General features: G+C 37.1%; 8 protein-coding genes across 14 annotated transcripts; 4 read left to right on the plus strand and 4 right to left on the minus strand.

The window, feature by feature from the left end:
• Nucleotides 1-10520: 10520 nt before the first annotated feature.
• On the minus strand, nucleotides 10521-12363 carry LOC127801151 (2-oxoglutarate-dependent dioxygenase 19-like). Its single transcript, XM_052336027.1, has 3 exons — nucleotides 12017-12363; nucleotides 11670-11905; nucleotides 10521-11467 (listed from the first exon to the last, which is right to left on the minus strand). The coding sequence occupies exons 1-3, from the start codon at nucleotides 12302-12304 to the stop codon at nucleotides 10876-10878; spliced, it is 1116 nt and encodes a 371-aa protein (XP_052191987.1). The 5' UTR covers nucleotides 12305-12363; the 3' UTR covers nucleotides 10521-10875.
• A 23076-nt stretch (nucleotides 12364-35439) lies between these two features.
• Nucleotides 35440-38094, plus strand: LOC127801152 (acetyl-CoA-benzylalcohol acetyltransferase-like). The gene is made up of 2 exons (XM_052336028.1): nucleotides 35440-36500; nucleotides 37651-38094. The coding sequence occupies exons 1-2, from the start codon at nucleotides 35502-35504 to the stop codon at nucleotides 37924-37926; spliced, it is 1275 nt and encodes a 424-aa protein (XP_052191988.1). The 5' UTR covers nucleotides 35440-35501; the 3' UTR covers nucleotides 37927-38094.
• Nucleotides 38095-51613: 13519 nt separating this feature from the next.
• On the plus strand, nucleotides 51614-68092 carry LOC127801815 (dicarboxylate transporter 2.1, chloroplastic-like). Of its 6 annotated transcripts, XR_008023192.1 has the most exons (5): nucleotides 51614-51844; nucleotides 51924-52010; nucleotides 52725-52998; nucleotides 65728-66166; nucleotides 67766-68092. XR_008023192.1 is itself a non-coding variant. In XM_052337242.1 (3 exons), the coding sequence occupies exons 1-3, from the start codon at nucleotides 52556-52558 to the stop codon at nucleotides 67788-67790; spliced, it is 303 nt and encodes a 100-aa protein (XP_052193202.1). In that variant the 5' UTR covers nucleotides 52017-52555; the 3' UTR covers nucleotides 67791-68092. The 6 variants fall into 6 exon arrangements, 3 of the variants coding, with proteins under 3 accessions (XP_052193202.1, XP_052193201.1, XP_052193200.1); XR_008023191.1 differs by having other exon boundaries at nucleotides 51614-52010; XR_008023190.1 differs by lacking the exon at nucleotides 51924-52010 and having other exon boundaries at nucleotides 51616-51844.
• A 343-nt stretch (nucleotides 68093-68435) lies between these two features.
• LOC127801814 (probable DNA helicase MCM9) lies at nucleotides 68436-89732 on the minus strand. Of its 2 annotated transcripts, none has more exons than XM_052337237.1 (20): nucleotides 89525-89732; nucleotides 89325-89427; nucleotides 89134-89233; nucleotides 88901-89039; nucleotides 86863-86929; nucleotides 86218-86392; nucleotides 82198-82297; nucleotides 80848-80945; nucleotides 80655-80720; nucleotides 80463-80555; nucleotides 79278-79394; nucleotides 77412-77484; nucleotides 77061-77127; nucleotides 70754-70835; nucleotides 70407-70528; nucleotides 70258-70325; nucleotides 69736-69845; nucleotides 69607-69654; nucleotides 69336-69488; nucleotides 68436-68812 (listed from the first exon to the last, which is right to left on the minus strand). In XM_052337237.1, the coding sequence occupies exons 1-20, from the start codon at nucleotides 89644-89646 to the stop codon at nucleotides 68724-68726; spliced, it is 1992 nt and encodes a 663-aa protein (XP_052193197.1). In that variant the 5' UTR covers nucleotides 89647-89732; the 3' UTR covers nucleotides 68436-68723. The 2 variants fall into 2 exon arrangements, with proteins under 2 accessions (XP_052193197.1, XP_052193198.1); XM_052337238.1 differs by having other exon boundaries at nucleotides 89520-89667.
• Nucleotides 89733-90658: 926 nt separating this feature from the next.
• Nucleotides 90659-94201, minus strand: LOC127802903 (14-3-3-like protein B). Its single transcript, XM_052338982.1, has 4 exons — nucleotides 93629-94201; nucleotides 92585-92707; nucleotides 91395-91511; nucleotides 90659-90914 (listed from the first exon to the last, which is right to left on the minus strand). The coding sequence occupies exons 1-4, from the start codon at nucleotides 94121-94123 to the stop codon at nucleotides 90855-90857; spliced, it is 795 nt and encodes a 264-aa protein (XP_052194942.1). The 5' UTR covers nucleotides 94124-94201; the 3' UTR covers nucleotides 90659-90854.
• A 3007-nt stretch (nucleotides 94202-97208) lies between these two features.
• LOC127801616 (acetylajmalan esterase-like) lies at nucleotides 97209-109870 on the minus strand. Its single transcript, XM_052336887.1, has 5 exons — nucleotides 109715-109870; nucleotides 109354-109607; nucleotides 106749-106855; nucleotides 97678-97815; nucleotides 97209-97522 (listed from the first exon to the last, which is right to left on the minus strand). Exons 2-5 carry the CDS (start codon nucleotides 109377-109379, stop codon nucleotides 97359-97361), a joined length of 435 nt encoding a protein of 144 aa, XP_052192847.1. The 5' UTR covers nucleotides 109380-109607; nucleotides 109715-109870; the 3' UTR covers nucleotides 97209-97358.
• On the plus strand, nucleotides 104462-106530 carry LOC127801615 (acetylajmalan esterase-like). Its single transcript, XM_052336886.1, has 5 exons — nucleotides 104462-104881; nucleotides 105068-105280; nucleotides 105394-105545; nucleotides 105676-105949; nucleotides 106090-106530. Exons 1-5 carry the CDS (start codon nucleotides 104611-104613, stop codon nucleotides 106302-106304), a joined length of 1125 nt encoding a protein of 374 aa, XP_052192846.1. The 5' UTR covers nucleotides 104462-104610; the 3' UTR covers nucleotides 106305-106530.
• An 8075-nt stretch (nucleotides 109871-117945) lies between the features above and the next one.
• LOC127801614 (acetylajmalan esterase-like) lies at nucleotides 117946-120038 on the plus strand. The gene is made up of 5 exons (XM_052336885.1): nucleotides 117946-118367; nucleotides 118555-118767; nucleotides 118884-119035; nucleotides 119162-119435; nucleotides 119588-120038. The coding sequence occupies exons 1-5, from the start codon at nucleotides 118097-118099 to the stop codon at nucleotides 119800-119802; spliced, it is 1125 nt and encodes a 374-aa protein (XP_052192845.1). The 5' UTR covers nucleotides 117946-118096; the 3' UTR covers nucleotides 119803-120038.
• The last annotated feature ends 1423 nt before the right edge of the window (nucleotides 120039-121461 follow it).

A 121461-nucleotide genomic window follows, 5' to 3' on the forward strand; every position in this document is an offset into this window, starting at 1 on the left:
ATTTTACCAAGTGACCATCGTTCGTGAAATGTTTTTCCTCAAAAACTTGCATCAAATTAAAGGTAGTGATTAATTAATTATTAATTTAATATTAATAATTATAGGAAAACCATTTATTATATTATTATACTTTTGAAAATGTGATATCTTAATAAATTCATAAAAAAATTATTTAAGGCAGTCGAATGCATAGGTTTTTCAATGTTAATTAATATTTAAAATATCACATTCTCAAGACCATAGAGGAAATCAAAATCCATATTTTCAATGTTTTGTTATTATTATAGAAATTAAATTTTAATAGTATAAATTAAAAATGCTATCTTATTAATATATTAAAGATTGTCTGCCAAAGTATTTTATCAAGTGACAATCAATGATGATCTGTTTTTCCTCCAAAACTTACATTAAATTAAATATAGTGGTTAATTAATTATTAAAGTAAAACCATTTAGTATATTATATTTTTTTTATAAATGTAATAATATTGAAAAACTCATGTATTAGTCTTAAAAATGTAATATATTTTAATTAGCATTGATAAACTTACCAGAAACCTATGCATTGCATGGTAGTAATCACGTGGGGAAATTTGTATAATTAAATGAATCAGTAATTATGTATTAATTTTCTTCCTTAATCTTGAAAATATTAACTATTTTTTCTTCATTTTTAAGACTAATGTCTGAGTTTTTCAATATTAATTAAGATTTAAAATATCACATTTTCAAGATTAATGCATGGATTTTTTAATACTAATTAAGATTTAAAATATCATATTTTCAAGAGTATGAAAGGAAATTAATGCATAGTGAAAGAAAAATAAATCAAAATCCATATTTTCAAAATTTTGTTATCATTGCATAAATTAAATTTCAAGATAAAAAATTAAAAATTTCAATAAAATTTTTAGTTAGTATTGGAAAACCATACTTCCTCACATTTAAGAATTTTAATTTATATTTATATTTATATGTCAAAATTTATATTTTTAAAGTTTTGTTATCTTTGTAGAAATTAAATTTCAATATCAAAAATAAAAAATTTCAAGAGAATTTTTAATTAGCTTTGGAAAACCCATGTTTCCCCACATTTATAACTTTTAATTTATATTATATTTATAATTTTTAATTAAATATATAATATAATAAATAATTTTACTTTGATAACTAATTAATCACAACATTTAATTTAATGCAATACTAATTGTTGGTCTCTTAGGGTATGGCCACTCAAAAGGGGGTGAATTGAGTGACTAAATTTTTTCTCAATTTTAATAAATATTATTGATTAAAGATTTTATTAGAAAATATATTTGATAAATATAATAAATTATGTTTAAGATTAATAATAAATGTAAACCACATGATATAAGAGAAATAAATAATATGAAGCACAACACAGTTTATAGTGATTTGGTATTTCCACACACACTTAAATCCACTCTCCCAAGGTCTAAGCACCATTGGGGTTCCACTAAATCAAAATCACCACGGTTTCCACACTAGTTCACCTTGAAAACTAGATACACACCTAGATTACAATGGGTTCTAAGCAATCACTACATCAAGGTTTTCTCCCTAACTTACCTTGAAAACTAGATTCACCTAGATTTTAATGGATCTAGAAAATCTATATAATCTTCAATAATAATTTAAAAGTTTAGAAATAATTTATCCACACTTGGACACAAATAAGCAATTAAGAACAAATTATACAAGACAATAATATTTAAATAAATAAATAAATTTGCAACTTCAAATTAAGAAGTTTAGATTTGTCGTAGAAAACTTGAAGAATTTTTCTCCTCTTGTCTTGTGGCTCTTCGGTGGATGTGCAATAATGCTTCGAGAGCCTCGGATTGCTTGGATGTTTTGTTTGAGAGCATTTGAGAGCTTTCAGGTGCTTTGGATATGCAATGGAAGTAGTTGGATACTAAAAAAAAATAATTTTTGAGAGTATTTATAAGCATTTTTGTAGGACGCCAACCCAGGTCCCCCAGACTAGCCATAGAACCCGAGTAGGTGTCCCGAATAACGAATACAAAACCTGTCATGCATGCACCTCACATTCAAATATACCTGATCATGAATCTAAAAAATTCGAAACAAAATCCAAAACACCGCATGCATAACAAAACACCGCAGGCCCAACAAGGTTACATTTACAATCCCTGGTCAAAGACAAATCCAAACCACAAAACAAACCACAACACGCCACAGAAGACGTCGTAATCCCCAAAGTCTCAAAGTACAAAAAGCCATAAGATAAATCTAACTCGACCTGCCCTATACACCATCTACAGAGAAGTTAGACTTCACCGGGACCATCCCCAATCTTGCCCTTGCCCTTACCTGGAATGAAGAGAAGCAAAGGAGTGAGTCTGTAACACTGAGTGTCATTCTACACGCATTTATAAATTTTGCGTAATTTTATTTCTTATGCCATAATAAATGATTCAATTGTAATTATTATTGTCAATTATTGAGCCTTGTTATGCAGTGGAAGGAAATGGACGTCGTCACGCTCAATGTGCTAATTAGAGAAAAAAAAACAAAAATTATGATAAGTTGTTAGTATGCAGTTTAATGTGTTACTATTGATTTAAGAATTTTCAAGTGTATTGTATGTTTATCAAATTCAATTCAAGTGGCTAAATATATTTATTTGGGTGTGAATTTTATAGCACTCAATAGGACCTAAAATACAAATTAAGTTAAGGTTGGGCCTAATTTATATAAGACTCGTTTTTGGCCCAATAAATGAGAAAAAAAAAAAAACTCAAAAGCCCAAAGCCCAAATAAAGCCCACCCAACTCAAAACCTAATAAAAAGAGAAAAAAAGAAACCCTAATATATATCTTTCTCCCCTCCCAAATCTCACGTCTCTCCCTCACCCATCTCACTTCCTCTCTCTCACACACACATCTCACTTCTCTCTTCTCTCAACACACACATCACCTCTCCCCAAGGAGAAGAAGAAGAAGGTAACTTTTGTTTTATTTAATCTTTCCCAAAATCTACCTTTAATAAGATGGGTATTTTACATACAATATACATACATAGATGTGGTAGAATACATATGATTGGTTTGATTTTATATTGATTGGGTATTATAGAGGCATGTAATTTTGATAGATCTAATGGAACAATAATGATGTCCAGATTTAACAGCTTTTCTACTCTTACTTTAAAAATTTGCTAAAAAATGTATATGTCGAATTTTGGGGAGATTCAAATTGGAAAATGACTCTCTATGAGTTTTTTATCATCTAGACTTGGAATGACCTCATTTGGAGGCTCGTATAGGTTTTTATGATATTTTTTGTATACATTGACAGATTCATACGAGAACAGTATTTTGGAGGATAGAAAAATATTTTTGAACCCCAAACGTTACTATAATGAGCTCATTTTTATATGATGAACTTATAAGAGCTTACTACATCCTGTGTAAATTTTATAATTTTATGATATCTTTTCCTATTTTTAAAGGATTTTTGAAATATTTTACTGCATGCTGCCAGAGAAGAAAAAATAAATTCTGTTTGTGAATTTGGAAAAATATTTTGAGGGTCTTGTAATCTGAATCTTGATGTGAATTTAATTGAAAATGTATCTCTATGAGTTATTTAGCCCATCAAATTGGATTCACATAATTTTGTGCTAAGAATTTAAATTTATGCTTGTTTTCGTAAGGCCGACAGTTTGAACTTCGTAAATGAATAGTGTTTCACTAATATGTCTCTATTGTAAATGTGTCATTTATGTTTTTGCTTTGAATGCTATTTATACATGTAGTATTATAATAAATTCACTTGAAAAAAATATAGTAGTGAATTGGAGTCATGTTTAGAAGGTAAAAATTATTGAAAATTTTAAAATGATTGTTAATGAATTAGGGTTTTTGGCACATTGACGTCGTGGGCGACTAAGACTCCTCCACTTGCAAATCCAAGAAGTGAACTTTAAAGACTCCATGTAAGTAAACTCTCTTTAATTTTCACTCATGTGGAATGATTAATGTGGAAAAATTATGCTTTGTGGTTGGCTTGCAAGTATTTAATGCTATATCTTTTCATTACTTGTGTCATTTCCTTACATACAATGAAAATGATTAAGCATGTACATATATATATATATCATGTCATTGCATCAATGAGCACGCATAGGCATTGATTTGAGAAAATTAAATGTTTTCAAAGGAAATATGTGTAAAGGTGCAAATTTTCTTTCAAAGATATGTAACTCAAATTTTAAAGGAAATTGGTGAATATCTATGCCATGAATAATGTGAGTGGGAAATGGGGCGTGGGGGACCAGCGCACCCGATTGATAAAGTAACGTGAATGTGAAAGTTGAAAGTGGAAAGAAATTTTTAACCGCCTTGCGGTACTACCGGTGGAATGAACCTGGTTCCAAATAAGAATTGCCCACTGCATTCTGATTGGCTAGATGACACACCCTATGAGCTCACAATAGAAATGAAATGTTTTGAGAAGTTAAAGTAAATGGGAATGTAGTTTTCAAAATTTATTCAAACCTCGCATGTCACAAGCATGAATCATGTGCATGGAGTTTACTTGTTGCTTTAGCTCACCCTTTTATTTTCCCCACGTTTCAAGTGATGAGAGCTAGATGAGTTGAGGAGATCGCTTGGAGGCAGACTCACCTAGTAATCCATGGCATATGGTTTTAGTTTTGGACTTGTGGTTTATGACACTTGTTCGTTAATCATTTATTTACCCCTTTATTTAATTGTTTAATTTTGAGATTTCGAATGTGATAGTTTTGGTTTGATTGAACTCAAATCTTCTATTTGGACTGAGTTATTTACTTAGTTAATTAATATTTCTATAGTTGTGGATGCGGTGTCCCTCTACAAGTTGGCTAAGTCAAATTTACAGGGAGACTCCGTTGAAACTTCTATAGAATTCTTTTTAAAATAAAATATGAAATAAATAAATATATACATATATATATATGTGTGTGGTAAATAAAGGAAGTAAAAAGAGATAATTTGAAGACAAATTTATTTTATTTCCGCATTTAAAGTGAAGTAAATGTTAACACATCTAGGTTTATGATTTTTAAACTTGGGGTGTTACAGAGTCACAAGACTCAGCAAGCTCATACAAAAGGATCGGACAACAAGAATAAGCACTATAGAGTACCCTGCACCTAACATGCAGTATCCATGCAAAGCATGTCCATGTTAACAAACAAATGCCAGGTATCTCGTGCATAAAAGAAATGTGCACATATAGGGTCTTGGGGCCCACGAAAGAAAACAATGGCCCCTAAACCCATTATATATACTTGAGTGAGCCAGGGCAGACTGAACCTGCAACCTGTAAAGAAAACCTCAAGTGGGAGTGACCTCATCGAGTCATAACACGCTAACCCAAAAGAACTCGCGTGTGTGGAAATATAACCAACGCGGTGTACTCGACACTGTCACAGCTGTGGTCTCAGTCTCATTCAAAAGCCGGCATCAAACAACAAGTAAATGCACACATATAAAATGCAATGGCACATAGGCAGAAACCTGATACAAGGCCCCCCATAAAACCAAGCATCAAGTCACGCCCGCCCATATAGGCAAACACACTCAATGCAATGCTCATGACTAGTTAACTATTGGATAAAATAAACAGCAATGTATGCACGTGGCCAAACATTCAGTCACATGAATCCCCCAATGGATACAGCCCAAATTCTGGCACACAATACCCTAATATGCAAGATGTCAAAAAGGTGGGTGACTGGCAGTATTAGCTGCCCTAGCTCGTCTGTGGCCAGTCATGATAGTCGATAGTTGGGCCCATATCATCAACCATCATCTACCAGGACGCAGCGGTTGACAATCAGTAGCTTAACACTCGTCACCATAATAGATCGCCCTCTTGGAGGGAGAACATGACCACACCTAGAGACTTGGCTAACCCTGAAACCAAACTTGACCCTAGGTAGGATACTACCCCGAGGATAACCTAGCTTCATTCCGCTTAAGAAGTAGAGAGTGAACAAGCTCTCTAGAGACTCAACCAAGATACACGGAATATACTTACAACAACCCCTATTATTTTATGAAATTATACTTTTATATTATAATAACTCATTGAGTTAACACCTATAATACATATCTATAAATTAAAGCATTATTCATAATTAAATATAAAATTAACGAATTAAGATATATAATACCAGTATTATTTACTAGTATTATAACATATAATAATAACTGTAAATTAACAAATATATATATAGTTACTAGTATTAATTACTAAAATTACTTACTTATTTTTACATAATATTATATTATATATATATATATTTATGTAACCCCTTTAAACATCAATGAACTAGGGGGAGTTGCCTGCCACTTCCGTCTTCACACAACCATTACCATGACATGAGTAAATATATATTTATATATATCAAGTCCCTTCTCCAACGAGTAGTAGTTAACTGGAATTCTAAACTTGAGTAAACAATTAATTATATACTATTAAGGAACACCAATAGGCATCATATATATATATATATATATAAGTTGTCCATTTGCAATATACATATAAACATTAGTGTGCAACACATGCCGAGTGTTCATATAACAGGAGTATTGCAATATACATATAAACATTAGTGTGCAACACATGCCGAGTGTTCATATAACAGGAGTATATTTATATATTTATATATATATATATATATATCAATCCAATCTCTCCCCTAGTGATCACACCCAGCAACCTCTCGGCCAAGGGCCTTCTCCTATGACATCAAACCTTGAATACACTCACAATGAACTCCTTGGCTCACGGTCTCACTCCTGCTCGCTGCACACACCCGTATGATTATATATATATATATATATCGGCATCCACAGACACACATATGCACTTACAACCAGCTCCCCTGTTGCACAGCCCACCTGCTACGATACATATATATATATATCCGCTTCACAGAAAATATAACAGCAAGAGTGAGGATGAGAGCTTGCCTGAATAGCTTGCCGGAACCGAATCGGAATAGCAGCTGCGACACACCCTTGATCCCCTCTGTTTCGCTGCTTCTTCTTCGATTTTCTTCCCTGTTTTCTGCTTAGCCGAGATCCTCACTTCTTCTACCCACACACTCTCTCTCTCTCTTTCCACGCAATTATCCACTAAACTCACCGCCTCAATTTGCTTTACGTAGTGGCTTAGGAACTTGGGAGCAGATAGCGTGCAGTCAGTTGGGTAGAGGAGGTGTTCGCACTGCTTATCTCCCTCTAGCAGTGCTGTTATAACATTATTAATAGTAGTGAATATTAGTTAATAACAGTAAATAATGTTAGAATGACAATCCCACATCAGCGATGTAAGGGGGAGATCTGGGATTAGTTGTAAGATCGTATGACGAGAACGTCATGTGTTCAAGAGAGGGAGAATATAATACCCTAAAAGCCCAGAGTAGTATATATCGAGGATAAATAAGGAAGGAAACAACATCAGCTGAATATCTTTTGGGCTGAATGTTGGCAAAGAACTCCCAATTTAAGTGTGTTTGACCTGGGGTAATCCAAGGATGGGTGACCTCCATGAGAAGTTCGCGTAGGTCTATCAGGGTAAGTTGTTCCGATCCTTCTTATCGCTCGATACGGGATGTTACAATTTTAGCCACTAAAAAAATGGTTAATATGAAATTTGAAATTCAAAAAATATTTAGGGTTTTTCAAACAATAAGAAAACATGTCTTATTTTTAATTCAAAATAAATTTACTTTTTGCATGAGAAATCAAGATTTGAAAATTCAAATATAAGTTTTTGAGATTTAAATGATTAAAACAAGAAAACATGTTTAGAAGCAATCTCCTTTAATTCAAAATAAATTTACTTTTTTTATGAGTAAGAGAAAACATGTCTAAAAACAATTCTCCTTTAATTCAAAATTTGAAAATTCAAATATAAACTTTTGAGACATAAATAATTAAAATAAAAAAATATGTCTAAAAGTAATTCTCTTTTAATTCAAAATAAATTTACTTTTTGCATGAGTAAGAGAAAAAAAATATTTTTGTTAATCATCAAAATTTAATTAATATGAGTAAGTTGGCTCAACACTAATGTATAGGTTTTTCAATATTAATTAAGATTTAAGATATCATATTTTTAAAACAATGGAAGAAAAATAATGTATAGTGAAATAAAAATAAGTCAAAATCCATATTTTAAAAATTTTGTTATCATTGCAGAAATTAAATTTTAATATCAGAAATTTAAAATTTTAAGAGAATTTTTAATTAATATTGTAAAAACTCATGCTTCCTCACGTTTAAGAGTTTTAATTTATATTTATATTTATAATTTATAAATAAATATATAATATAATAAATAGTTTTACTTTAATAATTAATTAATCACTACCTTTAATATTTTAATGCAAGACTAATATATGAATTTTTTAATACTAATTAAGATTTAAGATATCACATTTTCAAGATTAATGCATAATTTTTTCAATGCTAATTAGGATTTAATATATCATATTTTCAAGACCATGAAAAAAAAATTAATACATTGTAAAAGAAAAATAAGTCAAAATTTATATTTTTAATGTTTTGTTGTTATTACATAAATTAAATTTCAAGGGAGAAATTAAAAATTTCAAGAGAATTTTTAATTAGCATTGAAAACTCATTCTTTGGAAAAACCCATGCTTCCTTATGTTTAAGAGTTTTAATTTATAAATAAATATATAATATAATAAATAATTTTAGTTTAATAATTAATTAATCACTTTTTTAATTTAATGTAAATATTTAATAATTTATTATTCCAATGTAATAGCTTTTTTGTATAAATAGGAAGTTCATGTCAAGATTTTTCATTTTATATAACGTTGTGCAATTTAATAAATGCATTTTTAAAGTAATTTTTCAAAATATGGATGAAAGAGTTGATTTTGTCAATTGAATCAGATCTAGCAAAATGTAATGGACTTTGAGACTTTGGGAGATTCTATGCTTTGAAGGTTAGTCAAAAACCTATAATATTGCCATTGAGATGATTTTCATGAATAAACATGTTTTTTTTCTCTTATAAATTTATTGTTAATTATTTATATAGATTTTTGCCATCAAATTTATATGGTGGAAGGATTCATGCAACAATCAATCAAGTGTGTGTTAGTTTGGTTTTTTAAAATATTGATTAGTGAAAAATAATTGTATGTTATGCTTGTCGACATTGGGAATTGGTCGACCGTGATTCGTTTACCCAAACTGAGGAAATGAACACGAAAGAGAAGAATAGAAAGCACACCAAGGAATTTGACGTGGTTCAACCAGCATTCCAACGGTCGCCATATGCAAGCACTTCGATACTCAAGTAAGTAAGAGAGTAAGGAGAAGGCCGTGCATCAGTAGGTCAACGAAAAAAATATACGTCTCTCTCCTAAGAGCTGACTCATATAAGAGGAGGAGATGTCCTCTTCTCTGCATGCGTCATGCGTTCGCAGGTGATGAGACTGAGTTTTCGGCGTCGGTGGAAATACCCAAGTGGCGGCATGGCGGCGACGGGACCCTCATTAATGTGGATGTGATTTAAGGCGGGTGTGTGGATACCCAAAAGAGGTTGCAATGATGTTGCTGCAAGCTGGTATGGGGCTAGGATGGGACCGGCATGGGCCAGGAGATGGGCTGAGAGGGTAGGGCCAGATCGGGCCCGAACAACCTAGTCAGAATAATGCCTAGCCCACAACTGTTCTTTGGTTGTCCCGTGGTCTTCTTGCTAAGCGAGCTGAATAGTTAGGCCAGCGAGCTGGGAGCATCGTTGGGAGCTCGCTTGGTTAGGCTAGCAAGCTAGAAGCATCGCTGGGAGTTCGTTTGGTTCCGTAGTCTGAGATCGGGTCTCAGCGACGTATGAGCTTGTTTTGACGAGCTCAACCTTGGCTTATTGGGCTTTAGAAGATTGGGCCAACTCATTGGGTCGAGCCCAGCCATAAGAAGCAGTCCAAGAAATATGCATAACAATGCTCAATTTTATACATAGATACAACAATATAAAATAGAAGACTACAAGTCAGATGCACAAGTTAAATTTAATTTCAAAGACTACTGATATACGTAGATACTATGGATGAAAGTTTTTCAATACAAAATTTTATCTTTAGATCATTTGTTAATATTTTGAGTGCAGTTGAACTTAACGAAAAATAATTGTTTAATAAGTATAAAGTTGATTATGTAATTATTTATACCTTGACATTTTTTTTTAATTTTATTAAATATATAATTGGAGAGATTGTTGGCAAAGACAATACGAAGTGCCAAAAATCTCGAGGAAGGACAAACGAGAAAATGTAACAACCTAATTAATGTGTTGATTTTTCTTTAGCACATTAAATGACGGTACATTAAATTAATTAAGAGTGTTCTCTATTAACATATTGAATAACAGATAATTAATTAAACTTAAATTTTGATAAAAGACTAAATATTAAAAAAAACTATGGTTATCCGTGCTAAAATCATTTAAAATAATAAGTTTAATTTTTTATTTTAAAATTTATAAATTTATTTTGATTACACATCCCCTGCATTGCATTGCAGAGGTTTTAACACTAGTTCCAACTAACAAACACACACATGATACATAGCACGGTACAAATCCAAACTCAAACTACACAGCCCTTAATGTTTAGTTAAGGATTTTACTAATGAGTGCTTCGGGCATTCATTAACTTATATTTAATATACTTACAAAGCATATTAAATGCATTTCAATGAATGCCCAAGAGGTGCTCGTTCGTTAGCAAAACCCTTAATTCAATTATTCCAAATCCGGTAGAAAATGATGAAAACCTAATTAATTAGCATAATTTAATTTCATTGCGAAGCTTGAACCCGAACATGGTCTAGCATCGTCTTCTCCTTAAGCTGAACCCATTGCTGAAGCTCCATGAACTCCTTATACTTCATCGGCGTGAACTGAGCCGGCCGCCTCTCACCGTCCACAAACGCCGGTGCGGGGGCTACCACAGTGTCAAGCGATGGCCCGTTTCCCATGGCAATGGAGATCCTCCTCGTCGTGTTGTTGAGAACCGCCCGATGAGGATGGCTCTTGTACCGGCCATTGGTGAGCACCTCTAGCTGGTCGCAGGTGTGAACCATGATGGAGCCGGGAACCGGATCGACGTTGACCCACTTGTCTTTGTAGGGTGCCGGAACTTGCAGGCCGGCAACGCCGTTCTGGATGAGTAGGGTGACGAGGCCGGGATCGGTGTGCGGGGGAAGCCCGATTGCGAGCTCCGGCTGCGGGCATGGCGGGTAGAAGTTGGCGGCGAAGATTTGGAGGCCGGCGGCGAAGTTCATCTCCTTCTCGATGTAGGTTTCTTCCAACCCTAAGCTTTGTGATATTCCCCTGAGTATTCCCCTCGCCACCTCTCTAGTCTTTGTGCAGTACTCTCTAGCGACGTCCCTGCATGTATAAAACGATTGATTACCTGTTAGATAACTTCTAATTAAATTCTATATAATTAAGGGTTTCTTCGATAAAACCCGATTCATCGGAGATTGAATCTCATTCGAGTTCACCGTATTAATTAATTGAGCTAATTAGTTTGTTAGTCATTTTTATTTGTATCATTGTATCGGGTTATAATATATATATATATATATACCTGAACCCGGGAGGCACCTCAAAGAAATTGAACTCGGGATGGGTATAACACTTCAAGAAGTCCCTCCAGAGGAAGAACTTCTCCACCTTAATGTCGACGCCGCTGCCGAACTTGAGCGGATCCCAGAAGTCCTTCGCCTTGAACTGCCGCTTCTCCTCGTCCGGCAGGTTGAAAAACCGGTCGCAGCCGTCCAGCACCGCCTCCATCAACCTCTCCGTCACGCCGTGATTCACCACCTGAAATCATCAAAACCAACTATTACTATATCGGAAATTCAACATGTGATTGCGACAAATTAAAGAGACATTAGAGAAAAGTAATTAACGAATTATGAATGAATTGACTACCATGAAGAAACCCCAGTCCTCGCAGGCCTTAGCGAGGTCGCGGATGGCTTCGGAGCGTACACGAGGATCATCGGAGGTGAGAGCCGAGAAGTCGATGACGGGAATGGAGTCCTCTGATTCGGAGGCGGCGGAATCGTCGGCCCGAGTGTTGAAGGAGAAGGTGGAGGGGATGGAATCCACCCTGACCGACGATTCCACCAGACCTTTCACGCTCGTCGGCTTCGGCACCGGTGCTGGAGTACTTTCCGGTGAAATTGAAAGTGAAGATTGATGAGTTGCTACTGCCATTGAGAGAGAGAGAGAGAGAGAGCGAGGTTCTTAGGATTCGTTTGTTGTTGGTAATGCATAGAAGAGAGTGAGATAAGGCTATAAATAGACAGAATGACAGAAGGTGGCAACAGCGGCGGGTAAAGGCCGGAAAGAGATGACTCATAGTCAAGCAAAATTTTTGTAAGATTAAAATTAAAATTATATTATTTATACATATTATAAAAGAAAAATATCTAATAGAGAGTTTCCGAAATATCACTGTTACGTTAACGATCATTTCAGTTTTATTTTGGCATGATCATCTATAAAAAAATGATGAGATTAATTCTCTAGTATAACCCCTGACACTCAAGTTAGTAGAGTAAGTTAGTCATGAATACGTAAGGAATAATAAGTATCCCTTGCTTTATCTATGAAGAGTTGCATCATTTGGGACCAAAAAAAAAAAAAAATGAAGAATCTATGGAACCAAATAGAGATAAAAGGAGTTTGAATACTTGAAGTTATCGGTGAAATTCTTATACTTAATTATCTTAGATTAGTGAAAAATCTATCGAATTGAATAGACTTTGTTATTTTGATAATTGGTTGCGAATCTATTGAACCAAATAGAGATGGAGTTGGATTTAAATTTTTTAAAAATGAAGTGAGTCGAGATATTTAAAGTTAAATCTTCAAGGTTTTCAAGCTTAGAATCTTGAGTTGGTGAGGTGGGTTGGGTTCGTAGAGTTAACTTCAAGATCTTTAGGTTATGCTTATAGGAGTTGAGATTTTTCAGACGAGGATTCGAGAAATATTTTTTTTTAATAAAAATAAACTTATCCTTTAAATCTAGACTAGATGAAGGATGCATACGCCTCTACCTCTTGTTCAAACAATCATTGTCAGGATTTTTATTAGTGTATTCTTTTCTTTTTTTAAAAGTATAAAATTATTATTTTAAGACAACCTTTATTAAAATGAGTAAGATAGATTATATCAAATAAAGTTGAAATATTTTTCAAATTAAAATATAGAATGGTCAAAATAAGACTCAAAAGCATTTCAAGATTTTTATCAAACTGTTTGTTAAATTTTTTAAAATGCACTAGATGATATATGGGTCATTTTTTCTTATATTTAAGGATCAAGATAAATTTATCTAGAAAAATTCAGATAAAAAGTCACGTGACTTATTTTCTATGGATTGTCATATGAATTTAAAAAATAAAATAAAAAATATTTTTCATATCACACTTTTTTCGGTCTATATCTTAGTTAACAAACATTAGTTTAAAGGATAATATCTTTAAATCAAAGCGTTCAATGATGATCAAGTATATATATTTTTTACATTAATTATTAGGAATTAACTTACCTAACATCGAAAATGTTATGCTGTCGCAACATAACATTTGACTAACGTAAGTAAAATAAGAAGAAAAATAAGAAGGAAGTGTGGACCCCACTTGCATGCCAGATTTGAACAGATCCGACGGAAGCAAAAGAACAAATTTATTCCCAACTTACAGCAATTACATATATCTAAAGTTTATCCACAGCGTGCTTGAAAAACAATGATTATGAATTTCGTTATAAAATAATGTCTTCTCGAAGGAAGAATATTCATACATTGATGTGTTACATTTTTGACGGGTGATTTAATTCGGTCATGCATGGAATTGATTTTTCAAATTTGGCTGTGCAAACACTGATTGATTTGCTATGTATATATAGTAAGCATCAAGTGAATTATTCATTTAATGTTTGCCATCTTCTTCTTTTGTTTATCCGTATAATTAATAAATGTATTTTATTTTTAAATAATATATAATTATTATAAATTATTTTCAACCTTAACAATGAGCCAATTTAATTATCGAATCGATTGAAACTCTAAAACCGAATAGATCGAGATTGTGTAAAAAATTGAACTAAATTGACTAAACAAATAAAAAATTAAAAAAATTGAATTCACCAAAAAAAACTAAAAAACCAAAAAAATTCCCAAATAAGGAAAAAAAAACAAACAAACTGAAAAAACTTGAAGAAAAATCAAAAACTTATGTCAGTTTGGTTATTTTAATTTTTTTCAATACAAAAATTAAACCGAACTGAAATAACTAAAATTGTCAAATATAATAATTGAACCGATTCTTCTCTTAGTTGAAACCTAATTGAATCAATTCTTTCGATTAAACTAAACTTTTACACACACTTAATCTTAAGTATTCCTATTAGATCATAATAAATATATATTATTTTTTGAATTATTATATAACTAATAAGAATATTCACATAATATGTAGTTACTATAATTTATTTTCAATCTTAAGTATAAGTAGTATTCGGTCGGGTCAATAATGCTAAAATCAAAGAGACTGAAGTTATATAAAAAATTGACTGAACAAACCAAAAATTGAAAAAATCAAACAAATACGAAAAATCAAACCAATCAAAAAATCAAAAGAAACCCAAAAAAACAAACAAACCAAAAGAAACCCAAAAAAACAAACAAACCAAAAGAAACCCAAAAAATAAAAAATTTCAATCAGTTCGATTATTTTAATTTTTTTCAATACAAAAACCGAACTGAACAAAATAACTGAAATTGTCAAATTGATAATTGAACCAAAATAACAATTTTATTCAATTCGGTTCGATTATTTCAATTAAATTAACCTTTTGCACACCCCTAATCTTAAGTATTCATGTTAGATCATAATAAATACATTATTTTTTAAAATATTACACAATGAATAAGAATATTAATAATTTAAAAAATACTTAAATTTAAAAACAAGATACATCTATTAAGTCTGGAATTACGAATAGTGTAAGCACAATCTTTAACATTACCTTTTCTTAAACCGTTATTGGTTTATCTTTTAATCTTTGTAAATGATTGAATAAAAAATAATAATAAAATTAGGAAAAATTAATAATTGTCAATTTAAGTGAGTCATGGCGAAAGACAATTAAAGAACTAAGACTCCTCTACCTGTGAGTCAATATTGGTGTGCTGTTTCCCAGAGTCAGTCAATATTGGTGTGTTCTAATTTTCCACACTCAAATCTTCTGCATCTTGTGTTTGAGTTTGCTGACTTCTAAATATATTTTTTGAAATTTATCCAATGAGTGGGATGTAAAATATATTACCGTAAATGTGACTCAATTAGTGGCATAGTATGGTAGTGGAAGGCGGCTTTTATATTGATAAGACAAATTGTTTGCAACCACTATATAAGGCAATCGTCGGTTCTCTCTCCTCCTATAAATTAACAGAAAGCCACAAACTATCACCAACATTCATTTTGCTACTAAGGTCAGGAAAATGATTCTATTGAACTGAATTCAAGTTATATTGGAAGAAAATTATAGTATTCTTATCATCAGTCAATTTGAGTACGCAAATTTATTTATTTTGCAGTACATGATTTAGTACGAAATCAAGTCAATTTCATGATCCTATTTATGTGTTTAAATGTTCACATACGAATTACGATCACATGAGATCTTCAATGTATTTCTTAAGACTCGTGTAGTTTTTTATTATTATCGATTTGAGGATTTTTTTTTTTTTTTTAAACATAAGATATCATTGCCCCCGCATGAGTCAGGTCAAGGTTCACCATGCAATAGGCAAACCTCCATAATAGTCACAAAAGACATGCAGTGCCTTATCATGCACGAAAACACCTCCAGAAGTATTGTTTTGGTGTTTTTAAAACATTTTCTATACGGAAACATCAAGAAATATCAAAAAAATATTTTTGGGCCATTTTTTTAATTTTAAATTTCTTTTGAAATCATTTCATAATATTAGAAAAATATTGAAAACGCGTTTCTATCCACAAATATGTTAGATACGAAACATGTTAGAGAGAATTTTTTTTCTATCTCTTAACTCAAAATTTTTAATTTTTTTATAATTTATTTTCATAATTTGTTCGAATGCATTATGGAATTTATATTTATTTTAAAATTGAAAAACTATTTTTTTTAATTTTTATATTAACAATTATATTTACAAAAATACCCTTTTATTTTTTTTTTATTTACGCATTTATATTTCTTATTTTTTAAAAATATTATTTCTCTATTTTCGTTTCGTATCGTATTTGTGCTCCATTTCCATTAGCGTATAACCTAAGCAATGCCTACATATTTCCTTCCACAATCTTGATGGGTGGAATACTGCATTAACCACATGCCATTTTTAATCTCTAATTACATATCAATGTTACACAGTCCAATTCCGCTCGGCTTGTTTAATTAGCGTGCAATTTATACAATCAAAATATCACTTTATTACGTTAATATGATATTATAATTTATTTATATTTTATTTTGTATATAAATTTTAAATATATTAGTTAATTTCAACTTAGTATTAGTATGATCTCTATTTTTGTTCTAACACGTGACTGCACCAAATTGAATTGACCCAATTTGAAATTGGGCTGACGTTTATAATCCATCTAATGCACAAGAATAATAGCCCAAGTTGCCTTGGCCCACTATGTCAAGCCCGCTTTTTTTTTTTATTTATTTAAAAAATTAAAGCATTAAGTTCGATACCCAATCTCGATGGCAAAATGACAAATATATCCTTGAGATCCTTTTACCGTTTTGCCCCTATTATTTCATATTCAGGTCTCTAATTTACTTTATTCAGGAAAAAAAAATTACTTTATTCAATTTAATTACACTCGATCTCTAGTTTAAATTTTTTTAGGTGTCACCAACATTCAAGTCTCCACGGAAGAAATGGGAGGAGGAACGAAAGAAAAAAAATATTAAAATAATTAATAAAAAATTAATTTTTTTAATCAATTATCGACCAATCTCCATTACAAATTTTCTTTTTTTAAAGTTGACATTATTTTTTATTAATTTTATCTTTTTTTTAAAAAAACAACATTAAAAATATTTAAAAACATAGAAAATGAAGTATCTAGCAAGAAAATAAATGAAAAAAAATCATAATTTATATTAAATTTGGGTTAGGTCGCAATTCTTATTATTTTTATTTATTTATTAAATCATAACCATTATTGTTGTAGACTTTTAATATGTCTAATTTAATTTTTTTTGTTTTTGTAATATGATTTGATCTAGTTAATTCTAAAAAGGTTATTGGAATCGTCTATTTACACAAGTCAAACAAAACTGATGTATATTTAAAATTTACCACGATGACTTTCAAAAATTCCTTTAATGTATATTTATCCTACCATAATATATAAATTTATAATTTGGTATTATTTAGATGTCTTTAATCATAGTTGCACAATAGCTTAAAATATAAAATAAATAGAAAAAGTTTGAAAATCACTCCTAAAAAAAATTACAGTAACTTTCACTTAATAAAATATATTTTTTAAAATACGTATGTATCTTATAAAATAAATTATTTTATTATTATTCTTTAGATAAAACAATAAAATTTATAATTGAAAAATCACCCTTCAAGTCTTTGGAACCTTGCAAGACAAAAACTAGTCAAAAAATGTAGAGTGTTTTTCTTCCCACATAAATATTTCGATACTTAAATTAGTCTGATTAAAAACAAGGAAGGAACTAAAAAACTGTTGTGATATTTTTGACATACTTGGGAAGGAATGACCACTTCTTATCTATAGAGGTGAAAGTTAATAAACAATAGAGCACTTAATTCTTTCGAGATTAAGGTTAACATCGTCTGTTCTAACATTTAAGGCAAAGACTCCAAATGTGAGTTGACGCGTTTTCAGAGGGATCACTATGAAACTTTTCGAGTCTTCTGTAGGGTCTTATCTTTAGCCTTGGAAGCAAATTTGTCCTTTTTAGATTCTTTCATTTTGAATTTTTATATAGTTTTTTTAGTCTTTGGACTTGATTTTTTTAAGCAATTATATTTGGCATATCTAATACTATGAAGTGTATTTAATATACATTTTTTTCAACACTAAATACTTTTATTAATTAATAAAAATATTTAAATATTAAAACTAAAACATATTAAAGTCACCTAGGACAAATACCCTAAAAGTCATGCAATAATTGAGGTGAGTGTGTGTGTGTGTGTGTGTGTGTGTGTGTGTGGGAAGCCTTCAAAGGGGGTCTTTTCTTCAAGAAGCCAATTTGTACTTGCACAAAAGGCTCTTTTGTACTTCATGTTCACACAAACCCAATGGCCCATTTAGGTCTCATTTCACACATTTCTTTTCTTAAAACATAAAATTAAATTCAAAAGGCAAAACAAAATTATTTAAAAACTCTATCATAAAATAATATTTATAGTCGGCTTAATTTAAAAAAAAAATTAGCAGGGTCATCAAGCTAGGCATGTATAAAAAATTAAAAAAAAATTGAATAAAAAATTATTGATAGATATTTGACAGTTTTGATTTATTTTTTGAATTTTTAGATAAATTTTAAAAGTCTTGGGGTAATAGTAAAATTATTTAAAAAATTAATTATTATTTAGACTCATAAAGGGTATTTTAGAAAAATATTTTATTGACAAGGAATTCATTACATCAAAATATGGTGTTTGCTTATCTAATCATACAGATAATAATATTATTAAAAAAATAATAAAATATTTTATGAAAGTAGTGGCAAAAAAATATAAAACTATCATTTTAGTTTTCTTATTTTTTATTTTTAGTATTTTATTTCATCTTTGTGAAAAAAAAATTCTTTTTTAATTAAGATAAAAGATTTAATAAGTATACATTTTTAGATCTTATTATATTGCATCAAATAATTTACTAGAACATTTAAATTTTAAAATATTATTATTATATTATCATTATAATTATAATATTTACCAAAAATTGATTATTAACGACGAGACTCGCCCTTTTTGGGGTTCTTTTTTATTTTGAAAGATGAGTAAGTGACAATATAATAATTGTTTTATAAATTTGTTGATATCTAAATTCAGAGATAGTCAATGCAATTTACTCGATGATTGTGGAGCTAAAACAACGAGCATAAATTTAAGGTGAGTTCACACATCAATATATGTATTGGGAATTTAGGGGGTTTGAATTGTAAAACTAAAAGGGGCAATGGACCATAAAGAAAATGGCATTTTAGTTGTCCTTAAAAAAATCAAAAATAGTACATTTTATAAGAGGGACCATTTGAGAAGATGGTGACCCTAGTAGTTGATAATATCTCCACATCTAAAGTGTGAAAAAAGGAATTTATATTTCACATGTGATTAAACACATATTTCTCTTGTCCAATTCAATAATATATATATATATATATATTAATGTTCTTAGTTTAAAAATAGGCCAAAAACAAAAGGAAAAGGCTAAAAAATAAAAGTTTAGAGAGTTCAGGAGACCTTTTAGTCTCTAGGAATTTTTAAAGATTGCAAGTGAGATAATTGTTAATAACTGGGTTAAAAGAGAAACTCCTCGAGAGACGTTAAAGTCTCCCAGAAACTTGTAAGTCCCTAGTGTCTTTTCTAACTCTTAACCTTACTTGAATGAATAGATCAACTTACCTTCGAAATTGATACCTTAAAAACTAGAATAAGCAATCTCAAAAGATGTAATTACTCTCCTATGTCAACTTCAATCTCTTTAAGGGGATGACCCTCCATTCTTTACATATGTGAAAAATACTACCAAAATACATCACTTTCTCTTCTAATTTTTGACAAATTTGACTTAGGCATTAGAGGGTTCCCACATGAGAAATCCAGTATTCTCTGACTGTCTTCTATTTTGCAGGTCTCCTACGGTTTAAAAACTATTCTATAACTATAAATTTATTATTATATATCGACAACAATATATAGTCATTTTTTAAGAAATGAGAATGACACTCAGACCTTACATAATAACCTGAGTGTATAGGTCAGCTTAGTAAGCAGCAAAATAGGCATTTGCCCATTTTGCCCTTTCTCAAATCATCCAATCACAATGGTTGCAAATTGCCTATTTCACCATATTAAGTCAAGCTATAAACTCGGGTTGCTTAACACTTTCTTTATAATTATATATCGAACTCTAACTTAAAAATATAATGTAAGTGAAAGAAAGTCTTTATAATATGAAAATTATGATAAGGATAGGCATTAATGTAGTTAGGTGGGATGGCATTTCCATTTTGTATTTCAATAGTCCTTTCTCACTTTTGTTAATTTTTTTATATTTTTAATAGAGAATTGAGATAATCACAGGGTCCAGCGGCGGTGGCCCCTTGCCGTCACTATAATGCCAGTGACCACCGCACAATTGTAAAAGATGCTGATAGTGACCCAACAACAATGCCATGTTTACACATTTATTAAGTTACAACATTTAGGTAGATCCCAATAGAATAATTGGGCTAGTTTGACTTGATTTTTTTTGTTTTATATTTAATTTGAGTTTGGCTCAAAAGATTAGATTTAATTAACGCTAATTTAGGTCTAAGTCTAACTCATCGAGTTTAGTCCTCGCTTTTCATAAAAGAAATTTAATTTTTAAATGAAATGTGTAATTATCACTTATGTGGTAGTTGAAGCAGTTAATGATAAACAATAAGGTTGAGAGATTAAGAGAACAATTAATGCTGTATTTATCATCTTGAGTAGTGGGGGAGACTTTTGACTTTGAGCATAAATCATTAAGTTTAGCGATCGCTTCCTATAAACAAAATTTTCTTCTCTTTTTGAGGTAGAGAATCTTTATTAGTTTGACGATTTGTTAAAATATGAATATACTATGCATATTTGAAATTTTAAATGATATGTGTAATTATCACTATTATGATAGTTGAAGCAATTAATAATAAGCGATAAGTTCAAGATATCAAGAGAAGAGTCAGCATTGCATTTATTATCTCATATGACTTGATGATCTCTTGACCATGAGTTTGAGTGGTGGGGGGCGTGGCTTTTGATTTTGACCATATTATTGTACTTTTGGAGTTTAATAATTTTTTAGCTTTTATTTTAAGTAGTGCTTGATAAAGCATTGTCGTGTTTAAATCAATAATTATTTTTTTAAAAAAAGCAAGTTAGGTTATTTTAAGTAGAAGCATGTCTCCCACGTTTTTTTTTTTTTTAAATGAAAACAAGACAACTTTTGGCATGGCCCATCACTTTTAAAAGTCATATCACTTTTTTTGTCATTATATATATATATATATAATTGTTTGCAATGGAGTTATTTGATGCGGCCATGGAAGATGGTGGAGATGGTGGAGGGAGAGGAGTGTAATTTTGTTCACCCCTTTAGGGTGATGGTCACTCTCACTATTTTTGTGAGGGTGAAAAATAATGGATAAGTAATTAAAAATTATCTCATGCTGTTTCGTTACTTTTTACTCTTAAAAAAACAATGTGGGTGACCATCACCCCCGTTAAAGGGGTGAACAAAATCGCTCTCAAGGGAAAGGGGCATGTCCTCTCTCATCACTTCAAACAAATGATATGTTACTCGTTGATATATACATAATAATAAAAAAATATTAATAAAATATTTATTACGTACTTTCGATATTAATAAGTACAATAGACTCGATTATCAACCATTATTTTCATAAATCATGTTAAATGTATATTATTTTTATATATTTTAAATTACACAAAAGGATATTATAATTAAAATATTTTTCGTTTTCATACGTCTTTTGAGAAATTTTTTTATCATTGATACACTTTTATGTAGTTTAAGATATACACAAAGGTATATCAATAATATTTTTTACACCCTCAGGGGCATAGCCAAGTGGTAAAGGGTAGACTGAAAAACTTGTCAGGAGGTTCCTAGTGTGGGTTCGATTCTTGAGGGAAGCAAAATGCTTCTTTCTAGGAGAGGACCTTAGGAGTGGTATTTAGGCCTATCATCCTGATCACTTGGGCACATCCTTCGATTTGCCTCCTCAGTGTAGTTTTAGGGACTGGGTAGCTGAGCGCGCCAATAACGGGGCATAATTCAAAAAAAAAAAAACATTTTTACTTTTATAACACAACACAATAAGACCGTACACGTACCCTTTATTAAGAAAGTCCGTAAACTTATGAATGATACACAATAGGGTACCTCGCCTCTATCTCACAAGCAAGGGACCCATTGCCCTGTTATAATCTTTTGGCCGACGTGACCTATGTAAACACACCTAACCTGAATGTGGAATGGTTGGTTCGAATTTTAAGAATCTTTAGCAGCTAGACATGTCAACTTCCAAGGATGTGGGGCCCAGATGCTGACTAGTGTTGGCCAATAATGGCTGTATCAGGCCGTCTTGCTGGCTGAGTGAGCAATTAAACAGATCAATATGCCCATGTGCTGGAACCCATCATCGACATGCTTATCTCTATACCCTAAATCATGTTATTAATATTTTATCAATTACACGTTAAATTATATAATATATTATAAATAATAAAAATATCTTTAGCAACTCATCACTTTGTATTCTCTAACTATCTTAATTGAGAGATATTTTAATCATGTACTTCATTGTCTTAAATAAGAGACATTTTAGACATTTTAATTATATTACGTGGTTTAAAATGTAAGTCATGATGTACTAATAGTATTTTTTTATTTAATTATTAATTTTTTATTTTAAAATTTATTTTTTTAATATAAATGAGTTTAAAATTTTAAATCCTAGAATTATTACACAATTTTAAATGAGTTTATTTATTCAATTTTAATATAAATAAAGATAATAATAATGGAATATCTCAATTTCTTGAGAAAATACAAAAATACCCTTTATGCAAAGTTCTCCAAAATGACACCGTGTCAGGATATCAGAAGTCTAAGCCAAGACCAAGTTTGGACTCGATTGATCTGAGTCCAAAATTAAGATCTAACTTGGAGGCCCATCAAACTCAAATGAAATTAAGATTTAACCAAAAGGATCGGATCTAATCCCAAACTTGGACCCATGACTACATATCATTCTTATAGTTCAACTCTAATCCTCTAGATGGTATGTTCATAGTCATCCACCATGCTTGCATCTGATGGTCTGTGTGGCACAACCATTGTCTTCTGTTGGCTCTGCAATGTGCCAAAATATGAGTACAAATCTTAAGAGTCAAGTACTTATTTAATAATATCATTATTAATATTCATGTTTGTTATATTGATTTCGTCAAGCAACAATACATATATAATATTTTTGTCACTATTAAATTATTATTATGTCACTTTGTCTCATATCTTATAATTTATTTGATTGTTAGAAAATTCATCGAGAGACATTAGTTTTGTTATATGTATTTCCCGCATCACCCCGCATGGACCAAACCCAAAAATCTGGAACTCGTAAAGCGAGCATATGGCGAGCTCCTGATAATCCCCCAACGAGCTCCAAGCAATCGACTAACGAGCTCCTGAAATATCCTCCAGATCGCTGGACTATCCAGGTCGCCGGCCTAAAACCTCCAGCTCGCATAAGTGGCAAAGCTGTTGAGAAGTCAGATGTAGGGTCCGATCACTTTATCTATAACAGCCCATGCCCCTCGTAATGAGGATCCCACTCCCGATCTTGTGAAGGCGATAAGAACTGTTTGTCTCCCATTATACAATCACTGTATTTTTATATGTTATCTGAATTGTAAAAGCCCCTCATATAAATGAGAGTCAAAGAGACCATGAGGGGCAGGGACAAGAGGAATAATCAGACACCGCCACTCTAAGAGAATAATCAGACTGCGGTCGTGGACTAGGCATTGTTCTGGCCGAACCACGTAAAGATTCTGGTGTACACGCTTGGAATTTTGGGGGGTTTTTTCCTTTCTTCTCGGTATTTTTGGATTGACTTACCGCGGCCCAAAACGAATCACGGTTGGCCGAAATTGAACGTCGGCATTTTGGCGCTAGAGGAAGGGGGCGTTCTAATCAATAGCCATGGCTAGAGGAAGGAATACTCGAAGTTCCGAGGCGACGGTCGACCCACCTGAAAATCACCACGATCGACCACAAGACTTACCACCAAATGGAGGACCCGTTGCCCCGACAGCCGATACTCCTTTGCCGTCGCCCGCCGGAGACGCTCCCGGCATACCACCACGGGTCCCTGTCCAGCCTACTGTCTAAATCACTGGGACAAGGACGATCCGGGACTGGCAGCAGCGCCAGGAAGCATTGGAGAATACGATAATGCAACTCGCTGACGTGGTCAGAATTCTAGCCCAAGCTCAAGCACGGGCTGTCCACGATCCACCGGCGTCGCCTCGCAGGGTCCGCCAACCGCGGGAGGAGAGACACCCACCCGCGGAAGAGGATATCGGGGATAACTATCCGTCGCCAATTCACCGCTCCCCAGTCCGAGAAAGAAGTAGGCGATCGCAAGCCCAGCAATCAGTAGGACCGGACTCAACTGTGGAAGAGCTGTATCAAAGGGTGCGACAGCTGGAAGAACGACAAGGAGTCCGCAGCCAGAATAATGGCCGTGGGGATAGGACGCTGTTCGCCAGAGAGATTGAGCTCGAACCCCTGCCCCGGAGGTTTAAGGTCCCGAGCATGCCACAATATAATGGGGATAGCGACCCCTATGATTACCTGGATGCGTACAACGTGCAAATGGATCTACAGACAACCAGCTCGCTAGCTAAATGTCGCGCCTTCCCAGCAATCTTAGGAGACATCCCCCGAGCTTGGTTCAGGAGCCTTCCGCCTCATAGCATCAACAGCTGGGAAGAGTGCCAACAGAGGTTCCTTAACCAATATAGGGCTCTAAGGAGGCAGCTCGCGCCATCTTGCCACCTCGCCACCGTATTCCAAAAAGCAAACGAGCCACTGAGGGATTACATCGCCAGGTTCAGGCGCGAGGTGAGCAACGTCGAGGATCCCTCGGATGAAAGTATCCTAACGGCGATCTCCGCCGGCCTCCGAAAAGACGGAAAGCTCTACGAGAGCATCTACCGAACCCCGGTCAAAGACCTGGGGGAATTCTATGAACGAGCTTCCAAGGAAATCCGATGGGAAGACGCATTCGGGACGAAGAAACCCGTTGGGTTGAGAGAAGAAGCTGGGGGCTCCAACCAGAATAAGAGAAGGCACAACGGAGACGCCGGAAGAGAAGCTCGGGGGGAGCGCTAGAGCAATGAAGAGTTCAAACGAGTTCAGAAGGCAGAGGGAGATGAGCGACCTCGTAGATCACAGCGCTTTGACAGCTACTGTGCCCTGTCAGACCCCCAAGAAAGGATCTTTGCCATCGAAAGGAACAAAGAGGAATTCGGGAAGCCCAACCCGTTAAGAACCCCAAACAAATTCCGAAACAAAGAAAAATTTTGCGCATACCACAACGAGGCGGGTCACAACACCTCGAAGTGCTGGGCCTAAGGGACGCCATCGAAGATCTGATAAGAAGAGGTCGCTTGAAAGATTACGTGGTGCGGCCGACTAATCAACCAAGCCAGCCGCCGGTACAACAGTAGCCCCCCACCGATGATGACCAATCACCGGCTGTACGAACCATCTACACGATCCATGGCGAGCCCCACCTCGCAGGATCCTCCCACAAATCCCGCGACAAATACATACGAGAGGCCAACCATGTCTTGCTAACAAGATCGGGCGAACAGTCGGTTCCCGCGAAGCGGCCTAGGGGTAACCCAATCCCAGAGAAGATGTTTTTCTCGGAAGAAGACGCTGGAAACGTCCATTAGCAGCATAACGACGCACTCGTTATACGAGCCCAGGTCGGCAACTCCGAAGTGCGAAGGATAATGGTGAACACGGGCAGCTCGGTAAATGTAATGTACAGAGCATGCTTTAATCAGATGGGTTTGGGACCAGAACAGTTGAGCTCGTCCCCAGAGCCACTCTATGGGTTCACGGGGGACGCAGTGATTCCCGTCGATCGGATTAGCCTTCCCCTTACCATCGGGGATGCGAACCGCCAGGCCACTACTTTGGCAGAATTCCTAATAATTGACTGCCCCTCAGCATACAACGTCGTACTCGGAAGGCCAGCGATGAACGACCTGGATCTAGTCACTTCAACCAGGTCGCTTACGGTGAAATTCCCGACCCCCGACAGTGTAGGGTGTGTACGAGGCGAGCAACACCTCGCAAGACATTGCTATGAGGACGTCCTGAAAATGGGAGCAAAGGGAAAGAAGGTAAATATCATCGCAAAAGTCGGCTCGCGATCAACCGGCCAATGGGAGGCTAAACACGACCTGGATCCCCGCGAGGTCGACTACGAAAAACCCACCGGTCCCATGGAAGAGCTTGAAGATATCTCAGTCGGCGAGGCAGACGAGGAAAGGCACCTCAAGCTAGGCAAGAGTCTAGCCCCCGAGGTAAAATCCCAACTTACAAATTTCCTTAAAGCTAACCTTGATGTATTCGCATGGAACCACGAAGATATGGTGGGAATCGCCCCAGAAGTCATGTCACACAGGCTCAACGTAGATCCAAGCTACAGGCCAGTGCGCCAGAAGATGAGGCCAATGACTCCGGAGCGTTATGCCGCTCTTAAAGAAGAAGTGGACAAACTCTTGGCAAATAATTTCATCAAGGAAGCCCACTATCCTGTCTGCGTGGCCAACCCGGTCCTAGTAAAAAAGAAAAACGGGAAATGGAGGACCTGCATCGACTTCACCGACCTGAACAAGGCCTGTCCTAAAGACAGCTTTCCTCTCCCCAGAATCGATCAGCTCTTGGATGCAACGGCTGGTCACCGCCTTCTCAGTTTCATGGATGCCTATTCAGGCTACAACCAGATCCCTATGAACCCCACGAACCAAAAGCACACCTCGTTCATAACCGACTGGGGGCTCTATTGTTACAAGGTCATGCCCTTTGGATTGAAGAATGCTGGCGTGACCTACCAGAGGCTGGTCAATACGATGTTCGAAACATTGATCGGAAAAACCATGGAAGTATACGTTGACGACATGCTGATAAAATCCGAGCAAGTGACGGACCACATTTTCGATCTAAGAGAAACGTTTGGAGTCCACAGGAGATATCAGATAAAGCTCAACCCGCTCAAGTGCGCTTTCGATGTAGCCTCTGGAAAATTTCTTGGGTTTATGGTAAACAACAGAGGCATTGAAGCCAACCCAGACAAAATTAAGGCTCTGCTCGACATGAGGTCGCCCGTAAGAAAGAAGGAGGTGCAAAGCCTCAATGGTCAGGTCGCAGCTCTGAGCCGTTTCATTTCAAAGGCAACTGACAAGTGTGCCCCGTTCTTCGAGCTTCTAAAAAAGGAAAAAGACTTCAGATGGACAGAAGAATGCGAGTTCGCATTCCAACAACTAAAGGAGTACATGGGACGGGCCCCATTGCTCGCCAAACCTAAGGAGGGAGAGAGGTTGACCTTGTACTTAGGAGTATCCCAACAGGCTCTCAGCGCGGCCCTCGTTCGGGGGGAAGAAGGGGTGCAGCACCCCATTTATTTCGTCTCCAAAAGCCTAATCGATGCAGAAACAAGGTACGCACCAATCAAAAAATTGGTTTACTGTCTAATAGTGGCATCAAGGAAGCTGCGACCCTATTTTCAAGCTCATGAGATCGAAGTCCTGACCAAATACCCATTGAAACAAATCCTCCAAAAACCAGATACCTCAGGCCGCTTACTAAAATGGTCTATTGAGCTCGCTCAGTTTGACATAAAGTACAAACCAAGGACGGCGATAAAGGGTCAAGCGTTGGCAGACTTCATTGCCGAGTTTACTGGGCCAATTGATGAGGAGCCGAAAAACCTGAAAGGACCGTCCTGGGAACTATACGTCGATGGATCATCGAACGAACAAGGAGCGGGAGCCGGGGTTATGCTAATAAGCCCCGAAGGTCACAAAATCCTCTGTGCCCTAAGGTTCAGTTTTTTTGCCACCAATAATGAATCCGAGTATGAAGCCTTATTAGCAGGACTCCGCCTGACAAACGAAATACGAGCTGAATTCTTGGAGATCTTCAGCGACTCTCAGCTAGTTGTCAACCAGGTACGGGGAGAATACCAGGCCAGAGACACGAAGATGGCAGCATACTTACAGAAGGTACGCGAACTTTTAGCCACTTTCAAAAAATATGAAATGCATCAAATCCCCTGTTCCCAGAACTCTCATGCGGACGCTCTGGCTCGCCTAGCAACTGCCCAGGACGCAGGATTCTTGGGGGACATACCTGCTGATTTTTTGGCCACCCCGAGCACGGAACAACGAGATGAAACGCTACTGATCACGGCGCCACAAAACTCATGGATGACCCCCATCTTGGAGTATCTGCAAGACGGGAAACTACCGGAAGACAAGCTGGAAGCACGTCGCTTGCGAGCTCAAGCCGCCCGATATTGCATCTACGATGATAGACTGTACAAGAGGGGGTTCTCAGCCCCGCTCCTGAGGTGCATTGACGGCACCGATTGCCAGGCTGTGCTAGAAGAAATTCATGTAGGCTACTGCGGTAATCATGCAGGGGCACTCTCTCTGGCACAAAAGGCCCTCCGACAAGGGTTTTATTGGCCCACCATGAAGCAAGATGCCATAGAGACGATCAAGAAATGCGAGAAGTGCCAAAGGTTCGCCAAGGTTCCGTGAGCTCCGCCGGCTTACCTACAGCAGATGAGCAGCCCTTGGCCCTTTGCCATTTGGGGCATGGATCTAATCGGGCTGCTCCCCACGGCTCGCGGAGGATGCAAGCATGCCATAGTGGCAGTTGACTACTTCACCAAATGGGCAGAGGCCAAAGAGCTCGCACAGATCACCAGTGCGAAGACACAAGCGTTTACATGGGATAACATAATCTGCAGATTCGGAGTGCCACAGCAAATAGTAACGGACAACGGAACCCAATTCACCAGCGAGCAATTCATCCAATTCTGCGAGTCAATGGAGATTCAAAAGAGTTTCACCGCCATTGATCACCCCCAGGCCAATGGGCAGGTCAAAGCAGTCAACAAAATAATCAAGCAAACCCTGAAGACAAAGCTTGAAGCTAGAAAGGGGGCCTGGGTGGATGAACTGCAAATAGTGCTATGGACCTATCGGACAACAGCCCGAAGCAGCACTGGAGAAATCCCATTCTCAATGGCGTATGGGTCGGAGGCTATGATCCCCGCTGAGAATAAAGTGGCCAGCCACCGAAGGGCCACCTTCAACTTAGATCGCAATAACGAGCTACTGGCGGCTAATCTGGACCTGCTCAAGGAATCAAGAGATGTAGCTCGCGTGAGGATCGCCATTTATCAACAAAGGGTGGCACGATACTATAACAGGAAGGTCCGAATCTGACGTTACAACGTCGGAGATCCGGTACTACGCCTGGTACTCCCAGGAGCACGGGCGGTAAGCGATGGCACCTTAGGTCCTAACTGGGAAGGTCCATTTATCATCAAAGAAAATTTGAATAACGGAGCATATCATCTGGCAAACATGGACGGTCTCCCTCTCCCACGAGCTTGGAACGCAGAACACCTTCGTCCTTACTTTAGATAAATGTAATCGTTCTTGCCTACGCTCCGTCTTTTTCATTACGAATGACTTTCATGATTCTGGTTAGAATTTATGAACTTTCATTGCACTTTATTCTTATTGGTATTCGATTGAATGCCCCCGTAACGAGGGGTCGAGAAGCCATGGTTTGCGAGCTGAGGCCTAAGTAACCTAGCCACGACGCTACGGTCAACGGCTTAACCGAGCATTCACCTTGGTCCCTCCCTCAGGTCGTGGTTTGCGAGCTGAGAACCAATCATCTTGACTTTATGTCATGGTTTGGAACCTACTAAGCAACCACTTCCACAAGTAACCCCGAGCTTGGGTTCGCTAGCCGAGGTCCTTTTATCTTGGCTTAAAGCCATGTTTTGCAACCTACCTGGGTGTTCCCTCTTAGTTCAAATAAAACTTGTAGAAGCCACTGGGTGTTAGCTGAGGCCGTAACGCGACCTACCTGGACACATATCCTGGCCGTACAAGTCAACGAGATAACAAGCCACGGTATGTTAGCTGGGGTCACTCTATGACCCGCCTGAACATATAACTTGGTGGTACAGGTTGCGCTTTCACTAGATGGGGTCCTCCTATCTTGGCTTAAAGCCATGGTCTGCGACCTACCTGAGTGTTCGCTCCCAATTTATTGAAAACTTATTAAAAGCCTCAACATGCCAGCCGAGGCCATGGCATAATCTCATATCCTAGCAAATTTTGCGTATTGGACCCTATCAGCTGAGGTCCGTCTTAACTTGGCTAAATAAGACTATTCGCGACCTACCAGGCACATGCCCTATAACGAGCTTCTCAGCCACTACATGTTAGACGAGATCGCAAGGCCATCCAACTTTACATATATCTCGGCAAGGCTCTCGTTATTTCGTCAAAATATGCTGAACGGGGTTTCCTGGAAATTGCCTAAGTATGAGTGTTCGCGCTGATTATTACAACTATCATCAATGAGCTAGTTAAAGAGCGTTAGTCTACGAGCTGATAAAACTCCGGATCTACCTAGACCTATGTTCGAACAGTTCGTTATCAAGTTACATACTCAAAAGTTTCTTATCAGTGAATCTTTCAAAAATACGGGAGTCTTGTTGAAATGATTTTCAAGTTATACCATGAAGAAGTTACTTTCAAGTCACCTCATCGAAATTGGTTCAAGAATCGTTATGCCAAAACCTCATCAGAATTAACTTGAGTTCGCGAAGAAATCTGAGGCAACGTGCACAAAATGCCAATTTTTTTTTTTAGATGAAGCTCACGTTACAAAATATATATATATATATATATATACATGTGGGAATCCTAGCTAAGAGGGGCGGTTGGTTCTACAGGATCAACCTCGACAGGGCGAGCTTCAGTAGGTCGGCTGGAGATCGACCTCGACAGCCCCGACTGGACAAACCTCAGCAACCTCCACAGGAGGCTCCTTGGCAGTCTCACCAGACTGAGCCGCGGCGACCCCGAATAGCTCGGCCTCGACCTGAGGAGCTTGCGTTGCGACCAAAAACGAGTCAAGGGGACTGGCATCGTCAGCATCTTCCGCGGCCACGGCAGCATACCGAGCCACCTCCTCGACAGCCTACGCACCAAAGAAGGAGAAATCCATCTCAGGATGGTTCACCCAAAGGGTGTACAGAAATGACGAGCAGGTGTCGGATCTGGTCTCCCTACGCGCAGCGTCCATCCGCTCTCCGACCTCCGCCCTTATGTCGTCAATGGTCCTCTTGGCAAGCTCCTCGCATCGGACAGCACGATCATTCGCCCGTGTTCGCTCGTCCTTTGCCGTCCTAAGCTCCGCCTCGGTTGATTTGAGTCGCTCCTCAGCCCTCCGCAACTCCGTCTTCGCTCTATTTAGCTCGCCGGTGAGCCCGGAGTTGGCTTGCTCCCACATGTTCTTCGACCTGCGAAGCTCCTCGTCGAGATCTTTATTCTTCTGGACCTCCATCCTCAGACGCGTCAAGCAACCCTCCACCTCCTTTTGAGTGGCAAGGAGCTCGACCTGGAGATCTTTCTTCTCGTCCGAGAGCTTCGTTATTTCGACCTTTTGGGCGTTCTTCTCGTCCTCAAGCTTCGCTATTTCGGCTTGACGGGACATGCTCACCGACTGAAGCTGCTCCTCAAAATCTTTGTACTGAGCTTGGAGCTTCACGGCAGCAAGAGAAGTCTGCGAAAGAAGAAATGTTAGCTCATTAAAGAGTAGGCTAAGGAACCAAGGTACGAAGAATTCCCACTTACCACCAGGCTGTGACGGGCCACAAAATCACAAAGGGGGATTCCCTTTAACTTCGGGTCGTCGAGGGGCTTCGAGTTCGGACCCAGGAAGTCGGGCACGGAATCCAGGAGGGGACCAACAAAGACCCCTCCTGGCAGGGCCTCTAGGGCCAGCTCCTTCTCATGGACCCTGACCCGTTTAGCCCCGATATCCTCCCCCTATTGCAGCTGGTCCGACCTCCGTTTTGAGCTGGCGGCAGGAGCATCTCGAACCTCCACTGTGACCTCCTTCCCACGGGCTCCACTCGAACCATGGTCTCGGGAGGCAGGGGGCCGATGCCCCAGCTGCAGATGAGCTTGCTTTGGCTGTTGGGACTGACGGGGCAGAGTTCTTTGCCGCTGCTCCTGCTGCCCCCCCCGCGACGGTTGGGTTTACTGCTGCTGAGGGCGTGATTGCGGCTGCGGCTGCGGCTGCGGCTGCTCTGACCTGCCATCCCGCGAGCTATAGCTCGGGGTCATAGAGGACGTAGTGCTCGACCTCGCCCTAGGACGCTTCGGTTGGAGGAGCTCGAGATCAACCATGTTATCGTCTTGGTCGGCTTCCCCTCTTGAACTGTTCGGTTCGACGACCTACAAGCCGGAAGGGAGAATCTCCGTACCCAAGTCCCTGAAATGATCTCCCTCGATAGTCTCGGTGCCAAGAAGAGGGGCGAGCTCGTATTCGCGAAGTATCTCGTCCGAAAGTTCAAGAATTTCCGAACTCGACTCCGCAGCCATAAGTTTGCCAAGGATATCAGTCTCCTCGGCCGATAAAATCGGTTTCTTCCCCCAAAAATCTGCATCAAAGCATGAGCAAGTTAAAACAAGCACTCTCGAAACAAAGGAAAGATTTATGAGAGTTCATATTCTCTTACCAGGGGTCAGTGCGAAGCTACAATTCCTAAGTAGAGAAAGGGAAGGGCAAGACACGAAGAACCAACTGGACTTATAATCACCCACGTTGGACTTCCCCTTCGCTTTACCCTGAGGAAGGGCGGCCTTGTACAGGGAAGGACGAGCCGCCAGGTAATACAGCCCGTCCTTGGCATTTTTGAAAGAAAATAAAAATCTTATCAGTTTTGGCGAAGGGAGAGGAAGCTTATTTGTAAAGAATAAGACGGCCAAAGAAGTGAGTTGGGCATACGAATTCGGTGTTAGTTGAAAGGGGGCGAGCTTTACGTCGTTCAAAAGGGCAATAAGGTACGGGGCTACTGGGAACCTAAAACTGGACTCGAGGTGTTGGGGGCTAATAGCTATGAAATTGGCTGGCGGGTAGGCTGCATGGGAGCTCGAAGTAGGGATGTATATTCGGCAGGTCCTGGGGAGACGAAACTCCTGAGCACAAGTCATCACCTCGTGAAGCTTGGCCTTGGATGAGAATCTCTTGAAGACCGGAAGATCAGCACTCCCACCAGCGATCTGATCTTGAACCTTCAGCTCGGTTTCCGAAGAGGTCGGGACGGCGACCTCCCTGCACTCCGAGCTCGCACCCTCAAGATTTTGGCCCTCCATAATGGGACAATCTTCAAAGTTCGAAGTGTCGTTTTCTCCTACGATATAATTGCAGCGCTTTTGACCTGAATTTCCACGGTGTTGGTCGGACATCTACAAAGGAAAAGAGAGAACAGTCAGGTCGCAAGTCGCGAACCAGACCTCAAGAATCTAGAAAAAACCCTAAAAAAAAAAAAACATCCCCTAGGTCATCCAGGCCGAGCGCTTCGCAAAGGGGTACCGCCTAGAGCGGAGGGGCTGCAACCGCAAGCCCGGTGTTCTATGAAAAGCTAATCCTAAGGTCATTGGGCCCAAAGGCCCAGCAAACGCCAAACTAAATCGTGTTGTTTCTCCAAAAATGAGAACGACATCAATCGACGAAGCCAGAGAAACCACCGACAGCTAACCAACGGTGGACGGCCTCACAAGAAGAAAAAGAAAGTCATGACAAACTTACCTAAAAGCTACGCCTGACGTCTGAATGGAAACTCGTACCAAGCACCGGACGAGAACGGCAGACGTCTGAAAGCACGGCGATAATGGAGGCCTCGAGAGAGGAAAGAGAAAGCAAGGAGGCAAAAGTTTGAGGGAGTTTCAAAATAGCGTGAAAGAAGAAGCGGATGGACACTCCCCACTATTTATACTGATGGCCTGGTCCATCCCAACCGTCGGATCAAATGACGACTTATCATATGCTCCGCATCCAGCGGCCGCACAACAGCTTGTGGGTCTCACGGGCGTTATCATGCGCAGAAATGGGGGGGGTGCGCATTAAATGCGCTGCCGACAAAGCGTGCTGCGTGGAACGACGAGACTTAAAGTAATTGGACAGAAGTCGGAGGGATGGAAGAACAGCTGGCACGCGTCAGTTCCCTGCGCGAAGATCGCGCCGCGAACTGGGGGCTTATGTTATATGTATTTCTCGCATCACCCCGCATGGGCCAGACTCGGTCCGATAGACCGGCCCAATCACCCAAGGCCAAGAAGGCCCGGACTACCTCGTCAAGGAAAGTCCAGCCTCCACCAAAAATCCGGAACTCGTAAAGCGAGCATATGGCGAGCTCCTGATAATCCCCCAACGAGCTCCAAGTAATCGACTAATGAGCTCCTGAAATATCCTCCAGATCGCTGGACCATCCAAGTCACCAGCCTAAAACCTCCAGCTCGCATGAGTGGCAAAGCTGCTGAGAAGTCAGAGGTAGGGTCCGATCACTTTATCTGTAACAGCCCATGCCCCTCGTAATGAGGATCCCACTCCCGGTCTTGTGAAGGCGATAAGAACTGTTTGTCCCCCATTATACAATCACTGTATTTTTATATGTTATCTGAATTGTAAAAGCCCCTCATATAAATGAGAGTCAAAGAGACCATGAGGGGCAGGGACATGAGGAATAATCAGACACCGCCACTCTGAGAGAATAATCAGACTACGGTCGTGGACCAGGCATCGTTCTGGCCGAACCATGTAAAGATTCTGGTGTACACGCTTGAAATTTTGGGGGGTTTTTTCCTTTCTTCTCGGTATTTTTGGATTGACTCACCGCGGCCCAAAACGAATCACGATCGGCCGAAATTGAATGTCGACAAGTTTCATCTTTCTTTTTATAGGCAGAACAAGTTTAAACCCTAAGTTCGAAATTCTAAACAAAATTTTAGACAGTTTTAGAGTTGAAAATGACCAATAAAGACTCTTAAGGGTAAAAAAAAAAAAAAAAACTAATTAAGAGGGGAACTTTCAAATGGTTCTAACATTGATTGACATAAAAAAATCTTGAGATAATAACTAATTAACAAGTATATATGTGACAGCTCCCGGAATGGACCAGGATCTTCTTTCATGAAATAATTAATTTGCATCGATTTCTCCGTGCAAAACGTGATCAAATTCCATGATTGCTAGCTCCAGATTTGACATTCTTACAGTTGCCGACAAGCTGCTGCTGTCATTATCCCAATTATTAGCAAAAATTAATGTTCATAGATCAGTCTGATCGAGCTACTGTGTTCCGTATGTTCTGTGTATATATATATGTGGACGCCATTGTTAACCAGAGAAAAGCTTCTGAAATTAAGGAAATTAACCATTAACCTGCTTCAATGGAGGTTCAGATCCTTTGCAAGAAGATGATAAGGCCATCTTCTCCAACTCCATGCCACCTCCAGACCATGAAGCTTTCGTTAATCGATCAGATCATTCCGCCGACCCACATCAACATGATCTTCTACTACTCCTCCAATGGCGAAAAGGCCACTGAGAGATTCTCCCAATTGGAGCAATCTCTCGCCGAGGCATTGACGAAGTACTACCCTCTTGCCGGAAGGCTCGTCGTCAACGACCTCTCCGTCGATTGCAACGACCAGGGCGTTCAGTTCGTGGAAGCAGAGGTCACCGGAAACCTCGCGGAGTTTCTGCGCAGCGAAAGGGAGATCGAGGTTGTGGACAAGTTCGTTCCGTGGGATCACATCGGCGCCTGTGGTCCAGCCGCCGGTGCTCCGCTGGCGGCGGTTCAGATCAGCACGTTCGATTGCGGCGGCTGGGTCTTGGGGATCAGCGTTTCGCACAAAGTCGCCGACTTGTATTCGATAATCGGGTTCGTTAATGGCTGGGCCGCCGCTAGCCGCAGCGGCATCCAGACCGTTGCCGCCCCGGTTTTCGAGCTGGGATCGCTGTTCCCGACGAGCAATCTCTTGCCGCTGAATCCCCCGCCTAGCATGAAAAAAGGAACTAAGATCGTGACAAGGAGGTTCTTCTTCGGCGAGCTGGCTATTCAGGCTCTGGTGAGGGAAGCCGGCGGCGCCGCCCCCACAAGGGTGGCGGCGGCTACGGCGTTGATCTGGAAGGCGCTCATTGGGGTGGCTCAGGCCAAGCATGGCCACCTGCGAACTTCCCTGCTCGTTCATCCCATGAATTTGAGGGGGAATACCGGGTTGTCGATACCAGAAAACTCCTTTGGAAACATGCCGATGCTGTTCATTACTCGGTTTCTGCCAGAGGAGAGGAAGAAGGAGTTGTCGGAGCTCGTCAGCCTGGTCGGAGAGTCCAGAAGAGACTGGGATCCGGCCAAAATCACCAACCTCGACGACCTATGCGCCATGGTAATGTTTATAAATAGTCCTATCTCTTTGTAAATAATCATAAATAAACATATTTCTAAATAAATTATGAATTCGTTCCCCATCTGTCCCTCGCTTATTAGGTTAAGTTTCAATAGAGATAACGGTTTTTTTTTTTTTTTTTACAATTTAAGCAATCTTCGAATATGAACTTGTCTTGTTTTAACTCTTTATACAAAAAAAAAAGAAGATAAATTTTATTTTTTTAATAGATCCACTATGCTCAAAAAAGACACAATAATAATTAAATGTCATAACTGGATGTTAAAATATTGTGCCCTTATATAAGTAGACTGAAGAATTAGTATGAGTTTGGATAGAATCACGTGAACAGTTAAATTTGATCATCTAGATGCCTAGGGAAGCCAGCTATATATGGGATAGGTTTGAACCCAAGTCCACCTTAGTACTTGTTTAGATCATCTTGGGGCCTCTTTTAATTTGGGTGTCAACCTTAAATTTCAATTACTTTAGAACTAAACTAACTAGTGTAAATTACAAAAACTAATCATGGCTCAAACAAAAAATTCATTTTTAACTCATTTTCTAAAAAAATATATATTTTTAATTTCTCAAATAAATTAATTACACTTTATAATCACTTTATCAATTTTAATAATGCCAACTAATTTTATAAATTTACTATTTTATTTAAATATTTTAATTCGACCAGTTTTGATACTGCCATCTTACCAATTTAAGTATCTTCTCTGAAAAAAAAAATGACTATAAAATATAATTAATTTATTTGAGTTGATAAAAATATTTTTTTAAAAAAAGGAACTAAAAACAATTGTGTTCATTTATTTCGTCAAATAAATAGAATTATTTACATAACAACAAAACCCACATCCTTTATTCCGGACAAATAAATATTCAATATTTGTAACAGTATCAATAGTCACGTGAAAATTATCAATATATAATACCTGAAGTTTGATTCTTTATTTCTTAATCCCAAATATAGCATGTGAAAAGTACAATTTCAAAGCCAAAAATAGTGTTCCTTTTATAAGTGGGAAGTGATATTTAAAAACTCAATATTTTATATTATATTTGTATCGACGTAACATATATATAAACATAATTCTATTTTTCCATTTAATAATAATAATGTAAATTATGGCGACAGGTGAGCAGCTCGTTCGGAGAAGCAAGGAGGGAGAAGATACAAAATGAGAGAGTGGACGTGCACCTGTGCGCGAGCTGGAGCGGGCTGCCGCTGTACGAGGCGGACTTCGGGTGGGGGAAGCCGGTGTGGGTGAGCAGCACCAGCACGCCGTACGAGGTGGTCAGCCTCATCGACAACCGCTCCGGCGACGCCATCGAAGCCTGGGTCAGTTTGAACCAGAACGACATGCTCCATTTCGAACGCGATTCTGACATCTTAGCCTTCACCTCGCAGTAATCTCCGGTCCGAATTCATCGGACCAGTGCCGGCGCATGAGAAAATGTAATTGCCGGCGCATGAGAAAATGTAATTTCCCCGTTCCATATATATATATTATATATATGGATTACGTCAGCATTGTCGGTAAAATGACGTTTTCGGGAATAAATAAATTACTTTTATTAAGAGGGCGGCGCGTGGCCGCAAGATTTTGCGGCTGGGCTGATGCCACGGCTTTAACATCAGCCGCAAGAGGATGCGTTTCGAAAATAACCAAAAACATCCACATAATTACGAAATAACCTAATCGTCACATTCTGGTAGTCTTCCTCTTTCATACTGTCACGTCAAGTAACAATTTTTCTTAATTTAAACAATACTCTCCAAAGAAATAATATATTTATTGAATACCATAAAAGAATAATTTTGTCATGATTTCGAATGGCAATTTTATTCAATAAACTAATATGCATAAGGATGATCAAATTTTGATTTCAAACCGATAGATTTAGTTTGGGACCCAATGAACACCATTCTTGTCTCGTGATTCTAATACTAATTATAATTAATTTTTTATCTTATATCAATGCAAGACCAAAATATATTATAGATACATAATACATATAATATTTTTTAAAAAAATTATATTAAAAAATAAAAAAAATATGAACCATATTAGATTAGATCGAACCAATTAAGTTAAGTCTACATCTAATCCCAAACCTATCATGTCTAATTTTTGGTTTAAAATTCTTAAAATTTTGATCCTAATGTTGGTTCGAATAAATTTAGAAGTGGGTTAATTCAATTTAGATCAAATCAACACCCTAGATTATGTATATATATCATAACAATAGGAATTTCCTCTACCGTCTCCTCTACTCAAGAGGCACATTTCATCAGTTTCTCGTTTAGTTGAAAAAACAATCCATGTTGTTGTGCAAGGTTTGGATTTTTGGGATAACAATGGAAGAATCAATCACACATCTAGGCTTCAAACAATGTGTCCAAAAACAAGCAAGTTGTCGTAACTCGGCTTCCCATTTCCACACGTGACATTGCTTGTGCTGCCACCATTGGATTCAAAATCGTACACGTGACCCATTTTGACATGTTTTGTCTCTAGACATCTCTAATTTTCCATTGTGATAAGGGTTGCTAGACTTTCTTTAAAACCACCAAGCCATAGCTCTTGAGCCTGACTTACTTTGCAAGGTTGGTCATCAATTTCATTGTTCAGACCCTGTCGACGTTTGATTTCGGCCGACCGTGATTCGTTTTGGGCCGCGGTGAGTCAATCCAAAAAAATACCGAGAAGGAAGAAAGAAAACCCCCCCCTCCCCCAAAGTTCCAAGCGTGTACACCAGAATCTTTTACGTGGTTCGGCCAGAACGATGCCTAGTCCACGGCCGCCCTCTGATTATTCTCCCAGAGTGGCGGTATCTGATTATTCTTTTTTCTGTCCCTCCTCTTTGCTCCTCATGGCCCCCTTTATTTCCATTTTTCTTGAGGGACTTTTACAATCTAGATAATATATAAAAATACAGTGTTTGTATAATGGGGGACAAATAGTTCTTACCGCCTTCGCAAGACCGGGAGTGGGATCCTCATTACGAGGGGCATGGGCTGTTACAGATAAAGTGATCGGACCCTACCTCTGACTTCTCAGCAGCTTTGCCGCTCATGCGAGCTGGAGATTTTAGGCGAGCGACCTGGATGGCCCAGCGATCTGGAGGATATTTCAGGAGCTCGTTAGTCGATTGCTCCGAGCTCGTTGGGGGATTACCGGGAGCTCGCCATACGCTCGCTTTACGAGTTCCGGGTCTTTGATGGAGGCTGGACCTTCCTTGACGAGGTCGTTCGGGCCTTCTTGGCCTTGGGTGATTGGGCCGGTCTATCGGACCGAGTCTGGCCCATGCGGGGAGATGCGGGAAATACATATAACATAAGCCCCCCAGTTCGCGGTACGATCTTCGTGCTGGGAACTGACGCGTGCCAGCTGTTCTTCCATCCCTCCAACTTCTGTCCAATCACCTTAAGTCTCGTCGTTCCACGCAGCACGCTTTGTCGGCAGCGCATTTAATGCGCGCCCCCTCCCCATTTCTGCGCATGATTAAACTCGTGGGACCCACAAGCTGTTGTGCGGCCGCTGGATGCCGAGCATGTGATAAGTCGTCATTCGATCCGACGGTTGGGATGGATCAGGCCGTCAGTATAAATAGTGGGGAGTGTCCACCCGCTTCTTCTTTCACGCTATTTTGAAACTCCCTCAAACTTTTGCCTCCCTGCTTTCTTGTTTTTTCTCTCTCGAGGCCTCCGTTATCGCCGTGCTTTCAGACGTCTGCCGTTCTCGTCCGGTGCTTGGTACGAGTCCCCATTCAGTCGTCAAGCGCAGCTTTTAGGTAAGTTTGTCGTGTCTTTTCTTCTTCTTTTAGTGAGGCCGTCCACCGTTGGTTAGCCGTCGGTGGTTTCTCTGGCTTCGTCGATCGATGTCGTTCTCATTTTTGGAGAAACGGCACGATTCGGTTTGTCGTTTGCTGGGCCTTTGGGTCCAATGACCTTAGGATTAGCTTTTCATGGAACACCGGGCTTGCGGCTGCAGCCCCTCCGCCCTAGGCGGTACCCCTTTTTGCGAAGCGCTCGGCCTGGAAGACCTAGGGGACGTTTTAGGGTTTTTCTTCTAGTTTCTTGAGGTCTGGTTCGCGACTTGCGACCTGACTGTTCTCTCTTTTCCTTTGTAGATGTCCGACCAACACCGTGGAAATTCAGGTCAAAAGCGCTACAATTATATCGTAGGAGAAAACGACACTTCGAGCTCCGAAGATTGTCTCATTATGGAGGGCCAAAATCTTGGGGGTGCGAGCTCGGGGTGCAGGGAGGTCGCCGTCCCGACCTCTCGGGAAACCGAGCTGAAGGTTCAAGATCAGATCGCTGCTGATCTTGCGGTCTTCAAGAGATTCTCGTCCAAGGCCAAGCTTCACGAGGTGATGACTTGTGCTCAGGAGTTTCGTCTCCCCAGGACCTGCCCCCTGCATCGAGCTCCCATGCAGCCTACCCGCCAGCCAATTTCGTAGCTATTAGCCCCCAACACCTCGAGTCTGGCTTTAGGTTCCCAATAGCCCCGTACCTTATCGCCCTCTTGAACGACGTCAAGCTCGCCCCCTTCCAACTAACACCGAATTCGTATGCCCAACTTACTTCTTTGGCCGTTTTATTCCTTATAAACAAACTTCCTCTCCCTTCCCCAAAACTGATAAGATTTTTATTTTCTTTCAAAAATGCCAAGGACGGGCTGTATTACCTGGCGGCCCGTCCTTCTCCGTACAAGGCCGCCCTTCCTCAGGGTAAAGCAAAGGGGAAGTCCAACGTGGGCGATTACAAGTCCAGTTGTCTTGCCCTTCCCTTTCTCTACTTAGGAATTGTAGCTTCGCACTGACCCCTGGTAAGAGAAGATGAGCTCTCACGAATCTTTCCTTTGTTCCGAGAGTGCTTGTTTTAACTTGCTCATGTTTTGATGCAGATTTTGGGGGGAAGAAACCGATTTTATCGGCCGAGGAGACTGATATCCTTGGCAAACTTGTGGCTGCGGAGTCGAGCTCGGAGATTCTTGAGCTTTCGGACGAGCTACTTCGCGAATACGAGCTCGCCCCTCCTCTTGGCACCGAGACTGTCGAGGGAGATCATTTCAGGGACTTGGGTGCGGAGGTTCTCTCTTCCGGCTTACAGCTCGCTGAGACGAACAGTTCAAGAGGGGAAGCCGACCAAGATGATAATATGGTTGATCTCGAGCTCCTCCAACCGAAGCGTCATAGGGCGAGGTCGAGCACTACGTCTTCCATAACCCCGAGCTATAGCTCGCGGGATGGCAGGTCGGAGCAGCCGCAGCCGCAGTCACGCCCCCAGCAGCAGCAAACCCAGCAGTCGCGGGGGGGGCAGCAGGAGCAGCGGCAAAGAACACTGCCCCGTCAGCCCCAACAATCAAAGCAAGCTCATCTGCAGTTGGGGCATCGGCCACCTGCTTCCCGAGACCATGGTTCGAGTGGAGCCCGTGGGAAGGAGGTTGCGGTGGAGGTTCGAGACGCTCCTGCTGCCAGCTCGAAACGGAGATCGGACCAGCTGCAACAGGGGGAGGATATCAGGGCCAAACGGGTCAGGGTCCGTGAGAAGGAGCTGGCCGTGGAGGCCCTGCCAGGAGGGGTCTTTGTTGGTCCCCTCCTGGATTCCGTGCCCGATTTCCTGGGTCCGAACTCCAAGCCCCTTGACGACCCGAAGTTAAAGGGAATCCCCCTTTGTGATTTTGTCGCCCGTCACAGCCTGGTGGTAAGTAGGAATTCTTCGTACCTTGGTTTCTTAACCTACCCCTTTGGTTTTTTAATGAGCTAACATTTCTTCTTTTGCAGACTTCTCTTGCTGCCGTGAAGCTCCGAGCTCAGTACAAAGATTTTGAGGAGCAGCTTCAGTCGGTGAGCACGTCCCGTCAGGCCGAAATCGCGAAGCTTGAGGACGAGAAGAACGCCCAAAAGGCCGAAATAACGAAGCTCTCGGACGAGAAGAAAGATCTCCAGGTCGAGCTTCTTGCCACTCAAAAGGAGGTGGAGGGTTGCTTGACGCGTCTGAGGATGGAGATCCAGAAGAATAAAGATCTCGACGAGGAGCTTCGCAGATCGAAGAACATGTGGGAGCAAGCCAACTCCGGGCTCACCGGCGAGCTAAATGGAGCGAAGGCGGAGTTGCGGAGGGCTGAGGAGCGACTCAGATCAACCGAGGCCGAGCTTAGGGAGGCGAAGGAGGAGCGGACACGGGCGGATGATCATGCCGTCCGATGCGAGGAGCTTGCCAAGAGGACCATTGACGATATAAGGGCGGAGGTCGGAGAGCGGATGGACGCGGCTCGTAGGGAGACCAGATCCGACACCTGCTCGGCATTTCTGTACACCCTTTGGGTGAACCATCCTGAGATGGATTTCTCCTTTTTCGGTGCGCAGGCTGTCGAGGAGGTGGCTCGGTATGCTGCCGAGGCCGCGGAAGATGCTGATGATGCCAATACCCTTGACTCGTTTTTGGTCGCAGCGCAAGCTCCTCAGGTCGGGGCCGAGCTATCCGGGGTCGCCGCGGCTCAACCTGGTGAGACTGCCAAGGAGCCTCCTGTGGAGGTTGCCGAGGTTTTCCCAGCCGGGATTGTCGAGGTCGATCTCCAGCCGACCATACCTACTGAAGCTCGCCCTGTCGAGGTTGATTCTGCAGAACCAAACGCCCCTCTTAGCTAGGATTCCCACATGTATTTTTTTTTTTTTTTTGTAATGTGACCTTCATCTCATAATAAAAAATTGGCATTTTGTGCACGTTGCCTCAGATTTCCTCGCGAATTCAAGTTATCTCTGATGACGATTCTTGAATCATGACTTGAAAGTAACTTCTTCACGGTATAACTTGAAATTTCTTCAACAAAGCCCCCGTATTTTTGAAAGGTCCACTGATAAGGAACTTTTGAGTATGTAACTTGATAATAAACTGTTCGAAAATAGGTCCAGGTAGATCCGGAGTTTTATCAGCTCGTAAACTAACGCTCTTTAACCAGCTCGTTGATGATAGTTGTAATAATCAGCGCGAACACTCATACCTAGGCAATTTCCAGGAAACCCCGTTCGGCATGTTTTGACGAAATAACGAGAGCCTTCCCGAGATATATGTAAAGTCGGACGGCCTTGTGATCTTGTCTAACATGCGGTGGCTGAGAAGCTCGTTATAGGGCGTGTGCCTGATAGGTCGCGAATGCTTTATTTTTAGCCAAGTTAAGACGGACCTCAGCTGATAGGGTCCAATACGCAAAGTTTGCTAGGGTATGAGCTTATGCCATGGCCTCGGCCGGCATGTTGAGGCTTTAATAAGTTTTCAATAAATTGGGAGCGAACACTCAGGTAGGTCGCAGACCATGGCTTTAAGCCAAGATAGGAGAACCCCAGCTAGTGAAAGCGCAGCCTGTAGCACCAAGTTATATGTTCAGGCGGGTCATAGAGTGACCCCAGCTAACACACCATGGCTTGTTATTTCGTTTGACTTGTACGGCCGGGATATGTGTCCAGGTAGGTCGCGTTACGTCCTCAGCTAACACCCAGTGGCTTCTACAAGTTTTATTTGAACTGAGAGGGAACACCCAGGTAGGTCGCAGACCATGGCTTTAAGCCAAGATAAAAGGACCTCGGCTAGCGAACCCAAGCTCGGGGTTACTTGTGGAAGTGGTTGCTCAGTAGGTTCCGAACCATGACATAAAGTCAAGATGACTGGTTCTCAGCTCGCAAACCACGACCTGATGGAGGGACCGAGGTAAATGCTCGGTTAAGCCGTTAACCGTAGCGCCGTGGCTAGGTTATTTAGGCATCAGCTCGCAAACCATGGCTTCTCGACCCCTCGTTACGGGGGCATTCAATCGAATACCAATAAGAATAAAGTGTAATGAAAGTTCATAAATTCTGACCAGAATCATGAAAGTCATTCGTAATGAAAAAGACGGAGCATAGGCAAGAACGATTACATTTATCTGAAGTAAGGACGAAGATGTTCTGCGTTCCAAGCTCGTGGGAGAGGGAGACCGTCCATGTTTGCCAGATGGTATGCTCCGTTATTCAAATTTTCTTTGATGATAAATGGACCTTCCCAGTTAGGCCCTAAGGTGCCATCGCTTGCCGCCCGTGCTCCTGGTAGTACTAGGCGTAGTACCGGATCTCCGACGTTGTAACGTCGGATTCGGACCTTCCTGTTATAGTATCGTGCCACTCTTTGTTGATAAATTGCGATCCTCACGCGAGCTACATCTCTTGATTCCTCGAGCAGGTCCAGATTAGCCGCCAGTAGCTCGTTATTGCGATCTGAGCTGAAGGTGGCCCTTCGGTGGCTGGCCACTTTATTCTCAGCGGGGATCATAGCCTCCGACCCATACGCCATTGAGAATGGGGTTTCTCCAGTGCTGCTTCGGGCTGTTGTTCGATAGGTCCATAGCACTGTTTGCAGTTCATCCACCCAGGCCCCCTTTCTAGCCTCAAGCTTTGTCTTCAGGGTCTGCTTGATTATTTTGTTGACTGCTTCGACCTGCCCATTGGCCTGGGGGTGATCAACGGCGGTGAAACTCTTTTGAATCCCCATTGACTCGCAGAATTGGATGAATTGCTCGCTGGTAAATTGGGTTCCGTTGTCCGTTACTATTTGCTGTGGCACTCCAAATCTGCAGATTATGTTATCCCATGTAAAAGCTTGTGTCTTCGCACTGGTGATCTGTGCGAGCTCTTTGGCCTCTGCCCATTTGGTGAAGTAGTCAACTGCCACTATGGCATGTTTGCATCCTCCGCGAGCCGTGGGCAGCGGCCCGATTAGATCCATGCCCCAAATGGCAAAGGGCCAAGGGCTGCTCATCTGCTGCAGGTAGGCCGGCGGAGCTCGCGGAACCTTGGCGAACCTTTGGCACTTCTCGCATTTCTTGACCGTCTCTATGGCATCTTGCTTCACGGTGGGCCAATAAAACCCTTGTCGGAGGGCCTTTTGTGCCAGAGAGAGTGCCCCTGCATGATTACCGCAGTGGCCTGCATGAATTTCTTCTAGCACAGACTGGCAATCGGTGCCGTCAATGCACCTCAGGAGTGGGGCTGAGAATCCCCTCTTGTACAGTCTTTCATCGTAGATGCAATATCGGGCGGCTTGAGCTCGCAGGCGACGTGCTTCCAGCTTGTCTTCCGGTAGTTTCCCGTCTTGCAGATATTCCAAGATGGGGGTCATCCATGAGTTTTGGGGCACCGTGATCAGTAGCGTTTCATCTCATTGTTCTGTGCTCGGGGTGGCCAAAAAATCGACAGGTATGTCCCCCAAGAATTCTGCGTCCCGGGCAGTTGCTAGGCGAGCCAGAGCGTCCGCATGAGAGTTCTGGGAACGGGGGATTTGATGCATTTCATATTTTTCAAAAGTGGCTAAAAGTTCGCGTGCCTTCTGTAAGTATGCTGCCATCTTCGTGTCTCTGGCCTGGTATTCTCCCCGCACCTGGTTGACAACTAGTTGAGAGTCGCTGAAGATCTCCAAGAATTCAGCTCGTATTTCCTTTGCCAGGCGGAGTCCTGCTAGTAAGGCTTCATACTCGGATTCATTATTGGTGGCTAAAAAACCGAACCTCAGGGCGCAGAGGATTTTGTGACCTTCGGGGCTTATTAGCATAACCCCGGCTCCCGCTCCTTGTTCGTTCGATGATCCATCGACGTATAGTTCCCAGGACGGTCCTTTCAGGTTTTCCGGCTCTTCGTCAATTGGCCCAGTAAACTCGGCAATGAAGTCTGCCAACGCTTGACCCTTTATCGCCGTCCTTGGTTTGTACTTTATGTCGAACTGAGCGAGCTCAATAGACCATTTTAGTAAACGACCTGAGGTATCCGGTTTTTGGAGGATTTGTTTCAATGGGTATTTGGTCAGGACTTCGATCTCATGAGCTTGAAAATAGGGTCGCAGCTTCCTCGACGCCACTATTAGACAGTAAGCTAATTTTTCGATTGGTGCGTACCTTGTTTCTGCATCGATTAGGCTTTTGGAGACGTAATAAATGGGGTGCTGCACCCCTTCTTCCCCCCGAACGAGGGCCGCGCTGAGAGCCTGTTGGGATACTCCTAAGTACAAGGTCAACCTCTCTCCCTCCTTAGGTTTGGCGAGCAGCGGGGCCCGTCCCATGTACTCCTTTAGTTGTTGGAATGCGAACTCGCATTCTTCTGTCCATCTGAAGTCTTTCTCCTTTTTTAGAAGCTCGAAGAAAGGGGCACACTTGTCAGTTGCCTTTGAAATGAAACGGCTCAGAGCCGCGACCTGACCATTGAGGCTTTGCACCTCCTTCTTTCTTATAGGCGACCTCATGTCGAGCAGAGCCTTAATTTTGTCTGGGTTGGCTTCAATGCCTCTGTTGTTTACCATAAACCCAAGAAATTTTCCAGAGGCTACACCGAAGGCGCACTTGAGCGGGTTGAGCTTCATCTGATATTTCCTGAGGACTCCAAACGTTTCTCTTAGATCGGAAACGTGGTCCGTCACTTGCTCGGATTTTACCAGCATGTCGTCAACGTATACTTCCATGGTTTTTCCGATCAGTGTTTCGAACATCGTATTGACCAGCCTCTGGTAGGTCGCGCCAGCATTCTTCAATCCAAAGGGCATGACCTTGTAACAATAGAGCCCCCGGTCGGTTATGAACGAGGTGTGCTCTTGGTCCGTTGGGTTCATGGGGATTTGGTTGTAGCCTGAATAGGCATCCATGAAACTGAGGAGGCGGTGACCAGCCGTTGCATCTACGAGTTGATCGATTCTGGGGAGGGGAAAGCTGTCTTTAGGACAGGCCTTGTTCAGGTCGGTGAAGTCGATGCAGGTCCTCCACTTCCCGTTTTTCTTTTTTACTAGGACCGGGTTGGCCACCCAGACCGGATAGTGGGCTTCCTTGATGAAATTATTCGCCAAGAGTTTGTCCACTTCTTCTTTAAGAGCGGTATAACGCTCCGGAGTCATTGGCCTCCTCTTCTGGCGTACTGGCCTGTAGCCTAGATCTACGTTGAGCCTGTGTGACATGACTTCTGGGGCGATTCCCACCATATCTTCGTGGTTCCATGCGAATACATCAAGGTTAGCTTTAAGGAAATCTGTAAGTTGGGATTTTACCTCGGGGGCTAGACTCTTGCCTAGCTTGAGGTGCCTTTCCTCGTCTGCCTCGCCGACTGAGATATCTTCGAGCTCTTCCATGGGACCGGTGGGCTTTTCGCAGTCGATCTCGCGTGGATCCAGGTCCTCCCATCGGCCGGTTGATCGCGGGCCGACTTTTGCGATGATATTTACTTTCTTTCCCTTTGCTCCCATTTTCAGGGCGTCCTCATAGCAACGTCTTGCGAGGTGTTGCTCGCCTCGTACACACCCTACACCGTCGGGGGTCGGGAATTTCACCGTAAGCGACCTGGTTGAGGTCACTAGATCCAGGTCGTTCATCGCCGGCCTTCCGAGTACGACGTTGTATGCTGAGGGGCAGTCAATTATGAGGAATTCTGCCAAAGTAGTGGCCTGGCGGTTCGCATCCCCGATGGTGAGGGGAAGGCTGATCCGACCGACGGGAATCACTGCGTCTCCCGTGAACCCATAGAGTGGCTCTGGGGACGAACCCAACTGTTCCGGTCCCAAACCCATCTGATCGAAGCATGCTCTGTACATTACATTTACCGAGCTGCCCGTGTCCACCATTATCCTCCGCACTTCGGAGTTGCCGACCTGGGCTCGTATAACGAGTGCGTCGTTGTGCGGCCAATGGACGTCTCTGGCGTCTTCTTCCGAGAAAAACATCTTCTCTGGGATTGGGTTACCCCTAGGCCGCTTCGCGGGAACCGGCTGTTCGCCCGATCTCGCTAGCAAGACATGGTTGGCCTCTCGTATGTATTTGTCGCAGGATTTGTGGGAGGAACCAGCGAGGTGGGGCCCGCCATGGATCGTGTAGATGGTTCGTACAGCCGGTGCTTGGTCGTCGTCGGTGGGAGGCTGCTGCTGTACCGGCGGCTGGCTTGGTTGATTAGTCGGCCGCACCACGTAATCTTTCAAGCGACCTCTTCTTATCAGATCTTCGATGGCGTCCCTTAGGGCCCAGCATTCCGAGGTGTTGTGACCCGCCTCGTTGTGGTACGCGCAAAATTTTTCTTTGTTTCGGAATTTGTTTGGGGTTCTTAACGGGTTGGGCTTCCCGAATTCCTCTTTGTTCCTTTCGATGGCGAAGATCCTTTCTTGGGGGTCTGACAGGGCACAGTAGCTGTCAAAGCGCTGTGATCTATGAGGTCGCTCATCTCCCTCTGCCTTCCGAGCTCGCTTGAACACTTCATTGCTCGAGCGCTCCCCCCGAGCTTCTCTTCCGGCGTCTCCGTTGTGCCTTTTCTTACTCTGGCTGGAGCCCCCAACTTCTTCTCTCGACCCGACGGGCTTCTTCGTCCCGAAGGCGTCTTCCCATCGGATTTCCTTGGAAGCTCGTTCATAGAATTCCCCCAGGTCTTTGACCGGGGTTCGGTAGATGCTCTCGTAGAGCTTTCCGTCTTTTCGGAGGCCGGCGGAGATCGCCGTTAGGATACTTTCATCCGAGGGATCCTCGACGTTGCTCACCTCGCGCCTGAACCTGGCGATGTAATCCCTTAATGGTTCGTTTGCTTTCTGGAATACGGTGGCGAGGTGGCAAGGTGGCGCGAGCTGCCTCCTTAGAGCCCTGTATTGGTTAAGGAACCTCTGTTGGCACTCCTCCCAGCTGTTGATGCTACGAGGCGGAAGGCTCCTGAACCAAGCTCGGGGGATGTCTCCTAAGATTGCTGGGAAGGCGCGACATTTAGCCAGCGAGCTGGTTGTCTGTAGATCCATTTGCACGTTGTACGCATCCAGGTAATCATAGGGGTCGCTGTCCCCATGATATTGTGGCATGCTCGGGACCTTAAACCTCCGGGGCAGGGGTTCAAGCTCAATTTCTCTGGCGAACGGCGTCCTATCTCCACGGCCATTATTCTGGCTGCGGACTCCTTGTCGTTCCTCCAGCTGTCACACCCTCTGATACAGCTCTTCCACAGTTGAGTCCGGTCCTACTGATTGCTGGGCTTGCGATCGCCTGCTTCTTTCTCGGACTGGGGAGCGGTGAATTGGGGACGGGTAGTTATCCCCGATATCTTCTTCCGCGGGTGGGTGTCTCTCCTCCCGCGGTTGGCGGACCCTGCGAGGCGACGCCGGTGGGTCGTGGACAGCCCGTGCTTGAGCTTGGGCCAGAATTCTGACCGCGTCAGCGAGTTGCATTACCGTATTCTCCAATGCTTCCTGGCGCTGTTGCCAGTCCCGGATCGTCCCTGTCCCGGTGATTTGGATAGTAGGCTGGACAGGGATCCGTGGTGGTATGCCGGGAGCGTCTCCGGCGGGCGGCGGCAAAGGAGTATCGGCTGTCGGGGCAATGGGTCCTCCATTTGGTGGTAAGTCTCGTGGTCGGTCGTGGTGATTTTCAGGCGGGTCTACCGCCGCCTCGGAACTTCTAGTATTCCTTCCTCTAGCCATGGCTATTGATCAGAGCGGCCACTTCCTCTAGCGCCAAAATGTCGACGTTTGATTTCGGCCGACCGTGATTCGTTTTGGGCCGCGGTGAGTCAATCCAAAAAAATACCGAGAAGGAAGGAAGAAAACCCCCCCCCCTCCCCCAAAGTTCCAAGCGTGTACACCAGAATCTTTTACGTGGTTCGGCCAAAACGATGCCTAGTCCACGGCCGCCCTCTGATTATTCTCCCAGAGTGGCGGTATCTGATTATTCTTTTTTCTGTCCCTCCTCTTTGCTCCTCATGGCCCCCTTTATTTCCATTTTTCTTGAGGGACTTTTACAATCTAGATAATATATAAAAATACAGTGTTTGTATAATGGGGGACAAATAGTTCTTACCGCCTTCGCAAGACCGGGAGTGGGATCCTCATTACGAGGGGCATGGGCTGTTACAGATAAAGTGATCGGACCCTACCTCTGACTTCTCAGCAGCTTTGCCGCTCATGCGAGCTGGAGATTTTAGGCGAGCGACCTGGATGGCCCAGCGATCTGGAGGATATTTCAGGAGCTCGTTAGTCGATTGCTCCGAGCTCGTTGGGGGATTACCGGGAGCTCGCCATACGCTCGCTTTACGAGTTCCGGGTCTTTGATGGAGGCTGGACCTTCCTTGACGAGGTCGTCCGGGCCTTCTTGGCCTTGGGTGATTGGGCCGGTCTATCGGACCGAGTCTGGCCCATGCGGGGAGATGCGGGAAATACATATAACAGACCCTAAGATATCTTAGTATCTGTAGTTGTAACAATAATAAAACGACAACATATCAAATCTTTATTTCACTAATTATGGTGGTCAAGGATGTAAAATAGATTAAAACTTTGTTGGCATAGATAAATTAACTGAATTGCAATTTAGTTTTCAAAACTTTCTGCTCTATTTCATTCTTCAAGCAACTAAATAGTGCGGAAACTAGGGTTTTCAAAACTGAAACTATAGGGTAAATGATAGCAAATGCCTAATTTTTTTTTAAGAAACTTCCCTTAAATTGAACTAAGATGTGGCATCCATTTAGGCTACATTCAATTCCCTTTTACCTGTGCTCTTTAGGGCAGTTAAGGTGCATTTTAGGGACACTTGACTTTAATAATGTTATAAAAGGGGATATTAATGTCAAAGAGGTCTCTTCACGTGATTTTACTCTCTTTTTTTTTTGTAATTAATTAATTTTTTTATTATTTTAATTATATTTTTAAATTATATTTTTGAATCAATTTAATTCATATATTTTAATTTTTTATTTAATAATTTAAATATTTTATTATATTTTAAAATTAATTTAATTCATATATTTTGAATATGAGATATACTTTTATATATTACATTTTAAGAAAAAATTGGCCTCGGCAATAGGGTTGCGACCTATTTCGTGGAGTGGAGTGCGATTTTGTTCATTCCCTTTAACGGCGGTGACCATCACTCTCACTGCTTTTGTGAGGGTGAAAAGTAACAGAACGACAATTCACTACTTCTGAGGGTGAAAAATATTTTTAATTACCGTTCCGTTATTTTTCACCCTCACAAGTATCATTATTTTCACCCTCACAAACAATGAATTGTCATTTCATTATTTTTCACCCAATAAGGGCGATGGTCACCCGTTGAAGGGGCGAACAAAATCGCTCTCCGTGGAGTGGGTTGGGAAGAGCACATTGGGGTTGTCTTACGGGCTGACTTTTAGCGAGGCCCTTGTTGCTTGCGACAATGCCGAGCATTACGGCTAGGGCCGGTGGCGTGTTCTTGCCGATCATCAAGTCTTTGGCGCTGTCGGCCGGTAGTAAGCCCGGGGATCCATTGGCGAAGATGCTTGGGTCTTATCTGATTCAATCCCAGCTTCATGTTAGCTTGTGGTTTCCCTTAATTGGCTTCGAAACTTTTTCTTTCTTCTTTTTATTGAATTTGGTTTTGCAATTGTTAGCTTGGAGATTCCTTTCAAGCTGATTACTTTCATCAATTGTGAAATTGGAAACACGGGTTGACCTGTTCAGAGAGAATGGGGGATGCGGTAATGGCATTGAGTTTGTGCTTTTTCTAAATTCCAATTAGCAATGGCACTGCTTAGCCAACATTTAAATCTTGAATTGTTCCAAGTTATGTGATTCTATTATGTTCCTTCTATGAGCGTTAGGATCATCAGTTGTGAAATTGGTAAAAGCTGTTTTGTTGATGGAAAAGATTGAGAGGTAATAGCATTGATTATACTTTTTCTAATTAGAAAGGCATTGCTTAACAAACATAAAAAGCTTGTGTTATCATAATTTATTCCATTTAAATTATCTTCTATGTGTGTGAGGATTAGATGGGAGAGTTCACCCAAGTAAGGAGATGTGATGTAAATTTGTTGCTTACACAGTTGTCCATGTATTTGTGTTTCGTAAACTTTTGTTATTGGCGCAGTTGAGTTTATCTTCCTCCATTGGATTTTTTTTTTTTTGGTCAAACACATGCATAACATGCCAATATGCTCACAGTGATCATGGCAGATGCCGCAGATCTCTCTCTGTTTTATCAATTGATTGAGCAGCAAAGTCGCAATTCTGTTGTTCTGTTATGGGTATTTGATTCCTATACATTTATTTTCTGAGGACTGCAAACTGTTTTCCTTTTCTATGCTTCATTTCCAGGTTTCATGGCACGCTATATATGACTTATGCACTCCTGTTGTTTGATGCATGATAGTCTGCTGGTAACTCTAGTGCTCTTTTCCTAACTGCTGCAGCTCAAAACTTGCTGTGCCTAAAACTAGCTCAGGAGCTTGGGGTGATAATTACAAGCCCATGGGTTTCTTGGTTCAAGGCTGCTAGTTTACCCGCAATTATTTCTCTCCTAGCAACTCCTCTTATCTTGTACAAACTTTATCCTCCTGAAACAAAGGACACACCCATTGCTCCTGCCATGGCTGCAAAAAAACTAGAGCTTATGGGTCCTGTAACGAGAAATGAATGGGTGATGATTGATATAATGCTTCTTGCAGTCTCCTTGTGGGTCTTTGGGTAAGTATGAACTTGGTATTGTTTCTTATGCAATTCTTCTGGAATATCCTTTTGAAATTGGTTTGTTGCAAATTGTTATGAAAAACGTATCATATGTTACCATCACTGTTGGTTAACTTTATCATCAGTTAGGGAAGTGTATGTGAGCATGCTGCCAACAAAATATAATGGGAATTATGTAAGCATTCTTCAAGGATCTAAAATAGGGAATTATTTTTCAAAGTATGTAAGACCTTGTGTGTAGACAGTATAGCTCTCAATGGTTCTTATTTGGGTTCAAGTATTTGATTAGTTGAGATCTGGTGAAGGAGGACAACTTTATGTGTAATTAACCAATAGGTTTACCTAGTTATCCCGTTGTGACAAAGAAAAAGAGGAGGCTTTTAAAAGGAGTAGAACAGAAAGCTACCACAAGAAACCTCTTGAATAGGGGTAGGGGGTCCAAGATTGTGTAGGTTGCTTTGGTAATCACAAGCTAGCAAATTTAGGGATGTGAGCGATATTGCCCCTATAGTCTCATTTGAGGTAGATTTTGTGTAAGCCATAGTTAACAACATATTAAAGTAGTAAAGTACATAGTGAATTGCATGAAAACCTGAGTAAAAGAAATAAACTGGTTTGTTTGGTTATAAGACTGGCTTAACTTCTTATCATTTTTCATTATTTAAGCCCATCAACCTAGATAGAAACTCTCTTGTTTGTTTAAATTCATGATTCCCTAAAAGGTTGAAGATTTGAATGTTGAAACTCTCAAATAATTTTTTTATTTGTTCAAAATTCTTGGGGATGTAGAAATCAAAGGCCCTGAATAGGTATCCTGTCTTGCATATATCTTCAATCTTTACAGGATGAAGTCTCTGTGTGCATAACCACATCCATTTTTTGTTCCTTGTCTCAGGTTTGATATTATCTACAACCCTCAAAAAAGCATCTTGCATCCTTATTTCTACTTATTTATTAATATATTTATAGTCTAAGTATAAATTCATTACACTTAGAAAATAATCTATTTCTAAATTGAGTAGGAAATTTAGATTAATTCCATATGGGTTGACTTCATATCATGTTTGAGGAGGACCGACTCTGACTTCCTTTATGATGCTAGAAGTGTTCTATTTTGAAAATCCACAGAAGTTTAACCCTTTATGTTTTATTTCCAATGTTGTAAGAATGGAATCAATTTGATGCCAGATGAAATAGTGATGCGGTCACCAATCAAGACATAGTCCAAGGTCGACCCGACTAAACCGAAACAATAGTGCCGGAACAGTAGCATTGAAATAGTAGTAAATAGTATTTTAATACTTCATATATTTTAGGATTCTACTTGATTTAGGATTCTATTTCATGTTTCTACTTGATTTTGGATTCTATTTCATGTTTCTACTTGATTTAGAATTCTACTTCATGTTTGATTAGGGTTTTATTTTTATTAGGATTCTAGTTGACTTTTACTTAGGATTTTAGTTGGATTTTGTTTACAAATATTAGATAGATTTGGATTAGTCAAATATTATAAATATGTTTAGGATCTAGAGTTTGTAATCAAGTTTTTCTCAATACAAATTTTATCAACCTATTTGGGTTTTTTAACAAAACAGTCTTGTTTTTGCGTCTTCTTGAAAGCCAAGCTTCGGCCATTGAAGTTTATTCTTTCAAGGGTTTATTTTGATGTGTTTTCTTCACACTCGCTCTACAAGCTGCGTCAGGTGGTATCAGAGCGGTTCATTAGCCAATTAGATGGCCAATCTTGAAAGTAACGGTAGCAACCAGCCTCATGACGGTAATCGGGGGTTGCCCGTGGTTTGGAGAGCAATCGAAGAACAACGGGAAATAACTCATACAATGGAGCAGCAATTGGAGCGAATCCGCAACCAATTGAGCGTTTTACAACGAGTTAAGGATAATCGAAACCGGATTAATGGCGTGAGTCAAGCCGGCTATATTAAACCAGGAAGACCAACCATTAATCCCGTCCTCATTAATCCTAGAAGACCAATGATGGATGATAGCGACGATGAGGATGATCTTGGTCATATGATAGCCAACTTTAGTGGTAAAGGGGTTAGGAGAAATGCGCAACAACACAACCATTGGGGAAACAATGAGTATAAACGAAAGAATGGCTTTTCGATGAGTTTGGAGCTTGATCTTAAACATTATGTTGTCCCAGCAACCTCAACGTTTGCAAACTCAAGTCTGATTTATGCTAATATGACAGAAACTCCAAGGTTATTGACTCATACTGGGGTATTTTTCAGTCCCGAGGGCTCAGGCATTGCTTCGCAATTCAAGGATGGTGATGTTTCTTCTTATCAGCTTGCGACTGTAAAGGAGATGGAGGCCATAGTAGTAGATCCTTCTATAGTTTATTCAGGCTCTTAGATAGTTGAATCGAAGGCAATAAGAACATATTCACCTTTGCGATTACAAAAGCAAGATGGTCACAGGGGTCTCTTTGTGGATAGGGGTGTTGGATCTCCCAGGCTAGTTAACTCGGATAGTGCAACTGCTTTTGGTATTAATTTGAAATTAGATTTTGAAACTAAGAATGATGTAGTAACTGCTACTATAGATGATCAAGTGTTTAGACCAAAGAAGGATTCAAGTATCAACATTTTAAGTGATGGAGTCACTGCTGATAGTCATGGAATAAGCCTCTATTCGAAACAGTTTCAAAAGAATGCTTCTCTAGGCAAGAAAAATCTACAGATGAATTCGGAAGCTGTTGAGGAGTCAAAATCAAGAAAGCTGATGAAAGAGAAGGACCTGTGATAAAATTTACCAGATTAGAAGAGCACTTAAGATGGAATGTTCAACGTCCTCAATCTAACAGTAATAATACAGTGGAGGCCGATGGCAACAAACACGGTGATGGTTGGACCCATGCCAACGAAGATAGGGCTAAGAGGGGAAGGAATGTCTTTGCTCATGTTTCCTTAGCAGAAAAGTTCAAACAATTCAGGAAGATGTCAAGCAAAAATTACATAAATGAGAAGTACAAGGCGACAGTTGATAAGCATAGGAAGCACAAGGTATTTGAGGTTGAAGATGAAGTCATGATATTCTTGAAAAAGGAATGGATTCCAGCAGGAAAGCAAAACAAGTTCAAGTCAAAGAAATATGGTCCTCACAAGATTACAAAGAAGACCAATGATAATGCTTATGTTGTGGATTTGTCTATTCATATGGGTATTTCCAAACATTCAATGTGGCTAATATCTCTTTGTACTTGTCGGACGTGGATTTGTCCTACCCGGATCAAAATTCGAGGTCGAATTTTTTCTCAAGTGCAGGTGAATGATGCGATCACCAATCAAGACCCGGTCCAAGGTTGACCCGACTAAACTGAAACAATAGCGCCGGAACAGTAGCACTGAAATAGTAGTAAATAGTATTTTAATTCTTCATATATTTTAGCATTCTACTTGATTTAGGATTATATTTCATGTTTCTACTTGATTTAGAATTCTACTTTATGTTTGATTAGGGTTTTATTTTTATTAGGAATCTAGTTGACTTTTACTTGGGATTTATTTCTATTAGGATTTTAGTTGGATTTGGTTTACAAATATTAGATGGATTTGGATTAGCCAAATATTATAAATATGTCTAGGATCTAGAGTTTGTAATCAAGTTTTTCTCAATACAAATTTCAGTAACCTATTTGGATTTTTTTAGCAAAACAGTCTTATTTTTGCGTCTTCTTGAAAGCCAAGCTTCGGCCATTGAAGTTTATTCTTTCAAGGGTTTATTTTGGTGTGTTTTCTTCACACTCGCGCTACACGCTGTATCAAATTGTTATAAGCAAAATAGAAAAGTTTTCTCAATCTTGAACAATTCAATTTTTTCAATTTCATGTACTGGACTCCAGATTTAATTCTGTTTGCATCTGACATTCTCAAAAGCTTATACCACTTTAATTTCTAATCAAAGGTTCAAAATGCTTGATGCTTTTTTACAAATTACAAGATCCAATTTTGTCACCAATTTGACAACACCAAAAATCTTAATAATATCCAATCATGTTTATGCATATAATCTTAATGTAGCAGTTGGAATTGGTAAAAGAACAAAAAAAATCAAAGTCAAGCATTCCTGTTTTAGTCACCACCTTGTTACACCCCTAACTTAAATGGCCACAACCAACCCTCACCATGCTAACCATACCCAGCTATACTACAAAATTGCAAACCCCATTCTCCTACACCCATCCCAACCCTAAGTGGCCATCACCTTGTAGACAGAATACATATGTATGTGTAATTTCACATTAATTTACATATGTATGTGTGCTTGCCTGCAAATTTTCTTAGTTTCATTTTAGAAAGGGTTGATGGTTATGAGGCTTTGTGTGTGTGTTTTGGTGGGGGAGGGGATTCAGTGGGGTGGTGGAGGAAGAGGGTAGTGCATATCAGAAGAAAGAGAGAGAAGAGAGGTCATAAGATTGTGGTTCTAATCTAGTCTTACCCAAGCTGAGAGAGAGACTGAGGGAGAGAGGGGGTGGGGGAAGAGAGATTGTCTAGTGTGTCAAGACAGTGAATTTTATTTTACTTTTTGTTTTGGTTATCCATTGCTTTGATTGTCTTGTAATCATATTAAAATATTTTTGGGAAAAACAATGTTTTGCTCATAATAAATATTTGCTCAAGCATCTTATTCTTTGTTCTGGTTGGACTGTGTCAATATAATTTTCAAATATCAGATATTTGATTTTATAAGTTAATTTAAATTACATTTTTTTTGGGAAAAGGCACATCCTCTATGCATGGGGCTACAACTCTCGTGTGAGATGAAAGGGTTGGATGTAAACAACCTCACTTAGCAAATGCCAAGAGGTAGTCTATGTGCTTTGACCTCCTGACATTTAGGTTAGAAAAATGACCTACATGCCTAGGTTGCATGGAAACAGAAGCGGAAAACATTTCCAATGCGAAACGGAAATGAGGAAACGATATTTTTTCAAAAAAGTAGGAAATGGAAACGCGGGGTAAAGTGTAAATTAAAAAAATATAGATTTTTTTTGTAAATATAATTTTTAATATAGAAAATTATAAAAAATAGTTCAAACATAATACAAACAAATTTTTAGAAAAAATTAGGAGACTTTTTTCTAATGAAGGACAGTGAAAGGACCGAGGTTGGAATCGATGGTGACACAAGCACCATGCAAGAAGCAATCGGCGGCAACGGTGAGAGGACCAAGGCTAGAATCAACAACGACACGAGTATCGAGCAAGAAACAATCGGCGGTGATGGCGAGAGGGAACGACTGCGAGAGCACTAGATAAAATCGACAAGCGTGAGAGAGAGAATAGCGCCGAGAGGTTTTAGGCGAGGCAATCTTCAGATTCAAAAATTAGGGCTAAAGAGTAAAGGTGGCATGAAGACTAAAGAGAAGGAGAAGAAAATTAGAACTAGAAGAATATAATATATATATATATATAATTGCTAGTTAGAGACATAAGCAATTCCGTCTCTAACAATATTTGATCGCCGAAAATGCGTTTTTGAAAGTTTTCTGTAATTGCAAAACGCCTCCAAAACGTTTCGCAAATTACAGAAACGGCCTGAAAAAGGTTTCGGGCCATCTTTAATGTTATCGAAACGAGAAACGTCTCGGAAACGTCGAAACAGTGTCTCCGAGCCGTTTCCATGCATCAATGCTACCTGTTATGCTAAGCCCTCCTTTCTTCTATTGATGAAAGAATTGAATTTGAAAATCCTGAATTGCAATAAGTCATTTCTAAAGTTACTCTAAATAGTGATGTTGCTAGGTGCAGGCGTGCAACTGCCTTAGAATGTTTCCTTTTTGTTAACTGTCAACAGATATGTTCCAGATTTGGTGCCAGTGATTGATTCCTAAATCAATCAATGATTTCTTGATTTATTTCCTATTCTTATTGTATATCTTTTATTGTCATTCTTTCCATAGTTGTTGTATCTTATAGATTTGTATTCTCTCCTATTTGTATTCTTTTCTTATTCTAAGATTAGAATCTTGCTAACATTTAGAAACTTCCTAATCAGTAGAGGAAGTTTTGTATATATATATATATATATATATTACTCCCACAAGGGAGAATTAATCAATGAATTCACATTTTCAGTAAAAACTTTTTGACATGGTATCAAAGCCATTGACCTAGTGCTTCAATTTATTGTGCGTTCCTTCCATTTTTCCATCTTCATCGTCGTGTTCTTTTCTCTTGCTATCTCCAGCTACCTTTTGTTCTCTTCATAGTTGAGTTTTTTCCTTCTCCCTGTCTCTGGAAAGTCTTTGCTTCATTCATAACCTTTCTTCCCGATATGTCAACCACTCCTAATCCAACAGCAACCCCAGAATTGACTGCCACTAGCAGCACAACAAATACTTCATTTGTTCGTTCTGGAAGTATAGGATCAAGAGGAGAATTGCAAAATCTCCAAGCGGCCTATAGGTTGAATGGAAAAAATTACCTAAAATGGTCCCAACTCATCCGCACATTTCTCAAGGGGAAAGGGAAACTTAGCCACTTGCTGGGAACTGGTCTGAATGAGGGAGATCCTATGTTCTCGGCTTGGGATGAAGAAGACTCCTTGGTTATGTCATGGTTGTGGAACTCTATGGTACCTGAAATAAGTGATACCGTGATGTTTCTACCCACAACCACAAATATTTGAAGGTTAAGGATGTTGCCTAGATATACGAAATAAGGACCAAGGTGATAGCAACCAAGCAAGGGGGGAAATCCATTACCGAGTATGCTAACATCCTGCAAACCTTATGGCAGGAGTTGGATCATTATCAAAGTCTAAAGATGAAATGCAGCGAAGATACCGCTTTACAAAGAAGATTTGTAGAAAAGGAGAGGATACATAATTTTTTGGCTGGCCTCAACATGGAATTTGACCTGGTAAGAGTTCAAATACTAGGAAAAAATGATTTACCATCCTTTAATGAGGTAATTTCTCTAATTCGTGCTGAAGAAGGAAGGAGAGTAGTAATGTTAAACACTCCTCAATTTGAAAATTCTGCCATAATCTCTCTAAAGACTCCCAGTAAAGGGCCTAGAGATGACAGGAGGCGGTAGACATAAATACTCTATGGTGTACCTTTTGCAAAAAACCAAGGCACACCATAGACAAATGTTGGAGATTGCATGGAAAACCAACTACCAAGGGAGGACAACCGAGGGGCTAAGTACATGGTCAATCCTATATGGCCAGTAGTTCTCAGGAAAGTGAGCAAAAGAAACCAGAACCGGAAGATGAACTTAATAAGGCTGAAATTGAAAGGCTAAGAGGTTTGTTGGAATCTCTTGAGAAAAGGAGTGAAAAAGGTACTTGTTCCCTTGCACATTCAGGTATTTCATCTCAATCTCTCTCCTTACATGCTTCGGGAATTACTCAACCTAATAAATGGATCCTAGACTCCGAGGCAACTGATCATATGACCCCTTTTTCCAATCTGTTCATCACCTACAACCCATGTCCAAGCTCAAAAAAGATAGCCATGGCGGATGGATCCTTGACCATTGTTGTCGGTCAAGGACATGTCATTCTCAATGAACATCTTATTCTTAAAGATGTTCTCCATGTTCCAAAACTGTTCACTAACCTGATTTCTATCCAAAAGTTAATTCTGGACAACAATTACAGTGTTAACTTTTCTTTTAATATCTGTAAAATTCAGGGACAAGAGCTGAGGAGGATGATTGGGCTTGCTAGGGAAAAGGCTGGTTTATACTATCTAGATGGACCAAATGGGAAGGAGACAAAGGAGGAGGTTCACCCTATGTTATGTTTAGTTATGTCCAATAAAGATCAGATTTTGTTATACCACTCTCGATTTGGTCATCCTTCTTTTTCTACCATCCGAGTCATGTTTCCAGCTTTATTTAGGGATCTTGATATTAAAGATTTTTAATGTTTTGTTTGTGAATTAGCCAAACATAAAAGGGTACCTTATCCTTCATCAAATAAGAGGACTTCCCTTCCATTTTCTCTAATCCATAATGTTTGGGGCCTTGCAACCGTCCCCAATATTTTTGGGGCACGGTTGTTTATTGTGTTTGTGGATGATTGTACTTGAGTTGTTTGGCTTTTTCTCATGAAAAATAAATCTGAAGTTAGTACAATTTTTCCTTCCTTTTACAACATGATTAGTACTTAATTTGGAGTAGAAATCAAGAGATTGAGGTATGATAATGTTAAATATTACTTCAATCAATCCCTTACAACTTTCTTTCAGCAAAAGGGAATCATTCATGAGTTCTCTTATCCTTACGCCCCCCAATAAAATGGGGTAGCAGAAAAGAAAAATAGGCACTTACTAGCTGTCATAAGAGCACTTCTCTTCCATCACAATGTCCCTAAGCATTATTGGGGAGAAGCTGCCCTAACAACTACATTTCTTATAAATCGATTGCCTTCTAAAATTCTTGATTTCCATAGTACTTTGTTGGGTATTCTTCTACTCAAAAAGGATATAGATGTTATCATCTTCCTACTAAACGATTCTTTGTTTCTGCTGATGTGACTTTTGCTGAAAATTTATCCTATTTCAGCAATGATCAGGGTATCCAAAATTAGTCCACTACAAATGAAGATCAGCTTCTTTTCCTTACTGACCTTCAGCCCAATTTTTCTAATTTTTCTCCTGTTGATCCTAAATATAAAAATATTTATATCACATCTAGCTAAGTCTATTCTAGATTTTGCTATGGCATATGGGCTCATCATAACCAATACTAGGTTCAAAAAACGAGATGAACACTTAATCACATATAAAAATATCACATCAAGCACCCAAATAGATTACTTCCTCATGAGACAAGAGGATCGGTTATGTTGTAGGGATTGTAAGGTGATACCGGGAGAATGTTTGACTACTCAACATAGACTTCTAGTACTTGACATCCAAGTAAGAAATTGGAAGAGAAAAAATCACATAGAACAAAATCCAAGAATCAGGTGGTGGGATTTAAAAGAGGAGAAACAACTAATTTTCAAAGAAAAATTAAGGGGTAGAAGGGAATGGAATGGAGAAGAACAGACAAACCAAATGTGGAAAGAAATGGCTAATGCCCTGAGAAGCACGGCAAAGATAGTCCTTGGAGAGACAAATGGTAGAGCCCCTAACCTTAAGGAGTCTTGGTGGTGGAATGAAGAGGTACAATTGAAAATTAAAAATAAGAAAACTTGCTATAAGGCTGTATATCAATGCAACAATGAAGAAAATCAAAAAAATTATAAAGAAGCAAAAAAGGCAGCAAAAAGAGCTGTTAGTGAAGTAAGGTTAAAAGCATATGAGAATCTATATAAACGATTTGATACAAAAGATGGGGAAAGGGATATATATAAATTAGCTAAAGCAAGAGAAAGAAAAACATGGGATTTAAATCAAGTGAAATGCATAAAAGATGAAAATCAAAATGTATTAGTGAATGAGGGAGCGATTAAGGAGAGATGGAAAGAGTATTTCACAAAATTATTCAATGATGGTGGCGACACAAGAGTTAGGTTGGGACATTTTAGTAACTCCGAAGGGAATGTGAGCTATACATTTTATCGACGCATAAGTTCAAATGAAATAAGGCAAGCATTAAAAAAGATGAAAAATCATAAGGCGGTGGGACCATATAATATACCAATAGAAGCATGAAAATGCATAGGAGAAGAAGGCATCTCCTGGCTAACGCAATTATTTAACGCGATCCTTAAATCAAAAAAGATGCCAGATGAGTGGAGGAAGAGTACTTTGGTTCTCTTATACAAGAACAAAGGAGATGTTCAAAACTGTGAAAATTATAGAGGAATTAAGTTAATGAGCCATACCATGAAACTCTGGGAGAGTGTAATAGAGCAGAGGCTCAGAAAAGAAACAAAGGTCTTAGAAAATCAATTTGGTTTCATGTCTGGTAGGTCAACAATGGAAGCTATATACCTACTGAGGCGCCTAATGGAAAGGAATCGGGATCATCAGAAGGACCTACATATGGTGTTTATAGATCTAGAAAAGGCCTATGATAGGGTCCCTAGTGAAGTATTATGGAGGGTTTTAGAGAAGAAAGGAGTCAAAATAGCCTATATACAAGCCCTTAAGGACATGTATCATGGTATAGAGACAAGAGTCAGAACATGCGGAGGGGATACTAAACCGTTTACAACTACAATAGGACTGCATCAAGGTTCTGCACTAAGTCCATACTTATTTGCTCTAGTAATGGATGAACTCACTAGAGATATTCAGACAGAGGTGCCATGGTGTATGCTATTTGCATATGACATAGTGTTGGTGGATGAAACAAAAGAAGGAGTGAACACTAAGACCAGTCTTGCTGTATGACTCAGAATGTTGGGTAGTCAAATACCAGTATGAGCAAAAGACGAGTGTAGCAGAGATGAGGATGTTAAGATGGATGTCCGGCCATAAAAGAAAGGATAAAATTAGAAATGAAGTTATTCATAATAAGGTAGGAGTAGTGCCAATCGAGGAGAAGATGAGAAAGACTAGACTAAGATGGTTTGGTCATGTGAGAAGAAGACCAAGAGACGCTTCTGTAAGGAGAGTTGATAAAATGGAACAATTAGTCAAAAAAAGAGGTAGAGGCAGACCCAAGAAGATTTTGGGAGAGACATTAAAGTTTGATATGAAGTGTATGGATTTAAATGAAGATATGACAAAAGACAGAAATACATGGAAGTCTAGAATTCATGTAGCCGACCTTACATAATGGGATAAAAGCTGGATATGTTGTTGTTGTTGTTTGATCCTAAATATGTTCCTAACATGACTCAGGAGGAGCCTGACCCTAAGATACCTCACACATTGCAGGTCTACTCAAGACGGCAACCATCAGCTCCTTACCCAATGCAGGTTCCTACATCTAATCCATCTTCTGCACCTGTTGTTAGTCCTCAATCTATTACAAATGATGACATTACCAACCTTTCTAACCCCACATCAGGTAACTCTTATATTCCTGAGCTTATGGATTCTATTTGTGAACCTCCAAATGACCTTGATTGGCCCATTGCCCTTAGGAAAGGCACAAGAGCATGTACCAAACATCCTTTACACTTGTTCTTGTCCTATTCCAAGTTATATTTTCCACATAATGCCTTTTTAACCAGCGTTCACAACATTCCCATTCCTAAACATTTTTCAGAAGCTTTGAAGGATGAGAATTGGAGAAATGCTATGGACATCGAGATGGCTTCCCTAGAAAGAACAATACTTGGGACTTAGTTCCATTGCCCAAGGGTAAACACCCGATTGGATGTAAGTGGGTTTACACCTTAAAGTACAAATCAAATGGGTCTCTTGATCGGTACAAAGCACGCCTTGTGGCCAAGGGCTATACTCAGGTATATGGGGTGGATTATCTAGATACATTTGCTCCGGTTGTTAAGCTCAATACTGTAAGAGTGCTTCTGTCCCTAGCTGCAAATTTAGGCTGGTCACTTCACCAATTTGATGTTAAAAATGTCTTTTTGCATGAGGATCTAGAAGAAGAGGTGTACATGGATTTGCCACCAGGGTATAGCCCAAACACTTGGGGGAATATGGTATGCAAGTTGAACAAAGCTTTGTATGGCCTTAAACAGTTTCTTAGGGCTTGGTTTGGTCGTTTTGCACAAGTTATATTAAATCTCAAATATAAACCAAGTCAAGGGGACCATATTCTTTTTATCCATCACTCAGCCACAAGGGGAGAGACGGTGCTAATTGTTTATGTTGATGACATTGTAGTCACAGAAAATGATGAGGAAGGAAAGAGAACACTTCGAGACTGCTTGATTCATGAATTTCCTAGGAGGCAACCTTGTGACCTGGAGGAGCAAAAAACAGCATGTTGTAGCTCGGTCTAGTACAAAGGCGGAGTTTAGATCAATGGCTCTAGGTGTTTGTGAACTACTTTGGTTGAAAATTCTTCTAGATGATCTGAAAATTGAAGTGACAGGTCCTAAGAGACTCTATTGTGACAATAAATCAGCTATAAGTATTGCTCACAATCTAGTTCAACATGACATAACTACACATGTTGAAGTAGACATGCACTTCATCAAGGAAAAGTTGGATAGCGGCTTAATTTGTACTTCGTATATACCTTCTTGTGATCAGCTAGTAGATATTCTAACCAAGGACTACCTGCAGCCATATGCCAAAGAACTATCAGCAAGTTTGGAATGGATGATATCCACTCTCAAGCTTGAGGGGGAGTGTCAACAGATATGTTCCAGATCTGGTGCCAATGATTGATTCCTAATTCAATCAATGATTTCTTGATTTATTTCCTATTCCTATTGTATATCTTTTATTGTCATTCTTTTCATAGTTGTTGTATCTTACAGATTTGTATTCTTTCCTTATTCTAGGATTAGAATCTTGCTAGCATTTAGAAACTTCCTAATCAGTAGAGGAAATTCTGTATATATATATATTACTCCCACAAGGGAGAATTAATCAAGGAATTCACATTTTTAGTAGAGACTTTTTGACATTAACTGTCTATTTTGTGGATAGACATTATTTAATTGACTTATGGATTAATAGTTTATTCCAGATTGTGTACCAAAATGAGTCACATTTCCTTGGTGGAACTGTCTACAATTTATAAAGCATTCAAGTTCATATTCTGGCAACTGTTAGTTGCAAACTGCAATAGCTGCAAAATGGTTGTTAACCTCGAATAACTTTATGTGCTAGACTGAGCATTGCTGGCCTTGGTTTTGCATGCACAGGCTCATGGTATAACAAGTGTTGCTGCTGCTATGCTTGTCTTATCAATACTCTTGTTGTTGGGGGTGCTTGATTGGGATGACTGCTTGAGTGAAAAATCAGCATGGGATACCTTGTTTGCCTTTCTAGTGGGTATGGCAGGCCAATTGACTAACCTTGGGATTGTACCTTAGATGCCTGATTGTGTGGCAAATGCCCTTGAATCCTTCTCTTTGAGCTGGCCTGCTGCATTTGGTGTTCTTCAGGCTGCTTACTTCTTCATCCCCTACTTGTTTGCAAGTCAAACTGGTCATGTTGGAGCTTTATACCAAGCATTTTTCGCTATGAACTTGGCATCTGGGGTACCTGTTGTGTTGGCAGCATTTGGCTTCACTTACGTTACAAACCTATTTGGTGCTCTAACTCATTATAGCAGCGGTCAGATTGCCGTCTACTATGAAGGTGTGCCTATTTCTTTTTCTTTAATTTTCCGGGAACTGAAAAAAGGTGACCTATAAATGCAGTTTACAAGGGATAATGCCAAAGAATGTCTTTACTTTTTGATTCATTTCATTAGTTATGTTCCTTTTAATAATAAGCTTGACTTTTCAGGCTGGGATAGCAATTGACCCAGGAAACTACCCCCCCCCCCCCCCCCCCAAAAAAAAAAAAAAAAAAAGAAAAGAAAAAAAGAAAGATAAATAAATTAAACACTATTGGGATGGGTATTAAAGGATTTAAACAGGGTGTTGGTGTTTGGGTACTAAATGCATGTCTTATTTGAATTAGGTTTTGTATGTAAAGGTTTTCTGGCAATTGGGAAAAAACACCATCTAAAATGGCCATGGCAACCTTCCCCTTTGAACTCCTAATTAGTGACAATAAAGATGCATATAATACAGATCATTAGGGCTTTTTTCAGTAGGAACACCCTGCAGCACCCTGTGTCTTGACATGATGCATGCATTTATTAGGAACGAAAATGTGGTTTGTGATACATTGATGTGTACCATAGTCATTATGCATAAAAGGCTTGAAAATACTGAGAATATTGCATGCCCCAGTTACTAACTTATTATGGCATGAGAAGGTAGTAAGTAAGGCTAAGAGAGCCTTAGGAAAAGATTTGAGGACAGAAATGAGCTTAGAAGACCTAAAATAGGCCCATTAGGGAAGAAATTTAAAAATTGGAATGGGCTTAAAAATGGGCCAAAATTTTTATTAAGCTTAGTGCGCTTGATGGGCCCAAGGTATTTAAAAATTGGGATTGGGCTTAAGTTAACCCAATGGTCGGATTAATTTACACTGCTCGAGAGCCTTACCGAGAGGCTGACCGAAGGGCCCAAAATGACAAAAATGCTCTCACCCAAATTGCAAATTTGTTTCCCCTGCCCCTGTCTCATCTCTTCTCTCTCTTCCCTTCCATGGCCGGCTCCAGCAAGCGTCAACTGCCGCTGCATTGCCTCACCGACTGCCGCCTTTGCCTCCCCCATTGCCTCGTCGCCTTGCTGACCGTCGCTGCGAGGCGGCAACGCGAGGCAGCCAGGCGATGCAGCGGTGGTCGGTGCTTGCTGGAGGCTTCCTGCCATGGAAGGGAGGAGAGAGGAGGCAGGGGCAGGGGAAGCAAATTTACAGGGTGAGGGCATTTCTGTAATTTTTGTGCCCTTGGGTAAGCCTCTCAGTGAGGCTGTTGGGCTGTGTAAAAGGGTCCCCCAATGGTCAGAATGGTATTTATAAAGATGTTTGCAGGAAGTTGGCAGTTAGCTGTTGCAGAGAAGCTTAGTTGTTTAAGTAGTTAATGTTAGTGTGTTATTTGTACGGTTAATCTATTTACTGTAAGTTAGTTAGCTGCACTATCAGTTAGTTGGAGGGTTGGTAGTTAAAAATTAGTTAAGGACTTCCCTCCCCCCCCAAAAAAAAGACTAAGAAGCCAGATTTCAGTTTCCTTTAGATAAGAAGGAATAGAAAGATATGAAGCATTGAAATCACATCTAATTTAATGCTGTACATACATAGATGCACTTGTGCCAATTTTGATGGAAAGCTATTGGCTATTGGCAGGGCATTCATCTTTTTCAGATTGTAAAAGAGACATTTTAAGCTCTATCAGGCCGATATATTTATTTTCTCTTCTGATTGAACAGCTGGTTATGTAGACCTCCCTGATGTGTTCAAGATTGGCTTTGTAATGGCCCTTATTAATGCCATAATCTGGGGAGTTGTCGGCTCATTCTGGTGGAAATTCTTGGGCCTTTGGTAAAAACTCAAGATTTCCATGTAAGTGGATGCCGATTTGTTTTTTGGTTGTATTGTATTATGCCCCTCCATTGCAGGCCATGTTGGAACAAGTATCACCTTATTTCTAATGGAAATCCTCTCAATTTTGGCTCTGATTTAGGTGATGGTGCTCATCTTAGTTCTTTACTTCCATCACTGTCTCCTCTTCTTCACAGCATGATTGATATAAATGCATGAAACTATATAAATCTTGTTCCTGAACTCGCACAAGATGTACAAAATGGGATTAGCTCAAATGCAGTGCAACTCTGTGTTTGTGTCATTGTTGGTACTTCATTTTCAAGCATGCAAACAGATTTGAGAGTTCAATAATGTCGAAACAGATGTGACGTTTTCGTATGCAATCACCTTTACTGTCCAAAATCAAAAGCTTGAAGCAAGAACCAACTATGATGGCACCATACAATAACCACAAATATAACATAAATGGTGCTATGCTGAATCACCAATTCATTTAAATTACTCGAGGTTGACCACTCAAAATGTAACGTAGATCAATCTAACAAGAGATCGTCATAAACTTCATGGACAGCATTACAACAAATCTGTTACTGCTAGCACAAAAGTCCTCAAAGTTACTATTACCCTTTTGAAGCACCATATCAAAACTTTGCAATAGGTTTTTGTGCAACCATTTTGTGATAAATCCCCGAGCTCTTGATTAGCAGCTTGAAAGTAACTCTTGTACCCACCACGATCCCTTTGCTTTCCATTTATCTCATCAAGTTATTGAGGCTGCCACATCATTCGGATCAGTTACTTCATCAATAGAGCTCAGCCTTTTAAGGATCAACCTCTCCTGCTTAGCATCTGTGCAACACTTGAGTCAAGAATTTGCATATACTGGAACGACAAGATAATATCAATCGGGGAGATGAAATATGACCAAAATGCTGAAATTCAATGATGAAGAAAAACAGTTTTCAATTGCCTGTGCTGTACTCTGCAATATCTCATGAACAAACTATTTCAGACTACGTGAGCTCAAAATTTGTTGTTGGGGCAAATGATAGGCAGAACAGAAGTTAGCACTAGTTTTGGCAATAAATGGCAGTTCTGGAACCACCACCAATTATTACCTAGAACTTTCCAACTACATGGATGTTTCATATTTTTTGTTACCTTGCAAGCAAATACATGCTAATTTGTATCAGCCAATGTGTTTTAAACCATAAATAGAACTAGGGAGTACTACTCCCTAGCTTTTTTTTTTTTTTTTCTTGCATGTTACGTGTCGGTACAACTGCCAGCATGTGTTCTCTCCTACGAATGAATAGCTTTGATTAGTATGCCATGCGTGTATGTTAAAAAAAAAAAATTGTCACAAGGATACATTCTCCATCGGGGTTGTCTGTGAAATTGGAGTGCAGTGCATTCCCAACGCTGTCCACTATTGCTGAAGTAGTCATGGACGATTCAATGCACAAAATGGCAGTTATGGCGTCTAATCGTGTGACCTCATTTCTGAACATCAGTCTTGCATGTGCTGCAACATTAATAGTCATATCATTGGGGAAGTAATTTTGGGGGAGAGGGTGTGTAAGAAGTTCTTGCTAGATGGATCCACAGAGAGAGAGAGAGAGAGAGAGAGAGAGAGAGAGAACCTTGAGCAAGTCTTATTAGACTTTCCAGCATGCGCACAGTTGTCCTTGCTGCAGTATAATGATGGTTTAGGCAAGCAAAAAAAAAAGTGGCAATGTTCAGGAATCATAGAAGATTTGTCTTGGCAATACCTGCATTTTGCACCGCTATTCTTCGCTGCATTTGGTAATAGCTTGAAATGACCCTTTCAGCCTCCTTGGTGAGGACTGGCTTGAAGTATCCCTTAACAAAATGAATATACCTGAAAGAAATTGTTAGAATGCGATACTTAGATGAGTTGCAAAGTAGTTATGAAATTTAAGGATGAAAATAATATAAACAAATCCACTCTAATACGTAATTAAAGAATCTTTACGAAATTCATCACTTGCAATGTTTGATAACCATGTCATGTGATGATCACACAAACTAGATTATGTTGAGACAAGGAAAAGCAAAAAGGTTGAGAAACAACCAACAGACGGTGGAAAAACGCTTATAACGCAACCCTGACTTGCAATAATGTGGTTTCAGGTAGAAGACTTAAAGCATACTGGCCAACCGAGAAGGGGAAAATGTAGTACATGTGAAAAAATATCATTTGCTGGTCTGTATTAAGTATTAAAAACCAAAGGGGTCTCCCTGTAGGTCCCTATGCTTGAAAAAGAACTCACCTTCTAAGCATTGAAAGAGGCCAGATATTATCAAAATCATCATCCTGCTTGCCTCTCTCCGGATCAGCCTGCTTGGAATGTCACAAATTACCGTTACTTGAATTTATTAAATATATCATCAAAGCAATTCGACAAATTACACCCACTACCTGACCAAGTATATGAGAAGAAACCACTGCATCCCATTCTGGGTTCTTTGTATCCAGTAGGACTAGTACTATATCAAATCTGCTCAACAATGGACCAGAAAGTGCCGTATTGACAGATAGAGCTAGCTTGCGTTAAGTATGAACCAAGAAGTCGAAGGTACAATCAGCTAAAGACATTACACATGAGTGCATCTAGTTTGATTATTATCCACATTCTTTGACCTTTGCTTTAAGAAAGGATGATGGAGCCAAGGGTGCTAGCAGCTGAACTTTTGGTATGTGAACACAAACAATATGGAGGTAAAGAAAAATTCGAAATTTGAAAGATTAAGTGACAATAAAGATACTTTGACTGGGATCATAATGTCCCTTGGGATTGGTTGCACCAAAGACGATTGTCCTAGTACCGAGAGTAGTTACAAGACCAGCCTGAAAAAAGAGGAAAAGAAAAAAATTATATAAAATTCAGAGCCATGTTTCCACCACAGAGTCAAAGGATAGTGATTTCAAATTCAACGGATAATGAGAGAAGAAATCAAACTTCAGGGCATCCCCCTTCTTAAAGATTGAGGTAACTGAAACTCAAATGAAACAATAAAATGCAATAAATTAGGCAAAAGCTTCATTAAAATTTATTCAGGCACAAACTAATGGACAAAGACCGTATCAAAAGACATAATGATACACAAAGTAACTCCATGATAACGCAAAAAAAAATTAAACAGCGCTCCATTGACAAAGTTGCAGTTCATAAGTTCAACATCTCTAGCAGAATCTATGGATATAGCATGACAATCCTCCTTCAAGAGTATGGTCTTGAAGTTTTAGCTCAAAGCGCCAGAAGTTGAAAAGGCCAAAAAGAATAACTTTAGTCAAGGCAACAGGTCAAGGCACCAGCAGTATTCGTCCTGCTGTGGAAGGATGACCTCTCACCAAGTTATCTATACATACAAGATTAAGCACAAATACAATAAGATTGAAATTGGCTTCATTGAATTGCTACTTCTACCATTGCACCCGAAACAAAAGGCTGCAAAAAGGTTTATATTATGCAAAATAGCAACAGTAATAAATTACATTAAAAGTAAAAACGTGCTTTATTTTTTTCCCTTACAACTCACAATAATCACCATACCTTCACAAATGAACCGTTCATTAATCGTATCTTAAGACATTGATTTTCAAGCATCATGTTTCTCAAGAAATCCAACTAAATAAACAACCTACACTGTGAAAAGCCACAGAAATTAGCCAATTCAGACCACTTCACTTGACTATTTGAATAATTTTCAAGTCATTTGCATATAATATTGTCAGGCTTTGTATCAAACGTAAATTAGAGACTATGTTATTTTGTCATGTCTTCTTCAGAAACAATATTTTTTAGCCATGACCACTTCAACATTTCCCTGATGCCAAGAAGAGTGTTTGAGAATCATACAGCCAAGCAATAGACTATATACGGATTACTCGGGCATCACATGATTAATTTGAAACCTTATGGAGCTAGGTGGTCCTGTTAGGTGAAATGACACTTTTATCTGTGGACCCAGGAGATACAAAAAGTTGTGACGAAAGACAGCACAACATGAAAGAAACCAGAGCCTAGATTCAAACTCAATTATACATATTGAAGAGATTGACAATTATGCCTTACCTAATTTGAAGCAGAAATGAGCTAGGTGAAGAGCAGTTTGTGGTTACTATCTGATGTGGGAATATTCCAAAAATAGAAATCACCAAACTATCCTTGAAGAACAACTAATTTCACCTTGCCACGTGTCCATATCAGCAAGTAATAGAGAGACAACATTTGGCCCTTCCCCTAGCTCAGTATTGAAGGGAAACTATGGACAAATAACTCTCGATTCATCATATCTCCGAATAATCTGGAGGCCACATCACTCATCCTCTTTGGACAATAAAGGATTAACACTATCTCTATCTTGCTCACCTCTTTTTCGAATGATTAAAAATCAACACTATCCCTACTTGGCTTATCTCATACTGGGGAAATATGGGATAGCCATCTCATCTCTATCTCTATCTAGTATAAGGAATTTTCTCATAACTCAAAAGTCATCAAGTTTGGAATCTTGGAGATGATAACTCCAAGTATCTCAGTTCCTTCAACTATATACAGGCATGAAACCCCCATAAATAAACCCAGCAACTCTAAGCATTTAATACTCTTTACTGCTCATTTACTATACTAATTTGAGCGTCAGAGGCTATACTGGGAGAATTAGCCCCACCCATTTTTGCAACTGCTCAAATCGAGGCAGAACTGTGGTGATTGGTCTCTCATTCTATCATCACTATCTAATAAAAGGGACACCCATTGAATTGTACAAAAACTTGACGTTACCAAGCTTTCAGGAGAGAGTACTAGGCAGCTTAGAAATAAAAATTTCACAATGCATGTGATCAATATGATGATATTGAGATGGATATCTGTTAAAGCAACATAAGATGAAAATAGGAATGGATGAAAATGTGATATGGAAATGTAGAACTTGATGGAGATTAAACAATGGAAAATTAACCAAGATGGTTTGGGACACGCAAGTTTGCAAAACGGAGACAATTAAACACTCAAAAGGCAAAGCATAGTTACATCATTTTCGCTGAATATGACAAAAGGAAATGACATCACCAGTCCAGAAGGCATAAGGAAAGAAAGACCAAAAATACTGTGGTCTGAGAAGGTAGAGAAATGGGTATAAACAAGCTACCAACTTGAGACTGGGTTATTGACAAAACAAAACAGAGACGAGTAATAACATATTTTGAGTCAATGACTAAATTTTGATCGAAAATAAATAGTCAACTAAAATGTAAAAGTTAGACCGTTTATGTAAGAGGTCAAATATGCAAGTCCATGATAGGACAGAAACTCTGCAGAATGTAATAAAACTCATGTACCTATAATAATGAATGTGATTAAACTTTCTCACATAATTAAGTGAACTTTCAAATCAAACAGTGTGGACCAACTTTGAGGAACAACTTAAAAGTACATACAGCAGTCCATTGACTCCATTCTAATGCAGTTTTGATCAATATCATATCCGATCTGGAGTTGAATTGGCATGTCTATTGTAGTTCAATACTTCCTTGGACAATTTTTTCTTTAAGATTACAACAATAACATATCCAACCTTTATCCCACTATGTGAGGTTGGTTACATGAATTCTAAACTTTCATGTATTTCTGTCTTTTATCATATCTTCATATCAAACTTTAATATCTCTCCCAAAGTTTTATTGAGTTTGCCTCTACCTCTTTTTTTGACTAATTATTCCATTTCATCAATTCTCCTCACAGGAGCGTCTCTTGGTCTCCTTCTCACATGACCAAACTATCTTAATCTAGTCTCTCTCATCTTCTTCTCGATTGGCACTACTCCTACCTTATTACGAATAACTTCATTTTTAATTTTATCTTTTCTTGTATGGCCGTACATCCATCTTAACATCATCATCTTCGCTACGCTCGTCTTTTGCTCATGCTGATATTTGACTGCCCAACATTCTAAGCCATACAACAAAACTGGTCTTATAGCTGTCCTATATAATTTTCCTTTCAATTTTAATGAGATTTTACCATCACATAATACCACCAATTTTCGTAATAAGATAGGAGTAGGGCCAATAGAGGAGAAGATGAGAGAGACTAGACTAAGATGGTTTGGTCATGTGAGAAGGAGACCAAGAGACGCTCTTGTGAGGAGAGTTGATGAAATGGAACAATTAATCAAAAATAGAGGTAGAGGCAGACCTAAGAAGACTTTGAGGGAGACATTAAAGTTTGATATGAAGTGTATGGATCTCAATGAAGATATGACAAAAGATAGAAATACATGGAAGTCTAGAATTCATGTAGCCGACCCCACATAGTAGGATAAAGGCTGGATATGTTGTTGTATAATACCCCCAATGCATTTCTCCATTTTAGCCAACCTACCTTAATTCAATGTGTGACATCCTCGTGAATTTCTCCATCTTTTTGAATCACTGATCCCAAATATCAAAAATGGTCTTTTCTTTGTAAGATTTGGTCTTCCAATTTTATTATAACGTCCTCCACTCTTGCATTCTTACTAAATTTACATTCCATATATTCTGTTTTCTTTCTACTTAATTTAAATCCCTTAGATTTTAAATTGTTTCTCCACAACTCAAACTTAGTGTTCACTCCTCCTTTTGTTTCATCCACAAACACTATGTCGTCTGCAAATAGCATACACCATGGCACCTCTGTTTGAATATCTCTAGTGAGTTCATCCATTACTAGAGCAAATAAATATGGACTTATACAGAATCTTGATGTAGTCCTATTGTAATTTTAAACGGTTCAGTATCCCCTCCGCATGTTCTAACCCTTGTCTCTGCACCATGATACATGTCCTTAAGGACTTGTATATAGGCTATTCGGACTCCTTTCTTCTCTAAAACCCTCCATAATACTTCTCTAAGGACCCTATCATAGGCTTTTTCTAGATCTATAAACACCATATGTAGGTCCTTCTGATGATCCCGATACCTTTCCATTAGGCGCCTCAATAGGTATATAACTTCCATTGTTGACCTACCAGGCATGAAACCAAATTAATTTTTTGAGACCTCTGTTTCTTTTCTGAGCCTCTGCTCTATTACTCTCTCCCAGAGTTTCATGGTATGGCTCATTAACTTAATTCCTCTGTAATTTTCACAATTTTGAACATCTCCTTTGTTCTTGTATATAGGAACCAAAGTATTCTTTCTCCACTCATTTGGCATCTTCTTTGATTTAAGGATCGTATTAAATAATTTTGTTAGCCAGGAGATGCCCTCTTCTCCCATGCATTTCTATGCTTCTATTGGTATATTATCCAGTCCCACCGCCTTATGATTCTTCATCTTTTTTAATGCCTGCCTTATTTCATTTGAACTTATGCGTCGATAAAATGTATAGGTCACATTCCCTTCGGAGTTACTAAGATGTCCCAACCTAACTCTTGTGTTGCCACCATCTTGAATAATTTTGTGAAATACTTCTTCCATCTCTCTTTAATTGCTCCCTCATTCACTAATACATTTTGATTTTCATCTTTTATGCATTTCACTTGATTTAAATCCCTTGTTTTTCTTTCTCTTGCTTTAGCTAATTTATATATATCCCTTTCTCCATCTTTTGTATCAAGTCGTTTATATAGATTCTCATATGCTTTTGACCTTGCTTCACTAACAGCTCTTTTTGTTGTCTTTTTTTCTTTTTTATAATTTTTTTGATTTTCTTCATTGTTGCACTGATATACAGCCTTATAGCAAGTTTTCTTATTTTTAATTTTCAATTTTACTTCTTCATTCCACCACCAAGACTCCTTAAGATTAGGGGCTCTACCATTTGTCTCTCCAAGGAATACCTTTGTCGTGCTTCTCAAGGCGTTAGCCATTTCTCTCCACATTTGGTTTGTCTGTCTTTCTCCATTCCATTCCCTTCCCTTCTACCCCTTAATTTTTCTTTGAAGATTAATTGTTTCTCCCATTTTAAATCCCACCACTTGATTCTTGGATTTTGTTTTATGTGATTTTTTCTCTTCAAATTTCTTACTTGGACATCAAGTACTAGAAGTCTATATTGAGTAGTCAAACACTCTCTCGGTATCACCTTACAATCCCTACAACATAACCAATCCTCTTGTCTCATGAAGAAGTAATCTATTTGGGTGCTTGATGTGACATTTTTATATGTGATTAAGTGTTCGTCTCGTTTTTTGAACCTAGTATTGGTTATGATGAGCCCATATGCCATAGCAAAATCTATAATAGACTTATCCTCATTATTAATTTCCTCGAATCCATACCCTCCATGTACCTCTCTATAGCTGTTTCCGTCTCTACCCACGTGCCCATTTAAATCACCTCCTATAATCACTTTCTTTCCTCTTGGTATCATTTGTATGAGTCCCTCTAGGTCCTCCCAAAATTTTGCTTTTATCTCCTCACCTAACCCCGCTTGTGGTGCATATATGCTAAAGATATTCATAGTCATTCTTCCTAGACTAACATTCAACATAATAATCTTATTCCCTATTCTCTTTACATCCACTACCTCATCTACTAAGCTTTTATCCATAATAATCCCCAGTCCATTTTTCGCTTGATTATTTCCTGTGTACCATATTTTATATCTAGTTTCTGATAAAAATTTTGCTTTTTTTTCCCTACCCATCTCGTCTCTTGAAGGCACATAATATTAATCTTTCTCCTAATCATCACATCTACCACTTCCATAGCTTTGCTTGTTAATGTTCCTATGTTCCAAGATCCAATCCTTAATCTATGATTTTGTTTTTAGCCTTGACTTTGAATTTGATTTTGTTTTTGATTTTGATTTTGGACTAGCTTATTTACCCACATTCGTCCAATCAAATGCGGGGACCCTTGCTCATTTGTCACTACATCCGGGCACCGATGTAGCGGCCCTAGCTCACTTGACACTACACGCGGGCAGTGTAGCGCGTCGCTATGAAGGGTTATACCCACGCCCCAACGATTTTTCATAATTTGTTTAGAGTTCATGTTTTGGATCCGACTAAGTTTTACGTTGTATCTCTTTAAGACTATTTAGAAATTTTTGAGTTATTAACATATAATTGAATAACCTACCTTGGCAATACTTATAGTCTGCTGCTCCATTGCTTCATGTATTGTTGCCCTGTCATGTTCCCTCATGCTGTCAAGAAAGGAGTTATTTTAGTCCAATATTTAGAGAGTTTGGGGTAATTACTTTTATAGTATTGGTGACCTTGTCATCTCTAAGTTTGTATCATAAACAAATGGGTAAACTGGGATATCTCAAAATGTCATCGTATATCAATTTATTACTAAAAATAGGGATGTCAACCACAATAGATCATTTAAGTAGAGTGCACCTTCCCAAGGGATGAAATCACAAAAGATGGTTTCTTTGTTTATTAATGAAAAGAAGATTTAATACAGACTCCAACAGAATAATACCTGTCAAATTCGTCTATGCAACAAAGACCACCATCTGCTAATACAAGGGCCCCTGCTTCCAACATCCACTCCCCTGAGGATTTCATAAATGCATTTAAGTACTTATCTAACTGAACATTCAACCTGTTACATTTTAGTGAATAGCCAGGTCCTAGGAAAAACAAAGGGAATTTATGTACATGTCTTTCAAGCACATACACGGAATGGATCCAAGGAGGGATAGTCATTATCGCTTAGTGCCATAATCATAAAGTTACAATGTTATGCAGGCACAGCTCGAACAACAAGAATGTGTTACTCACCAAACAAATTAATTAACTGTATACAGAGAGATGCACCCCCCCCCCCGGGCGCAAGTAACTGTCACTGACCACTGTAAAAATTAAGATAATTTTTTTCATGTCAGAAGTACTTCATGGCATCAGTCAAAGGGAGAAACAGATTCTAGGCATAGTTTTCAATGCCTGCCATACAGGATAAGGTATCAGATTTGTTATTGGTACGGTCTTAGTTCCACACAAAACCAAATACCATTTTTTTGATATGGCACTATAAAAAAATATATATTATAAAAAATATGTACAATCATAATAAACTTTTGCATATAAAATGACATTATAAAAGCATATAAAACTATAATTATTGTCAAAATTAAGAACATGTTTTAAATAAATAATTTAACATACATATATAATAATACTTCTATCATGATTATGGCAAAGTCGGGACAATCACTTTATTTAAACCATAATCTTTCTATTTTCAAATTGAGTGCATTTTTACGTTAAACAATTGTATAATGTTATAATGAAAATAAAAAATAATAGAAGCTTGAGAACCACACAAAGCTGGGTGGTTTCCAGGCTCTGTGCAGACCCTGGGCTATAAGCTCTCTGTATGTAAAGCCTTGGCTAGGTTTTGCATGCACAGAGCTTGTGAACGGCAGAGCATGGTTCCCTCCTTTTTTGGTACTGGCCGGTATCCACTGGAAACTCTGTATCCTTCAGAACAAAAAGTGAAATTGAAAAGGGGGTTTTGTATTGGAAACCTTCCGAACGAGGGTCTTTAATTGGTCCGGACCAGTCCTAGACCAGACCAGACCAGACCGGAATCTGAATTGGTAGAAGTTTTGGACCGAAGACCAGACCATATAAGGGTGGGACTGGACCAATCCTAGCTATCATACATACAGCATGATGTATTTACAGCAATACGACAGCATGTATTGCTTTATTGCTGCTGTAAATACAGCAATATTTGTACTATTATTGCTGTATAAGTATAGCAATACAACAATACAGCTTGTATTGTTGTAAATACAGCAGTATGTACTGTTTTATTTACAGCAACAAAACAGTAACAAATACTGTTGTATTGCAGAGTGTTATATATAGAGAGAGAGAGAGAGAGTAATTTATTCGGTCTTTGGTCCAAAACCAGGACCAGACTGAAGACCGGACCGAACTTATTCGGTCTTGGACCGGACGGGTTTTTCAAAATTTGAACACTTTCCAGGCCTTCAACCTTTGTAGAGTGATATAACACTGATAAAATTTCCTGACTTCAGATTACTCCTAAGCTAAGTTATAATGGACTTCTATTGCGTTCAACCTTTGTATAAATATAACAAAGGAGAATATCTCAATAACATAAAGAAATTAATTCACATTTCTATAATGCATCTGAATACTTCCAAAATATAAAACTGCAGACATGCAACTCTTAGATGAAATGGGATGAAGCCAGAAGCACACACTTAAATGGTAAAAGAATAGTAACAAAGAAAGCATATGAAGAGAATCAAAACAACAAATACTGCAAATTTGATCAAATCACCATAATTAAGCCAGAAGATGAAAGAATTACCTCCATCCTTGACTGCCGTAACCGTCAATCCAGCACTAGTGCTTCCCAGACCAGTAGTAATGACTGACCTGTTGCTCAATTTAGCAGCAAACTTCAAGAACTGAGATTTCCCAGTACCTTACAGAAATTATAGAGAAGCATTGATACATCAATATCTGCACCATATTAGCAATTGAAACAAATTCTGTTGCTTCTGAAGCATTGATACATCAATTTCTGCACCATATTAGCAATTGAAACAAATTCTGTTGCTTCTGAAGCAATCTCTGCAATAAGATAGTGCAGAGCTATATAATCACACATATTTAGATTGGTTTTTATTCAAGCCTAACACCACCAAAATGCGAACTCATTTGTTTGTGGAAATCTGAGTCGTCAATATATATCATTATGATTAATAATGGAATGTTAGTCTACTATGTTGTCATCATTTTACCAAAAACAAAGAATCCTTTCGTCAAGCAAGTCCAGATGGACAAAGTCTGGACAAAATTGATAATTCGACAGTGCTTTCTGTGAGGTAAGCAGAACTATTTCCTTTGGCATATTGCATTTTTAATATAAATGTGATCGTAATACCAAGTCCAGCAATCATCAGCCAGATGCAGCAGGTAGTTAGAAAGAATTACCATGTTCTAACTACAAGTGTCAGTATAATTATAGGATAACAACCTTCTTACTTATGACAGAGGTAAAACACCTAGATAATACCAGTAAAAAATGTTTTATAGGCTAAGTTCACTATTTAGCAATGCAACGGCATACCTAGTTTGCAACTCAGCAACCCCTTGTATGCTGCTTTTCTTATAATATCTTTACTTACTGAAACATAAAACACCAGGTCTATAGATGGTCAATGTACCAGATCAACAAAATGTCTCCATTCATGAATCAGTGGAGTGACGATTTGACTTTAAATCCAGTCCTAATTATAGTTATGCCAAGAGTAATTCTAGAGGTTCATGAATGCATGACTCACAAAATCAAAGATCATTGTAGAAGTAGTACTAGCTTACGTGTTCTAAACAAAGCAGCAGCAATGGGCTTAGCATTGAATTTAGTCCATCATTTTTGGCATTTCTTAGCTTGTGTTTTCTAGAAATTTATGCCACAAGAAGAACAAAGGAAAAATTCCTTATGACAACTAAGAATGTGATATGCCATAAATGTAAAGTAAAATGTCACCTGGATCACCAACCAGAAGCAAATGAGACTCTCCTCGAATTTTTGTCCCAGAAGCATCAACATGTTGGACCCCACCAATAAGTGTTAATGCAACTAGATTAAATGAAGAGCATCAATAGAAACCTGGAAACTTTTGAGTACAGAGCCTAAGTACATAATGGGAAAGATTTTTAATACTGGATGGCATGGTACCTGCAAGCTTTACTGTGAAGAGTCCAAAAATTTGTGGGCATATACCACGCAGAACAGCATTTCTCCCTGTGATAATGTTGAATGTTACAAGGAAAAATCAGACAAGTAGAGTTGATGATAAAGCAAGTAGAATATAAGTATTATTATGTAAATATATAACCGAAATAAGAGATAGGATAGTTTTATTTTTCACCTTTTAAAGGTGCATCTTTGAACTTCAACCAGAATTGCTTGATTGTCATAACAACATCATCAGGAATGTCAATGTCTGACTTCAGCTCATTAGTTCTCCTATAAATGGAAATAACTGATGTAGAGAGTATATAAGAAAGCGCAAATCAACTTTGACATTTAGAACAGATCAATTTTAACAGTATAAGCTTAAAAAAGGGCTATATTCACCATGAGTGTGCTTCAAGCTTTCTAAGCAAATAATTAACAAATAGATTTAGTGGAGCTTCTGATGACCTGAACTAGGAATCTTTATAATTATGAAACATGAATGTAGGGATCAAATTATCCATAACAAAATAGCAATGATTGGTAGTTATCAAGAAAATTGGCACCTTACCTGCCTTTCAGAAATGAAAAAATTTAATGTGTCAAAGAAATATACACTGCCAGATTAGAAACTAAAAGCAGAATAGTTAAGAAACAGATCAAAAGCAGGCGACATCTGGCTTATGACCCTGGCAACTCTCCTTCCTCCTGAAGTATATATAAATAAGGAAACCTCCATTCTGGTATAAGTTACTTCACATTAATTGTGATCCCAGTAACATCTTAATGGTTGGCTGACCACAGGTAAAACTGAACTCCTGATGAAAAACTAAACCGAGAAGGGACTAGATTGGCAATCACACTTATCAAACTGATGGGAACTAGATAGGACTGTTTTAGAAGATATTTTAGATTACATTATTAATATTTTGTTATTTGTTTTAGAGTATCTTTGTTTACTTCTTTTCTAAGTAGTTTTAGGAAGATTATATTTCCATTCTAGTTAGGCTACAATTTGATCTTTGATTTGTTTCCTAATTAGCTAGGATCTCTAGTCTATATAAACCCCTTAGAGATGTATTGTTATGCAGATTTTGATTATTGAATTTGAATATTGAGTACTTTGAATTACTCGTGATTTTGGTTTGCGTTATGCATCATCAGGTCTAAATACAGACCTACTCAAAGACACAATCTTATGAGCATAAAGCAAAAAACATAAATGAAAGCAGTAAAGAAGTAATCCAGTGCTGATCAGACTTGTCAAATAATTTTTTTATTTTTGGATTTATGTAGAAGTAATTGCAAATTCAGCACAACAAAAGCAAGTTACTAAACGGTACTTTCTCTCTCCACCATGCCTTCTGAATATATATTGTAACTAGTTCACAAACTTAAGTCATAGAAAAATGAGAGAACCTGGAATACTGAAGCTCTTTTATGCTGAACTTTAAAATGTTTCCTTACTTGCACCAAATGTAATACAGAATCATTTCATATCAACTTAGAGAGAGAGAGAGAGAGAGAGAGCCACTTTGATTACCTCACATGATTAGCTATTAATACAGGATCAAGGTCACATCGCACATCCTTCAACACTGAGGACCACTTTGCACTCAAAACCCCAGTAACTATTATGTCATCTGAAAGAAAAATGCAAATGACCTCATTTGCTCCAAGGAAAAAGAACCATGCATTCCCAGCATAAAGAACACAGAGTTTGGAAAAGAAAAACAAAATATCAAGAGCATGATGCAACATTTATAGTAATACTATATCCCACTAGGTAAAGGTTATAGTCCTTTGTCTAGAGGAGTTTGCTTATACGGCAAGCTTTTCCCTACTTCTCCAACGATCACTTTAAACAACTAAGCTAGTTTCAAGGGACCTTAAAATACACAAGTAGCCAATAGAAATTATTGTATCGATGTTACAGCAATTTCTACATTGACAGAAGTAGACCACAGACTTATGGTTCTTAAATTTGTTTCCAGTTTGATATTCTCTAAGCTGCCAGCTAACATTTTTCCCCGTTGAAGATGCCAGCCACTCCCAGTTCACTCAGATCATGCCCATTTAATCCCAAAGACACATGCACATGGATCCTTTTAATTTGCTATCACCTTGTCTTGAAACCCACACCAAGGTTGTCAAACTAACTTCCCTTGACCTGATACAGGAGACATGTCTAGAGAGTGAGTAGGACTGAAAATAAATCTTCAATCTTTCAATTTTCCTTCTTTGTACTAGTCCTGTTCTACTGCATAACTTGATTAAAGATACATGATTGCCCCCTGCAAGAAAGGAATGTTTGTGCTATATAGAGATATTTTAAGGCCAAAAAGCATGGATACAGACACACGATACATATTATAGACTGACATACAGACACAATAATTTTAGCACATGCACATGCACACGCACACGCACAACATAGCAGGACATGACAAGTAATAAATTATACACCTTACATTCATACACATAAGTATCTCACATTCTACATAATAGATAATAATTATGATTGGAAGTATTAATATACATTTTAGAAGTTCATTTTGGAATATAAATCTTAAAATTGCAGATTCTAAAAGAACAAATGCAATAAATATAAATCTATATTGTATTCAGTTGTGTGATTAAATTTCAATTTAGTTTTTTAAACTCATAATGAGGTTCTAGTATGTTTTAAATGATGAAAATACAAGATTAAAAACTGACAAGGGTGTCCCTCAAGTGTCCATAAAGTGTCTGATAATAATAATAATAATAATAATAATAATAATAATAATAATAAAGAGAACCCAGTGCATGAGGCTCTCACATCTCTCGGCTTTGGGGAAGGTCAATTGTATGCAGCCTTACCCATGCTTAGCAAAGAGGCTGTTTCCTGACTTGAACCTATTACCTTTAGGTCACAATGGAGCAACCTTACCGTCCTCAAGGTATCTGATAAAATAAAATAAAATAAATAATAATAGGACACATTTGAACAAGTTCCAAACATGCATTTAGAAGTGTCTGATGAGTTGGTGTCCAACATAAGTGTCCAATATGACACAACACCTTTATAGAAGTTTCATGCTTTTTTAATAGATGAGATGATGCATTCAATAACCACCTAGCATTATGAACTTCTTTTATCATCCTCCTCTTTTGCTCTGGAAGTAGAACAGAGAATGCTATGGAGACTGATGAGACAGAACTGCAATTTGGCACATAGATGATAGCACTTTGGAAGATTGAATAAAACTAAATATACATGACTAGTTTGGGCAGAATGTTCTGTCAAGTAGTGGCATTAGTTTTGTTATCCTTCTCCTAATTAATATAATATGATAAAATGATTATATTAAGCACATTCTTAGCTGCTGACTACACAGTAGGATCTCTTGACCATGATCAGCAACACCAGAACTCGATATCACTTGTTCAATCATGGATACTTCAAACAAAAAATAGTACCACATGAGTAACATAAGATAAACTAATTTGGTTTGAACATTTTTATAAGGTTTTTACCATTACCATTATGATAAATTGAAAGACAAAACATCTATTAGATTCCCACATATCATTCAGTGGATAACATATAGCCCAAAGCAGGTTACTTCAGCAGCCAAGCAACATAAAATGACATGCCTGAGTTGCAGCAAATAAGTGCAAGGAGAACTTCCATGTTAAGGTTCTGTAACACCCAAAATATTTTTAGAATATTTAGAACTTAAGGAAATAAATTCAAACTTCATTTTGAGAAAAAATTAATTGACCAAGTGAGTAGGCCAAATGGCTTAAATTTATGTATAAATTAATAAAATATATATATGCAGGTATATATACATATAATAAAAAACAGAACAAAAAAAGAAGAAGAAGAAGAAGAAGGGGGAACCCAATGGTGAGGCCCCTTTCCATAAAAGGGACCCTGCAAGTGTTGGGGGGAGGGGGCAGTGAGCAACTGCCACTGCTTGTTGTGCACCAAGAGGCTGCCTTGGGCAGCCCCCTTACACCACTGGGGATGGCTTGGAAGCCATCCCCCATTGACCCCCTTCCTCTTCCTCCTTTATCCCATGTGTATATGGATACAATTAACAGGAAAGGAAGGTTTCAAAAATAAAAATAAAACACAAATCCCTCATATTAATCAACTTCTTTTGGGGGAAAATTAGGGATCCTATAAATTGGGGGATGGTCTCCCACTTGAGGGAGTTGGAGCAAGTGTAAAAGAGGATAGAAAATAGAGAAGAATAGAGAAGGAAGAGAGCAAACTAGTGAAGGTACGAAAAAGTTTGTCATCAAGGACACCAAGGAAAGGTGGGAAGCTAGGAAGGGTGAGCAAGACCTTCTCCAAAGAGACCCCAAGGTGAGTTTCCCCCACCCACAAACTCTTACTTTGTGAATTTTTTTTGTGTTATATGAGAAATCAATTTTGGAAATGTATTTTGTTGGCTTTTCATTTGTATCCATGATCATGTATGGCCATGCTATTTTGTTTTATGCCGCTTAGGACTGAGGTGGTGTGGTTGAGGACCTTCCAAGAGGCCTTAGGGTGCTGATTGAGAAAGCTCTTGGAAAGATGCTGACACAATCACGAGTGGCATTGTGGAGTAGAAACTTGCATTCTCTTTCATGCATGCATTTTATATAAATATTTTATTTCTAGGGGTTCCTCACTTAGAAAATTCATCTTCTAACTTGGATTCATCCCCTAGAATATTCAAACGTTCCAAACGAGGCAAAGGGCTCGAAGGGAAAGGAAGTCCTTGAAGCTTCAATTTTGGAAGCTTCGTTGTTTTTGTGGCATATCATGTTTTGTAAATGCTATATGTGTTTTATGTAACGCACTAGAAGCATGTGTAGGTTTTATTTTGGTGATATCAAACATGCCAAACCCATTGTACGAACTAAGTTTATATTTAAGACACACCATTTATTTTGTGGAAACAAATGAGTTTTACGTTCATATACTGGGTTGTAATGACTTAAAAATTTATTTTAAAGGTTTCTTAAGATTTTTGGCCAAGACGCCCAAAAAGTCTTTCTTTGTCTTTTAAGTTCGGTATTTCGGAATGAATAAAAAAATTGAACTCCTTAATACAAGTTATGAATTAAACTAGATTCGATCTGTGAAAATGAGTGCACACACAAAACCCCCACCTTGATAAACTAAATCAAACACACGAGTTTAGGTGGGAAGGCGAGGCCACTAGAGGTAAACCTCTCTAAACGTTGCTTATGAGAATAATCACTAGTGAATTTGGGGAAAATAAATAATAAAAATGGAAGGTCAAGCGAATGAAAGTTTTGAAAGTAAGATGTAAATCATAAGGGTTGGTGAAGGGCCTTTACGAGAAATTTTTTCAAAAAAAAAAAAAAAAGAAAGAAAATCCCCAAATTATGACATGGAAACTCACTCTAAAGAGAAGGGTGTTTTAGCTTCTCCTAAAACCTCCACCACAACCTTAATCAAGCCAGGAGGAAATACTTCATATGCAGGTTTTTCATTTATATGGTGTAGTGCCTTATGTGCAGGTTTTCCAAATATGAGCTTTATGTGGCGTAGTACCTCCAGCCTTGACAATGTCAACAAGATCATCCATTAGAATGATAGGGATTGAACGAGGAATTGCCCCAACACCTAGTACTTGTGTACTTTCTTGGATTTTTATTTCCTGGTAATCGTGGCATACTGTACTGCCCTCTACAAACTGGAAACTGGTGCCTTCACAAATTTTGGAACCCTGGCATGGAATAGAAAAAAAACTAATTTTGTCTCTAAACATTGAGAATACTTAATCAAAACAGAACTACATATAAAAGAAATACCAAGTGCGCAGTTGAAAGAGACAACAGATCTTCTAAAAGTTACCTAACGGAAAATGAAGATAATGGTTGCAATCCAGTATTTACAAAGCCTTACTTCAAAACATTAAGGTTCTGCTAGGAAACTAGAATGCAGATCCATTAATCCTAGTATATTTGTACTTCGAGCCCTTTAAATTTTCATCATTTAGAACCAAAAATTCTGAAAGATTAAGTCAAATAATATGTGCAGACTAAAAAGAACTCCGCAATTCCAATATCAAAAACCATGATATTCTTATTTAATATGTGACCATATGGCACGATCTATTTATGCTATTTAGTATACTGAATAAACATATGACAGGAGATGAGAGATAAATAACACAAAAAAGAGCAAAGATCAAACCTGGGAAGGGCAAGATAATGGCTGTGGTAAGGTATTTCTAGTTTCCAGCTCAGGATAAACTTTGAACCTGTGCTCAAATCAGTATTGTCACCTTAACATATGATCAGACAAGAAACGTCAACTGGTATAGGCTATCATCCCAAATATGCTCTCAAAATATTGTCTTCTTTATTCAATTATGCCAGGATAAAACAAGATGCTGTAGTTAGTTTCATAGGTGAAGGTAAATGCATTATGAAATTTCAATTTTTTACTAGAAAAATGCACTCACTGCATGAGCAGGAATTACATGATCTGGATTAACAGAGGGAGAAATAGAAATACTGGATTGGTTCTTATTAGCACTTACCTATCTGATAATCATTTAATTCATGAGTAGATACATTCATGAGTGCTTAGAAGTATGTTTGAAGTGATTGAAGTCATAGTTCAGGCGTAAAAGGGGCACAAGCAATCAACTTTGAGATGAAATTGAAAAAAGTCAAAGAAGTTCAATTTTTGACACACCTTCAATATTTCGTCTATAAATTCGTACAAACTAGCTAACTATTAAGCCATTGAAAAAAAAAACAGATTCTTTGCCTTTTTTGGATAAGTTCATAGAAAATAAGACTTAAAGAGCAACAATTTTGCAACTTGCCACACTTTTCAAATTATAAACTTCTGAGGTAAAAATTGAAGTGAAAGTTGCCATTGCTGATCGACAATTTAGAATAGTTCGTTTCTTTTTGAACTATCTTGTTTAAAGTGACAAAGAGAATACAAACAATAATATAATAAAATACTCTTAACAATTTAGCTTTTAGAAGAGATAATGATTAATAATTCCACATGATTTCAATATCAACTTTATACCTTTTACATACAATGTTTGCATGTATTTAGCCAGCTTATGCGAATCATAGAGAATATAAATAGTAAATAGAAAATAAAATTACCCTTTTCTCTAATAGGTTAAATTTTTGAAAGAGATGGTGGTTAATCATTTGATCTTTTGAATCTCTGTCATCTTGTTCAAATGGTAATGCAGAAATTGATCAAAAACTTCCATATTTGCACTGCAAGTTTTGGTTTTGGAAGCCTAGTCTAGGTGTAGTAAGTTTATAGTTTCACTACCACTAATATATAGTCAAAGATCTTACTTCGAGACATATCAAAGGATAGATATGATGAAAACGTCAAAGTGAAAGATTAGTTGACAAAAGAAGAGCACACCCAAACAGTAGATTTCAACACCTGTTGTGCAATAGGAATTTCCTTGTATTCCCTTTTGGAAGTGGATTGCTTAACTAGACAATGTAGAATGGTTTTTTTCCTAGGAGTGTTCCTTGCAAGTTTTCACACCAACAATTGCATGTCCAAAAATCTTTGTAGAGCAAATGACATATGCAAACAAGCATTTTCTGACAAACCACATGCTGTTGACATTTATTTGATGAAATTACAAGGGTAAATTGGATTCAAACTCCCTATTGTCTGGGTCATTTTCAAGGAGACTCCCTATAGTTTAAAATTGTATTTGGAGATCCTTATCATTTTTTTTTGGTGCTTAAATGCCTCATTCAAAGACATTTCTAAATCCCGATGGTTTTAAAAAGTCTTTGCAGGTCCCTATAGCTTAATTTTTTTATTTGGACAGCTCATTCAAAGACAATTTTAAACTAACAAAAAGGGGTCTCTAAGAAAGAAAAGTAAACCACAAGGACCTCTAGAGACATTTTTAAACAATAGGGGGTCTCCTTGCAACTGACCTAAATCATAGAGGATATGAATGAGTGCAATTTACCCAAATTACAATGAATAAGAAATCCTTCATTCTTGGAATCTTAAATGTGTAATTTTTAGACAATTTGAAATATTTGGCCAATAATTTATTCATGTGAAATTTAACCATTAAATTCTAGTGATGGAAATTTCTTATGATCATAAAATTCTAATTTCTAGAATATCCCAATAATTTAGCCAATACTTATCTAGGTGAAAAATGAGGGTACTATAAACTAAAGCATGATGCAGCCAACGGCAAAGAAACCAGGACCTGATCTTGCATTTTCGGCATATAAATTCCCTCTCCCCTTCAATCATCTTAACTGCTCCAGACCTAATAACAGTTCCCTTGAGAGTGAGAAGAATCCCACGATGCTTCACTCTTATCCGCCCAATACTGGGAAAAGTTTCTAAATGCAAGATACCCAAAATTCACATAAAGCGATCGAAAGACAAAGCCAAAACAAGTTCCCAGAAACAGAACCACAAAGCAATCTAATTAACCTGGGGACTCAAGAGGAGAACCGCTGACATCAATCCGGACGTGCACGAACTCCTTCAAGCTCGCATTGTCCCAGCCTTTGAGATCCGGATATATGATTTTCTAAATACAATCAACCTCAACAAATTGAAAAAGAAAAAATCCCATTCGAAAGAAACAAAAATCAAACTAACACGACAAATAACATAAATACCTGAGCCCAGAGAGCTGCTTGGTCAAATAGGGGCAAGTAGTGGGTGGGTTGGGAGAAGAGAAGATGTGCAACCGGTGGGTGCTCATCCATCAACTCTGCAAAACTGAGAGAAATAGACAGAGAAAGAGAGAAGTGTTGTATTGAAATATGTTTCCTGTATAGATATATGGAGATAGATGGTGGGGATAGTGATACATTACTCGACGTAGAGAGGGTAATGAAGGGGAGGATCTGGAGAGAGGATGATGGAGCGGAGCTGATCGGAGTGGTGGCGAATTAGGTATCCGGCCAAGTCCTTTCCGGTGCCTGAGCACTCATCCATAGTTGCAGAGAGACACCGTCGAGTAGATTTTGGGCGGGAAGACGGGCATCCACCATGTCGATATATATATATATATATATATACATCGTAACGGATTGACAAAATTGAAGCTTAAGGCCCACGGATATGTGGGCCTGGGCCTCTTCTTTGGTTTGGTTCCTTTTATTTCCATAAGCAAAACAAAATTTGCGTGATACCCCTCACTTTTTAGATAATTATAAAAATTACTCTTAATGTTTAAAAAATATACAATAAGCACCCTTATAATTTAATTTAATGTTATATTATAATTTCTTCATTTTCATTAATTAACTCTAATTAAATATTTTAAATAACCAAAATAGACTCAATTTAAAAAACACATCTCTCTCTCTCCATCTCTTTTTTCGCAACTAAATTATCACTATTACTATTCTTAAAAAATTATTATCTTTACTCTCTTTTTTCGCAACTAAATTATCACTATTACTATTCTTAAAAAATTATTATCTTTACTCTCTTCTAACGTTTTTTATCTCTTCACCCCTCCTTTACTCATTTAACAATAATCGCTATCATCATCACTAAGAAGTTTTTCTTTCTTTTTTTTTTTCTTTTTTTTTACATTTTTTCTTACAACCCAACCACATTTACTCACCACTTTGTGCACAACCGCTGCCATCAACCCCCTTGCTCTCATTTGGTGTAGATAACTCTTTTTATTCTTTCTTTCTCTTAAAAGTAAATTACACTTACTCAGGGTACACAGATTATTATCTTACAAATAAAAGGAAAGTACTGATGATAGTAGTAACCGTAGATAACCCACGACTGTGCAATAACCATGCTAGTCAAGCAAACAATTTGAGCGCATGTTAACATCAAATAGCCATGTTGAGCTTAAAATTGGTTTATAATGAGCAAAGCAAAGCAATTTAAACAACTGAACCTGATGATGGATGGGTATTGCTACCAATTAAATACTAGAGATTAATCGAGGGCCAGATGAGATGCAGGTAGCTTGGCAGTGTGATTCAAGCATAAAAAATTATGGCTTTTCAAAATCTGAAATAGAAATGAAACATTCATGTGGACAAAAACAGGTTTATAAGAAAGTGAGTACATCCTGATGCATAAAGACTGGTAACATAATAAATAGAAACACCAAGCGACTTCCCATAGCCAAAAACAAACAGAGAAGTGAAATGCTAAAATTGAAACAAATGAGTTCACTTCTGCTGCTGCTCGTCCTCCTGCTTGGGTGCTTCTTTGATCTCCTCTCCATCATCCTATAAATAGGGAGAAGAACACGTTAGTAATGCAATCAGATGGTCTGAAGAATGGAAGGGCGAATAAGGTTTAATCTACTTTGCCCGAGGAGCTTATCGAAAGGGGTAAGAAAGGCCAAAATGCCTTGCTCAAAATACAAATTTGCAAGGAATGCCACTGCCTTCGTCTCTCCCTTCCCATGGCCTCGATGCGACCGTCGACCACCGCTGCCTTCGTCTCGCCGCTGTCGACTTGCTACCATCGCCTCGCCGACCGTCGGAGGATGTAGCGACGGTTGGCGAGATGATGGCAGCAGTGGTCGCATCGCGACCATGAGAAAGGAGAGAGGAGAGAGGAGAGGAGAAAGCAGTGACATCCCTTGCAAATTTGTATTTTGGGCAAGGGCATTTTGGTCTTTTTGACCTCATTCGGTAAGCCCCTCGGGCAAAGTAGCACGGCTTGGCAAATAATTATCAGAGAAAAAAGGGCCCGAGAAAAACCTGCATGTCTGATGTCCACAATGTGAGGTTATCGCGAAGAAGTTGCATTATCAAAGTGCTGTCTTTGTAGGAATCCTCTCCCAGCGTATCCAGCTCTGCAATGGCTTCATCAAAAGCCTAATAATAGACGCCAGATAAAAATTAGATGTAGTTACCAATGACTTGTATGTCAATAGTAAGGCATGTTCTGCAACTTTTGTTCATGACATGAACCAGGTAAGCTAAATAAAACAAGGCAAGAACATTTACCGCCACTGAGGGGTTAAGCTTCAGATGAAAATTAAAAAAAAAAAATACCCTTTCACTTTGACATAACCAAAGAAACGACTATTTTACCCTCCACTTTGAAATTATATTTTAGTTAATGCTTCTATATTGATCAGTAAAATAACAAATAAAATTAAAAGAATACTAGAAAAGTAAATTAGAAAATTACAGACTATATATTATACACATATAGACACACAAAAGCAAATTCTGCCGCCGGTGAAGTTGCCATAACTGCCACCTCTTTCCAAACCCAACCCCCCCCCCCCCCCTAAACCTACATCTACCACCTCAATTCAGGTTTTTTTAAGGGGGTTTGTGTGTGTCTTTTTTTTTTGGGGGGGGGGGATTGAAATAATTTTGGCGGGTTTAACTTAGATGTTTCCAGTCATCGCCTTGGTCCTTTCCAATCCCAAAGAACTTGGACTTCATCCAAAATATGCATGTATGCACATGGAAATTTACCCATAATCAGTTAGGAAACCATTGAATGCATTTGTACTTATATAGAGATATATATAAACACAAAAGTCCATTGTTAAATTTTAGTGCAGGTACATGACATCCCCATTTCCAGTGGTCATTTTCCATATAGGGGCCAAATGTAGTCATTTATATCGGTTGAGGAATTGGCGGCATCCCATATATGTCAGCATTTGCATCATGCAAAAGGGCTATAATAATGACAGGTCAATCGATGTGCAAAAGCAAAGTAACCTCATCATAATATTAAAATTTGGAGCTCTGAATGTGAGGAAGTGGAAAGTAAGTAGCATCCGCACCCCCCCCCCCCCCCCAACCCCTTCCCCCCCCAAAAAAAAGGAGAGAGGGGAGAGATGGTCATCCCCAACAAATTTTTGACTGCTACTTCTAGCTGCCAACATAAAGTGAAGGCCATTAGAGATTAAGACGTGTTTCATCACCTGTTTTGCAAGACTGCAAGCCCTATCAGGTGAATTCAAAATTTCATAATAGAAGACAGAGAAGTTAAGAGCCAGCCCAAGTCGAATTGGATGTGTTGGAGCCAAATCCGCATTGGCTATATCCTGCAAAAATATAATACTTAAATTGAGACCGAAACAATGAAACATGATAATGGAATTACAATTAATAGGGGCAGGGCGAAACTTTGGAAAAGTAATCCTAGACTATGATCTAGCTTCTCCATTGTCAACAATTGTAATCAGCAAGTAAACGAATTAAAAAACTGCAAAATGCATAAAATAATTAATTCTGCCAAGAATCACAATTATAAGCCATCACTGACAGGGAACGACTTTTGTTAAATTTGCAAACGTCTCACTCAAAGTCCTACACTAGCAATTACTAGAGAGACATTAACAACGTTCACATAAGAAAGGGTCATAACATGAATAGAATAATATTCAGAATCATACCAATTTTATGCATGAATGCAAACCAAAATAGGATTAAAACTAGATTCAAATCCCAAACCATGCTTCTAAGAAATTCATAATATTTCTTCTTAGTAGCAAATAGCAATTAGGACATCGAATTTTATAAAGCAGCGGATTTTAAAAGGCAATTAAATGCATTCAGCAAACTACAAAGTAATTTACAATTAACATAAGAAGGAACCAATAGAATCTAACCTCTCCAACCAATTAACAGAAGGGGAAGAAAGCTAAGCACTGGTAACATAACAACGTCCTACGATGTATGATGAACAAGTTCATTTATAATATCAAGAACCATACAAAACCTTTTCGTTTCTTAAAACAAAAACAAAATCTACCAAAAACACTCAAATGGGCATCGATTAACAGCGAATCTAAAAGATAGTGAGAAGAGAAAAAATCGTTTGGAAACAACTGAAATGTAATTAAAGTCCTCATGCCATGCGTCAATGGCACAAATTTGAAGAGTTACATAATAAATAATAAGAGAGAAAATGAACCACTCTCAGTCATCAAACGATCTAATCTCAAATTCCATAAATAACAAACCTGTGCCGCCTTATAGGCATTGAGAGTATTCTCCGCGGCCTCCTTCCTCTCGCCGCCGGTCTTGAATTCGGCCAAGTACCGATGGTAATCGCCCTTCATCTTCAGGTAAAAGACCTTGGAGTCGGCAGAGGCGGCGGCAGAGGGGATCAGCCTGGAGTCAAGAAGCTTGAGAATGCCATCGCAGATGGAAGATAGCTCGGACTCGATCTTGCCGCGGTACTCCTTGATGGTGGAGACGTGGTCGCCGTTGCCGCGGGACTCCTCTTTCTGCTCGATGGAGGAGATGATCCGCCAGGAGGCGCGGCGAGCGCCGATCACGTTCTTGTAGGCGACGGAGAGGAGGTTGCGCTCCTCGACGGTGAGCTCCTCCGAGTCGCCGGCCGCCACCGAGACCTTCTCCATGAACTCCACCATCTCCTCGTAGCGCTCGGCTTGCTCCGCCAGTTTCGCCATGTACACATTCTCCTCGCGCGCCGTTAGGGTTTGGGTCGCCATTGCTTGAGATCTGATCTCCGAAGATCGGTTTCGAGAGAGAGAGCAAAAGAGGAAACAGAAGGGGAGAAGAATGCGGGAACTGGGGACAGAGCTTTTATACCCGAAATTGCTCTTTTTCATTTCCTTTCATTTTAAACTTGTTAATTGTAATTTCCCAAATATCCTAAACCTTAAATCTAACAAAATAAATATAATTTTGAAAGTATTAGGCTATCTTCTCTTTAGTTTTCAATTTTTAATTTTGAGTTTTGAATTTATTTTTAATTTTTTATTTTGGTAGTCTATTTTTAAAAAATTAAAAACGCGTTCTTTTTGTCATTTTGAAAAACTATTTCTCAAAACAAAAAATTAGAAAACGTGTTCTTTTTGAAATTTTAAAAATAATTTTTTAATGATATTTTATTCAATAAATTTAATTATTTAGTAAATTAAAAATATTTAATATTTATAAATTATTAAAAAAATATCTACATTTTAAAATTAATGAATTTTGTAATATTTTTTCTATTATAATAATAAATATATGAATGAGTAAATAAATAAATGTGTTTTGAATTTATTTTGGATAAAAACACTTAAAACAACTTTTTGTTGTTTTGAGTTTTCTTTATAATTTTTTTTGTTTTCAAAAATGTATTTTTAAAAACAGTAAAAAGAACGCGTTTTTAATATTTTAAAAAATTAAAAATTAAAAATTATTTAAAAATAACACAGAGAACACAACCTTATAATTTCTAATAAACTCTTACGGTCAATAACCAACTATTAATTAATAAGGGTATAAGATTTGATCTATTATTTGTGTATATTGTCTGAACTAATACGACACTATCACATTAGGATAACAATAAAACGGATGTCCTCTATTTTGCCCACCCTATTTGATACAAGAAGTCAATTAAATTTGATAAATATATATATATGTCATTGTATACTTTTATAAAAATATCAACATTTATATAATATGGACTAAGAATAATTTCTGACAAAATTTAGTTTGTGATTTTTGGGTGCGAGTCTCGTCAATACCTAACTCATAATTCTTGAATTATACATAAGACAATTCTTCTAATAGAAAAGAAGATCATGGCACGTGATACTTTCTAATAGAAATTATGTGTTACATTAAAATTTTTATATTGTAAAAAAAAAAAGGACAGATAAAGAGCTTTTATCATAACTTAACGAAATTGGGTTGATTAAGAAATAAATTATTTTTATACACAAAAATATTTTAATATAATTTTAAAATACAATTCAAGTATATCAAGTAAAATAAAATGATGTTATAATTATATCAGAATTTGAGAATTTATCTATGGAACGACTAATAAGGTATTTAAATTTGGGGTAATGACGTACGTTGCTTTCTAAAAATATATATTTATTGTATATTGGTTTCAATATTTACAAATTTTAATTAATTAAAAATTTTAAAATGTGATGCACCAACTAAATTTTTGAATGATAAAAATAGGATATAATAAATAGCGAATTATTATGTTATCTATGTCGAAAACATAAGCTTTGCTCGATACGAAAAAAATCAAAGAGGGATGTGGCCCCACCCCTCACATGCTCACGTCGGACGCGAGCAAGTTCATAATAAATATACATTATTTAAAAATAATATACATTTATCGTCTCATAACCATTGTGCCAATGACAATGATTAATATTATCCTTTACATTTATATGTAAACTTTGAAAGGTCACAAGATGTGTTTTTAAGTATATAATTAAGTAATTTTAAAATTTACATTAATATATGTCATACTAGTTTCCGTTAACAAAAATCAAAAGAATAACTAAATTTTAACAAAAATCAGTTTAACAACTATAGTGGCAAAAATTAAAATATAATGAGTAATTTGTTACAGAATGCAACATTTAGAGACTAACAAATGTAATTTACTCTATATATAATATTTTTTATATACTTTGAAATTCTCAACAATATGCCTTAAGAAAGAGAATATTTGAATTTGATAATCTAAATTAAAAGTTGCTCTTAGATCTTGCAACCATACATATAAAAAAAGTTGCCCTGATGGTTGGACATAGCTCAAGTAGTCAGGTTATAATAAGTTAATATTCACACCAGTAGGTCATGAGTTCGGTTCCTTACTCTACGCAATAAAACAAAATCTCCAAATACGATTTATCTCTTTTGTTGAAATCGATAACACGAACAATCAGAGATCGCACAAGGGCAATAATTCTAAAGCTACCATGTTGGGTTACAATTTATAGAAAGTCTCTTTAATGCTTAAATTAGAGTGAAATAGTCATTTAAGAAAAAATAATATGAAATGGAAGGAAGTACAAAAATAGATGGATGATTTCTTATTTCCTCTGTTATTGTGGTTGTTACCTTATATGCTTGATTTTCTTTGATTTGCTAGGGACGGATTTTCTATAATAGCCCATATCATATTGTTTTTTTTTTTTTAAATGTTATTCGAATATTCATTTATAACAACTATGTATTGATGTATTATATATTTTTTATAATAATGCATAAATATCATAAAAAATATAACTATTGAGTGTTAGATATTTTACTAGTGGCTATACACGTGCTAGTTAAAAATTGCACTTGACATAAGTTTAGTTTCCATATACGATATTTAGGGTAAATCATACCTTCCGGTCACCAAATTTTGGTGTTGGTTGCAAAATGGCCACTATATTGCAATTCTTTACAAAATTTGTCTCCTATTGCTATTCCCGTTTCCCACCGTTTGCAGTTGTTGCATTCGTGGTCGACCCCTCAATCGCTGTTATTGCTGTCTCCATCAAATATATATATATATATATTACAATAAATTTATAACTTAATTGGGTTGAACTATGATTTTGTTTATCTTCACACATATGAGAACCCATTCATACGTGGTAACGGGCCACGTACACAATGAGCATGTTAGAAAAATTCTCTTTTCAACTCTTTAATGGTTTATCGATAAAGATTATTGTGATATTTTACAAAATCATTTAGTTACTTGAGACAACAATTCTCATCATAGGCTGAAGTGATATTAGACTCTAATACAATTAGGTAAATTGAAAGGCAATCTATTGAAAAGTTACCAAGAACAACAACTCTAGTAGCTCTATAGTGTATAACTCTCTACAACCAGATTGTTGAATTATAATAAGAATAGATGATTATTTAAAATGAAATTTAAAAAATATATAATAAACATGAAAATTAAGAGAAAAGAAAAAGACTTTAAATACTCATTCTTACCATTTTAGCTATTTCTTGTACAACCTTGGGCACAAAATCAATCTTTACTTGTTCAATACTCTTGTCTTGAAGCACCGCATAATTATAATTGTTTTCTCTTATCTCTCCAACCATGAATTGGGAGTCTTCAAGTCTTTTCAAACAATCTATCAATAAATAAATAAATGAGTAAAAACATGTCTATAATAAGTTAAAAAAATACTTAAATTAATTTGTATCATCAACTTTTTTCTGAGTAACAAGTGAAATTAAAATAGGAAGACATCCAATCAAGTTATACGTTGAGAGAGCTTGTAGTTACTGGAGACACAATCTTCTTTTGACGAGATTCTCTCTACTGATAATGCAGTAGAGCCCGCAACTGCAAAGTTCACTTCATGTATGAAGTTAGCCTTAATATTCTTATAGGGGTTGAGAAGTGAGAGCCCAACCGCTTTGGCTGAAAAAAATAGGATTAATATTTAATATAAATAATCAACAAAAAGAGCTGATGTTAAATTAGTATTGTCAATAACTATACTTAAGAATTCTTGCACTATTTAATTAAAAACAATTGTGTGTGTGCGTGCATGTGTATATATATATATATATATATATAAAGAGAGAGAAAGAACTCATTAAATTGAAAAGTTATAGATTATGTAATGATATAATCGATCATGAAGAGACCATTGGAACAACCAATTGTGCTATTGAAGAAGGTTTCCACAAATGGAAGTTTGATAAAATGAGTGGTAGTCTTGATAGGCTCACAAATCAAATTGCCGGAGATAAATCTCCGAGTTGATAAAATTGGTTAAAGTGACACATTTTGAGGGGTTGGGCATTGCATGAGAGAGAAAGAAGGAAGAAAAATGAACAAATAGTCATAAGCAAGACAAAAAGGTCGCTTGACATCCATTAGTATTTGTTATTGTCAGTGTTCTAAAAGGCGCTAGTCAGGCGCCAGGCGACTAGCGCCAGGCTGGGGCCTAGGAAAACTGTTTTTTTTTTTTAATTTTGTGATGTAATTTGATGTTATTTTCAATTAAATCAAAGTTGAAAAGCATTAATAATGCAACATAAACCAATAATACAACAATAATGGAATAACAAGTGAAATATAGAATTAAGTATGAGAAAACAAATTGTTGTAAATCAGTTCTAGGTTCAATAAGATAAAAGCAACAATAATGCAACATAAACCATACTTGAAGAATTTAAGTATCTAACTATCTAATTAGACTTCTTTCTCTCCATATTCTTCTAATACATGATCTTCATCAGACCAAAATCAAATTCATTGAGCTCTTGCTCATCTTCTTCTTCTTCTGATTGGAAATCATCTTCATGAAGCTCTTTCACCCTAGAACTTCTTCGAGGTTGAAGCATCTCATCTGCTCCAGATGCTTCACCAACCACTTCCCAAGTAAGCCCCGTACCAGGATCAATTTCTTCATCATCTCCTCCTTCAACAATCCATCCTTGTGCATTGCTGGCACCACTAGCAAGTAGCACATCAAGATTCCTTTCATTCTCCCTCTTTTGCTTGTTCATCAGTTTTGCATTAAATTAGACATAGACAAGATTATTCAATCGATGCACATCCAGTCTATTTCTTTTCTTCATATGTATCTACATAAATAAAATAAAAGTAATATCACTTTAAGTCTTTAAATTATAGGAATAATGAAATTAAAGTATTAAAAACGTTTTAAAGTATACACTAACTCTTTCAAAAGTGCTCCAATTTCTTTCACAACCAGACGAACTACTGGTTAATGAGAGGATCCTTATTGTCATTCGTTGCAAGTTTGGAGTGTGATTTCGATAAGTTATCCACCATTTAACTACATAGGTCAAACAAGTATAAAGTAAATAAACTTATACACAATAGAAACTAAGAAAATGATTAAATAAATTTTATACCTGGATTATAATTATCATCATTTTCTTCACACCCTTAAGTTGCCCACGATTTTCCAAAAGTTCCTTCTTTATGAGTATATTTTGGCAACTCAATATTTACAACATGACCTTGCAATTCACCATTGGCATCATAAAACATCTCCACACGGTTAAAAAATCCATCCATGACTTCATGATCAAGTTTTATACCCATATCCTTAAAAAAGTAATAGGGATTCAAAAGGTAAATCGCAAAATGTAGTGGACTATTTAGCCTATCTTTCACCCTTACTTCAATAATCTCTATAATAGGCTAATAGTTCTTGTCAAAATTATTTAGAGCCTCCTTAATAGCTTCTTTTGCATGCTTAAGCTCTCCATATAAAAAGCCCATAAAAGGCTTTTTATCTGCATCAATAATTCGAAGCACCTTCACCAAATAAGCAAAAACCTTGAGGCATAAATTCACACCATTCCAAAAAGTAATACTCATCATAGTAGCATATGTTGCTTTCCCTTTAACAGTCTTTGACCATTTGCACTCATCTCATTCAGAGCTAGTAAACATTGTCCTCATTTGAGCTTTTTTCTCCATCAAACTTTACAAAGTAAGAAAAGAAGAAGCGAATCAAATGACTCCCGGTCTCACAATATCCCTCTTCTTTGTAAATGATCTCATTAAGGACAAGGTCTTATGGTGTGCATAAATGAAGATTGTCAAACTCTTGGCCTGATCAATGACTTTTTTAAACTTCGATAGTTTTCCAATACTTTCAAGTATCAAATTAATAGTGTGAGTAGCACATGATGTCCAAAAGATATTTGGCCTCTTCAATTTCAATAATTTTGTCGCTCTCATATTGTGGCCAGCATTGTCTGTTACTACTTGGATGATATTTTGTGGGCCAACTTGTTCAATGCACTTGTCCACATATTCAAAAATGAGTTCACTTGTATGTGCTTCATCTGAAGACTCTCTGGAAGACAAAAAAATAGTACCTGCATTAGAATTAACACATAGGTTCATGATGCTCCTTTTTTTTCTGTCTGTCCAAGCATATGTCATAATGGCGCACCCATTCTGTGCCCATTCTTTTTCATGCTTCTTTAGTAATTCTTTAGTTCTATCCACTTCTCCTTTTAACAACGGTTCTCTCAACTAGTATTGACTTAAAGGTTTGAAGCCCAGGCCAAATTGACCAACTGCCTCAACAAACAATTTGAAGCTATCATGATCTATAGCATTGAAAGGAATACCAGCTTCATACACCCATCTAGCACAATACTCACGAACAGTCTATGTTTTTTCCTTAAAGAGTACTTCATTGATATTTTACTGCTTTTTCGTCAAACAAGTTTCAGGACTGATGGATGTCGCAAACTTATCCATAGGGCCAAGAGTATGGGACGTTTTTTTTCTACCTAACTCTTTCAATTCATCTTCATCATCCCCCATTCAGAAATATTAACAGAAGATCTCATCAAATCTTCCTCATTCTTATTCTTCTTCTTACTCTTTGCCTCGACAATAACATTCTTGCATTTGACTTTATCATCTGGAGAAGATTTTGGACATTCAGAAACATTTCTAGAAATATAACCTATGTGTTCTTTTATTCTGTAAACTCCGCCAGACATAACTTTACCACACAACTTATATTTAACTTTATCCATATTCTTCAGATCAAATAACATTTCATATTCCCATCCAATATCATTGAACTTTCTTTTAAAAATCGAAGTTGCATCAGACGATGCTCCTGTATTTCGAGTCCCATCCGACATTTTTAATTTAATTGAAGAAACTTGCAATAGAAACCTATATATAAGCAATAACCTCACTTAATATTCAAAATAACAAAAACATATCATGGCTGTAAAATAATCAAATGATTCAAATTAAGACAATAAAATAACAAAATAATTTATGTTTTACAATATAATAAAAACAAAAATATAATCAATAATAAAAACATCAATATACTATAAACAAACAGCAGATTTTTTGAAAATATTATAGAATATATATAATTAATAATAAAAACTAAATATAAATCTAATAATTATATATAAATAGAAAATAAAATAAAATAAAATAAAAAATAAAAAACATAAAAAAGAAACCAGAAACGTAGCAAACGCACAACCCACAGAAAGAGGGAGAAAGATAGGTTACGAGTCGATAGACATGGAGCTTGCCGCGGCGGAGATGGAGCTCGACGGCGAGGACAAGGGCGGTGACGATGAAGCTTAGCGGCAAGGATGGAGTTGGACGTAGCGACAACGGTGAGCTACTAGCGGATCAATGAAGCTTGGTGGCGTTGAGGCAGCAGCGTTGAGGTGAGAAGAGAGTGAAGAGGGAGAGACGTTAACAGGTTCGATTTATGATTTAGCAAAAAAAGCCCTAAAAAGTTGATATTTAAAGTCGAAAAAAGCCTTAGGCGTGCTGGCCGACTAGGCGCCGCCTGGGCCGCCTAGGTGCCCAAGTCGGTCGATTACTCGGGTCGGCACCTAGGAGGCCCGACTAAGGCAATTTTGGGGCGGCCAGCGGCCGCCTAGCGCCTAACCCGATTTTTAGAACACTGGTTATTGCAAAGAACTAAAATTGCAAGTACTAACACACTATAGATAGTACGTAGTTAATCATTGCATGAATGTGTATTAGAGTAGTGAATAAATAGAGAGAGAGAGATATGACACAAATAAAAACCCACCAAAATATGGATTTTGAATTCCATAATCTAACATAATTCATTGTCACGAAACAAGAGGAAGACCAAAGTTTGATAAAATTTTGCTGCACAGATTAAGTAAATTTGGCTATTTTCTTTCCAATATTAATTATAGGCTTTACAAATTCGAGCTAGTAGTTTGTTAGGCTGTTAAAGTGTAATGGGGGTTAGAATATGACAAAATAGTCTGTTAGAGAGATGATTTGTTGTGGCAGCACCTATGAGATCTCTATATAAAGTATAAACTATGTCAGTCTCCTGCAATGATATCAATCAAATTATTCAAAATTAGATTCCTATTCTCTCTCTTTTACTCCTTACTCTCTATCCTCTCACTCTCCCTTCCCTTCCAATCCCTTCTCTTTTCTTCTTACAGGTCTCTAATGACTCCTTCTAATTCACATCGAATTAGAAGGACAAAAGTTGTCACAGCCCAACTGTGACATTTTTAAAGATATGACACAAACCAAAAACCTACCAAAATATGATTTTGGATTCCATAATTCAACTTAATTTTTAAAGATATGACACAAACAAATACCCACCAAAATATGGTTTTGGATTCCATAATCCAACATAAATTGGTTTTTCAATCTAATTATAAGATAAGTTTTCAAATTTTAAACTTTGTTTGAAGAAATTCATATGTGAGTCAACTTCACATATTTCAATATAATATGGTTTCGTTTTTAAAATAGAACGCAATGTATATATGGATTTGTTTTTACAAATTCACCCCTCAATTTTTTGTTTCAACTTAGTGGCCTTTCGGCTCCCAAATTTTGAACAATTTTTAAAATTTTTTGTATAGAAAGGTGATTAATAAATTTTAAAATTACATTATTAAAATTACATTAATACCGCCTAATTCTTGATGGGCCTAATTTGGTTTCTTCTTTTTTTAATTTTCAAATTTTATTATTCTATTTTCTATTTCATAATTAATTAAAAAAATAAAAAAAACCATAAGCTTAGATGCCACCGATTAAATCATACAAAGTTCACTCAACTATATTATGTTAATTTGTCCCTTTGCTGGAATAGTTTAAAAATGGACTAAATTTATGAATAGATATTGTTGAGAGGGTATGCATGTTTGTGTATTGATGTTAAAACTTCTGTTAACTTCAGCTGTACTGCCAAAAGAGTACGCAGCGTATACAGGGTAAGGCTTGATGGTAATTGTGAAACAGTGAGAATGCATCAGATTTTTTTGTTCTTCCTGAACTTCCTTTCTTGTGTATTCTGTTTTGTTTTGTTTGCTTGTATCTTGTTTTACCATATATTTGGAGAGTTCATGGATATGGAGAACAATTGGAAAGACTACAAGTCACTGAAGTTCATATTCAATAATAATAATGTTAAAGCATAAAATTTAAGATAATGAGGGTCTTCACCAGATAAATAGAGGTTTATTTATTTATTTTTTGGGTGAAAACAGCAAAATGGTGGCTAAGGCACGCCGGACATGATATTCAAGGGAGTCTGATTGTTCACCATGTCCTAGGCTGGGTGATCTTAAAAGTTCTGTTGCTGGGTTGTCTTTTAGAAAAATTTATTTTCATTGGTAATCAATTTTAGTTGCCAATGATACCAAATAAGGTATCATAGGCAAACCTGGAGTCTTCATTTAGGTTAATCAAAAGAGGCAGCATCAATTTTAGTTCCCGAGTTTCTCACTCAGGTCAGTAAACCAAATAAGGTAGCATTAATTTTGTTAATGTATTTATCATTTTATGCTTGAATTGGGATGTTGAATTTTAGTTTTATTTTTGTTTTCTTAAACAAAATATTCAAAGAGTATTTTAAATAATCATTTTATTAACAAGACATCGAAACACAATACATTAAAATAATACAAAAAATTGGAATCTTCTTCCCTTATTTGGTCAATTTATTAAATAAACAAATATTATAAAAATAGAAAAAAATTATAATATAATAACAACAATAATAAATTTGAAAATGAGAACAAAAAGGTAAGTGACACACTACTGCCAAATCAGGTTATATATGGCAGCGTGATGTTTGAGACAACTTTATAAATCAACCCAAATGGTGAGACCAAAACCAACGTATCCTATTTGTGTTGGATTTATAGTTGTTAAATTCTCGATTTTACGGGTACAATTTTACGATTTTTTACACCAAAAACCCTTATGATTTTACAATTTTGAAGTTGAATCGCACTCGATTTTACGATTTTACATGTCGGATTTACGATTTTAACACCCTTGGTTGGATTTTGGAATCCTATTGATATTGTAATCAAATTTTGACAGATCTCTTCAAACAAATCTCATCTTATAAATGGATTTATAAACCAAATTCTGTTTGGATTTTGGAATCCTATTGATATTGTAATCAAATCTGGACAGATCTCTTCAAACAAAGCTTATCTTATAAATGGATTTAGAAACCAAATTCTGTTTGGATTGTGCAATCTAAAACCATATTCTACTGGGTTTAGTATTTGTTTGTCTCATCTCTCCCTATATATACACTGCCCTACTGCACATTCCTTTGTCCATCAATCACTAACTACGAAGGTGTAAGTGTCTATCGCGTACAATTACGTACTTGCTGCGAGTTGAGATCTCTAGAACAATTAATTAATGGCTGCCAAGCGAATGCTTTTTTCCCTACTCCTACCCCTTTGCTCCCTCTTCTTCTTCCTCCTTTCCAATCCATGCAATGCCCACCACCTCAAGATATGTCACTTCGACCAGATTTATCAGCTCGGAGATTCCATCTCTGACACTGGCAACTTGATTCGTGAGCCCATCGGGGCAAACACTCCCTTTGCCAAACTTCCATATGGTGAAACCTTCTTCAGTAGCGCAACCGGTCGTTGCTCCAACGGCCTACTAATGATAGATTATATCGGTACGTAATATATTACTTTTTAATTCATTGACTTACATCTCTCTCTCTTCCTATATATGTTTGTGTGTGTATATGATTGTTTTTGATTAAATATTGCACGAATTCTTGATATGATTGGCAACAATAATATAACATTAATTCTTTGCGCTGACTAATTATATTAAGTGTAATATTTTTTCTTTTCAGCCGCTTCGGCTGGACTCCCACTTCTCAACCCCTACAAGAATGCTGAAGCTGACTTCAGACATGGGGTGAACTTTGCTGTTGCTGGCTCTACTGCATTACCGGTAGAGAATCTAGCTAGCAAGAAGATTGTGTCTCCAGTAACTACAAGCTCTCTTAACGTGCAACTTGATTGGATGTTTTCCCATTTTAATTCCACTTGCCACACAGAAAGAGGTTGGTGATGCAATTTCATTTAAACATAAATAAATTTTGTTATGTTATTAAATCAATCTTTTAACTATTATATACATGTTTTTATTTATTTATTTACTTATTTTATCACTCAGATTGTTTGGAGAAGCTTAAAGACTCCCTATTCATGGTTGGAGAGATAGGAGGAAACGATTACAACTATGCATTGCTTCAAGGCAACAGTATTGAGCAAGTAAAGACTGATTTGGTGCCTGAGGTTGTCCAAGAAATAGCCAGAGCTGTAAGAGTAAGTATTTTTAAGTTTTTTTCTTCTTTTTCTCTTAATTTTCAAGTTTATTATATTTTCTTTTGAGTTTCAATACTTGAAATAATTACCTATCATCAATTCTAATTATAATTCTACAATGTGGTTATAGAGAGTCATAAGCTATGGAGCTGTTAGAGTTGTCATCCCCGGTAACTTTCCAATAGGTTGCCTTCCAATTTACCTAACTGCATTTGAGACCAACACGACTGCAGCCTACGATGGAAATCACTGTCTCAAGAACCTAAACAGTTTTGCAAGCTATCACAATAATCTTCTACGGGAAACCATCAAAGAGCTGAAGAAAGAATTCCCCAATGTGGTTATTGTGTATGGTGACTACTACCACACATACAAGTGGCTTCTCAAGAATGCTGTTGCTTTTGGTAAGTCAATAACTAGAAGAAAATAAGTTATACTGATTTAAGTAGGAATAGAATCTTTTTTTTTTTTTCTTTTTTGCTGAGAAGTAAGAAGTTTTTAATTGTACATACTAACCTTTTTTTACTAAATTTGTTTCATATAGGATTTGACCCAATGTCAACACAGAAGTCTTGTTGTGGAACTGGAGGAAACTATAATTTCAATCTCAATAAAATGTGTGGACAAGATGTTTCAGCTTGCTTGAATCCAAACCAATATATCAGCTGGGATGGGATTCACTCTACGCAAGAGGCATATCGGATCATGGCTGAAAGGCTTCTCCAAAAGATCTTCCCGCAGCTTCATTGTAGCATTTAGTTGTTCTGCCTTTAGATTAAGTTCTTTTTCTTTTTCTTTTCAAAGTAGATTAAGTTCTTTTTCATTGTATTGTTTAGTTGGTCTTTTCTTGGATTAAGTTTTCATTGCAGTGTTTTAGGTTGGTCTTCTCTTAGATTAAGTTCAATTATGTAGTTAGCATATAGTTTAAGAATTTGACTGTACAATATTTCTGTTTTCATGTTCATAATAAAATTCGAATTTGCCTTTTGCCTTAAATGGTGTGTTTATATCTACATATCAACAAAACAATAAGTTCAAAGAAAGTCATCCAAATAAAAAATGCAGATTGAAGCACAGTAAACAAAAATCTGCAAAGATTAAGATAAATTCTAGCTGATTGAAGCACAGTAGATAAAAGGAAAAGTGGTGTCTTCATTCCAGATAAATTCCAGAGATTAAGATAAAATTATCAAAAATCAAAACCTGAATATTCAAGCAATTCTGAGCCACCCTTTACCACCTTTGTTGACCCATCGGATCCATCGCCCATCTCAGTTTGATTCCCATTGCCATTACTGTTACACCAAATCCTACTCATAATTTGCAGATACAATTAACTGCAATTCGAGAATGTAGATCTGTACATGATTTTAAGAATTTTCATATGCTATATATATAAACATTAAATTATCAAGAGGGACAAACACCAGATCATGATGTGCCAATTGAGTTGTGGCTGTCAATCTGCAAGTGCCAAAAAGGAAGAATCATATCCATAAACTATAAAAATCTCAATCACCCATTTCCATGGAAGAATTCCAGATCGCATGCAAGATTTTTTTAATATGCTCTTAAAGGATCGTGAATCATGATCCTACACAATCCTACTTAAAGCAACATTCATGTATAAATAGAGATGATCTTTTGCGAGCTAAAATCCATATACCCAACTGTCACAACCCCAGCGACATATTAGTAATTGTAGTAGTAATGCAATTGTTTTATTGTACTCTATTACTGCTATTCATGATTGTACCTTTCAGTTAAACACTGAAACTGAAAGATAGGAGCCTCTAAATAGGCTAAGTCTAGAGGATGGGAAGTTTTGTTGAGTAATAACAGATTCTTTCCCTCTCAAATTCTCTCTCTCCCCCAATCTCTTCCGAATTCCCTGACAAAACCTAGGCTAAGTCCAGATACCTGACATTTGGTATCAGAGCCAGGTTGATTCCCGGTTGTGAGTCAGGAGATCTTAGCAATGAACTGGAGTCAAAGTTTGAGGCGAGCATTGGTGATGGCAGAAGGTACATGAATGAAGCAACTTGAGGCAAGAATGGAGGCAATGGTACTTGGATTGAGGCAGATTCAAGAAGAAGTTAATTGCGGCAGAGAAGAAAGCACTGCAACCAGAGAAAGTGTGCAGAGAGAGCTTGATAAAAACAGAGAAACTCCTGATAATTTGGGCCAAAGGATGAACAGCATTTTTAACATCCTGTCGAAATTGCCTCAATTTAGCTTACCAGTGGATTTTCCACCTAGATCCACTGCCGATCCAATCCTATCTGGCGATGGAATTCTTCCTCAAGTTTCCAGAATGCAAGAAGCTGAGGATTTACCGGTTTTGGAGCCAGCAATCCAGGTAAGAGGTTCTTCTCAAACCTCTCCTTATATGCCCATTGCCAGGGTTGGAGACACCACTTTTTGAAGGATCAAAACTGAGATTGTGAATCCGCATGTGCGAGAGGCTTTTTCAATATTATAATATAGTAGAAGGATAGAAGATCAACCTTGCAACAGGCTATCTCAATGATAGGGCTGACTTGTGGTATCAAGGTTGGATCAAGATGAGGAGATCTGAGGCTAATTGGACTGAGTTTGTGGAGGATCTATGTGTGACCAATTGGGAGAGAAGTCAATGACCAATGTGATTGAAGAATTTAATAAACTAAAACAGGACAGATTAGTGATGGAGTGTCAGGTCCGGTTTGAAGAATTAAGGTCCTTGATGTTGACTTCACAACCTGCTTTAACAGAGCAGTACCTTGTTTCCATTTTCATCAGTGGCCCCAAGGATGAACTAAGGCCAACTGTCAAAATGATGCAGCCTGCAACTGTTAAGCAGGCTGCTGAGAAGGCAAGGTTACAGGAGCTTGCATTAGAAGCAATTTTCAAAAAGCACAAGATCCTAACAGAAAGTCATCCTTTGATCAGTTAGGAGTTGGAAGAAAATTCCTGGACTGCAACCTCAGGACTATAAGGAAAATTTGAAGCCTAGGGCTTATACTAACCCTAATTCGATCAAATTTTCTATTGTGGAGCAAAGGAGACAGTTAGGATTACGCTATAGATGTGGAGAAAAATATAGTCCAGGACACCAGTGCAAAAGACAATTATTATATATGGAAGGACTAGATGAAGAAAAAGAGTAGGAGCAAGCAGAGGTTGGATGAAGAAATAGTACCCAGTTGCTGTAATTTCTTGGGGCCGAGACCCTAGGAACATATTAGTAATTGTAGTAGTAATGCAATTGCAGTATTGTACTCTATTTCTGCTATTCATGATTGTACCTTTCAGTTAAACACTGAAACTGAAAGATAGGAGCCTATAAATATGCTAAGTCTGGAGGATGGGAATTATTGTTCGGTAATAACATATTCTTTCCCTCTCAAATTCTCTCTCGCCCTCTGTTCCCTCTGAATTCTCCCTCCATTCTTGATTCTTCTGATTTCTCCCTCCCTTTCTATTCTCTCTGCCCCGATTTCTTCCAAATTCCATAACAAACCCTAGGCTAAGTCCAGATACCTGACACCAATTATTAGGACTCTAGTCCTAACTAATGTTTTCTTTGAAAATAGAATTGGAAATGAGGGAGAAATATGAAGAATTGAGGGAGAAACAGACAAAATAGTAGGGAGAATCAGACAGAAATGAGGGAGAAACTGACAGAAAGTAGGAAGAAACAGAGAGAACAATAGGGGACAATAGTCCCGATTCCTACATACGTTATTAATCTTTTACATCAAAGCAACAAATTAACACGATAGAATTGGGGAAACTTTGCATGAAACTGGGGAAGATAGCGACTGACCTGTATTGTAAGGCGCGGTGGACCATATATGTTGGGATTCAAGATTCTCTCTCCGCCATAAGCATGAAGAAGCATCGAATAGGACGAGACGAATTGGGGATTCAGGATTCTCTCTCCGCCACAAGGCGCGGTGGACTGTATGTATTGGGATTCAAGATTCTCTCTCCCCCATAAGCATGAAGAAGAAAGATAGCGACTATTCTTCGGTCTTTGACCCATTCGCAGCAAGCAATCAATCAATCGCAAAGGCAAATCTGCAAGAAACAGATGCGTAAAAGGAAAAAGAAAAACAAAAAGATGAAGCCATCAGTAACTATTTGAAGATTGTAAGCAAGGAATAAATTAACAAGAAGTTATTTACATGATGATGATGCCAAAACTGTAAGCCCGTCAATTGGCGCCGGAGCCCGATCGATCGTCGAGAGCCTCGAACCCTAGAAGAAGAAGAAGAAGGGAGGGAGAGGCATTTTTGGAGGCAAATGTGCAACAATGCCCGAACAGTTGATGTACGAAATGACCGAACGGAATGAAACCCGCTCAGTCAAGATTCGAATCTAAAATAAAGTCCGCCAAGCACAATGTTATTAAAATTAAAATAAAAAATAATTAAAATTATAATATAAAAATTAACTTAAATTAAAATTAAAATATAAAATATAATCAAATTGAAGTCCGCAGCGGCGGACTTCATTTTGAATGAAGTCCGTCTGCTGCTATGCGGGTGAATTTCATCCACCCAGCAGCCCGCTCGCTACTGGGCGGGCGGACTTCAGCAGCCTGCTCGCTGCTCGTTACTAGTTGAAGTTCGCCCGTTCAGTTTGGGCGGGCTTTATCGATGATGAAGTCCGTCCAACTTTTATTTAGAGCAGCAGTTTCAATGTGAGGATATTTTTGTCTTTTAATACTTTTAGTCATCCTATACGTCAACTAATTCGGGCAAAGTAGCATTATTCCTGCAAGAAACAGAGGGATCGCCAGGGAAATTAACAGTTTTACATTTAAATTAATATTTTACTTGCGGTTTTGTTAATGGGCCGTGCTATAGTGCTCGAACGATTGACACGCGGAATGACCAAACGGAATGAAACCCGCTCGGCCAAGATTCGATGGACTTCATCTAAGATAAAGTCCACCAAGCACACTGTTATAAAAATTAAAATAAAAAATAATTAAAATTATAATATGAAAATTAACTTAAATTAAAATTATAATTATAATCTATATCTATATATATATTATAACAAAACAGCCGCCAAATTATTTTCTCGCCCATTTTCAGTTTCTATTTTGATATTTTATTATGTTTTGTTTATTTTTTTTCTTATCCAAAATAGAATTTTCGTAAATCATTAATTAAACCTAGATTTGTGAAAAATATGTAGTTCTTGGAATATGTAGATAATGTTTTTTAGCTAAAAAGTGTTTGGAGAATGTGTAAGCATGGTATATGAAGAGACAAGATATAATCTATATTATTAATTTTTAAATATTAATATAAAATTTTAATTAAAATAAATTACAGAAAAATAAAACTTTTTTAAATCGAGAGAAATTTTGAGATATCAAGTATTACCATCGAATATTGACTGCCAAGTAAAATTTTTTTAAAACTAAATTTAATTTTTTATTTTATTTTTCATAATTTATCTCTCATTCCCTCTCAATAAAACCACCACTACTTACTCTAAAACCCTTAATTAGTTTCAAAATCATGCAAAAAAAGTACAAATTTTATATATGTTTATGTTATTAATTATTTTTAAAAAATAATTAGTTGGTAGGTTATGTTAAATTAGTTATTTAGGCAAAAATTAATTATTTTAAATAAGTCGTTTAAGTTATTTTGACAAAATTAATATTTTGTATAGGCTATTTATATTTATCATATGTTGTCATATTTTTTTTAAAAAATTTATTATGTTTTATATTTTAATTATTGACAGCAGAAATATGTGAAGTCATATATGGATAATTAATTTTGAAATTTTAATTATTATAATTTATATAATTAATTGATTATTTAAATTATTTTTATTTTTATATATAGTTTAATTAATTTAATTTTTTTATAATTTTAAATGTTATAATTTTATATATAATTTAAATATTATAATTTTATTTTTTAACTTTATTTTTTTTATTGCTTTCTTAAAAATTGACATGTCTTGAATGTGGTAATTGATTATCAAGAGGAATATGTAAAGTATGTATGGATAATCAATTTCAAAAATTTATTATTGTCATTTATATAATTAATTAATTATTTAAATTATTTTTATTTTATATATAGTTTAATTAATTTAAATTTATTTTTTAAAATTTTAAATGTTATAATTTTATTTTTTTAACTTTATTTTTTTATTACTTTCTTAAAAATTTGATCGTCTTGAATGTGGTAATTGATTGGTAGGAAAAATTTGTGAAGTCATGTATGGATAATTAATTTTAAAAATTTGATTATTATAATTTATATAATTAATTAATTATTTAAATTATCTTTATTTTATATATAGTTTAATTAATTTTAATTTATTTTATTATAATTTTAAATGTTATAGTTTTATATAATTTTATAGTTTAATTAATTTAATTTAATTTTTTTAAATTTTAAATGTTATAATTTTATATATAAGTTAATTGATTATTATCATTTATTTAATTAGTTTAATCGTGCTTTTGATTTTCAATCAATTAATTTTAATCATATTTCTGGTTTGTTGTGAACAAGTTTTGTGTAACAACTTAGGCTGCGTTCTCTTTACTGTTTTCAAGTTATTTTTAGTTTTCAATTTTTTAAAATAATCAAAACACGTTCTCTTTACTATTTTTAAAAATGCATTTTTGAAAACAAAAAAAAATTGTAAAGAAAACTCAAAATAACAAAAAGTTGTTTTGAGTGTTTTCGACAAAAACAAATTCAAAACTCAAATTACAAAATTCATTAACTTTAAAATGTAGATATTTTTTTAATAATTTATAAACATTAAATATTTTTAATTTACTGAATAATTAAATTTATTGAATAAAATATCATTAAAAAATTATTTTCAAAATTTTAAAGAGAATGCGTTTTCTAATTTTTTGTTTTGAAAAATAGTTTTTCAAAATGACATAAAGAACGCGTTTCCAATTTTCTAAAAACAGACTACCAAAATAGAAAACTGAAAATGAATTCAAAACTCAAAACTAAAAATTGAAAAGTAAAAAAAATACAGCCTTAATTTTTTGAAAATCGTCCTAGCATTAAGTTTTTCAATTAATAGTTATTTTTTAACTTTATTTTTTTTGTTACTTTCAAAAAAATTTGACCTATCTTAAATGTGGTAATTAATTGTGAGGGAGAAGATGTGAAATCATGTATAGATAATTAATTTTGAAAATTTGATTATTATAATTTATATAATTAATTAATTATTTAAAATATTTTTACTTTATATATATCATTTAATTAATTTAAATTTATTTTTTTAGATAAGTCGTTTAAGTTATTTTGACAAAATTAATATTTTGTATAGGCTATTTATATTTATCATATGTTCTCATATTTCTTTTAAAAAATTTATTATGTTTTATATTTTTATTGTCAGCAAGAGAAATATGTAAAGTCATATATGGATAATTAATTTTAAAATTTTGATTATTATCATTTATATAATTAATTGATTATTTAAATTATTTTTATTTTTTTATTTATATAGTTTAATTAATTTAAATTTATTTTTTTATAAGTTTAAATGTTATAATTTTATATATAGCTTAAATATTATAATTTTATTTTTTAACTTTTTTTTTGTTACTTTCTAAAAAATTTGACCTGACTTGAATGTGATAATTGATTGCCAACATGTATAGATAATCAATATTTAAAGTCATGTCAATGTAAACAGATTTTGTCTAACAGTTTAATTTTTTAGAAGTCGTCATAACATTAAGTTTTTCAATTAATAGTTATTTTTTAACTTTTTTTTTTATTGCTTTCTAAAATTTTTGACATATCTTGATCGTGATAATTAATTGTTAGGAAGAAGATGTGAAATCATGTATAGATAATCAATTTTGAAATTTTGATTAATATAATTTATATAATTAATTGATTATTTAAATTATCTTTATTTTTTATATATAATTTAATTAATTTAAATTTATTTTTTATAATTTTATATATAACTTAAATGTTATAATTTTATTTTTTAACCTTTTTTTTGTTGATTTTTTAAAATTTGACATGTTTTGAATGTGGTAATTGATTGTCAGGAGGAATATGTGAAGTCATGTATGAATAATCAATTTTAAAAATTTGATTATTATCATTTATGTAATTAATTATTTATTTAAATTATCTTTATTTTATATATAGTTTAATTAATTTAAATTTATTTTTTTTTATAATTTTAAATGTTATAATTTTATATATAACTAAATGTTATAATTTTATTTTCTAACATTATTTTTTTTGTTGTTTTCTTAAAATTTTGACCTATCTTAAATGTGGTAATTGATTGACATGAGAAATATGTGAAGTCGTATATGGATAATCAATTTTGAAAATTTGATTATTATCATTTATATAATTAATTGATTATTTAAATTATCTTTATTTTATATATAGCTTAATTAATTTAAATTTATTTTTTATAATTTTAAATATTATAATTTTATATATAACTTAAATGTTATAATTTTATTTTTTAACTTTATTTGCAAACGTAGTGAAGTTTTTAATGTGATGAAGTTGGTAATTAACCCTAATTTGATCTCTAAGTGCACGTGTATGCTAGAAACAAGTCATGTTAGTATAGTGTTTAAGGTTTGCAATGTGTTAAGAATGACTATGTGCTAAAATATGTTCTAACGTGTTATGCCCATCTTTCTCAACAGCAAGAGTCTGATCTTTATTGAAATATTGAAAATACTAAAATTAAGAAGAAAAATGTGCTTCATCAATTTTCATAATTTAATGTTTATATTTGTAAAATAAGTTTGGAGGTTCCTAATATGTATGATGTAAATACTAATTAATGACATTATATTCTAGATTTTTTCATCTAATGATGAGCTTATTACGTCGTTGAAGTCGGGTCATGAGTTATAAATACATTGAAAAACTATGAAAGGTGTTTTACCAAAAAGACTCTATTTGGCGATTTGTTGACTAATGCAACTAAGAAAATTCAATCGATGATCAAGAAGGAGAATAACTGAAAAAAGTTTATTTGATTGGTTTCGGATTATAATTTTTTTTTTTATTATAACCTATTCCTATAAAACTTTTGAGATTGTTTTGTTAATTGCTATTGAATTTTATTTATTGACTTTTGTTATAATTTCTTATGCAAGGTAAACTTGGTTTGCTGATTTTTTATTTCTAAATATTTTGGTTGTTGTTGGGTTTATATCTAGGCAATTTGTTTGATCTACATGTTTTTTGTTTTCTTTTATTATGTAGTTTTTTTCTTTTTTTTTACTGATTCACACTTATGTATTTGCTCATTTTTCATGTTCTTTCACTTCTATTTATTTGTATATTTTTTTTAGTCCACTAATTTATAGTGGGTGTCTAACATTCCTAAGTACATTCTTACCTGCATTTTTCTTTCACTGCACAAATTATTCTTTTCAATGTATTGCTAAAGAATTTATCATAATTTAGCTATAATTTAATAACATGCATAATATTGAAATAATAACGAACGAAAAACATCTTCAATCAAATAATTAATAAAACGGATCGAGAAATCATCATTTATATTGAGTAATCAACTACTTTACTACTGAGAATTCAGAATAAAATATGCCACATTTTTAGTGTTTCATGTATCAAAGTGAAAATATTGTGTTAGAAATGGTAGATGTTAACCCCACTCTAACAAGTCACGAATATTATATACGTTGGATACAATCTGTTGTTAAATACACACATATGTGTTGTTGTATGTTTGTTCATTTCTCACGATTGTAACATAATTATTTTGTTTATTTTCTACTTCTTTATTATGATTTTTATTTATTATAACTACTGAATTATGTAACTTCTGGTTTAACGATTATATTTTTTCTTGTGATATTCATGCATCGCACGGGTGATGCACTAGTATAAAATATAATCAAATTGAAGTCCGCGGCTTTTGAATGAAGTCTGCCCGCATAGCAGCTGGCAGACTTTATCTAAGTTGAAGTCCACTTGCTGCTATGCGGGCAGATTTCATTCGCCCAGCAGCCCGCCCACTGTTGGGCGTTGAAGTCCGCCCGTTCAATTCGGGCGGGCTTCATCGATGATGAAGTCCGCCCGACTTTTATTTAGAGCAACAATTTCAAGATGATGATATTTTTGTCTTTTAATATCTTTAGTCATCTTATACGTCAACTAATTCGGGCAAAATAGCATTATTCTTTGTTAATAGCGTTGTAAGATGTATTTAATATATTTTATTTTTTAATATTTAAATATTTTTAGTAATTAATAATAAATGTAAATAGTTATTATTATAAAAATATTTAAACGTTAAAACTAAAATGTATTAAATACACTTTAACGAATATTTACTTGTTAACAAAATTCTTTATTTACTTGAAATGGGCATCTGCCTAAATAGCCGAAGTCCATAATCGATCCTTTGACCTATATAGTGAACCTAATAATAAATTTCACCTTATTGCACTATGCTTTATTCTTTCTTTTTATTTCTGTTGATGATGGTTAGCCGATGCATGATGATTTGGGTTATGGTTTCAAGATAGAAAGCTAAATGATAGCAACTTGGAAATCAGGTTATTAGATCAATTAAGATAATTGTCAATTTTCACATTCATACTGCCAATGCATCAAGCAGGGTAGATTTGCCACAGCCAGAAGGTCCCCATTATGGCCAAGAGCTCGTCGGGCCGGGCATAGCCAGTAATCCCCATCGTTTGCGATCATTGTAGTCGTTGTCGACCCCTCAATCGCTGTTGTAGCCACCATCAAATATATATATATATATATATATTACAATAAAATTATAATTTAGTTGGGTTGAACTATAATTTTGTTTATCTCTACACATAATTTTTGATCTTTTAATTCAAATAAATAATAACATAAAAATATATTTAATTATTTATACATAAAATAATTACAAAATACATAAAATTTTATGTTTTCTATGAATGATAAAAGAGAAGAAATATAATTATATTGTAATGAATATATGAATATGTCTTTTTATTAAAAATAAATATTATAATATTATAATTTACTGTTTGATTTTTATTTTAAAACTTAAAAATGATTTTTTTTAAATAATAACCCAAACTATGCTCTTAAAAGTTGCAAAATATATTTAATTTAGTCTAGATGGTTTTGTATAATATGTTTTTAGTTTATGTTATTATTTATTTGTATTACTTGAATTAAAAGGTCAAAAATTATATATAAAAGTGAACAAAATGATAGTTTAACCTAACAAAATCATAATTTTATTGTTTGATTTGATTATAGAAAAAATATTTAATTTAATTTAAATAAAGAAAATTTTATTTTATTATTTAATATTTGGGTTCATATATGTAATATATATATATATATATATATTATGGCAGCAACAACTAGAGCGACAGAGACAAATGACGATTGTAACAGTTGCGAACGACGAATGACGAATAACGACATGAAAGAAGTGGTGGGCGAGATTAAGAAGACCCAGAGAACAAGAGCAAGCGAGAGAGAAGGAGATGGAGGCGTCAACGGTTGGGTTGGAGGTGAACAACGACGACTGTAATGATGGCGGGTGCGACCGTGACAGGCGATCACTAGAAAGAGGTAGAAGTTGTCGACGAGAAGGAGAAATGAAAGAGATAGGGGGAAGGGAAATGGTTTTATGAGGATTTAGGTTAGTGATACGTAACGGATTTTCATTGGTTGTTATTGTACAATTAGCACGTGACTTTTATTATTTATTATATAAGTGCTATATTAGCGCCACGTTACCAACTTTGGCGAGGGGCTTGCCGAAAAATCAATTTAGTGACTATATTGCAAAATATTTCAAATTTATGTGATTACTTTGCAAAGAATTGAAGTATAATGACTACTTCGCAAACACCCTCAAAATTTGGTGACCTTGGGTATGATTTACCCTAAATATTTATATAAAGATTAGTGTTAAATTGATTTTACAATAAATGTGAGATGTTATGAATTCAAATCCTGTAAGCATAGTAATTTATTTACGAGGCTTGGTAACACAATACATTAAAATAATGAAAATTTTTGGAATCTTCTTCACTTATTTGGAATTTATTTAATAAACAAATATTATAAAAGTATAAAAAATTACAACAATAATAATAATAATAACTACATAATTATTAATGAGTAGTGAATACATCTTTTGAACAGCGTTAGAATATGAAACAAAAAGTAGACTGATAAATTTGAAAATTAGAACAAAAGGTAAATGTCTCACTGCTGCCAAAACCAACGCGTCCTATTTGTGTTGGATTTTGGAATGGTATTGACATTGTATTCAAATCTGGACAGATCTCTTCAAACAAATCTTATCTTATAAATGGATTTAGAAACCAAATTCTGTTTGGATTGTGCAATCTAAAACCATATTCTACTGGGTTTAACATTTGTTTGTCTCATCGCTTCCTATATATACACTGCCCTACAGCGCATTCCTTTGTCCATCATCAATCACTAACTACGAACACACAATTACACGTATTTTCTGTGAGTCCAGTTGTCTACAACAATTAACTAATGGCTGCCAAGCGAATGCTTTTTCCCCTACTTCTACCCCTTTGCTCCTTCTTCTTCTTCCTCCTTTCCCATCCATGCAATGCCCACCACCTCAAGATTTGTCACTTCGACCAGATTTATCAGCTTGGAGATTCCATCTCTGACACTGGTAACTTGATTCGTGAGCCCATCGGGGCTGCCACTCCCTTTGCCAAACTTCCATATGGTGAAACTTTCTTCAATAGCGCAACGGGTCGTTGCTCCAACGGTCGCCTGATGATTGATTATATCAGTACGTAATATATAACTTCTCAGTTCATTGACTTGCATATCTCTCTTTCTCTGTGTGTGTGTGAAAGAGAGAGATTGTTTTTGATTAAATAGTGCTAGAATTCTTGAGTATGATTGGCAACAATAATACAACATTGATTCTTTGCATTAACTAATTATATTAAATGTTAATCTTTTTTATTTCTCAGCCGAGGCGGCTGGACTCCCACTTCTCAACCCCTACAAGAATGATGAAGCTGACTTCAGACATGGGGTGAACTTTGCTGTTGCTGGATCTACTGCATTACCAGTAGAGAATTTGGCTAGCAAAAAGATTGTGTCTCCAGTAACTACAAGCTCTCTTAACGTGCAACTTAATTGGATGTTTTCCCATTTTAATTCTACTTGCCACACAGAAAGAGGTTGGTGATGCAATTTCATTTAAACATAAATAAACTTTGTTCTGTTATTAAATCAATCTTTTAAACTGTTATATACATGTTTTTAATTATTTATTTACTTATTTTCTCACTCATAGATTGTTTGGAGAAACTTAAAGACTCCCTATTCATGGTTGGAGAGATAGGAGGGAACGATTACAACTATGCTTTGCTTCAAGGCAAGAGTATTGAGCAAGTAACGACTGATTTGGTGCCTGAGGTTGTCCAAGAAATAGCCAGAGCCGTAAGAGTAAGTATTTTTAAGTTTTTTCTTTTTCCCTTACTTTTCAAGTTTATTATATTTTCTTTTGAGTTTTGATATTTGAAATAATTACCTATCATCGATTCTAATTATAATTCTGCAATGTGGTTATAGGGAGTCATAAGCTATGGAGCTGTTAGAGTTGTTGTCCCCGGTAACTTTCCAATAGGTTGCCTTCCAATTTACCTAACTGCATTTGAGACCAACGCGACTGCAGCCTACGATGGAAATCACTGTCTCAAGCAACTAAACAGTTTTGCAAGCTATCACAATAATCTTCTACGGGAAACCATCAAAGAGCTGAAGAAAGAATTCCCCAATGTGGTTATTGTGTATGGTGACTACTACCACACATACAAGTGGCTTCTCAAGAATGTTGTTGCACTTGGTAAGTCAATAACTAGAGACAAAGGAAATTAACTTATACTAATTCAAGTAGGAAGAGTATCTTATTTTTTTCTTTTCTTTCTTTTTGGCTGAGAAGTAAGAACTATTCAATTGTACATGCTAACCTTTTTTTTCTAAATTTGTTTCGTATAGGATTCGATCCAATGTCAACACAGAAGTCTTGTTGTGGAACTGGAGGAAACTATAATTTCAATCTCAATAAAATGTGTGGACAAGATGTTTCAGTTTGCTCAAATCCAAATCAGTATATCAGCTGGGATGGGATTCACTCTACACAACAGGCATATCGGATCATGGCTGAAAGGCTTCTCCAAAAGATCTTCCCGCAGCTTCATTGTAGGATTTAGTTGTTTTGTCTTTAGATTGAGTTCTTTTTCTTTTCAAAGTAGATTTAAGTTCTTTTTCATTGTAGTGTTTAGTTGGTCATGTCTTAGATTAAGTTCTGTTTCATTGTAGTGCTTTAGTTTGGTCTTCTCTTAGATTAAGTTCAATAATGTGGTTAGGATATAGTTCGAGAATTTGACTGTAAAATGTTGTTGAAGAATTTGAATTATCTGGAATATCAAGAATAAAAAGATGAGGATTCAAAGTCTAAATGCTTATTACTTATGTTATGGACAAGACTAGGGATAAGGTTGGTTGGAGATTAGAATCAAGAGATGAGAATTTCTAAGGAAAAGAAAGTCATCTACATATCAACAAAACAGTAAGTTAAAAGAAAGTCATCTAAATAAATAACTGCAGTTTGAAGCACAGTAAATAAAAAACTGCAGAGATTAAGATAAATTCTAGCTCATTGAAGCACAGTAAATAAAAAGAAAAAAGGGGTCTTCATTCCAGATAAGTTGCAGAGATTAGATTGAAACAGAGATCAAAACGAAGGATTCACGAAAAGTGTCTCGCTTCAAGAATTGCCGACTTAGGGTTTTTTTTTCCAGAGAGAGAGCACAAGACAAAATATCAGAATGTGCTGGATTTTAGGGCATTTGGAAGCCCTTATATATCAGCACCAAACGGACCAGAAAATGGGCTTGGGCCATCAAGGGAAACATCATGAAAGGATATGGGCTCAGCCCATAATAAAACTCAACAGCCCACAACAATTAATAATATGCATTATATATTAACAACAAATATAATGAGACATATGATTATATTAAAACAAATATAATATGCATTTCAAAATCATGAAACAACATGCCAATATTCTGATAAAATATTTAAACACATTTTGAATCACATAAAATCAACACTTCATCCTTTCTTTTCATTTCTGTTGATGATAGTTAGCCGATGCATGATGATTTGGATTATGGTTTCAAGATAGAAAGCTAAATGATAGCAAATTGGATATCATATTAGATCACTTAAGGTAATTGTCAATTTTCACATTCATATTGCCAACTTCACATCTCCAGTAAGCTAAAAAACCAATCTTATATATATCATATGCAATTGAACTAGTGAAAACAAATATCTAGCAAAAAGAGTGACTATTGAGAGGCTCATAGGTATTTGACTTATAAAAGTCTTATAAAAGATAAGACTATAGATTGAAATTACTAAGAGGTTAGAATTCATGTAGTTGATCCTAAGTAGTGGAATAAGGGCTCAATATGTTGCAAAGGAAATTTGTAGCATATGATCTTTCATGAAAATGGTGATGGGTTGGTGTATATTTTTGGAACATGAAGTTGACTTCTCTAGTGAGATGTTATATTATGTAGCCTTTAATGGAGACAAGAGGATGTTTCTGTTGCATAGTTCACTGAAGCCATCTATATATCGGAGATCAACAATCAGCTTCTGCAGTACAACATGGTATGGCCGAGGCAACATTAACTTGAGATTTTCCCCTTGCAGGGGGCAGATTCCACATGTTGAGTTGAGCACTCAGGTGAAGAGTTCCATTTGCTGAGCCATGGAAGTGCCACAACCATCCATTATAGAAAGCACAATCGCCCATTGTGAGGGTCTTCAATGACAAATACATGTCAGTCTAGCTG

The sequence above is a fragment of the Diospyros lotus genome, chromosome 5 (assembly GCF_014633365.1).
Source record: "Diospyros lotus cultivar Yz01 chromosome 5, ASM1463336v1, whole genome shotgun sequence".
In the NCBI taxonomy this organism is placed as follows: Eukaryota; Viridiplantae; Streptophyta; class Magnoliopsida; order Ericales; family Ebenaceae; genus Diospyros; species Diospyros lotus.

What these genes read in the sequence shown, in the direction of transcription:
- LOC127801151 (XM_052336027.1), bottom strand. Translation starts at nt 12,304, where the DNA reads ATGGCAGTAGCAACTCATCAATCTTCACTTTCAATTTCACCGGAAAGT. An exon ending in AGGACTGGGGTTTCTTCATG is followed by an intron (nt 11,906 to 12,016) that starts GTAGTCAATTCA and finishes TGATGATTTCAG; the next exon opens with GTGGTGAATCACGGCGTGAC. An exon ending in GAGGTGCCTCCCGGGTTCAG is followed by an intron (nt 11,468 to 11,669) that starts GTATATATATAT and finishes TTATACATGCAG; the next exon opens with GGACGTCGCTAGAGAGTACT.
- LOC127801152 (XM_052336028.1), top strand. Translation starts at nt 35,502, where the DNA reads ATGGAGGTTCAGATCCTTTGCAAGAAGATGATAAGGCCATCTTCTCCA. An exon ending in TCGACGACCTATGCGCCATG is followed by an intron (nt 36,501 to 37,650) that starts GTAATGTTTATA and finishes TTATGGCGACAG; the next exon opens with GTGAGCAGCTCGTTCGGAGA.
- LOC127801815 (XM_052337240.1), top strand. Translation starts at nt 65,899, where the DNA reads ATGCCTGATTGTGTGGCAAATGCCCTTGAATCCTTCTCTTTGAGCTGG. An exon ending in GATTGCCGTCTACTATGAAG is followed by an intron (nt 66,167 to 67,765) that starts GTGTGCCTATTT and finishes GGCTATTGGCAG; the next exon opens with GGCATTCATCTTTTTCAGAT.
- LOC127801814 (XM_052337237.1), bottom strand. Translation starts at nt 89,646, where the DNA reads ATGGATGAGTGCTCAGGCACCGGAAAGGACTTGGCCGGATACCTAATT. An exon ending in TGACATTGTCAAGGCTGGAG is followed by an intron (nt 82,298 to 86,217) that starts GTACTACGCCAC and finishes TTTTTCTTTCAG; the next exon opens with ATGACATAATAGTTACTGGG. An exon ending in CAAAGATGCACCTTTAAAAG is followed by an intron (nt 80,721 to 80,847) that starts GTGAAAAATAAA and finishes ACATTATCACAG; the next exon opens with GGAGAAATGCTGTTCTGCGT.
- LOC127802903 (XM_052338982.1), bottom strand. Translation starts at nt 94,123, where the DNA reads ATGGCGACCCAAACCCTAACGGCGCGCGAGGAGAATGTGTACATGGCG. An exon ending in ATGCCTATAAGGCGGCACAG is followed by an intron (nt 92,708 to 93,628) that starts GTTTGTTATTTA and finishes ATATTTTTGCAG; the next exon opens with GATATAGCCAATGCGGATTT. An exon ending in CTTGCAGTCTTGCAAAACAG is followed by an intron (nt 91,512 to 92,584) that starts GTGATGAAACAC and finishes GTCTATTATTAG; the next exon opens with GCTTTTGATGAAGCCATTGC.
- LOC127801615 (XM_052336886.1), top strand. Translation starts at nt 104,611, where the DNA reads ATGGCTGCCAAGCGAATGCTTTTTTCCCTACTCCTACCCCTTTGCTCC. An exon ending in ACTAATGATAGATTATATCG is followed by an intron (nt 104,882 to 105,067) that starts GTACGTAATATA and finishes TTTTCTTTTCAG; the next exon opens with CCGCTTCGGCTGGACTCCCA. An exon ending in CAAGAATGCTGTTGCTTTTG is followed by an intron (nt 105,950 to 106,089) that starts GTAAGTCAATAA and finishes TGTTTCATATAG; the next exon opens with GATTTGACCCAATGTCAACA.
- LOC127801616 (XM_052336887.1), bottom strand. Translation starts at nt 109,379, where the DNA reads ATGGTCCACCGCGCCTTACAATACAG. An exon ending in AGAATTGCTTGAATATTCAG is followed by an intron (nt 97,816 to 106,748) that starts GTTTTGATTTTT and finishes TATTTTTTTCAG; the next exon opens with CCAAAGCGGTTGGGCTCTCA. An exon ending in AAAAGAAGATTGTGTCTCCA is followed by an intron (nt 97,523 to 97,677) that starts GTAACTACAAGC and finishes ATTTATTGATAG; the next exon opens with ATTGTTTGAAAAGACTTGAA.
- LOC127801614 (XM_052336885.1), top strand. Translation starts at nt 118,097, where the DNA reads ATGGCTGCCAAGCGAATGCTTTTTCCCCTACTTCTACCCCTTTGCTCC. An exon ending in TACTTGCCACACAGAAAGAG is followed by an intron (nt 118,768 to 118,883) that starts GTTGGTGATGCA and finishes TCTCACTCATAG; the next exon opens with ATTGTTTGGAGAAACTTAAA. An exon ending in AAATAGCCAGAGCCGTAAGA is followed by an intron (nt 119,036 to 119,161) that starts GTAAGTATTTTT and finishes ATGTGGTTATAG; the next exon opens with GGAGTCATAAGCTATGGAGC.